This window comes from Crassostrea angulata, chromosome 6 (assembly GCF_025612915.1).
Source record: "Crassostrea angulata isolate pt1a10 chromosome 6, ASM2561291v2, whole genome shotgun sequence".
Lineage (NCBI taxonomy): Eukaryota > Metazoa > Mollusca > Bivalvia > Ostreida > Ostreidae > Magallana > Magallana angulata.
In genome coordinates this window covers 19,667,024-19,787,962 of record NC_069116.1, presented here as the reverse complement: position 1 = coordinate 19,787,962, position 120,939 = coordinate 19,667,024, and the positions used below count along the sequence as shown (strand labels likewise).

The following is a 120,939-nucleotide window of genomic DNA, read 5'->3' as shown; positions in this document are numbered from 1 at the left end:
TTATTTTAAAGTATCAAAAAAATATACGTGAAGCTTTTTGAGAGGCTATGCGTTGTACATTTTCAATCTTTTTATCGAACATGATACGAAACACTATTTGAGTTCTTTTTTAAAAAATCTACTTTTGTTATAATATTAGATGCCGAAAAAAGTTACTCTTTATTTGGTTTAACGTTTTATATTTTCAACTATTAAAATTATTTGCTCACTGATTATCATTTTAGGCATGAATTTTACAATTTAAATGCTGGTTTTCATACAGTAAAAACCAATATGTGCTTAAAGTAAAACGTCTGTAGTCAATATTTAAAGTACAGTGTGTTATAAATAATTTTTAAAAACCCGTTTTAGCTCACCTGAGCTGAAAGCTCAAGTGAGCTATTCTGATCACATTTTGTCCGCCGTCCGTCCGTCCATCCGTCCGTCTGTCCGTCTGTAAACTTTTCACATTTTGAACTTCTTCTCTAAAACCACTGAACCAAATTCAACCAAATTTGGCTCAAAGCATTCTTATGGAAAGTTGAATATAAATTTCAGAAATGAAAGAAAAATTTTCATTGAAAGCGGAGAAAACCTCAAAACTGTATAAAAAAAAAAAAAAAAAAAAGGGGGGGGGGTGCATTTTAAAAAATCTTCTCAAGAACTACTTCGGCAAATTCAACGTAATTTGGCATGAATAATCCTTGTGAGAAGAAAATATAAATTGCAAAAAATATGGGCTAATTTTGTTTCAAATCTGAGTTATTACGAAAATAATAAGAAAGAAAAGGCGTCTTGGTAAAATGGGTAGGCATGACCGGGCCAGGGCAAAACAAAAGATTGACAGTTATTAATCTGCCAATCTCATTAAAATTTCAAGATATTTACTGACCAGTATATTTGTATTCGCTGTAAATATTGCTGCAAAATAATGCGTAATTGGAATTGACGATTGCCGATCTGCCCCGGCTTTTATTTTGCCCCGGCCCGGGTTTGCCTACCCATTTTACCAAGACTCGTATTCCATAATTCTAAAATGAGGTTCTTTGTTTAAAGAAGCCATGACACTATATGTTAAACGGGTCGATCTGACAATGATGAATTTGTTTGTTGTGCAACAGTTCGTGTACGAAGGGAATCTTTGAAACATGCAAAATACATTGGTGCCGATTTTGTGAAGTAAATTGAGCTAAATATTTCAATGCGTTGACAGTTTTCACATATGACGGTGGTGTTAGCTTGTTGTGATTTTCGTTTCGTTTTCATTTATGCTTTGCGTTAACCTGGGAACTGTCGCTTGTATTTCCTGATTTTTATGTATCAAATCAAACAGAGACTTCGGTAAATCAAACAGTTTACTGTTTACCTGCGCAAATTAAGGATATGTGAACCTGACAAAAACAAGTTCATTGCGCAACGCGAACTGTCGTCTGGCGATGAGCTGTCGTATTTCCACATCGGCGGTTTATTTGCTTAATTTAAGATTTTAAACAGTGATATAAAATGTGAAAGTTTATGAATTTGCATAAAATATCATTTATATCAACATTTACAACAAAAGGTTTTACTTTTTTAATCATTTACAAACTTAAAGTTTACGACATACTTGGACTATACATACTTGAATGTATAGTCCATTCATAACCGTAAACATTGAAACATTTGTGTTACTATATATCTTCGTGAAGCTTATAAAATATAAAGAAAACAAAACTTATTTTGTAGGGGAAAATATCATTCATTATCATTTACGAGACAGTCCAGGCTTATAACCAAGAATATTGACACGATTTGAATCACTTTACAACGTTAATCATTAAACCAGGGTTCTTTTTTTTTCTCCATTTAAAACTGAGACCATAAATCGTAAAATTTTAACCCGGTCACATTTTCATCAGCTTGGAAAAATTGAATGAACTTAATACTGAATGATAACCTCAAAATAAAGCATATACTGAACATGTAGCTGCAATAATTATACCGGTATATTGATTGTGTTGAATATTGAAACAACATACAGAGTTCTGCTTTGATTTGGTAATTGCATGCTCTATAAGTCTGCTTTATTTCTTCTACGAACAGAATAAGTCATCACTGGAAGGTTAAGCGTGTATTGGATTTCAGAAGTCTATAGTGGGGTATGATTGAGTCTGTTAGATTTTCTTGTTAGAAAAAGCCGGTTTTTTTTTAAAATATTCAAACTGATACCCCCTACCCCTCTTTCCCTTGAATGGAATAATTATCCCCTACACTGATATCATGCAATGTAAAATTTTGCTACAGGCTTATGAATGTCCTGTGTAATATTTGATTTTAAAAACGCAGCGAACACAGGATGAATGACCATCTTTAAGTCCTCCTTAAAGATAGCTTAAAGGTGTTTAAAGGTAGCTTAAAGACGATCTTTAAGCCACCTTTAAGCTACCTTTAAGCTATAAGTATTGCTTAAAGGTGGCTTAAAGAAAGCTTAAAGATGGCTTAAAGGCAGCTTAAAGACTATCTTTAAGCCACCTTTAAGCCACCTTTAAGGACAACTTATAGGTCCTTAATGTCCAAACTTCTTTAAGCCACCTTTAAGCCACCTTTAAGCTACCTTTAAGCCACCTTTAAGCCACCTTTAAGCCATTAAAAAAAATTTAATTCAATATTGTGCTTAATTTCCAACAAAATGTATTAACTTTATGAAAGAAAAGGTATTAAAACGGTTTTTGTTCTAGAAAGAAAAATGAAAAAAAACACAAAAAAAAACGGCCACGGCGAGAATTGAACCCGGGACCTTTAGTTTACTAGCATCTCCACTCACCCTCTGCGCCACGGCAACTTACATATAAATGGGCGTTTTTATATCCTATATATCAGTGGATATTGAATCACTGTATTGAATGTGTTTACTCTAAAAAGATTTTGACAAACCATTCAGTTTGTAACAATCAATTATATCTAATTTATAAATTACATGCATGCATGTATTTAGAATGAAATACGGAACTTGGTCTTCAGTGAACAAAAATATATTATATATAGGTGTCCAAGTAGCGTAGTGGACAATGCACTCGCTTGTCACCGCTGCGACCCGAGTTCGATCCCCGTGATCGACAGTGGTGGTATGTGATAGGGTATGGTGGTCGCCCGCTTGGACACGTGGGTTCTCTCCGGGTACTCCGGCTTCTTCCCACACCAATGACCCCCTCGCGCTAACATCCGTGCCAACGAGAGATATTAATATAAGTTGTAGAACTTGTTTATCAATCGTTGTAAAATAAATAAAGTTTAGTTTTAAAAATATATTATACCTAAATGGAAACCGTTAGGTTCACTATAGTAGGCTTTCTTAGTTAATAAATTTAAACCGAGTAAATATACGTTCATCTAATTTATAACTATAAAAATGTAAGAAAGAAAATGAAATCATTTCTTTTATTAAATGCATTGATACCATTAGGGTATTTGTTCAATTTCCCGCAATTTCCCGGTTTTCATGATCGCGGCGCCGTTCCAATATGTTAAAATATTTACATGTAATTGTATGTACATGTACATGATTTTCAAACTATCAATTCTATAACAAACAAAATTACCAATTACCGGTGACGTATTTACTGCATGTGACAATTGCAAATGACTTGTACATACAATTGAATGATGTGCCAGGCCGGGTATATTTGACATATTTACCCTTATACATATATTTAAATAATCAACCCCTATTTATGATCACCGGTACATTAATTAATTAGCCTCAAGATTTTACTCTTACATACATGTATCGTTAATTTGTAGACGTAACATCTTTGAAACCCAGAGCTAGGAAATAATACTTTGAAAATGAATTACAAATGTAAATTAACTTTTATTCACTAGACTTATCGTATACTCGACATACTAAGATTCAACGCCTTTAGAAACCCTGACGTGCACCTGGGCACACGACACACCTGTTGTGTATATCTTGTATATTCTGTGTTAGTTCCAGGGGTTTTCTTAAGTTGGAAAAACAATAGACTTTAATTAGATATACACAAACATGCACCTGGGCACACGACACAACTGCTGTGTATATCTTGTATATTCTGTGTTAGTTCCAGGGGTTTTCTTAAGTTGGACAAACAATAGACTCTAATTAGATATACACAAACGAACAAAACTTTGTCTAGACAAACAAAGCAGTAATATCTTGCCCGATATAACAAAGGCAGTTGAGAGTCTTTTCATCTTTAACATGTATCTAGCAGATCTAGAGTTAGAAATAATGAAAATTGAAAAAAAAAATACAAACCTTAAACCGATTAACAAATTAAATCATGCATTTTTGGTTCATTATCTTTATTTTGTTTAATAACCGGATGAACTGAGAGAGAGAGAGAGAGAGAGAGAGAGAGAGAGAGAGAGAGAGAGATTGAGATTTTTTTCACCGATTAATTTATAATAGGAAACAAACATACTTTAATTAGTTTTATGCACATATTAAGATACAGAGACTGCGCTCATACCTACAATAATTTTGAAACCCCCAAAAATTATAAAGAATTTTATAACGGCAATCTGTGTCCATCAGAGCGGTGCTGATGATAGCGATCTGTGTTTAATGGAGCGACGATTAAAACCGCCTGGAACACCCCACTCCCCCTTCCTTGGAAATTATATTATCACTCGGATGACCCCCTTTCATCTCTATAAAAGAGCTTTTGCATTTAATATATGTTTTTATTGTTCAGCTTGATCAATATTGACTTAAAGGCCACTTAAAGACAGTGTAAAGGCAGTGTAAAGAGAGCGTAAATGCCACTTAAAGATGCTTAAAGGTGGCTTAAAGGTGGCTTAAAGGTAGCTTAAAGAAGTTTGGACATTAAGGACCTATAAGCACTTGCTTAAAGGTGACTTAAAGGCGGCTTAAAGGTTGTATAGCCTTTAAGCTCCTTTAAGTCACCTTTAAGCCACCTTTAAGGACTTGCTTAAAGATGGTTTTTCGCCCTGTGGAAACAGAATCAGAATCTAGAGATTTAGATATAGTTTGGTGAACTAGGCAGTGAAAGTCTTGAGATGAAAAAGTTTTTCAAGATGTAGACAGTAACAAACATTGTACAGAACTAATTGTGTACGAAAATGTAAATGCACTTTGCTTAAAAAGTCTAACCTTTCCCCATATACATTTACTAGAATTAATAATTTAGGAGCATAAATATTTATAAAATCTGGAATGCATACACAATTTAAGTACTCTAGCCTGTTTGTTTAAGAAATACATTATATAGCCTTCATACACGGATAAAGGTTATGCCAGTCCACTTCTCTAAAGAAATGAAATTATCGAATTGCATCTTTTGAATTGATTGAGTTGGTGTAAATATTAATTTCCATTACATGTCTTGAATTTTGTATTTACATGTTCACCCAACACAGTATTTACAGTTTGACTCCATACGTATTTCTGAACTTAGTATAACAGTGCATTAATTATATATATATTCACATCAGTATACTTTCCTTCTTATTTCAGACATCACTTTTAGGCTAGATCGTATGAATATATAACATAAAATATTTTGATTATACGTAAAATTCATGCATATTTTAAGGGTTCTTCGAAAACTTTAATCTTAAAATTCGAGCAGAGACATACAAAAGTCATGTACATGTATATACATGTAATTAACAGTACATGTATGTCCCTGATTCGAGTTTGTAATATATCTTTAATTAATTGCAACAAAAAATAAGGTTATGAAAACACTAATAAACTATAACTATGTAAAAAGCTGAAGTTTTTCAAGAAATAAAAATAAAAGACATGGATAAATGATTAAATCAGCAGGCTTATTACAACTCAGTGTCTCGGCAGGCGTAAGCAGGGTAAGAACTCTTTGTCTTCTTTACAGACTTTGAACATTTTTAATAATATTTTCATTAAACAGCGAATGCAAAATAACCTTTTATTTCTTTGATCATGTATTTAGTTAGGAAACATAAAATATCCAAGAAAAAAAAAATCATATATCAGATAAACGGCAGGCGTATAGATTTTCTCGGCAGGCGTATGCATTCTGCGTAAGAGTTATCTGTTTTACCGATTTTTACTAATTTTGTGTTAATTAACGAATTTAAAGTCAACTTTTTATTTCTGTTATCGTTTATTAAGCCAAGTAAACTAAAATATCAAAGAAATAATTAAAATAATCCATCAACTAAACGGCAGGCGTATACATTTTCTTTGCAAGCGTATGATTTCTTCGTAAGAGCTATCAGCTTACCCGACTTTTACTTATTTTGTGTTAATTAATTATTATAAAATCAACTTTTGATTTCTATTATCATCTATTTAGTTAAAAGAAATAAAATATCAAAGAAAAAAGTAAAATAATCCATCAAATTAACGGCACGCGTCTAGATTTCCTCGGCAGGCGTATGAATTCTACGTAAGAGTTATCTATCTTTACCAACATTGAACATTTTTGCCAATTTTGTGCTAAATAATCAATATAAAGTCAACTTTTTGTTATTATGATACTTAATTTAGTTAAGTTAAATAAAATATCAAAGAAAATATTAAAATAATCCATCAGGTAAACGGCAGGCGTGCGGTTTTCTCTCGGCAGGCGTGTTTTCCCCGGCAGGCGTCGGCAGGCGTGTTTTAGTATGACCGTCTCGATGTAAACAACAAGTCGGAATGACAAAAACTGATGGATATTATTAGTGTATGACGAATATTGCGAACACAAACTGATGTCGGGTGTCATAAAAAGGGAATGGAAAAAAAGGACGAGACCATACACCAGTTCCCTGTGATCTAAACCTGCCATTTGCAAGCAGTAAGCATGGTAGCTAGGTGTCTTATTATGACATGTGCTATTGTATTATCACAGGAGTCGGCGATTCTATCAATTTGTTGTAAATAAATGAGAAACAGGCAAAAATCCTACCAATGAGCTTCGTGAGCGTAGCTACGCTCACGAAGCTCATTGGTAGGATTTTTGCCTGTTTCTCATTTATTTTCCAGAAATTGATAAAATCGCCGACTCCTGTGGTATTATGTTCACATTATAGATTATTATGCTCGTATATTATCCACGTGAAAACAATATCGCCTAGCCTATATGCAGAATAGCTACACAATAATCCTAATTTGTTCAAACATAAACATTATTCATTGTTAATTAAGTCAGTGTTTGTAATTAAAATAATCACAATTTTAGTTCGAATTTTCTTAAATGAAATTAAATAACCATCTGATGATAAATGGTAAGGTTAACTGCATAGAGGGCCCTGAGTTTACTCTAGCATATGACAAGCTTATTTACTAACATATACTCACAAATTATTTTTAGTGCAACACTTTCATGCACATTAGCTTGAACAGTATATTTGTAAGGAATAGGTTATATGTTTGTATAACTATTGATGATTTTTATAGCACATATAGTTCATAACATGAAGAATTAATCTTTTATTCACTATCAATAACTGATAATGTTGATTCTCTGTACTGTGAAAACATTTGAACAGCTGACTGATATTCACCTTTATTGAACTGTAAAAATCAAAGTACAGTTGAAAGAAAAATTAATATATCATGGTTTATCGGTTGATAGAATTGCTCACATCATATTTAGATTTCATGTGCTGGGTTCATTATTGTTACAAATTCTTATTTTTTTCCCATTATTTTCAAATCATTAAAACGCAAGATTTCTAAATACACACAGTTATATAAGTTATGAAATTGTCAAGTTAAGTAACATTAATTTAAATTTTCAAGATTAGAATAAAATGTTGACAAGTTTCACCTGATATCAAATTTATATATAGAATAATCCATTTATATAAGGTTCTGTCTGTCTATGTTGCATACACTTTCATAATATGCCTATATGAATTTTATTTTTCTACATGTAGCTTCTTAAAATCATCCTTTCATATAAGTCCTTCTTATATGTTATAAGTAATAGTACCAGTAATATCAGGTTTTTTTTTTTAATACAGACTTTTCAAACCTTCAAGAGATGAGAACATCACTGGTATGTGTTAACGAGGTCATTCCTAATGCAAGGCACAATGCGGAAAAATATAAGACTAATGTAAAGAACTGAAACCATGAGTGATGAAGAGAAGAGCTGATAATCAGAATATTGTCTCTGTTATGTTCATCCTAATAAAGCCTTTCCCGATTGATGACCTGGATCATTTATTTGGTAATTTAAGGATGACAATATATATTTCAACATTTATGATATAATATTAAGACAATTAATAAGCAGCACAACATATCCTGAAATATGAAACTGGACCAAACCAGTGATAATCTACCATTTATGATTTATTACATTTACTTGCAATGGATTTGAAAACCATTTCTGAAAATCCAAAAGTCATGAATAATTTAGACATATAATGCATACAATTAAGAATTACCGGTAGTATTGTAAAAGAATATATATTATGGTAATGCATAATGCATGCTATAAGAAATACAATTGATAGATATCAAAAGGTGTTTATACTGACCAAGTGCAGTAATGAAGTTTGTAATGGCTATATACTGTTCATGTGGAGAAACTGGTTTTTTAAATATATATATGTCTTATGTTTATAATTATGTTTAATTTGATGATTGCATAGTATATCAAATCATCATTTCTGTCTATTAGTGTCTGTCTGTCCATCCATTTATCTGTCTGAAGTCTGTTTTATTTTATAACCCTGATGAGGTTACTGATGTAGATCAAGTTGAGATCATCATTATGACACTTATATACAACAAGCCTCACAGAAAATATCAGTCCTCTTAAATTACAGAGTTTTTGAATGAGTTATGAATGTATGGTTGAGTAAAATTTTTATTTTTGAAATGATTTTTGTGAATAAGAATATTTTTGTTATAACTTATCCTTATCTATATTTTAATCATTTTTGCATGAAAAAAAATATACATATCCTAGTTAGGCCACACCAATATAATTTCTTGCTTGTCGGACATTAAGTGGAAAAGGGTACAAGCAGGGGAGCGATAAAATAATAAGATTATTATTTTTTGTAGCTGAAATTTTTAGGCGGTCTGTAATGATATGATTTGTAAAGTTTTATTTAAACACGAGCATGCAGGATCCGATGAAAAAGAAATTTAATTGGTGTGGCCTTCCACATTTTCTATTTTTAGTTCAAATTGAGGCTGAACCATTGTAATATATTACCCTGCATAATCAATTTGATAAAGTCTAAATCATACATTATAAATAGCATCAAGACCAATATGGGGACCAAGGAAGGGTTCAAAGTTCAAAGGAATTATAGGATTGCATACAATCATGTATATACATAAGGACAAATCATAAATCATTTCAGAATCTGCAGTGTTTTTAAGTCCAATATCAGATATGATTTAAAGAATTATTATGATTAAGTATCAAATTTCATTTTATATCTGTAATCATTTGAAAGATTCTCCTATTTTCTGACACCCATTTTAATGCAATACCTTGCAAATCAGACAAAACTTTTAAAGATTGATAGAGGAAATTCAAATTAATTACAATCAGTATATGATTTTTATGAAACCTGTGATTTATTTGGTTTGATTGTATTTTAAATCTTTCAACAAAGGCTTAATAAAGATTGTGTGTATTAAAGTTTTCATGCTTGTTTTTCTTTTTTGTGTACAGAGACTAGAGTTTCTTGATTATATCAGATGCACAACTATGACACTCTGTTAATTACCATTAAAATAAACTCTTTAGGAAGTGAAAAAAATGTTAAGTGAAAGAATCATTTTCTCTTTATATGATTGGTTTTTAGAAATACAACCATTTATGGCAGTGTTGACTTTCATGAAGCGCGCAGAGTGATTTTTTGTAAAAGTCAGATTAGAGGAAATTCGGATATTCAGCCTTTTTTATTCAATTAATTGTAGTATTTGCAACACAACTCCATTAATTTTGTTTTACAAGAACTTATGCAGGTTCACAGTATAACTAGTGGAAAGAAATTGCCATTTAAAACTGAATTATACGTCTTTTTTAACAGCATTTAGGGTTTGTAGTTTTTATTTCAATAGAGGTCAGAGGAAATTCAGACGTTATTAACTTTTTTTCTAATTCACCAACATGCCAATTATTTATTATTAATTTTTTGCTATTTATCATTTCTTCAAAATTACATTAAAAAAATAAGAGTGTAATTATATGAAATAGTATTTTTTGCAATTTTTCTAGCTCTGGTCACGTCAAAAAATGTCACTTTTTTAGTGGTCAGAGGAAATTCAAACTAAAATAGCGGATTAAATAAAAGGAATTCATATAATCCATTTTCAGATAAATAGAGTATTTTATTAACCTTTTTAATATTTTGGTGAGAAAAGTTTTCTAGTGAATTGTAAATATGTCTTTTATGACATTTTTAATTTGCATTTAAGGTTTTTTTTCTCGTTCTAATTTTTTGAAAATGGGTAAGTTTGAAGGTCGTTGCCATGGAAACGAATTCACGAGCATATGCTTAAAATGTCTTTTTTGACAAAAACAAATCGATTGGAGTCTGTTTAAACAATTTTTTCAATTATTCAATTATTTTCATGTCAGGTTCACATATCCTTAAGCAACATCTGATGTATTAAGAAAGAACTAAAATGCAATTCATTCAGCCTATCGGTAATTCGGTATCATCTTTTGCGTAATAGTAAAATAATGCAATATGTTTTGTTGAGATGCCCGGCATTTTGTCGAGTTTATTCAGTTTAAATAGAGTTTAATATCGCTGACGGAAATATGTAGGTATATACATGTATATGATTCATTTTGAAAAATAAATTGTGTTCTTTATTTGTTATAGTGCATATTTCTTGTGTTTAATTGTTTACAATTTCTATTTACTTACAATATTTGAGTGTTAAGCTTCGAATTATAAGCAAGATACAGAGATTTGCTCACAATTCTATGTTTGTACACAGATCTGAGGCCATTCATTTTTTTCCATTTTAAATGCCGAATAGGAAATACCAAGTTAAAAATCTTAAGTTGAATGTAATAAACTCATGTGAACCAAATATGACTCAAACCTAGCAAAATTTTGTGCTCATCTTGCTTATAATTCTACGATTGACGCTGAAATCTTGGTTGATCATTAAAAATTCTATATGAACTAGAGTATATGTTAAAAACTTGTACACAAAAATATTAAAGAATGATATGCTGTATATAACTACTCTCTGGGACCCCCTCTTTATACAATGAATAATGTGAAATGTGAGTAAATAAAAACGACATCGTTAAAACAGTTTCCATAGTTCTGACACATGTCTGTTGCGGGGATAAAAGAATGAATTATCGCTATTCCTAAGAAAATATTACAGCGGAAAATTATCCTGGTTTGTAGCCATTTGTTATTTTTGAATAAAAATGAAAATAATGGGTGGGTCATAGTAAATCAGAGTGATGTGCCTGTCAATACGGTAACATTGATTTTTATAGCTCTTTAACATGTCACGTGACAACATTTTTCATTCCAGTGTATTCATCAATCAAGTGTGAGTAAAGTTATAATAGTCACGAGTTTACGCGAGGTAAACAACAGTCATTTAATTATAATGGAGAAGACAAATTAAATTGTTGAATATTTATAATTTTAGAAATTGAGCGCATTGAGGTGCAATTTTCTTCTTCACATATATACATGTAGGATTTTTTTGATAAAATACAATACCTATTGTATTTTAAAAAAAATACAATAACTAGTAAGTAGTTGAGGAAGAAAATGTACCTATATGCTCTCATATTTTTTGATCGCTTTATTAAGTGGGGGAGGGGGGGGGGGGGGCAGAACGAAAAGACAGGGAATTAGAAGTTATATGACAGTGTACCCCTACCAAACATTTAGTTCTATATCTTGCGTAGGATTTTCTTATTCTGTGTAAAAACAGTATTTTATGAAGGTACAATGTCAAAGATTACGTGAATGCAAAAATAAGTGTAAAGTTCGAATACTTTACAGTATTTATTTATTTTTTATTCTACCGCGGGCCATATGGCACAATATCTTTTCAACGCCCATTGTTGCTCAGGTGAGCGATGTCGCCTCATGGGCCTCTTGTTACATTCTACTTTCGGTTTCTTATAATGGAGGGATACAGCTACGAATTTTCTTTTATGGTTCGACTAATATTGTCTTTGATAGTATGCCCTTACGTTTGTGGAAATCTTTTTAAAGAAGTTTCATCATGTCCATCAAGTGAAGAAGAGTGGAGACATCGATCTGAAAAGAAACAATGTAAAGAACCTATACCTGATTTCATGTGTGCCGCCGTTGAAAACCAGCCTGGGAGGTTTGGAGAAATATGTACAGTTGTTGGTCTTACAGGCAAAGGTAACAAATATACATAATTATCAACACCATGATATACATTTCTTATTTAATAACATAGGATTTAACTAAATTTATTTCTAACTCGACAATAAAGTTCATGTTTGATATCGGCATTTTAATGCTTTTAGTACTTGTTAATTTTTCTCTATAATGATAGTGATACCTACACAAAGACACGATTTGGGCCCAAAATTTTCAAATTGTATTTTTAGGTCACCTGAGTTTGCAACTGGAGCTATAATATGGATAATCCGAGATTCCTCTGACCCCTTTTCCTCCCCTTTTTATTTTTTAGGAATGCAGGTTAGGTAACAGTCAAAGGAGTCTCGAATTAGAGTTTAGACTCCAAAATGAAACTTAATATGCAGACCTGGGACACCTTTACAGTTCGATCTACGGGCTATGGTACCCTGGTGAATTTCAAGGCCCATCGGCCTTTTCAATGTCTAGAATGGTTAATATTGGTATTTTTAATGTTTCATCAAAATATGAATGCCAAATACCGAGTTACAAGAGAGTAACAAAGTTTAGAATACTTTGTTTTGTAAAGTCAAGTTTATTTTTATTGCTTACATATGTGTTGTGTTGCTTTCTTTTGTTGATGATATAATTTATAAACACATTGAATAAGGTGATCGTCTTTGCCACGAGTTAATTTGTTAAAAGTATGGTACCGGCAATTACTTTACAATACATTATTTGTAAACAAAAACAAGAATCGAGCTTGGTTTTACAAAACACGAATTATGACCTCTGTATCTCGCTTGTCACTTTACTTCTAATAGTAAAAAAAAATTCAAAGATTTTATAGTAAACCATTTTATACATAAAACATTTTTTTTTTAATTAAATTTTTGGAGTCCAAATCGTGTTAATGGTTATTTTAGATATACTCAAACCAAAATTAACACTAAGCTTAAACATTACCAAGAAATACTTATTGAACTATATCTATACAGGTAAAATTGTGATCTCAGGTTGTAACCCGATATTATTTTTTAAAAAAAATATCTGGATGCTATCCTGAATGAACACAGCTTTGGGATGAAATGAGAATTTTTTAAAATATTTTTTTCAATATGTAATTCCATCTAATCCAACTCTGATTTCTGAAATTGAAGTTTTTATGTAACAAAACGCCTTTGATGCTGTGACGAGCTTAAAGAATCATTTCTCTAAGGAAAGGGGGAGACACCGTTAACATGAACACATTTAAATGAAAAAAACCCGAATCTCGATAAGTGGGAATCATTTTTTTAATTAAAAAATCAATTTCATAATTACTTTCTTCGTTGAGGTAAACGTGCAATCAATCAGTGGCTAATTTCATATATATTTCTTATTGCCCGATACATATATAATAGTAAATTACCCGAAAACTTGCGTTGCATTTTGTCTCTTAGCTGGAAAAGAAGTTTGAAGCATTGTTTTAAAAGATATTTGTAGTGTTAATGTGTCTTTCTGTGATGTTTTATAGGTAAATGTGTGGTTTTGGATGCAGACACGTACAATTTAAATTTCGTTGAATGCTTCGCAACCTCTGGCTGTCCACCAAATGCATACATATCTTTTGATTTGTATAAATGTAAGTTTTTGTGTGTTGTAATAATTTAACGGAAAATATTATATAAATAATTACTAATTCAGTTTATATTGAGAATATCTCACAAAAAATGAAATGATGTAATTCTTTAAACTAAAGAGTTACATAATTGTATCAATATATACTTAGAAAGTGTGCAGTCATCTTCTTATTGATGGTATATTTTGTAGATCCAGTGTGTTATAAGTACAACAGGTAATTTGTTCTGAAAACACCAGAACTGAAAATTATAGTTTCAAAATAATAGCTTTATCTGGGTAATGTAACAAACGTAGCTCTGTCCTTCATTTATTCCAATATATAACATCATATTACACATTTCATTAACTTTCTCACCTCGATGATTACATCTTAACAGTGACATAAGTATGATACCTGTAAAAAAAAACTTAATAGAATGACAATTTAGTAACTGTGTGATAGTGCAAAATAAAGTCAAAAATATCTTATTCAGAAACAAGATTCATACGGCAACGAATAATGAGGAAAGTAAATGGATTAGGCATTATAAAATTTTATAAAAATTATTCGATTACATTCAATAATTATGACTATGTGATTGATGTCCAAAATTAGTAAGCATAACATAAATAACAACAGGTTTGAATTATTGCATTTCCATTGGTTAATTGTAGAGAAAAGACAATTAACCCCAATGTTCTTGCAAACAAAGGGGGAAGATAAAATAAAAATAAAAACAGTCTTGCTAAAAATTGATATATAATAGCATATCAGTATATTCCACTGTTAATTTATAGTCTCATCAGTTTCTTAAAACTCTTAACCATTTGCTTTGCTTTTTGTTATGAACACAAATTATAATTTCTAGTGTTTGTCGCATGTAATTTTGTTTTAAATCTTAATTTTCATTTATTCTGCATGCAATATATAAATGAAAACATTGCTTGGTATAAGAATTGTGAGCCTTTTATTTTAGTTGTAACTTAATGACTCTCAAATTTTGGTTACCATCGGAAATACTTCCATAAAGCATTGTAAAAATAAAAATATAAAAATAATAAGAATTGAAAACTTTTAGCCCAGATCGTGACCATGACCCTTTATAAATGAAAATCTAATTTTTGTGCTAGATAAAAGGTCAAACATGTAAAAGGTTTACACATGCGGACGCACAATCGTCAACTGATGATCAAAATAATTTACTGGAGCTAAATTGAGATCATGCGTGTGAACTAAAACTCAGTTTATACAGTCAAACCTCGTTATCTCGAACTAGATGGGAGAGGTTAAAACTTCGAGATATCCGAGTATTCGAGGTATCAAGGGTAAAATATTTAAAGCTTAAGTGTTGGGGACTTAAAAAATCACTTTGACATATTCATTGTATTCGAGATATTCGTGTTCGAGATACCGAAGTTCAACTGTATATTCACATCTATGTTTAATTCTTTATTTAGGTATACCTTATTGAATCGTAGCATAATTTCAATGAGAAATATATTTGGTTGACTCTATCTTTACTTTTAGATTGCAATATATTTGGTTGACTATTTCTTTTGAAAATATCTCTACTTTAAATGTTGGGGGCGGGGGCTTCTGCGTCCTTTTCCTGCAGCACTATGCTTTTCCAGTTAATTATTGTCAGTGTTGTTCTACCTCTATGTAAAATATAATGATGCTATATAAAAACATAATGGCAATTTCGTTTGTACGTTTGTTATTGAATCGGTATTCGCATTTCTGCTTATTATGTTTATTCATTTGCAATTTAGGTGTGTATCTCTTTCTTTATTACTGTAGAGAAACAACTACTCTAACTTCGACAACTGGTGCCGAACAAGATGAACAAGTAACGTAAGTATCTTCGATTGATTGAAATTCTTGTTCCCGTGTTAGACAGGAAGTTTTCGACAAGTTCTGTCACCAAACAAAACGCATTCAAAAATCAAATGCCTCTTAATCAAGCAGAATGAACTAGAGCAAAATGGATTTGATCCCCGCTGGAAAAAATAACTGATCTTTAAACAGATATAAAATTCATTTTTCCCCATGGATATTCTTTTGTTTATAATTAAGTCTTTTTTCCTAACAGGATGATTTTATAGTCCTATCAGATATTGAGCATTGCAGTTCTCAAAAAGATTCTAAACTGTTTTTATTTATGAGACATAAACCTACATCAATCTCTAAATACCTTGTGAAGCCCAGGAATAGTCCAGAGACGAGAGTATAAACAATTTTAAAAAGTCAGCAATATGTCAAAATGCCTGCATATAAGTAAAACCATATATGATAACATTTCAGTTTTTGTGAATAATAAAAGTGTTTTCCTTTGTAAATTTGGATCCTCAAAATGGTTTCACAATACTCTAAGATTTTTATTTTAACAGATTTGAATCTACATTATCCAAGATTGCTTTCACTAATTTAAAAGATACAGCGTTTCTAGGCAAACGGCTTTTAAAGAAGATTTTAAAGATTTTTCTCAAATATCCCTTTGTAAAAATTTGCCGCCCCCCCCCTCCCCTTGGGACCCCGCCCCAACCCACACGGAATAAACTTGAATCTACCCTATCCGCGGATGCTTCCACAGAAGTTTCAGGCTTTCTAGCCATTTCATTTCTGAGAAGAAGATTATTAAAATATTTTTTCTCTATATATTCCATGTAAAACATCCACCTCCATTGTGGCCCCACTCTACACCCACGGATCATGATTTGAACAAATTTAATCTACTTTACCTGAGAATGCTTCGAAACAAGATTCAGCTCTTCTCGCAAATCGGTTTTTGAGAAGATTTTCAAACTATTTTTTCCTTTATATTCCTATGTAAAAATTCGACCCCTTTCGTGGTCCAATTCTACTCCTGCGGATCATGATTTGAACAGATTTGAATTCACTCTAAAAGAGAATGCTTCCAAAAAAGTTTCAGCTATCCTGACTGATTGGTTTCTGAGGAGAAGATTTTTAAAGATTAACTCTATATATTCCTATATAAAAATTTACACTACCCACCCACCCCCTCTTTGTGGCCCTATCCTACCCCCGGAGGTCATGATTTTCACACTTTGCATAGGATGAGGATGCTTCCACATAAGTTTCAGCTTCCCTGGCCCAGTGGTTTTTAAAAATTTCTCAAAATCAATCATTCCTAATTATGCTCACTTAAAAAAGGTGGTTCTGAATTTTCATAACTTTGAATCCCCTTTGCCTAAGAGTGTTTTGTGTCAAGTTTGGTTGATTTTGGCTCAATAGTTCTGGAGAAGATGTTAAAAATGTTAAAAGTTTATGAATAGTGTAGCGGATAGTGGATGAAATATTTCACTTGTGGAGACAAGCACCAAATTTTGCATGAAGGTTCCTTGAACATTACTTGATCAAAAAATATCGTTGGCCATTCAAGTTTTGGTCATTTTCAAGATGGCCGCCTCTTATTTCAAAATGGCGTCTTTTTTCATAATGTTTTCATGATATTTTAAATATTTCTGGGTAATGTTTTTATTTTCTGTGAAATTATGAAGAAGAATCTGTTGTATGATATAATTTGATGTTCATTTCATATATGACACTCTGCACATGTGTTTAAAAACATGCTGCAGCTCATTTTTGAATGTACATGATCTAATCATCTAAGCAGTTGCACTGCAAAGAGAAGTGCAAAATAATTTGGACTTGAAACATTTGCATTCCCCAGAACAATAATACTACATCAACATTTCAGTAGTTCTTAACATGAAGCCGCCATTGGTGGTAAGGATGTCCAGTATGAAATCCGAAAACCTTAATCTTTATCCCAACCCCATCTGGAAGGGGATGGTGAGTTTTGTGTCTTGTATAGTGACTGACCCAATGTATGTTTAGCTTGCATACAGATCTCTTAATATGCTCTACAAGAGCAGCTCCTGAGGGATCGAGGGATGCCATTGTATGGACGCTGCTTACGAACAAAGAGGTCAAGGCGCGTGTCATTTACTCTATGGGCAGTTCTGGACCGAACGTACATGATGTGTACAAATTGATTATATGTTCTGTCACACTGTCACAAGGAGAACTTAAGAATCCGAATACAACGTTCTCAAACACATTTCAGCCTGCCATGCTGTCATTTTACATGCCCCATCAAATACGGACTCTGTATCACAATCCGTGAATGCATGAAAGAATTAAAGTGCTTTTGATCTTGGACCCACTGATCAAACATTATCATAAATTGGTATTGATCGCAAATTCCTGCCCTTTCACCCATAACTCATCAGCTTTCAAATAATCAAAAACAACCACACCAATAATAGCAACAATCTGTATCCGAACTTGAATTGATACTACCCAAGGCTGCATGTTTTGTATGTAGGAACATATAAGTGTCATCTTCTTCATGGTTTCAAGAGGATACAAAGTCTGTATCTATAGCTCTGTTACTGACAATATTTTTTCCTTTTTTACAACTATAGAAGTTTCTGTCGTTATAGTTGCAGATACAATTTTGTTTGCTAAAAATCCAGTAGTTCAGTTTTTTCTCGAAACACCAAAGAAAAGAGTTCCAAGTCTAGTGTTTTCAGATACCTACCTTCTAGATTCTTTGACAGTTAGCAATATCGCACCATCATCACCTTTTACAATTGCACTGTTCTGCTCATGGGCTTGTACAATGGCTATGCTTGAAAAATTCAGTGATTCAGTTTTTCTAATGGTAAATTTTCCAAACAAAAAGCTGATTCTTCAACAGGTCGGGTACACTACCTTATATGGATAGCATTATTTAACACGTGACAATATTTTCGTCAAACCGATTCTCCAATCCAGTGAATGAGTTGCAATGCATGACGGTCTACAACGTGTTTACGATTCAACAGACGCACTTGGTTTTTGTCTGTTTTATTCACAATATTTAATTGCTTGCCGGAATGTTTGTACATCTTGATTTTTACTTTAGGAGGTAAAAAAGTAAAGATTACGTAACATTAACTTTGTTCCATGCTCACATTGAAAAATACTGTTGTTTTAGATGATCAATTGTTGCTTCCAAAATGATCAGTATCAAACGACTGACAAACATACGCATACAAGTACAAACAGGTTTTGATAAGAAAAAACTGCACAGTTGTGTATTGGTGACTTTATCATTGTGCACTAGAAATAAATACAGGTAACTGTACATTTTTAACATACGTGAATAGCCACGGTAGTCAAAATGCACAAATATACAAACGCAGAAGCGCAAGCTGTGCAGCATATAGTATTTTGTCCGTTAAGCATTCTGATGAATGTCCCTGAAGAAAATATCAACGCGCATTCTAATAATGTTGTCTTAAATATGGGATATCACGTGAAAAAACGACACTCACTGCTTCTAATTCTATAGGACGTACCTCTCTTTTGAACATTGACAATGGGGTATTTAAATAGGTTGATATAAGTCCTCATATGCAATATTTTTTAAATGTGAGCATAGAAATTGAAGTTCAGACATAATTGTCCAGATTAATTTCATAAATTCTGAAAAATCATTCAAAATGAGTTTCCAAAGGACAATTCAAAATGGTATATATTTTCAATACGCTTTGTATACACTGAAACTTGTAGTAGCCCACAGTGCCTTGCAACTCATTCACCTGATTGGCTTGTCGATAAAAGTAAACGGATGGCTAATTTAGTATGCAAATTTATGCCGACGTCACAAAATATAGTGGTCTCGACCTGTTCAAAGACATAGTTAGCAAATTTAGAAGATTACTGTAGCCTGTTATCTAGACTTTTAATTCCTGTCAGAGCAATGTGATTTACAAGAATTTTTGGAATATGAAAATCAGAAATTCCCCCCTCGCTCTCCCAAAATGTTTTTAGCTCACCTGAGCCAAAGGCTCAAGTGAGCTTTTCTGATCACAATTTGTCCGTTGTCTGTCGTTGTCGTCGTTGTCGTTGTTGTCGTTGTTAACTTTTCACATTTTCATCTTCTTCTCACGAACCACTGGACAGATTTCAACCAAATTTGGCACAAAGCACCACTAGGTGAAGGGGATTCAAGTTTGTTCAAATGAAGTGCCACGCCCTTTTTAAAGGGGAGATAATTGAGAATTATTAAAAATTTGTTGGTATTTTTCAAAAATCTTCTTCTCAAAAACTATTCAGCCGGAAAAGCTTAAACTTGTGTGGAGGCATCCTCAGGTAGTTTAGATTCACGTTTGTTCAAATCACGGTCCCCGGGGGTAGGGAGGGGCCACAAGAGGGGGATCAAGTTTTACATAGGAATATATGGAGAAAATCTTTAAAAATCTTCTTCTAAAAAACTATTAGGCCAGAAAAGCTCAAATTTAAATGGAAGCACCCTCAGGAAGTGTAGATTCAAAATTGTTCAAATCATGGTCCCCGGGGGTAGGGAAGGGGCACAATTGGGGGATCAAGTTTTACACAGGAATATATAGAGAAAATCTTTAAGAATCTTCTTCTCAAAAACTATTAGGCCAGAAAAGCTCAAATTAAATTGGAAGCATGCTCAGGAAGTGTAGATTTAAGTTTGTTCAAATCATGGTCCCCGGGGGTAGGATGGGGCCACAATTGAGGGATCAAGTTTTACACAGGAATATATAGAGAAAATCTTTAAAAATCTTCTTCTCAAAAACTGCTAGGCCAGGAAAGCTCACCTTTGAGTGGAAGCATCCGCAAGTAGTGTAGATTCAAGTTTGTTTAAATCATGGTCCCCGGGGGTAGGGTGGGGCCACAATAGGGGGATCATGTTTTAAATAGGAATATATAGAGAAAATCTTTAAAAATCCTCTTCTCAAAAACTATTTGGCCAGAAAAGCTCAAATTAATATGAAAGCACCCTCAGGTAGTGTAGATTTAAGTCTGTTCAAATCATGATCCCCGGGGGTAGGGTGGGGCCACAATTGGGGGATCAGGGTTTACATAGGAATATATATAGAGAAAATCTTTAAAAATCTTATTCTCAAAATCTATTAGGCCAGATAAGCTCAAATTAAAATGGAAGCATCCTCAGGTAGTGTAGATTCACGTTTCTTCAAATCATAGTCCCCGGGGGTAGGGTGGGGCCACAATTGGGGGATCAATTTTTACATAAGAGTATATAGAGAAAATTTTTTAAAAATTTCTTTTAATAACTATTTGGCCAAAAAATCTCAAATTGGCATGTAACCATCCTCAGATAATGTAGATTCAAGTTTGTTCAAATCATGGTCCCTGGGGGTAGGGCGGGGCCACAATGGAGGATACATTTTTATATATAGAGAAAATCTTTAAAAGTCTTCTTCTCAAACGTATTAGGCCAGGAAAGCCCAAATTTGAGTGGAGGCATCCCCAGATCATATAGATTCAAGTTTGTTTAAATAATAGTCCAAGGGTAGAGTGAGGCCACAATGGGGGATGAAATTTTACTTAGGAATATATAGAGAAAATCTTTCAAAATCTTCTTTTTACAGACTATTTGGCCAGAAAAGCTTTAACTTGTGTAGAGGCATCCTCGGGTAGTGTAAATTCAAGTTTGCAAAATCACTAGTGGTAGGGCGGGACCGTGATGGCGGTTCGAATTTTTACATAGGAATATATAGAGAAAATCTTTAAAAATATTCTGGGAAAGTTTTTTGTCCAAAACTCAGTACTTAGTGTGAAAGCACAGGTTATGAGAGTAAAGGTAGATTTAAGTTTGATGAAACCATGATTCCCTAGAGAATAGTAGGGCCACGAAATGGAGGGGGGGGGGGGGGGTATATAGGAATAGAGAAAAATCTTAGAGGTACAACAATAAAAGGGGCTTGGTATTTACCAAAAAATAAGAGGTGGATAAAAATTGGCAGATTTTCAATTTTTTTTAGCAAGATCTTCTGTACTCAGTTGTCAAGATATGTTGATACTGTAATGCTAATTTGATCAGAATTAAGGCAATTGTTGCTCAGGTGAGCGATGTGGCCCCTGGGCCTCTTGTTTTTGAATATTGGTGTGAAATCTCAGTCGATGCCTATTTTGGAAGCTAGTCAAGTATTGTCAAACAGTATACCGACAGTTCCCTCACTTGCTATTGACGGCCCATCATTAGTCCTTTTAAAACAACCGAACAATGTCAAACCTTGCGCAAGGCCATTGGAGAGTAGATATTGTCTTCGATGTTTACAAAGATGATAGTCATAAAGGTGAAACTAGAAGAAAACAAGGCATAAGATCTAGACGGAAGATAACTAGAAACACTAGACCGCCAAACTCTTGGAACAATTTTCTTCGGTGTAACGAGAACAAAACAAGACCATCTGGATTTAAGCAGACCAAATCGTATCTGCAACTATTACGACAGAAACTACTATAGTTGTAACAAAGGAAAAAATGCAAATCAATGCAAAATGCAAATGCAAAACATGCAGCCTTAGGTAGTATCAATTCAATCATCGTAGTAAGTTCAGATACAGATTGTTGTTGTTATAGGTGTGGTTGTTTTTGATGATTTAAAAGTTGATGAGTTATGGGTGACATTTGGAAAGGGCAAGGATTTGCGATGTATACCAGTTCATTACATTGTTAGATCACTGGGTCCAAGATCAAAGCACTGTCATTCTTTCATGCATTCACGGACTGGGATACAGAGTTCGCATCTGTTGAGACAGGTAAAATGACAGAATGGCAGGCTGAAATGTGTTTGAGAACGTAACAGAGGTACTCAGATTCTTAAGTTCTCCTTGTGACAGTGTGACAGAACATAAAATTATTAAACTAGAAGAATTTGTAGTCATCATGTACGTTCGGCCCAGCACTTCCAATAGAGTAAATGACACGCGCCTTGGCCTCTTTGCTCGTAAGCAGCTTCCATACAATGGCATCCCCCGATCCCTCAAGAGCTGCTCTTGTAGAGCATATCAAGAGATCTATATTGCAAGCTGGACATACATTGGGTCATTTACTATATAAGCAAAAAACCACAGCATCCCCTTCCATATAGGGTTGGGATAAGATTGCGGTTTATCGGTTTCACACGGGACATCCTAACCATCAATTGCGGCTTCATTTCAAAAACTACTGAAATGTTGATGTAATATTATTGTTCTGGGGAATGCAAATGTTTCAAGTCCGAATTATTTAGCACTGCTTAGACGATTAGATCATGTACATTCAAAAATGAGCTGCAGCATGTTTTTAAACGCATGCGCAGAGTGTTCATATATGAAATGAACATCAAATTATATCATACAACAAATTCTTCTTCATTATTTCACAGAAAATAAAAACATTACCCAGAAATATTTAAAATATCATGAAAACATTATAAAAAAGACGCCATTTTGAAATAAGAGGCGGCCATCTTGAAAATGACCAAAACTTGAATGGCCAACGATATTTTTTGATCAAGTAATGTTCAAGAAACCTTCGTGCAAAATTTGGTGCTTGTCTTCACAAGTGAAATATCTTGCTGAAATATTGACCGAAGCCGCTACACTAGAACTGACGGACAGACAGACGGAGGACGGACAATATGTGATCAGAAATTTTAAAGCTCACATGAGAGTTCAGCTTAGGTGAGCAAATAATACTGGGATACTTATAAATATGTTTTATTTCAGGAGTACAAATCCTGAAAATACCGAACGAGATGGATCTGTTCACGCAATCGCTTTCTCTACGTTCACAGTATTTCTTTGTATTTTATTTGTATTTCTTATGCTTTTGATGAAAAAAAGATCTAAACAAAAAAAAGGTAAGTAATACAAAATAATATAACTCGAGTTAACTTTCTATTATTATTCTTTGAATTTCATGCTGAAGGTTTAAAAAACTTTAACTTTACTTTTTTATCGTTAAGACTTGGAAAACAATGAAGCAGACGAGCCTACATTCCTGTTAAACGCAGGTACACGCTCAGCTTTTACATAACGTTTATACATACGTTTATAGAAACTCATAGGGACTTTAGACGATGAGTCAAATTGCTTCTCGCAAAAAACGTACTTGTCGATTGTCGTTTATTTTAAAATCCTCCGATTTGACAATATAACGTCTTATTTTCTTTCGTATGCAAATGTCAGGAAAGAAATCAAACGATTTTATGGTTATTTTTTTCCACAGTGACGTCATGAATTTTAAATGCGATCAAAACAGACTAAAACTTAAAATAATTTTTTCTCCTTTTTTGTCGTGCTGTTAACTGGTTTTTTTTAAAACGTGACAATGAAACCAGGTCTTCACAAGATTTTTTAAAGATTATTTTCACGTCTCTCTAATTGACTACAGAGTATAAAAGATACGCTTATTTTGGGTTTATTTTATACGAAAAATTTATCTTTGTTGTTGTTGTTAAACACCAATTTTAATTCTCTGTGATGAATTTATTAAAATGTTTGTAAACATAGTACATTTATGCATTTGTAAAGTAACTTTTTTGGAAAATCGCCATTAAGTTCTATAAGGTAAATTTTATGACTTCCTTCATAAAAGAATACTTACTTATTATGATTTATAACTTCTTCTACACTTGATTTGGAAGACTCGAAAGAAAATACTCATATCTAGATACATAAACCTATACTGGTACAAATGCCATAATTAAGAAAAGGTATTAATAATCACGATTTGAAGAAAAATATAACTTACATTGATTTTCTGAAACAACCTAATTTTAGCTTTTATAATTATATTACTAATGATGGGTTTGGATAAATTACGAATACTTCGAGACATACCCACACACATTTTATGAAAGTAAACTAAAAACTTTTTAATTTCTTTTTCAGACAGTAAATTAGAGGCACTGTGTAATCAAAAAATATCAATCTTAGGAGGATATATGAAATTTCAACTTGTAAAACTTAGTAAAGTTAAGAACCTTCGATTTCATATGGTAACGCATTCCGAATCGTTAAAACTCCATTTCAAGGGAAACTTCGATAGAATGAATTCAGGTACCGTAGATTGGACTAAATTTGATTTGGATACTGTATACACCCTTCTGTCAAACTTTTGTGGAATAACATGTCCGGATCGGGGCTGGGGCTACAAACCAACAGATGAAGACCTTTCTGTGGGAGCAGACATTGAAAGAATAAGAATCTTGGTTAACGAGTATATGGATAGTAAAATGTTTAATGTCGAAGAGGCTGACCAGATTATCGAAAGATGGAATTGGCTAAAAAAGGGTGTTGATTCCCGTGGTATTATTGATTTTGATCTCGAGACAAAAATAAATTGTAAGTAATTTTAAACTTTTTAAAAATATTAAAGTTAAATAGAAAAACAAGCTGAAATATGATTAAAAATTGGTAAATTGGTATGATCAAAATCATATATATATTTTGAATAATGTAATGTCAATTTATTCAACACATTTCTGAAATTTTCTATTGTAAAGATAATAATCTTAAGATAAAATTTGCTTTATTGACTATATGACTAAATATGCAGTAATGTTTTCCTACCAATGTGTTACACAAGTATTACAACCTATATCTAGAGCAAACGTATCTAAGAATGGGCGTCATCGGCCCCTATACGATACACAGAAAAGTAAAGTGAATTTATTTATAATTGTTTACAGATAAAAAGCTAAATCCGAATAATATCGTGGAGCATGGAACCGTTGTCACACGTGTCATATCAAATATTCTAGAAAAACTGAAATCAAAGAAAATTGTTACTTGTCGGGGAGCCATTGGTTGCGGAAAAACGACTGCATTGGAGTACGTTGCTAGAAAGTACAGGAATGACGGATGGACGACAAAATGGATAGAGGAATTCGTGGACGAATCTTTTTTTAACAATGTAATCGAGAGCAACACGGAAAAAATTATGATTTGTTGTGACAATTTGTTTGGATCGTTCGGGTGTCAAGTATTTTCTGATAAAATGTTTTATAACTTTCACTATTTTATGCACTCGATCCATAAAAATGAAAATAATATCAAAGTGTTGCTCGGTATCCATGAGCACGTGATTGAAGAGATTTCCTCTAAACACTCTTTTGTTTCGCAAGATTATAATGCTTTTGTAGAAATGGATAGCCTTTCACAGTCGGAAGCATTACTAATATATATAAAGCAGCAAGAAAAATCTAATATCAAACAGGAATATATTCCATTTGAGGATTTTCTGGAGTTAAATAAAATTAGATCTGCTAATGTAGGAGCACCTTTCCAGACTTTGATGATTTCAGCGGCTCCTGGTGTCTTTGGCACAAAAGCATTTTGCAATCAACCGTTTCAGCTTCTGACAGAGCATGTTACCGAACTTTTATATGACAATGAGGAAATGTTTTTTTCACTTTTGTATGTTATGTGTGTTGTGGTTTTCGATAAGAGAGAGGGTTATCTAAAAGAGGGCATAGCTAATGCAATTTCTCCACGTCTAGACAAAAAAACCATAGAACATTACCTACCAGAATTAGGCCCATACATTCAGAATGATGATAACACCGTGAAAATAAAACATGAAGTGATCTCAATTGCCTTATTTCATACATTCATGATGCAATCGAATAAACCTTGGTCTATCTTCTCATTTTGTGATATCAGAAGAATTTTGGAACTCATACGACCTGATGACCAACTCAATAAACTTCATCATTTTGCTGTTTCTTTGTCAGAAGAAAAGCTGTATGAAGCAAGAAAAATCATAAAGACTAAAAATTTTCACAATGAAGTAGATATCAGAGGGCATCCTGTATGGGAGAAATTTTCTAAACACAAAACTAACATTTTTCAACGAATCAAAGAATCGGTATTGACTTGAAAATCCAAATATTCAATCATATTTCAACGAAGTCAAAGATTAGAGATGCTAATTTTTGAGTATGTCAAAAATATATCAATTTAAATGTTTTAATGCTATTTTGACGACGTAATGCTTGACATGAAAGTGTTTTTTTTAATGTATGCCTGTTAATTAGGTTAAATTTTCATATGATTAAGTTCAAACTGAATTTTTTTCTCCAAAATATGTTTTTACTCCATAAAATGGATATAGCATTAAAATCCCGAACAAACATTATCAATAGAAAATTAAATTATACTAAGACGGTTGATATCATGTGAACATTAAACACAATGTGTATAAAAACAAAGAAACTCATTGATGTTATGAACGAAATATGATTTATTTTAGAAGATAAATGATTTTTAGCGAAAATTTGTTTTTTTCCACTTCGATTAAAACATGTCGGCTTACAAGCTGTATTTTACCACATGTACGATGTCTTTAATATTGTAAACTAAACCATATATGATACCTGAGTAGATTATTCTTTGGTATTCAATAAATCCGAAAACGAAATATGAAAAATGGAAAAAAAAAATCGTGTTTCCAAATTTGCTCTAATTTACGGAAGCCTATTTAGGACCTATCAAAAATATTTTTGAATTTGATATAACGAATTCTTGAATTTTTTAAAACGAATTTAAATTGTTATAACAAATTGTTGAATCCGTTATAACGAATTAAATTTGTTGTATCAAATTTAAGGAATTCGTTATAACAAATTTAATCTGTTATATTCGCTGAATTCGTTATGTCAAATTTTATTCAGAAATAGAGTATATTAGTGGAATTATATACAAAACATGCGTCAAAAACATGAGAACTAATGATCATAATTTAATAAGTTAAACTTAATGTTTACTCGTGTTTGGGTGGCGATTGTTTATTAAAGAAAACATTTAACAAAAAGACAGCAGCTAAATATAGTTCAACATTGGAATTCTTTACCGATAATATTTTATTGGTATTAGCTTAAAATTTTAGAAAGTCAAATTGATCAACTCAATGTATCATAATACATCTAGGTTTACAAATCATAATTTGTACTGTAATATGATTCATTCCAGGACTACAAATCCTGAAAACACCGAACGAGATGGGTCTGTTCATGCAATCGCTATCTCTACGTTCATAGTATTTCTTTGTGTTCCATTTCTTTTTCTTATGACTTGGATAAAAAGAAGAATATCTATAGCTCAGGGTAACTTTCTATAATATCCTTTACTACTTTTGAGTTTAATGCTTAATAGTAAAGTAATGAACCATTTCACTTTTTAGCCCACCTGAGCTGAAAGGTCAAGTGAGTTTTTCTGATCACATTTTGTCCGTCGTCCGTCTGTCCGTCTGTTATCCGCCCGCCTGTCTATGCGTCCGTATGTAAACTTTTTACTTTTTGAACTCCTTCTCTAAAACCACTGGGCCGATTTCAACCAAATTTGGCATTACGCATTCTTATGGGAAGGCAAACATAATTGCAAACATAAAAGGCCAGTTTGTTTTCAAAGCAGAGAAAGCATCGACATTGTTAAAAAATCTTCTGTTCAAGAACTACTTAGTCAATTTAAACGTATTTAAGCAAAGGTCACCCTTATTCTGACCCGCTAATGAGACCTGCAGACCTGTGTTGTGTACGCAACTTCAGACAAAGATCAGTTATTTATAACATGCATGTATTTTTATGACATATTCTTCAAATCCACTTGCACTTTTTTATTAACTCACCTGAGCTGAAAACTCAAGTGAGCTATTCTGATCACATTTTGTCCGTCGTCCGTCTGGCCGTGCGTCTGTCTGTCCGTCTGTAAACTTTTTACATTTTGAACTTCTTCTCTAAAACCGCTTATCCAATTTCAACAAAATTTGGCACAAAGCATCCTTATGGGAGGGCGAAAATAAATTGCAGAAATAAAAGTCCGATCTGTATTCATAGAGGAGAAAACCTTGAAACTGTAGAAAAATGGGGGTGCATTTTTAAAAATCTTCTTCTCAAGAACTACCGAGTCCAATTCAACGTAGTTTAGATTAAATTATCCTTATGGGAAGGAAAATATAAATTGCAAAAATTAAGTGCTAATTCTGTTTCAAATCTGAGTTATTACGAAAATAATAATAAAGGAAAGGCGTGTGTCAATCAGTTTAATAGCTTCAGGTTCGGCATACGGTAAAATGGGTAGGCAAGACTTGGTCTGAGCAAAACAAAAGATTGGCAGGTATTAATCTGCCAATCTCATTAAAATTTCAGGATATTTGATGGACCAGTATATTTGTATTCGCTGTAAATACTGCTGCAAAATAATGCGTATTTGGAATTGACGATTGCCGATCTGCCCCGGCTTTTATTTTGCCACGGCCCGGGTTTGCATACCCATTTTACCAAGACTCGTATTCCATACTTCTAAAACGAGGTTCTTTGTTTACGAAAAAGGGTCGATCTGACTATGATGAATTTGCTTGCTATGAAACAGTTCGCGTATAAAGGGAAATTTTTGAAACATGCAAAATATATTGGTGCCGATTTTGTGAAGTAAATTGAGGCTAAATATTTCAATGCGTCGACAGTTTTCCCACATGACGTTGGTGTTAGCTTGTTCTGATTTTCGTTTCGTTTTCATTATTTATGCTTTGTAACCTGGGACCTATCGTCTGTATTTCGTGATTTTTACGTATCAAATCAAACAGAGACTTCGGTAAATCAAACAGTTAACTGTTTACCTGCGCAAATTAAGCAAAATCTGATGTATCAAAAAAGTACTGAAATACAATTCATTCTATCGGTAATTCGGCATTATCTTTTGCGTAATGGTAGATTAATGCAATTGGTTTTGTTGAGATGCTCGGCAGTTTCTCGAGTTTATTCAGTTTAAATAAAGTTTGATATCGCTGACGGAAATATGTAGGTATATACATGTATATATATGATTCATTTCGAAAAAATAAATTGTGTTCTTTATTTGTTATAGTGCATGTTTCTTGTGTTTAATTGTTTACAATTTCTACTTACTAACCATATTTGAGTGCTAAGCTTCGAATTATAAACACAACAAAAAAACAATAACTAATATTTTTTTAAATACAATAACTAGTAAGTAGTTGATGAAAAAAAATGTACCCATATGCTCTCATATATTTTGATCGCTTTACAAAGTTTGGGGGGGGGGGGCAGAACGAAAATATAGGGAATTGGAAGTTAACAACTTAACAGTGTACCCCTACCAAATCTTGCGTAGGATTTTCTTATTCTGGTAAAAAATAGTATTTCATGAAGGTTCAATGTCAAAGATTACGTGTATGCAAAAATAAGTGTAAAATTCGAATACTTTACAATATTTATCTTTTGTAATTTTACCGATGGACCATATGGCACAATATCTTTTGAACGCCCATTGTTGCTTAGGTGAGCGATGTGGCCCCATGGGCCTCTTGTTGACTGGTGATTCGATGTAGTTGATCTTTATATGATTATTTTTGAGAATGTAATTTAATTTGGTGCATCTTAATACACATGTACTCTGTTTTTTATTTACTTACCATATTAGAGTGTCAATGACACTCAAATATGGTTAGTAAATAGAAAAATGTAAACAATAAAAACAGGAAACTTTGCAAGAACAAGGAAAGAACCCAGTTTAATTTTAAAATCATATGTATATACCTAAATATCCGCAGTAGCGAAAACAATGTCTTAATAGATTTGACAAAACAATCATTGCATTAATTGCATAAATAAACTAGATGCTGTCATTAGACAGTAATACCCGCACCATGTGTTTGCCCCTAAATAACACTGTTTTGTACCAGTTTAATTAAAAATGAAGGCTACATGCAAACTCCGGTAATACATTTAAAAATTATAATTTTCATAACTGAAGGATGAGATCCCTGCCCATATGATGATACACATCATGACATGAGCAGCACTTTATGTGCAATTTGGGGTAGAACTGTTTGCAGTGAATTTTCAGTTAATCAATAATCTTAACATTTTATGTCATAGGAAGTATAATGGTCTATATAATTATTACAAACAAAATTAAAAATTAAATTATGCCCCCTCCCCGTGGCGGTTGCCGGTTTTAGATTTGCTTCTGTGTGCCTACATGAACATCATCGTGTGCACAGATTTAGAGAAGGGGTGGGAGTGAGGGGTCCAGACCCCCCCCCCTCCCCATGAAAATTCGTAAATTACCAAAAATACACCTTGGACCCCAATGCTCTTACAGACATGTAAACGCTCTAACCCATTGCGCTTCAGTGTTAGGTAACATTATTTGGGGGGTAAATATTTAATCAATATTCAACATACTTTATTGTTTATCTCAATAGGAAGTATACATGTGCATCACAATATGCAGGTATCCTGCACCACCTTAAAGCTGTTATTTACCTAATAAAATAGTGCAAGTGGATTTGAAGAATAGGTCATAAAAATACATGCATGTTACAAATGACTGATCTTTGTCTGAAGTTACGTACACAGCACAGGTTTGCATGTCTCATTAGCGGGTACTAGTTTTACCCAGCTCTTCGATTAGATGGGTTCACGTGTATACATACATGGGTGTTGCTAAAACGCGGAACGGAAAACGGAACGGAAGGAAAACGGAAAATCTTATCTAATGTTATTTACCTCATAGATTTGTTAAGTATGCTAAAACGATATACTTTATGTACCTTTTTAATTTTTTTTGAAAGATTAGCAATATTAGATTATTTATTCAAGAATATTTATTTCCTCAAAATTAACAGTACATGCATTAACCACTATATTCTGTCCCAAAATATCCTCGATTCACTTTTTGCTGTATATTTATATATACCTCAGGGTTCAAGCGATTCTCTTTTAGAAGCATTAAACATTCTCATTATTCTTTCTTTAAAACGTCCTCTCTAGCTTATCAGCTGGTGTAAATACACGGCTAAAAATTAAGAAGTCTACGGGGTTTTGCATTTTAACAGACCCGGATGATAGTGTTGAAAAATTGTGCAAGGTCTTCTGAGTGACTTCCAAATGGAGAAAAGATGTCAACATTTTCCATTATAAATCGTCCAAATGTGCTGCATGAATATTTTGGGATCGACAGACTATAGTCCCAATATATAATCGGAAAATCAAACCAGGCAACGTCTAGAGCTCTCTATTCGGATCATATGTATATAGCTGCTGGAATAAACAACTGCATGCTTTGTAATGCAAACGTAAACAAAATTGCATTGCTAAAAATACTAGTTTCACAAATTACTAGTTTCACAAATTACCGGGTATTTTAATGTTTACTGTATTTTAATTTTTTAATGTCGTCAGTCCTACAGTTTTTTTCTTCCATCTCAATGATACTGTATCGTCTGTATGATAAAAGATCGTCTAGAACACCGAAAATTCAATTTTGATGTAAGTATATACATGTACATCATATTTGAAAATAATATAAAAATACTCAAAACACGCATAAAACGCTTTCACTAACTGCGTACGTTACGCTAATATGCCAGCAATACCATATAAGAGAAATAAGTAAACAGTTGTAGCTAATTTGCTCGTTTAATCATGTTAATGTTTCACAATTCGTATACATTTGATTTTTCCGTTTCGTACTCAACTAAAGCCGAATGAATACAATGCTATAATTGATAGACATTCATATGAATATTAATAAGATAGCAACATGTTGATAATCATTCATTAGATATAAATAAAAGATACAAAGTAAATCGTTTCTGGCAAGTCTATACCCTTTTTTAGCGATAAACGTGATGATATTTTCCATTCCGTTCCGTTTTCCGTTCCGCGTTTTAGCAACACCCATACATACATGTCTGTGTTTTCCGTATGCAGAAAAGTATGATGCGCCGTTTTAATATTTTTGAGGTATTTTCTGACATCAAGAAATAAATATTTGATATCAATAATTCGAATTTTTGATATCAAAAAATAATTCTTGATATCAAAAATTAATTCTTGATATTAAAAAATCTATTTTGTGATATCAGAAAATCATTTTTTGATATCACAAATTCGAATTCTTGATATCAAAAAATGATTTTCTGATATCACAAAATATATTTTTTGATATCAAGAATTAAAGTTGATTTTTTGATATCAAAAAATTGAATTCTTGATATCAGAAAATCATTTTTTGATATCAAAAAATCGAATTCTTGATATCACAAAATCATTTTTTGATATCAAAAAATCATTTACATTTTCTGATATCAGAAAATCTATTTTTTGATATCAGAAAATAAGACTTACATAAAATTACTATCAACTTAATGAATGCTCCCTGTAATGCAACTTTTGTAATTTGTAAGAAAATGTGTTTCAAGCCTGTAGATGTCTCTTAAGAATGATAATGAATGCCTTATTTTAAACCTGGTTTCATTCTGGCAAGTTTTGCCACATATACAATGATCAACACTGCTTTCTTTGCGATTTGCTGTGAATATTGAAAAATGAAAAATATAAAGAGTTATACAGGCGTTTTCAATACATAAGACCAGAATTATCAAGAACACTTATTAAATTTTACATTAAAATAAATAAAAGACAACAAATATTTAAATGCAAATCTGGCTCTGTAGTTCGGCAATTTAATTTTGGGTCAAGGGAGTATTCATTAAATAGGTGAAATTTATTCGCCTTTTTCTTTGAATTTCTGATATCAGAAAATATAATTCTTGATATCAAATAATCAGTTTAAATTTCTGATATCAAAAATCGAATTTCTGATATCAAAAAATGATTTTTTGATATCAGAAAATCGATTTTTTGATATCAGAAAATGGATCGTATTTTCTGATATCAAGAATTCAAATTTCTGATATCGAAAAATCATTTCCTGATATCAGAAATTCGAATTCTTGATATCAAGAAATCATTTTCTGATATCAGAAAATACCTAAAAAATATTAAAACGGCGCCCCATAGAAAAGGATTACGGTAGTTAAGATCAGCTAAAGGAATTCATTATTGTGTTTTAATTGGATTATCATTATGATGTTGACCAATTTAGGTAAGCATAATACATGTAGTAGCAGTAGCACAATATAATAAGATGCCAGCATGGGGTTCCTGCCAGCATAGTATTTCTTTCTTAATGTATTATAATGCATCAAATACAATGTAGGCCATGACCTTATGGGACTGTTCTGACCCCACGAAACAGGAAAATACAAAATATCTTCTAAAGTCATTATGATGCATCAACTGGTGTAAAGTACATTAATGACCCCCAGGTGTTGTCTTTAAACCCCCCCCCCATCCCCCCCCGCATTTATGAAATAGGAAATGATATGATACACTGTATATTTTGTTAACTTCTGAGATCTGAGATCCTCATCCCTAAACCTTTTAATTTATTTTTGCTCTTTGTGTCATTGCGCGTAAAATTGTATTGTAAGATTATGCCCCCTTGGAGACACCCTGACATTTTAGAACTAGAAATAACAATGTATTTTATCTTATTCATATGTTATACAGTAGTGTTTGATCCATGTGGGTAATTCCTAGCCTAATGATGTCACTGCTTTGTTTAGGAGACTTTACAATTGCCCCAAATAGGTGAATACACATGGCAGTGATGCATATAACATTTTGTTCATAAATCTTAAAAATTGAATTAAGCAATTTCCAAAATGTGAATCACAAGAGAAAAAGCAATCAAGAAATGATTTAAAATTTGCTAATGTACACATGTATTAAGAAGACTGAATCTTTATAAGCAGGTTAGATTGGGGGGGGGATGAATGTGGAGTATAAACATTTATAATTTGAATCATTTATTGTTATTAATTAATTTTAACTTGTCAATGAATACTACTTATTGATCCCAAGGTAGAAATATGACCTCTGATCGTATCTCAATAGATCATTTGTCAATTATGCAAGGTGTAATGTATTTTTTTTAAGAATAACATTTTTTACCAGTTTATAAAAGTTTTTAGACACCCAAATTATATTTTGATTTTAATAGATTATTCGACAAGGAAGGGGGGGGGGTGAGAACAGTTTATATTTGAGTGTGTTTGGGAGTGGGGGTTCTAAGTCATATATTTGACAATTTTTTAATGTAATTTAAAATAAGACTAAGCCATACTACAGTCATGAACATGAATAGTATAGAACAAAACACAAACTAATACATGTACATGTATATATACATAGGAAGTATTACAAAACAGATGATTGATCTATATCTGGGTTCCTAAATTGAATCATATATCATGTACATATTATATTATTCTTTCTTTGTTCAAGGCATTTAAGATGGTATGTAGGTCATGATCCCAAGTGCTCTTCCTGAAATTATCAAATATCATAAAAACCATTGAGATCCCCACCTTAATCCAAAGATATTATTCCTCCTTAGGTCATGCAGGCGCATCAGATCATTATGGCATGTAAGTCATGACCCTAAGGGGTCATCCTGACCCCCTTAGAATCAGAAATTGTCAATTATCTTTAAATTATTGATGTTTGATGATCCTATCTCTATTTAATCTTTATTAATTATTAAGTCTCCTGACTGAAGTTTGGAGACTTATTGTTTTTGTACGGTTCTTAATACATGTATATATTCTTCATCTTCTTTTTCTTCTTTCCCGCTCTGAACTTGTTTCTCAGAGATGGCTGAACATAATTGTACAAAACTCTAGGATATGATAGGCCTGCAAATCTAGTTGTGCACCCTGGTTTGATTTTTCTCATTTTGGGTTAGACAACCACTTTTCGGGGGAGGGGGGGGGGGGAGGGGTGTCAAAAGGGTGTGGGGTCTAACATTGAACCTTGTAGGAAGAATCATAGACTCTATTGTAAATGGTAACTTGAAAACGGACAAAGATAATAATATAGGGTTCATAATCATATATTGGCTGTTACTGGCAATATATAGGGTTTATTAGATCTGACCCCTGGGGTCATCCCCACCCCCAGGAATTTGAAATTACCATATATCTCAGAAACTGTTATAATCATGACCCCTAAACCATATATATTCATGTTTCTGATGTCAAGGGGCATCAAATGTTATGTAGGTCATGGGCCCTGTGGGTGGTCCTGACGCCCTTAAACAGCAAGTCCCTTAATATCTTCAAAACAGTTGAGATCCCCACCCTTAAACCATATATATTCTTGTTCCTTGTGTCAAGGGGCATCAAACGGTATGTAGGTCATGGGCCCCGGGGGTGGTCATGACCCCCCTTGAACAGGAAGTGCACGAATATCTCGAAAACGGTTGAGATCCCCACCCCTTAACCATATATATTCTTGATCCTTAAAGGGCATCAAAAGGTATGTACCGGTAGGTAATGGGCCTCAGGGTTAAATTTAATTTTTCAAAACCGTAATGCACATCTATGGAACAGTTCCTTTCATATCCCAAGATATGATGTGTCTATCCATTAAATCATAAAAGGAGTTCTAGGATCTATATTTTTTTTTAAGTGATAAACGTCAATTTTCTGCTACATTTTGACTCCCTGGATGAAATTTAAATTTTGAAAATCTTACTGCACATCTATAGAACAGTCCCTATCATATCCCAAGATATGATTGTCTATCCATTAAATCATAAGAGGAGCTCTTGGATCAATGTTTGTTTTTTTAGTGATAAACGTCAATTTTCTGCTACTTTTTGACCCCCAGGATGAAATTTAAATTTTTAAAACCTTATTGCACATCTATAGGACAGCCCCAATTATATCCCAAGAGATGACGTAGCTACTCCAAAAGTTGTAAGAGGAGTTCTGGGAACCATATTTTTTTTGCCAAAAAACGTCATTTTTTGTTGCCCACTGATCCCCTTAATTAAAAAAAAATTCTGGAACCTGATCATGCCTCAATATGACACCCCCAATCATATTCTAGAAGATCATTTGGCTACTGCTTAAAAAAATGACGTTTTTTAAACCAGTTTTTTTGTAAAAAAACGTCATTTTTTAGCCATTAAATGACCCCCAGGACAAAATTGAAAATTCCGAAACCTTATTGCGCATCTATAGGATACCCTAAAACATATTCCGAAAGATGATTTGTCTACTTTTGAAAATGTAGGAGGAGTTCGAGGAAGAAGGTTTTTTGTGAAAAAACGTCATTTTTTACCAATTATTTGACCCCCAGGACTAACAGAGAATTTTTGAAACCTTTTTACAAAACAACATGATACCCCAAATCAAACTCCAAGAGTTCAGTTTGCTGGTTTATAAGATGTAAGAGCAGTTTGAGAAAGTAAAACGTGACAGACGGACGGACGGACGGACGGACGGACGGAACAGGGTAACAACAATATACCCGAACTTTCTTTAGAAAGTGCGGGTATAATTAGTTAATTACCCTGCCAAAAGACGAGTGCACTTATGGGCCCCGGTAAAAAGTAAAAAAATAAAGATTCAAATTAGGCATATTTTCCCCCCTAACATTACCTATTGATATCTTTTCCATAAGAATTAACAAGTTTTAGCGCTGACTTTATTGTATATAAAAAGCACGAAGCCTTACACCATAGTAGGGGTCAGCCGACATTCGTGATTTTGTATAGTAAATTGAGGACGGGCATTCATTTCAAAACCTTTGTTTACTGTCGGCCTAACCGAGTACAAACTTGTAGAAAAGACAAAATACGCATTATACATTTAGAAAACTCCTGTGAAAATAAGAAGTTTGTACTACATTAGGCTGGTACCTAAAAAATGAAAAACGTATGAAAATTTCAAGGTTTTTTCTACATCAAGCGAAAGCTATTACCTGCGTGACCCATGTTTGAACCTACGCATGGAATAAATTATTTCAAACAATCACGTGGGTTTTATCCAGGTAGACGTTTGTAAAATGTGCTCACTGTAAAACATTGACACGTTTTAAATCGCTTTCCATCAACTTTGTATGGTTAGAGATGTTTGTTTGATTACTATGGTAATATGCAACTTCAAAGCTTTATTCGATTTTTTTTCAGACGTAAAATAATGCATAAAGTTTAATTCAGCAAACGCGCCAATCGATCCATCAACAGAACAATGTTGATTTAAATGTCTCCTCCCTCTGATTTAAATAGACACGATTCAAGTAGGTTCGGTTCGATTTTTCCGGATTTAGATTATTTATAGGCATTTAAAAATCCTCAATTTTTAAAACTGTATGCTAATTCTGGAAAACTTAAGCGTGCATGTAATTCAGATGTATCCATCAGTCTTTAACTATTACGAAAAAATAGCAATTTGTTGACATTTTCTACATAAAAACGGCACTGAAAAAGGGCCCATTCTCTATAGCTTAAGTGCACTTGTTCTTTATGCTCAAATAGTTATAAACCGTTTGTTTACATTTATCTCCAAAATTAAAAAACCTCTATATAACAGCTTTGATTGCGTCATAAGGTTTGACTAATACCTTCAAAATCACAGGAGTACAGAGACCGACTTTATTTGTCATTTAGCTGACACAATTTCAAAAGCATTTTTCTAAAATGTATGAAAGCATTACATGAAAAACAATTAACAATTTTTTTTTAAATTTTAAAAAGTTGTTTTTGGTTTTAAACCGGGTTTTCTAAAAGAAAATCCGGTTATTGAAATGACGGGCGGGCGGCTGCAAAAGGGAACCCTCTTTGAACGGATAAATTCTAAGTTCTTAAGATAAGAAGTTGTTCTTTTGCAGATCAATTGAACCTATATCATAGGAGTGCATTTTGCAAGGATTTTGATTTCTGAAAATTAATGAAAAAAATACCAGCTATTGAATTTGCAAAATATTGCATATAGGGTACCCCTATTGTACGAATAACTCTATCGTTTTTAAGTAAGGAAGTTGTTCTTTTGAAGTTCAATTGTACCTGTATCAAAGATGTGCTAGTATATTGATTTTTTCGCAAAATATTGCATATAGGGTACCCTTAATGTACGGACAACTTCAACATTTTTCAAGATAGGAAGTTGTTCTTTTGCAGATCAATTGTACCCATATCATAGGTGTGAATATTGCTAGGATTTTTATTTCTGATAATTCGTGAAAAATACCAGCTGTTTAACTAAGTTAATTTTGGCAAAATATTGCATATTGTTTACTCCTTTTCTCTGGATAGGTATTCTTGATCATTTTAGGGTTGACAAATGGATTATGGATACTGTTCAGAAAAAAGGAAACCCGGTTTACTGTCATATTGACAGCTTTTCTCCTGTTATTAACTTGCTTCTATTCAAATTTAAAATATTTAAGGATGAATCTGTGTATATCACCATTAGTGTTAGTCAGAATCAAATCCTTGTAATTGTTGTAGTGTAAGTTGCTTTTATATGTAGTGGATTTATCCCGTACTAAACCCCACTGTTTTGATAGACATTTTATTTTTTATCCCGTATGGTGCCTTATGTTTTTCAGTTTGGCATTGGTCAGCATAATAGACTCAACCTGGGTCATTCTACCGGCATTGTTAGGGCTTTATAAGGTTTGAATTTTGCAGTTCCGGACAGAGCGCACGATTTCCCCGCACGGATCTGATCACGTATATTTAGTATTGTAATTGCCTGGTAACTAAATCCCTAGACGGGGTAAGTTTGCTTTTATTCATTTCATTTTCATTTCAGTAACTCTTAAAGTGCTACTTTATATTACTACGAGGGTCAATCAAAAAATACGAAGACTTTTGTCATAGCTGTGTTACTTAACGTCATATCATTACTAAATTTGGTAGACATAATTTAGCAATAGTTTCAAACAATTTGCAAGAAAAAAAGTAAATAAATTCCTTTATTTCTAAGAATTATTTAGAATCTAATCCTGCAAAAATGAGGTCACGGCGCACGGTCAAAATTTGTGTTATGTCAACAATGAACCATATAATGTTGAAAGTAATATCTCTATAAATTGGTCTTAAAACCAAATAATATTAAAACCTCAAATTAAGTTTTGTCTTGGTATTCTATGTTCCAAATAATGACGGGATATATTGTTTTGTCGAACAGATATTTTTTTTTTTTTTTAAACCTTTTATTGTCCCATCACTTAATATAAAGCAATATATTTGGTGCCAGGGTTGGGGCCCTGGGATCACCAAGTACTAAGTTACATACAGTTATATATAAATATATAAACTTGTACACTTTCGTGAGAGGTTTTTCTCTTTAACATTTATACATCATTCATCCAAACACATGCATATGAAAATATGTAGACAACTATAATTTTACGTTAATCTTGCTTTTGCAATAGATAATTGTATTACATCATCTGTAACTGCATAAAAAATAATGATCCTTTTTCTTAAAACATTATCAGGTTCCATCGCTTGTTAAAACTTTCCATGTCACCATTTTTTTTATAAATATGTTTCTCACATTGAAAGTAATAAACAATTTCCTCTTTAACCCTTTCAAATGAGGGTTTACAATTCTTGCTCTTACTTCTATAAATATGTTTTTTAATTATGCATATTATTAAATTAAATATATTGTAATACTTATAGTATTTTCCTAACAAAACATCAACTTTGTTTAGAGATATATCTATTCCAAACTGTTCTTTGAACCAAATCAATGCATTTTCCCAAATATTTTCAACAAATTCACATTCCCAGAAAAGATGACACAGTGTTTCTGGATATATCTTACAAAAACTACATAAATTTGTATTGGTAATGCCAATTTTACATAAGAATGTATTCGTTGCTAAGATTCTATGTATAATTCTATAATTGAACCAATGCCAATTTTACATAAGAATGTATTCATTGCTAAGATTCTATGTATAATTCTATAATTGAACCATCTTAATTGTATATCATTGGTTATCTTAAAAAACAAAATATTTTGTTTTTTCCACCAAGAGTTGTCAACATTTAAGTTTAAAATATTTTCCCATTTGATTTCACTTTTTGGCTTTCTGTACTTCTGATTAATAAAAACATCATAGAAATCTCTACCACCTTGTTTGCTTTTTGTAATCAATTGTAAGAATTTTGGGAAAAAAGGTTGACTTCTTTGAATATTATCATAGTCATAATTCAAATGTAATTTTCTAATACAATCAATTACTCCAAAAAATAATGTAAATGGTGTTTTTAAATCAAATTTTGTACAAAATTCATGATATCCTAGCAAGGTTCCGTCCGTATTGTAAAAATCAAAAACAAACTGAATACCCTTTTTTAACCATGATCTATAACAGACACTTTTGCTGTTTATACATATATCTTGATTATACCATACTGGACTTAAAACAGTTGTCAGATTATCAATGCATAGCCTTAAGTCTGATAAAGCTGAGAAAACATCAATCCAAAAAGCATTCTTGACATCTTTCTTAAACTTTCTATAAAAATCTACACCATATATAGCTAGATAACTTATATCTGGAATTAAATCCTTTATTAAATGCTTCCATTGTGAACTACAGGAATTATCAAAATATCTGCGAATCCATGTGATTTTTAAACTTTTACAAAAAGAGTCAAGACATGTCATTCTCATGCCGCTGTATTCATAACTTTGGCATATAATGTTTTTAGCTACCCTTGCTGTTTTGTTATTCCATATATAATTAAACAATAAGTTCTCAATTTCTTTGAGTTTTTCTTTAGGTGGGCTTGGTAGCGTCATCAATAAATGACTGAATTTGGGTATAAGCAAAGTCTTTACTACTGTTATGCGGCCTGCAGTAGTTAAAATCCTTCTTGACCATGATGATATTAATTTCTTAACTAATTCAATTTTTGGCAAAAAATTTAAATCAAACATAGTATTTGTATCTAAGTCTATGCAATATGTAACACCTAAGACTGTAAATGGTTCCTGTGACCACATTAGGTTTTTGTATTTTTCATATAAATTATTGCCAGTATAAGCAGTAGATCCAATCTTTATACATTGTGTTTTATCATAGTTTGGTTTCAATCCAGAAAATTTGGAATACTGGTTGACTAAAGATAAAGTTGACCTGATGGAGTCCTCTGACCCATCCATGAATAAGACAGTGTCATCAGCATATTGTAATAATTTGTATTCCTTATCTTCAATAACAATTCCCTTAATTAGATTATTATTTCTAATCATTATACCCATTATTTCTGCGCAAAGTAAGAACAAGTATGGTGAAATTGGGTCCCCTTGTCTACAACCTCGTCCCATATGAAAAAAATCAGAAAAAATACCATTCTGAATAACACATAATTTAGGCTCTTTAAACAAAATCTTTATCCACTTTATAAAATTTTCACCAAAATTAAAAAAATGCAATACTTTGTAAATAAATTTCCAAGAGATAGAATCAAATGCTTTTTCAAAATCGACCAGAAGAATAAGACCAGGATTATTATATTCCTTACAATAGTGCATAATGTCATACAATAATCTAGAGTTTTCTCCTATGTATCTACCAGCAAGAAAGCCCTTTTGATTTTCGTGAATTATTTTTGTTAAAGTTGGTTTCATTCGATTCGCCAAGACACTAGAAAGCAGTTTATATGTAATATTCAATAAGGTGATTGGTCGCCAGTTTTTTAGAGATTCCCTTGGCTTATTGCCTTTTGGGAGAATAGATATAATTCCTAGCTTTTGATTATAAGATAACTGTCCCATTTCATAACTATAATTAAAAGATTTGAGAATATAAGAATCAATATCCTTCCAAAAGAATTTAAAAAATTCTGCAGTAAAGCCATCTGTTCCAGGTGTTTTGTCATTCTTAAAATTTTTGAGGGCTTGAAGCACCTCTTGTTTTGTAATTTCTGCATCTAAAATTTCTTTTATTTTATTATTTATTTTAGGGACCTCTACTTTTTGTAGTAAATCTTTTAGGTTTACATCATCAAGATCTTGATCTTTATTTGCATACAGTTGTTTATAAAACTTTTTTACTTCTTGTAATATTTCTTCTTGTTTATTTATATGTTTACCCTCGATATCCAATTTGCTAATATTTTTGTTAACATAATTTCGTTTTTCTAAAGCACAAAAATATTTTGTAGGTTTTTCTCCATCTTCTATCCACGTACAATGACTTCTTAGCAAAAGCCCCTTTAGTTCATATTTTCTTATTTCTTCCAGATCTCTCTCAAGGTCGTTTATCATATCTAAATATAGTGGCAAATGGTTATCAGAATACATATCATGTAAAATTTTTAAATTATTACTAATATTTACTTTATGTTCTCTCCTTTCTCGTGTTAATTTTGACGACATTTGTATTGCCATATCCCTTATTTTCATCAATAAAACATCTAAAAATAAGTTGTCTGGAATTTCCAGTGTTGATTCATTAATACGGTATTCATTATCAGTTTCTTTAATAATTTTTTTAACATTTGTTACAAAGTCTTTATTCTTGAGTAGTGAATTATTAAAACGCCTGAATCCCTTTCCCCTTTTAAAGTCATTTATAGTGATGTCTAATTCAATAATAGAATGGTCAGTCCTATAACCGGGTAGTATGTGTACATTATCAATAATTCATAGGAGTTCCTCTGACACAAGGAAAAAGTCAAGTCGAGCTTGCTTTACAGGATTTTTTCTACTCCATGTATATTTTCTAACATTTGGGTTTTTGATTCTCCAGGGATCTACTAGATTGAACTTTGATTTTAGTTTTTCTATTTCAATTTTATTTTTTGGATTATTTTCTCTTAGATAATTAAAACAATCTAATTGGTAATCTTGCACAACATTCCAATCCCCACACATAATTATAAAGTCAGTATCAAAAAAGTCATTTATTTTATCACTCAACTCAGAATAAAAATTAGGATTATCCCTATTGGGCCCGTATAAATTGACTAGCGTAATTGAGTACTTGTTATCTATCATTATATTTGATATAATGAAATTTCCTTCATTATTGCTAAAAACTTTTAAAATATTTATTTCATTTGTGTTATTAAATAAGGTTAATGTTCCTCTTGCATCCGATTTACCCGGGCTTATCAGCATCTCATTACCCCATTGAGCATAAACTGAGTTTTTATCTAATTCCGTACAGTGAGTGTCTTGTAAACAATAGATGGATGATTTATGACTTCTCAAATAGTTAAGAACATCTTTTCTTTTCATGGGATCATGTAACCCTCTGCAGTTTACAGAAGCTATTTTACACTTAGTCATTGATAAATTGTAAACTGTATTGCAAGTAAGCACCTATGCATGATACATTCACTCAACCCTTTCACACATGCGTCAAAAAAGACAATTACTTCCTGTATGGTAATGTAACAAAACATGTCATGAAAAACTATATAATGTACAGATTTGGGTCTCGCTAGTTTAAAGTATGTTATGAAATTCTAATTAAGATAGTAAACCTTATCTTAAATACATTGAAATGAGAAAACCATGTAATTACTTATATAAACTCATACACAGGGGGACAGAAAAAAACAAAAAAAAAACAAAAAAAAAACAAATGTAAGTCCCCATGCGTCGTTACTACATATCAAAGGGTATGTCACCTTTATTTTAAACATACTTCAGGGCACAGAAAAAAATAATAACAAGTGTAAGTCCCTATGTTTAGTTACATTATACTACATATCAAAGAGAATACCTGTAAATCTTAGTTTAATAACCAATACCTTGGGACTTGTAAACTGTGTAATTGCTTATATAAACTCTTACACGGGGGACAGAAAAAAACACAAGTGTAAGTCCCTATGCGTCATTACTACATATCAAAATGTATACCTGTAACCATTATTTTAAACAATCATACTTCGGGGCACAGGAAAAAACAAATGTAAGTCCCTATGTCTTGTTTCATACTACATATCACATCCATGAACACCGGAATATTACATCTGTAAATTCATACTTTGAGGCACAGGACAAAGAGTATACATCGTTGTAATGAATAACGCACTTGCAAAAGATTTCTTCTCTTAAATTATTTGGTATTCTCTACTCACATCCATGAACACCGGAATATTACATCACAAAATTATCACGTTTTGCGTAACTAAACAGAAGCCTTGTATGTGAGCCATTCTTTTCCATCTCTTGGACGATATTCCAGAATAACATCATCTTTTGTTTCACGGATTCTGGTCTTCCTTCCCGATTTCCTGAGTTCATATGCCTTTCGAGCCAATTCCCCCCTCTTCTTCTTCAAATGCACCGGTAGATCTGTTCGAACAGCGTAGCCCTTTGGTAAGGTTTTGAATCTTGCTAGGTTTAAGATCATATTTCGGTCCTCTATGCGGACAAATTTCACTATAACAGCCTCTGGTGCATCTGGTTTGTAGGTGCTTTTAGGATTCTTTTGTACTCTGTGCGAGTTTTCAATCAGGATCGACTCTGCTGATTCTAATGAAATGCTTAGTTTCTCATGAAGAAATTTTACAATAATATCATGGGTTACTTCACCTGTTTCTTTTGGAATGCCGTAAAATAATAAGTCGAACAGATATTAGTATCTAAAGACATATAGTCCTCTTTAGAATTGACTAAAAACATCGACGTCGCCGGACGTCACGGCGCAACGCCAGGTACAAACAAAATGAATTTAACCGAGGTAAAAGCCGACACAAGCTGTGAAAATGCCCAATGGTGCAAAAAATAAGTCAACAATTATTTTCAAGTTTGTGTTTCACTGTAATAAATGTTGTGGGGGTTGTGGTAATTGTATTTTGAATATAAAACAATCTGAAAGAGAGTAGAATATCTGTAAATATTTGGTAAAAAAATAATTAACCTCAACCAACGTTCAGGGTAATCCTTACTGTAAACTAGTAGATACAGGGTTAGAAAATGAAAACTTTGAAGAACTAACTAATGATTCTCGAACAAATGTGTGCAAATAAGATGTTGAGTGGTTCAGTGCAATTTTAAATTGTAAGGAGAAAGGCAAAAGAGACTAAGCGTGATATAAAGATGGATATATCTTTAAACTGTGCATATATAATCTTGACGTCATGTTTTGAACGTTACCGTGCGCTGTGGTGACAAAACATGTTGTTTTTAAAAAGGGGTAGCAAAAGTACCGTTTCATCAAATGGACTAAAACTTCGCATATCAATAACATAGGTGTTGGTGCACAGATTAAACTGTTAAGTATGACTTTCTGGAAAAATATATGATAGACAGCCACATCGTCTTCGTAGTTTTTGATTGACCCTCGTATAAATAGCGGACAAGAGTTGTCACGTGAATGTTACCTTAGCATTGTATGTTTAACAGTGCCACGTGTATGCCACGTATATATCACAATATTTGTGCATTATAGTCTAATAGTTTCGTGTTTTGTTTATATATTTAGTATATAGTGTAGTTTAACTACCTGTACCGTTTGTTACGGTGTGAAAACATATATCTAAGTGTCGAGAGTTTACTCTGTTTAAATGTATTATACGGAGACCGGTTAGGGTCATTAATACATTGTAATACATTACTTATGTAAGCATTATAATTAAAGGTTCCCGGCGTTAGTCACATTCTATGCATGGATGAGGCTCTGTGTATTGGCCTGAGAGGTGATAGTGACTGACGGCCTATGGTGGACGATCGGAAGAGTTTCCGGAAGTTGATTACCTGGAGCAGGTCAAGTGGTGAACTGTTGGACACGGTGGACACAATGGACAATGATTCAGGGTAGCATGGTGATGGGCGGAGACAGGAGGATTAGAGCCTAAGGACCGTCTTGCGTCGTATGTTGCCGACTTTTTTTTGTATATTTGTAATTATTGTATTTAAATATTTTATTGTATATTGTATTGTTGTTGTTACTGATCAGAGGCTCAGTCATGGTTACAGTGTTATGCCGTTGTCATAATTTTTCTAAACCTTCTCCCTGTTTTTCTGTTAGGAAGAATTGAAGTCTCTTGAACATTTGGTTGGTCCCTGGACTTTAAGGTTTTATAACATCACACGAGTTTATGCCAAGCAAATTACATGTAGCTTCCAGACTATCTGGCAACGCTTTTTCCATCAATCTTGAGATTGTTAACTTTCAGATATGAGATAACAGCTGTGAAAATGAATTGTATCTCATCGGCATGGTATCAACACAAAAAATATTCACTTATAGATGTGAATTTTTCTCTGAATCTTATTATTTCTCAGAAAATGGAAATTGCGCTAATGTAAGTTCGATCTCTCTTTTATAAATACCATATACCAAAAGAAATCGTGCAGGTAAATGGTTTCCGCTTTATCCAGTATTTTCATCATATATATGTTGTCGAATGATCTCTGAGACAAAAATTAATGAAATGAAATGTTGGCATCCTATAATTGTGTAAATTTTACTTGGTCAAATTATGTTTACACATAATAAGGTAGGCCCACAATAAGTGTTGATTTCTAAATTTAAATACATCTTATAAAATGTTTGCAATTTCTCATCTGTTGAAGAGCATTTACTCAAATCATATGTGCAAAAAAAACTGCACTTAAAATATACATTGGTGTTATATATAATTTATTCATCGCTATACATTCACCCCACCCCTCTATAAACTAATGAATCTTCCATCAAAAAATTATTTTATTTTTTTTATTGAATTTTCACATATTTACATACCATAGTATAAGTATTGCACATATATATATATATAAATATATATATATATGTGTGTGTGTGTGTGTGTGTGTGTGTGTGTGTGTGTGTGTGTGTGTGTGTGTGTGTGTGTGTGTGTTGCAATGTATACATATACATTCATAGTATTTGTTTGATAGATATATTCAATATTTTGATATAAAGTATATGTACATATATGTAATACTTCTCAGAATAGTTACAATATAATTTGAACAAGTTGTAGTATATAAATATATGTGAAAAATGGTTTTCTTTTAAGAAAAAAAAAAAGAAAGGAAAAATTCAAAGATACAGAGCAAAACAAAAAAAGAAGAAGAAACAGGGACATTATTGAGAGAATATAGATGGTGATGAATGTTCCAGACGGTGAAATATATCTTTCCAATAAATATCAAACAGATAATAATTACAGTTTTTCGGAAGCAAAAGTTTTTCAATAAACAGTCTTCTGGTTATAGATTTCTTAATGCTTTTTACATTTAGCCTTGATGTTTTCATTTTAGTTTGCAGAGTACATTGTTTTGTGAAAAGAATGATTAATTTTCCAACCAATGAATATCTCTATTATCAAATTTTTCAAAAAAGATTGAATATTTGTCAAAATTTGTTTGTAAACCAAAAATATCTGTCATCCATTTCTCCAAATCAATCCAAAGTTCTTTCGCAAAATAACAGTCAACAAAAATATGTTCTATTGTCTCAGGGGTATGTTGACAAAAGTAACACAGTGGAGAATTTACTATCCCTACTCTATGTAAATGATAATTGATTGGCAAGATCCTATGTATTAGTTGGTATTGAAGCCAAATCCTTTGTGAACTTAAAGGGGCATGGTCACGATTTTGGTCAACTTTTATTTTTATGTTTTTATTATTTACAATGCCTTTGAAATGAATTTCTGATTATCAAATTAAATTTGAGAGTCATTCGTAGAGTTATAAGCAAGATACAGGGCTTACATTTCTTTGTCATGTAAACAAGGCTCGTGCCCTGTTTTTGTTTACTTAGGTTCCATATTCCAGTAAAAAATCTTTCTCCAGCTTATTTGTTTATCGTTTTATTTTTTTTAAGCATAGCTATCCAATCCCTAACGTTTAACACATTCGTTTTAGGTTTAAAAATGAATTTTTTACTTCAACGTTCAAAATGTAAACAAACGCGTTGTTTACATAGCGAAGAATTTCAAGATCTGTAACTTGCTTATAACTCAACAAATGAGACTCAAATTTCGGTTGCATATTAGAAATGCCTTTCTGAAGCATTCTAAATATTAAAATCGGAAAAATAATTTTTGACCGAAATCGTGACCATGCCCCTTTAAAGGGCAGACTATAAATTTTCCTCCATTGTTTTTGAGTTAATTTGATTTCTGACAATCATTTTTTTTTCGATTTTGGATAAGTTCTTTTCTTTGATATCAAGAGGTTGTACATGTCACTACAACCCTTCTTAGATCTACAAAATATTTCTACTGTATTTGGGTAACCAATATTACAATTCTTAGTTAACGGTATATTTTATACTTTCACATAATTTTGTAATGCTTGTGATAGACCGAGATATTGAACACAATTTGTTTATAAGTTGAATCTCTTTTTCAACTGATTATAACTAAACATCTTATTGTCATTTTCATACATATCCCCTATATATATAAAACCTAAGTTAAATAAATCCTTAAAGAAAACTGATTGATTGTCGATTTTAATATCTGGGTTATACCATATGTGTTCATTAAACAGTCTATCACAATTTCCTTTTTGCACATCAATAATTGTTCTCCAACATTGCAATACATCTTTCCAAAATCTATTGTTTGAATTTTTCATAATCATATTAGTAAAACCAATACCAAATTTCATCAATGTTTGCATATTATGTCCAAAATTAGTTTTAAACAAGTTTGTCCATTTTGAATTTGAAAATATAAGCCTTCTAATCCAACTTGATTTAAGTGCTATCATTTTTAATCCGGCATTCTCATATCCTTGAATAAGAGTGCTTCTCTTAATTTTGTCTGGCTTTTCGTTCCAAATAAATTTGAAAAGTTTTCTTTCAAAACTTCTAATAAATTCTAATGTTGGGTTTGGTAGTGTTAAAATTAAATGATTAATTTTTGGGACTATAAGTGTTTTAATAACTGTTATTTTGCCTATCGGTGTAAGATTTCTAGAATTCCATCTGGTTAAGAGTTTATCAATCTTTTCCATTACTGATATATAATTTTTATCTATCATCTCTTCCAGATTTACTGAAAAACGTATACCCAAAAGAATATATCTTATGTGAAATTCAGTAAATCTCCATCTAGAGTGATAAACTTATTTTGAGAATTTTTTTTTACATCCTATCCATATTATTTTTGTTTTACTAAAGTTTATCATTAGTCCAGACCAGGCTTGGGGTAATGCTAAATGTAATGGTAATGCATTGCAATGCATTACATATTTTCAGAGTAATGCTAGTAATGTGTAATGCCATAAATTTAGCATTACAAGTAATGGTAATGTAATGCATTACTTTCCAAAATCTAGTGTAATGCTGGCATTACATGGCATTACTTTGCATTACTATGCTTTTCTATGCATGTTCATTTGTAAAATTGTGATGAATTGAATAACTGAAATTATATTTGATAAAGATTGTTTTGAAGAAGAAAAATAATTCTTGAGATAAAAATATTTTAGTTCTAAGATTAAGCATGTTACAAAAAAATTAAAAATGTTAAAAATCCATTCTTAAATTGTCAATATAACTGGCTATATCAACAAAATTTCATAACATTTTAAGAGTGTTGTTATTAAGAATTTTAAATCATAAAAAAATGTACTCCAATTAGTTGAACATTCAATGAATTCTTTACTGTAAAGAATGTGTCAATAACACACAGTGCCCCCAGGATAATCTAAGTATCAAAACAATCTATTGTTTTAAGAGGCGCTAAAAACCCCAATCACCACCCTTCTATTGGAATGGAGTACAGACATACACCTTAAAAGCAAAAATGAATGCACTAAAAAGAATGCAGTGTCCAACCATGATCTCTTGAAGCTTAAAAATTACTTCCAGTATTATAATCCATTTGAAATAATTTTACATGTAATGGTAATGTAATGCATTACTTCAAGAAAGTTAAGTAATGGTAATGGTAATTTAATGCCCTAATTCATGAACTAATGGTAATGTAATGCATTACTTTACAATGTAATTCGCCCCAAGCCTGGTCCAGACACATTTGCATATATGTCTAGTGTTTGGAAAATTCCATCAAGAGATTTTGGAGAGCCGTCTGTGATTAATGAAGTGTTATCTGCATACTGCGATATCTATATTCTTCCCCATCTATATTTATGCCCTTTATATTTTTATTATTTCGAATTAAGATACCAAGAATTTCAGCACAGAGTATAAATAAATATGGAGAAATGGGATCCCCTTGTCTACATCCTCTCTCTGGTTGGAAATATTCAGATATTATGCCATTTTGTATAATGCATGAAGTTACATTGTAGAAAACTTCTATCCATTTTTTTATTGATTTACCAAAATTAAAATACTCTAAAATTTCAAAAATGAATTTCCAAGACACTGAATCAAATGCTTTTTCAAAATCAATAAGCATAATATAATTGTATGTCTTAGGTGAATATCTCTTTGCATCTTACTTCCTGTCTGAAAATTCACTTCCGTTTCTGAATTATCTCCCTTTTTCATGTATTTTGGAACATGATATTGTCCACGCATCTCCTCAAAAACTGTTATAGTTAGGGACTTGAAATTTATATGCAAGATAGAGTGGTTATGGTAGATTTGCTTGCTTGTTTTAGATTTGACCAGAAGTCATCATCCTTGAAGCTCGCCCGGAACTGAAAATGTTGATGTGAAATTTTTTTGACAATTTTTACGAAATTTGAGATTTGATCACGAATATCTTTCTTCTAATCAATATTTTGCTAACACATGTAGAGCATCAAAAATTTATCTATAAAAGATCTCTCAACCGACACCAAGCAAAAGGGGCTGACCCCTCATATTAGGGGTCAAGAGGGGTCTAAAGTCTTTTATCTATATCTCTTGAATGAAAAATATTTTGTAATGTATTATGAAGCAAAAATGTTTATCTTCCAGTTATCTACCTATATTTGTTAAAAGTTTTCTGATATGTTACATAATTTGGATTTTAAAGGGGCTAGAAGTCCAATATTTTGATCATTTATTTCTTAAAAAGGAGAAATATTTTGAAATGCATCATAGAAGAGAAGATACTCAGAATAATATTCGTAATAATATTTAACCACCAAAGTTTCGTTTAATGGTCCTTATAAGGAGATAAAGGGTCGGCCCCTAAAACACTCTTTCCCTAATATCTCAAAAACAGTAACAAATTTCTAAACGCTTGTTGAACAAAATGTGTTTAATATTAAGGGACCTTTCGTTGATATCAAGAAAAAGGGGCTAGCCCCTCAAATTAAATGATAAGAGGGATCTAAATGTTTCAATCAAAGCTCTTATACATATATCAGAAACAAAACAAGGGCGAGAAGTCCAATACATTTATGATTTATTTGTAAAAGAAAAAGAGGATATAGAAATTGAAGAAAAGAGTCTGTTTAAGATTAAAGGATTTTTCATTCTATTTCCAAATCATGTTTAGCTGGTAAATAGCAAAATAAAGGTCAAGCATGTATCTCAAACTCTAGTGATATTGGGAATTTAGTATGTTCCATTTAATATAGAAGTCACCGACCACCCCCCCCCCCACCCTTCATAAAATCATTTAGTTTTTCTGGCCCGATTTTACTTGATCTTTGATCTCGGACCTTTAATTTCAACTTAGTACCATTCTAGATTACCGTACTAATTACCAGACCAATTCGTTCATTATTAACAGAGTAATGAACTTTTTGGCATTTGAGTTTTAATTTTCGTGTTTGACATGTACTGTAGAAAAAAATTCTAACTCCCGAGCCCTTCACTCAATCCTCATGAAATTTTGTTTAAATGTACCTCGGACCTCATTCTGTTTTTCTGCCAAATTTGCAGCGGGTTGAACAATTAAGAAGAAATTTCCGATATCAAGCCGCGAGTATAGCCTGTATGGGGACTTAAAATTTACACAGTGCAAGGGATGTAAGCAGCCGCGTAATATTTCTGTTGCATGTATATTTCTTGTTTTCCGTTTAGTCTGTATCTACGATAGCGTGTGAACTACTTATGAATGTTAGAACTGTGGAAATTACAGTCATCAATTTTTTTTATGAATAAATTTACGTGTTACTGATTTCGTTATTTCTACATTTATAAGAATTTTATCAATCCTGTTGATACATGTATAAAACAGTCAAACATAATAGTAAACGACACAAAAAAATCTCTACTCTGAAATACATGTGTAAAATGCATCAGTCATTGTTTTAGGACTTCCCCTAATTGTCGTTAACCGAATCCGAAATCCACACCTCAAAATTCTACTTTCGATTTATTTACGACGAAAATCAAGCTCGGTCCTTTTCATCCCCCTCCAGACACAAACACGCATTAATATTTCAAATGACCTCGCACTGTTACCAAACCTGAGTAGTGAGACATCTTACACGTTGTTTTTCATCTCATACAAAAATTCAGCTCCTGTCCCGGGCGGAAACGCCCCAAATTCAAAGAGAAAATCGGGAATTATTTCGCGTCAGCCATGTTTTGACGCGAACCTTTGATGAAATACTGTTATGACACCTGCAAAGGCTGTGTGGAGCCAAGATTTGTTCTTTCTCTCTATTTCCTTCTCTCAATTTTTTTTTTAACTTTCTAACTAAGATATTTAAAATAAAGGGGTTGTTGGACTGAAGTACAAGTTGAAAAACACTCTTCCTTTAAGATTTAGACAAAAAAAAGTCCTTTATTATTAAGGTCTTCCGTCTTCAGCGGAAGACCTTACTGTTTTTCTACGCGTTCTCATTCTTCTATATTATTATTTTTTTTCTTGGTAGTCACCCTTAATTTCTCAGCCATTTCTCAATCGATTTTAATGATTTTTACAGGGATGATGTCTTAGGTAAATATCTCTTTGCATCTTACTTCCTGTCTGAAAATTCACTTCCGTTTCTGAATTATCTCCCTTTTTCATGTATTTTGGAACATGATATTGTCCACGCATCTCCTCAAAAACTGTTATAGTTAGGGACTTGAAATTTATATGCAAGATAGAGTGGTTATGGTAGATTTGCTTGCTTGTTTTAGATTTGACCAGAAGTCATCATCCTTGAAGCTCGCCCGGAACTGAAAATGTTGATGTGAAATTTTTTTGACAATTTTTACGAAATTTGAGATTTGATCACGAATATCTTTCTTCTAATCAATATTTTGCTAACACATGTAGAGCATCAAAAATTTATCTATAAAAGATCTCTCAACCGACACCAAGCAAAAGGGGCTGACCCCTCATATTAGGGGCCAAGAGGGGTCTAAAGTCTTTTATCTATATCTCTTGAATGAAAAATATTTTGTAATGTATTATAGAAGCAAAAATGTTTATCTTCCAGTTATCTACTTATATTTGTTAAAAGTTTTCTGATATGTTACATAATTTGGATTTTAAAGGGGCTAGAAGTCCAATATTTTGATCATTTATTTCTTAAAAAGGAGAAATATTTTGAAATGCATCATAGAAGAGAAGATACTCAGAATAATATTCGTAATAATATTTAACCACCAAAGTTTCGTTTAATGGTCCTTATAAGGAGATAAAGGGTCGGCCCCTAAAACACTCTTTCCCTAATATCTCAAAAACAGTAACAAATTTCTAAACGCTTGTTGAACAAAATGTGTTTAATATTAAGGGACCTTTCATTGATATCAAGAAAAAAGGGGCTAGCCCCTCAAATTAAATGATAAGAGGGATCTAAATGTTTCAATCAAAGCTCTTATACATATATCAGAAACAAAACAAGGGCGAGAAGTCCAATACATTTATGATTTATTTGTAAAAGAAAAAGAGGATATAGAAATTGAAGAAAAGAGTCTGTTTAAGATTAAAGGATTTTTCATTCTATTTCCAAATCATGTTTAGCTGGTAAATAGCAAAATAAAGGTCAAGCATGTATCTCAAACTCTAGTGATATTGGGAATTTAGTATGTTCCATTTAATATAGAAGTCACCGACCACCCCCCCCCCCCCCACCCTTCATAAAATCATTTAGTTTTTCTGGCCCGATTTTACTTGATCTTTGATCTCGGACCTTTAATTTCAACTTAGTACCATTCTAGATTACCGTACTAATTACCAGACCAATTCGTTCATTATTAACAGAGTAATGAACTTTTTGGCATTTGAGTTTTAATTTTCGTGTTTGACATGTACTGTAGAAAAAAATTCTAACTCCCGAGCCCTTCACTCAATCCTCATGAAATTTTGTTTAAATGTACCTCGGACCTCATTCTGTTTTTCTGCCAAATTTGCAGCGGGTTGAACAATTAAGAAGAAATTTCCGATATCAAGCCGCGAGTATAGCCTGTATGGGGACTTAAAATTTACACAATGCAAGGGATGTAAGCAGCCGCGTAATATTTCTGTTGCATGTATATTTCTTGTTTTCCGTTTAGTCTGTATCTACGATAGCGTGTGAACTACTTATGAATGTTAGAACTGTGGAAATTACAGTCATCAATTTTTTTATGAATAAATTTACGTGTTACTGATTTCGTTATTTCTACATTTATAAGAATTTTATCAATCCTGTTGATACATGTATAAAACAGTCAAACATAATAGTAAACGACACAAAAAAATCTCTACTCTGAAATACATGTGTAAAATGCATCAGTCATTGTTTTAGGACTTCCCCTAATTGTCGTTAACCGAATCCGAAATCCACACCTCAAAATTCTACTTTCGATTTATTTACGACGAAAATCAAGCTCGGTCCTTTTCATCCCCCTCCAGACACAAATTTCAAATGACCTCGCACTGTTACCAAACCTGAGTAGTGAGACATCTTACACGTTGTTTTTCATCTCATACAAAAATTCAGCTCCTGTCCCGGGCGGAAACGCCCCAAATTCAAAGAGAAAATCGGGAATTATTTCGCGTCAGCCATGTTTTGACGCGAACCTTTGATGAAATACTGTTATGACACCTGCAAAGGCTGTGTGGAGCCAAGATTTGTTCTTTCTCTCTATTTCCTTCTCTCAATTTTTTTTTTTAACTTTCTAACTAAGATATTTAAAATAAAGGGGTTGTTGGACTGAAGTACAAGTTGAAAAACACTCTTCCTTTAAGATTTAGACAAAAAAAGTCCTTTATTATTAAGGTCTTCCGTCTTCAGCGGAAGACCTTACTGTTTTTCTACGCGTTCTCATTCTTCTATATTATTATTTTTTTTCTTGGTAGTCACCCTTAATTTCTCAGCCATTTCTCAATCGATTTTAATGATTTTTACAGGGATGATGTCTTAGGTAAATATCTCTTTGCATCTTACTTCCTGTCTGAAAATTCACTTCCGTTTCTGAATTATCTCCCTTTTTCATGTATTTTGGAACATGATATTGTCCACGCATCTCCTCAAAAACTGTTATAGTTAGGGACTTGAAATTTATATGCAAGATAGAGTGGTTATGGTAGATTTGCTTGCTTGTTTTAGATTTGACCAGAAGTCATCATCCTTGAAGCTCGCCCGGAACTGAAAATGTTGATGTGAAATTTTTTTGACAATTTTTACGAAATTTGAGATTTGATCACGAATATCTTTCTTCTAATCAATATTTTGCTAACACATGTAGAGCATCAAAAATTTATCTATAAAAGATCTCTCAACCGACACCAAGCAAAAGGGGCTGACCCCTCATATTAGGGGCCAAGAGGGGTCTAAAGTCTTTTATCTATATCTCTTGAATGAAAAATATTTTGTAATGTATTATAGAAGCAAACATGTTTATCTTCCAGTTATCTACCTATATTTGTTAAAAGTTTTCTGATATGTTACATAATTTGGATTTTAAAGGGGCTAGAAGTCCAATATTTTGATCATTTATTTCTTAAAAAGGAGAAATATTTTGAAATGCATCATAGAAGAGAAGATACTCAGAATAATATTCGTAATAATATTTAACCACCAAAGTTTCGTTTAATGGTCCTTATAAGGAGATAAAGGGTCGGCCCCTAAAACACTCTTTCCCTAATATCTCAAAAACAGTAACAAATTTCTAAACGCTTGTTGAACAAAATGTGTTTAATATTAAGGGACCTTTCATTGATATCAAGAAAAAGGGGCTAGCCCCTCAAATTAAATGATAAGAGGGATCTAAATGTTTCAATCAAAGCTCTTATACATATATCAGAAACAAAACAAGGGCGAGAAGTCCAATACATTTATGATTTATTTGTAAAAGAAAAAGAGGATATAGAAATTGAAGAAAAGAGTCTGTTTAAGATTAAAGGATTTTTCATTCTATTTCCAAATCATGTTTAGCTGGTAAATAGCAAAATAAAGGTCAAGCATGTATCTCAAACTCTAGTGATATTGGGAATTTAGTATGTTCCATTTAATATAGAAGTCACCGACCACCCCCCCCCCCCACCCTTCATAAAATCATTTAGTTTTTCTGGCCCGATTTTACTTGATCTTTGATCTCGGACCTTTAATTTCAACTTAGTACCATTCTAGATTACCGTACTAATTACCAGACCAATTCGTTCATTATTAACAGAGTAATGAACTTTTTGGCATTTGAGTTTTAATTTTCGTGTTTGACATGTACTGTAGAAAAAAATTCTAACTCCCGAGCCCTTCACTCAATCCTCATGAAATTTTGTTTAAATGTACCTCGGACCTCATTCTGTTTTTCTGCCAAATTTGCAGCGGGTTGAACAATTAAGAAGAAATTTCCGATATCAAGCCGCGAGTATAGCCTGTATGGGGACTTAAAATTTACACAATGCAAGGGATGTAAGCAGCCGCGTAATATTTCTGTTGCATGTATATTTCTTGTTTTCCGTTTAGTCTGTATCTACGATAGCGTGTGAACTACTTATGAATGTTAGAACTGTGGAAATTACAGTCATCAATTTTTTTATGAATAAATTTACGTGTTACTGATTTCGTTATTTCTACATTTATAAGAATTTTATCAATCCTGTTGATACATGTATAAAACAGTCAAACATAATAGTAAACGACACAACAAAATCTCTACTCTGAAATACATGTGTAAAATGCATCAGTCATTGTTTTAGGACTTCCCCTAATTGTCGTTAACCGAATCCGAAATCCACACCTCAAAATTCTACTTTCGATTTATTTACGACGAAAATCAAGCTCGGTCCTTTTCATCCCCCTCCACACACAAACACGCATTAATATTTCAAATGACCTCGCACTGTTACCAAACCTGAGTAGTGAGACATCTTACACGTTGTTTTTCATCTCATACAAAAATTCAGCTCCTGTCCCGGGCGGAAACGCCCCAAATTCAAAGAGAAAATCGGGAATTATTTCGCGTCAGCCATGTTTTGACGTGAACCTTCGATGATGAAATATAGACTGGCAATGCCTGTCTGATATGCGCGATATATATTTCTTATGATAGAGACAGAGGACCAGTCTACGATGAAATACTGTTATGACACCTGCAAAGGCTGTGTGTTCGAATCTCGCCGGAGCCAAGATTTGTTCTTTCTGTCTATTTCCTTCTCTCCATTTTTTTTTGACTGTCTAACTAAGATATTCAAAATAAAGGGGTTGTTGGACTGAAGTACAAGTTGAAAACACTCGTACATTAAGATTTAGACAAAAACATTCTATACTTATTAGGGTCTTCCGTCTTCAGCGGAAGACCCTTCTATTATTCTATTGTTTCTTTTTCACTTTTCTTATTATTAAGTTCTTCCGTTTCCAACGGAAAACATTATTGTTATTGCTTTGTTCCTTTTTCCCTATTCTTCTATATTATTATTTTTTTTTCTTACCAATTTTGTGCACGCAAGATCTCGAAAACTACTCAATTGATTTTTATGAAACTTGTCGATCTTATAGATGACGATGTGAAGCGCATTGCAAATTTTTTTTAATGATGACGTAACTTCAGGTTTTGAGATATAGTCGTTTTGTCGATTTTCAGAGAGGTATTTTGTCGGCAGTACTCCTTTTAAACTATAGCAGATATACACTTGAAATTTTCAGTGATGGTAGACGGAAGATTGAAATTGTGCATGAAGGTTTAAAAACATTTCGATCGCAAAAAGCGCCGAAGCTCGCCTTGACCTAAATATTGAGATTAAACAAATATCATAATTTTTTCTGGTTTTCTTTGTTTATCTTTTTTCTGAATAATATTTTGTTAAAACATATAATGTTAATTTTTTTTTTTAAATTTATAAGACCTTTTATTTGATATCAAGACAAAGGGGCTGGCCCCTCAAATTAGGGGACCAAAGGGCTCTCAAGTCTTTCATCTATAGCCCCTTTACTGAGATATATTTTGTGAAAGAATATAGAAGCAAATATGTTTATCATACAGTTATGTATCCAAGCAGTGTCATGATTTTATAATGTGATACGTAATTAAGGTTTTTAAGAGTTCAAAATTCAAAACTTTGATCACCGATATCTCAGAAAGGAAAAATATTTTGAAATGCAGTATAGAAGAGAAGATACTCAAAATGATCTACTAAACAATATGGATTCTTCAAAATTTCGTTAAACGACCCCTATAAGGAGATAAGGGATCGGCCCCTTAAACGCTCTTTCTGAGATATCTCAAGAATGGTAACAAATTTCTATACACTTGTTGAACAAACTATCTTTAAAAGTAAATGACTTTTCATTTGATACGAGGAAAAAGAGGCTGCCCCTCGAATTAGAGATCTAAATGTTTTCAACCAAAGCTCATACATCTAAAACAAAATAGTATCTGGCCCTTAGAATGTAGACCTTTGTCTTATATTTTAAATCACGTTTAGCCGTTAAATAGCAAAACCAATGTCGTACATGTATTTCATGTTCTAAAACACACGGAAGACCTCCTCGTTGCTCGCAACGAGATCGTGTCTAGTTATTTTTCTTTTTTTTTCTTACAAATTTTGTCCGCGCGAGTTCTCGGCAATGGCTCGGCCGATTTTCGTGAAACTTTTAGATCTGATAGATATTGATCTGAACCTTATTGGAAATTTTTTATATTGATGACGTCATTTCCGTTTCCGATATTTTAACGTAAGAGCGATTTTTGGAGGCTTAGTTTGTCCATGCAACTTCTCCTAAAGTATAAAAGATATTGAATTCAAATTTTCAGGGATTGTAGACAAAAGATTGTAGATGTGTATGATGTCAATCAAATTTGTCTGATTAAAAAGGCGTCGAAGCTCGCCTGGACCTGAAAACTGAGTTTAAAAAAACATCATAATTTTTCTAGTTAATATTTACAGGACCTTTTATTTGAAATCATGAAAAAGGGGCTGGCCCCTCAAATTAGGGGACAGAAGGGCTCTAAAGTCTTTAATCTGTATCCCTTTACTGAGAGATATTTTGTGAATGGTTATAGAAGCAAATATGTTTATCTTACAGTTTTGTGTCCAAGCAATGTCATGATTTTATTATATGTTACGTAATTAAGGGTTTTTAGGGGCTAAAAGTCCAAAATTTCGATCACCCATATCTCAAAAAGGAAAAATATTTTGTAATGCAATACAGAAGAAAAGTTGTTCAAATTAATGTTTTTAACAATATGCAACCATCAAAATTTCGTTAAACGGCCCCTATAAGGAGATAAGGGATCGGCCCCTAAAACCTTCTTTCTCATTTATCTCTAGAACGGTAACGATTTTCTAAACACTTGTTGAACAAAATTTGTTAAGAATTAAATGACCTTTCATTTAATATCAAGAAAAAGGGGCTGGTTCCTCAAAAAAGGGAACCAAAGGGCTCTAAAGTCTTTAATCTGAAGCCCTTTACTGAGAGATATTTTGTGAAAGCTTATAGAAGCAAATATGTTTACCTCAAAGTTATGTATCCAAGCAATGTAAAGATTTTGTTATGTGTTACGTAATTAAGGGTTTTTAGGGGCCAAAAGTCCAAAATTTCGATCACCCATATCTCGGAAAGGAAAAATATTTTGTAATGCAATACAGAAGAAAAGTTGTTCAAATTAATGTTCTTTATAATATGCAACCTCCAAAATTTCGTTAAACGGCCCCTATAAGGAGATAAGGGATCGGCCCCCTAAAACCTTATTTCTCATATATTTCCAGAACGGTATCTGTTTTCTAAACACTTGTTGAACAAAATTTGTTAAGAATTAAATGACCTTTCATTTAATATCAAGAAAAAGGGGCTGGCCCCTCAAATAAGGGAACCAAATGGCTCTAAATTCTTTAATATGTAGCCCTTTAATGAGAGAGATATAGTGAAAGGTTATAGAAGCAAATATGTTTATCTCACAGTTATGTATCCAAGAAATGTAATGATTTTATTATGTGTTACGTAATTAAGGGTTTTTAGGGGCCAAAAGTCGAAAATTTCGATCACCCATATCTCAGAAAGAAAAAATACTTTGAAATGCAATACATAAAAAAAGTTGTTCAAAATGATGCTCTTAACAATATGCAACCTTCAAATTTTCGTTAAACGGCCCCTATAAGGAGATAAGGAATCGGCCCCAAAAACCTTCTTTCTCATATATCTCCAGAACGGTAACGAATTTTTAAACACTTGTTGACAAAATGTTTTCAGAACTAAATGTCCTTTCATTCGATTTCAAGAAAAAGGGGCTGGCCCCTTAAATTAGGGGATCAAAGGGCTCTTAAAGAATTTATCAAAAGCCTTGTAATGGGAGCCATCTTGTGAAAGGTTATTAAAGCTAGATTAGGTATAATACTTTTATATATCCTAACAATATAATGATTTGCTCTTGCGTTACCCAATTAGGGTTTTTAGATGTAAACAAGTTTAATCTTTTCAATCTTAATTGGAATAAACGCAAGTATTTTAAAAAGCAAAGTAATAGAACTTATAAAAAGCGATACATTAAAGCATTAGTACTTCACTCCTTTTTCCATATCATGTTTTGTTGTCGAAAATCAAAGACGATGATGTCATATTTTCTTCTAAAAATCGGACGGAAGACCTCCTCGTTGCTCGCAACGAGATCGTGTCTAGTTAGGGTCTTCCGTTTTCAACGGAAGACCCTCTTGTTATTCTTCGGTTTCTTTCTATTATTATACTTTTTCTTTTTTTTTCTGACTCCTTTTCGGCTTCATAACTCAAAAAGTTTTTAATCGATTTTTCTGAAACTTTTAGAGATAATGTGCAATTATAATGCCTCAAAGATGTTAACGTTTCTTTAGTAACATCACTTCCGCTTTTACGTTACGTCATTTTTAAAAATTTCAAAAAGTCATTTTGTCCGCGGCTTTTCTCAAAAACGCTTCAAGATAGAAAGTAGAAATTTTTCGAGCTTATATATTTATCAATTTGCCTCTGTAATAAGGCTGGAAATGAAAATCCGTCTCTTCCGGTCGAAACCGGAAGTAAATCAAATTTTTCGAAAATTTGAAATTTTTGATCAAATAAAATACGTATATGTGTTTTGTAGAGCTTAATAAGCTGAATCTATCACTGAAAACCATTTTTTAATTGGATGACGCATTACAGAGATATTGGGGTTTAAAAATTGATTTTTCCGGAAATTTCGATTCCACTTTTTCGGTTTAAAAAATAGCATAAAGTTAATAGTTAAATTAACTCGTACCAAAAATAATTGTTAATTCGTACTTGAACACATTCGGATTTTTTCGTTAAGTCGTTCAGGAAATCGGTAAGGTTTTTGTTAAGTCGTACTTAAAATCATTCGTATTTTGTTAAGTCGTACCAGGAATAATTCGATTTTTTTTCATCTCTTCATTTTAGGTACTCTTGTTATCGGTTTAAAAGCTCTGCTACTTACTGGAACTTCCAGCTTTACTTTAGACATCAACGGAAGACCCACTCGTTGCTTTGCAACGAGCTTTGCTCTAGTTATTATTATTTTTTTCTTACAAAATTTGTGCAGGCGATTTCTCGGAAATGGCTGAACCGATTTTCATGAAACTTTCAGATCTAATTGATATTAGTCCGAACTTAATACACATTTTTTTTATTTTGATGACGTCATTTCCGTTCTTGAGAAAATGACGTTTTAGTGATTTTCAGAGGGTCGGCTTGTCCAGGGATCTCCTCCTAAACGGTAAAAGATATTGAGTTCAAACTTTCAGGGATTGTAGACAAGAGATTGTAGATGTGCAATTTGGCATTCAAATTTGTCATACTCAAAAGGCGTTAAAGCTCGCCTGGTCCCGAAAATTGAGACTAAAAGAACGTCGTAATTTTTCATGGTTTTCTTGGTTTATCTATTTTCTGAAAAATATTTTGTTAACACATGTAATGCAAAAAAAGTTTATATTTACAAGACCTTTCATTTGATATCGAGAAAAAGGGGCTTGCCCCTAAAATTAGGGGTCCAAAGGGCTCTAAAGTCTTTCATCTGTAGCCCTTTACTGAGGGATATTTTGTGAACGGTTATAGAAACAAATATGTTTATCTCACAGTTATGTATCCAAGCAATGTAATGATTTTATCATGTGTTACGTAATTAGGGTTTTTAGGGGCCAAAAGTCCAGAATTTTGATCACATATATCTCAGAAAGGAAAAATATTTTGAAATGCAGTATAGAAGAAAAGATGCTCAGAATGATGTATTAAATCATATACAATTTTCAAAATTTCGTTAAACGGCCCCTATAAGGAGTTTAGGGATCGGCCCCTAAAATGTTCTTTCCCATATATCTCAAGAACGGTAACGAATTTCTAAACAGTTGTTGAACAAAATGTGTTCAGATTTAAATGACCTTTTATTTGATATCAAGAAAAAGGGGCTGGCCCCTAAAATTAGGGGTCCAAAGGGCTCTAAAGTCTTTTATTTGTAGCCCTTTACTGAGGGATATTTTGTGAACGGTTATAGAAACAAATATGTTTATCTCACAGTTATGTATCCAAGCAATGTAATGATTTTATCATGTGTTACGTAATTAGGGGTTTTTAGGGGCCAAAAGTTCAGAATTTTGATCACATATATCTCAGAAAGGAAAAATATTTTGAAATGCAATATAGAAGAAAAGATGCTCAGAATGATGTATTAAATCATATACAACTTTCAAAATTTCGTTAAACGGCCCCTATAAGGAGTTTAGGGATCGGCCCCTAAAATGTTCTTTCCCATATATCTCAAGAACGGTAACGAATTTCTAAACAGTTGTTGAACAAAATGTGTTCAGATTTAAATGACCTTTTATTTGATATCAAGAAAAAGGGGCTGGCCCCTAAAATTAGGGGTCCAAAGGGCTCTAAAGTCTTTTATCTGTAGCCCTTTACTGAGGGATATGTTGTTAACGGTTATAGAAGCAAATATGTTTATCTTACAATTATGTATCCAAGTAATGTAATGATTTTATTATGTGTTACATAATAACGGGGTTTTAGGGGCCAAAATTATAGAAATTTGATCAACAATATCTCAGAAAGGAAAAATATTTTGAAATGCAGTAAAGAAGAAAAGATACTTAGAATGGTGTACTAAATAATATGCAATTTTCAAAATTTCGTTAAATGGCCCCTATAAGGAGTTAAAGGATCAGCCCCTTCAACGTTCTTTTCCATATCTCTCAAAAACGGTAACGAATTTCTAAACAGTTGTTGAACAAAATGTGTTGAGATTTAAATGACCTTTTATTTGATATAAAAAAAATATATATATATATAGAAGCAAATATGTTTATCTTACAGTTCTGTATCCAAGTAATGTAATGATGTATTCATGTGTTATGGAATAAGGATCTTTTAGGGGTCATGAGTCCATAAACCAGCTATATCTCAAAAATGAAAATATTTTGAAATGCAGTGTAGAAGAAAAGATGCTCAAAATGATGTACTTTACAAAATGCAACCTTCAAAATTTGGTTCAGCGGCTCCAATAAGGAGGTAAGGGACTGATCCCTAAAACTTTTTTTTCTCAGATATCTCAAGAACGGTGACGAATTTCTAAACACTAGTTGAACAAAGCTCTTATACCTGAAACAAAATAGTATCTGGCCCTTAGAATGTAGACCCCGTTTTTCTATTCTAAATCATGTTTAGCTGTTAAATAGCAAAATCAAGATCGAAAATGTATCTTAAATTCTAAAATCAGACGGAAGACCTCCTCGTTGCTCGCAACGAGATCGTGTCTAGTTTCATTTTCTAATTGTCTTTTCTTCTTATACAAGTTCTCATAAAACATTTTTGTTTCATTTTAGATATCATCTGATTGTATATAATTTGGCCATTTTCTCTTTCTAGTTTAGTTAATTGTTTACTAATAAAGTTTTGTGATTCAAAATTACAAAAATATTTTGATGGTTTCTCTCCCTATTCTATCCATTTAACTCTTGACCTTATTTAATTTCCTCTAAGTTTGTGGTTTCTTATATTTATGAGTTCAGTTTGTTTTTCCTCAATTAGTTTTATTGATTCATTGTCAGCATTTTGTTCTAATAATTTAATTTCATTCTCTAACTTTTTTTCAGTTTCATTTTGGAGTTTGTTTTTAAATGTTGCATATGATATTGTTTTTCCTCTTATTTCCATTAGTAAAGTGTCTAAAAATATGTGGTCTTTTATTCTGAAAAAGATATCTGCATTACTTATACTTTCAATATTTTCAACATTATAAACTAAAGCTGCGTATTGCTTTTTAATGGCAGTTATTTTCTGTTTAATAATTGTACATATTCAATATCTGTTAGCAAAGAGTTATCAAATTTCCAAAAACCTCTTCCCCTTTTAAGTTCAGCAAGTCTGCAATAAAGGACAACTGGGCAGTGATCTGATCTATAACTATTTTAAAATTTAATGTTATGGATATAGGGTGATAAGGAATTGGAAGTCAAGAAGTAGTCTAACCTTGCCTGTTTTACAGGATTTTTTTTTTTACGCCAAGTATACCTTTTAAGCTCTGGGTGAGAAATACGAAAACTATCTTCCAAATCTAAGATATCAATTATCTTAGTAAGTTCGCATTGGTTTTGGGGGTTATTTAGTTTTTTGTAATTCATGGTATCTAGTTCTTGGTTCAAAACAACATTAAAGTCTCCTGCTAGTATTATATGCTGATTAATGTACAACTTTTCAATTTCATTTCTTAAGTTAATATAAAAATCAGTTTGATCTGTGTTTGGTCCATATACATTAAATAAAAGGAAATCTTTGTTTTCAATCTCAACTTCAACAATTAAAAATTACCATTTGCATCACAGGTGGGTTTTTTTCTATACCTCAATCTTTTTTTTCTTTGGCGATGAATACCCTGTTTTTCAAGTTTGATAATGGATAAGACAAGCTATGATTTCTTGAATATATTGACTGTCAATTGTCAAGGCCTTGGCGAATACAAAAAAAGGGGTGATGTGCTAAATTACCTTAACGATAAGAATCATAATATCTACTTTCTTCAGGATACACACTTTAAATAAAAAATTATGAGACTTAACTTTGCTGAATATTATAATTTTCTATTTCTATTATTTAAAGTGTTTATCTTTTTGTTTGTTTTTAAGACTTGGAAAACAGGATAGCAAAGGAGCCGATACTCCTATCAAATACAGGTACACACTCAGCTTTTACAATAGATACTCATAGGGACTTAAACACGGTGACGATGAGTCAAGCTGCTTCTTGCAAATTGTCGTTTATTTTACCATATGTTACGTTTTATCTTTAAAATCCTTTGAATTTGTTGATATAAAATGTTTTGTATTATTTTATTTGTACATTGTCCAATTAAAAATTCAAACGACCCTGCTAGCTCTCTTTTTTTTCCAAAACAGACTAAAACTTTTCAACAATTGTTGGATAAAATAATCATTTTTTAATTTTTTTGTTTTTGTTTTGGACGTGATTGTGAACTGATTCTTTTAAAACTGACAAATGATATCAGGTCAAGAAAATTTTTCCAATTTTTCTTCACTGCTCTAATTGGCTACAGAGTATAATAATACGCCTTTAAAATAGTTTAAGGTTCATTTATACGAAAAATATATATCTTTTTTCTTCCTTTTTGGGGAAAACCCAATTAACTTTACTGTAATAAAACTATAGAAATTCTTTATCAGTGTTTGTAAACGTATTACATTTATGCATTTATGATATAACTTTTGTAAAAGGTATATATAAAGCATATTTCAAGGTGACCTTTTATTATTTCCTTCACAAAAGAATACTTACTTTGTAATGATTTATAATTTCTGCTTTACTTGATTTTTGTAGACTCGACAGAAAATACTAAGGTGTCGCCTAATCACTCGAACCGAGGTATAATCAAATCTATATAGTTACATTATTATAATGACACGAATGCTATGTTCGAATAACTGTAGTAAAAAATAACGATTTAAAGACAAACATATTTCAATTTGATTTTCTGAAACGAATTGTATTTAAACGAAATGTTTAATTCTTTTTACATTTTTTTTCCAGACAGTAAATTAGAGGAACTGTGTACACAAAAATATCAATGTTAGGAGGATATATGAAATTAGAACTAGTTAAACTAAGTAAAATTAGGAACATTTTATTTTACATGGTCACTCAATGCGACTCGTTAAAGCTTCATTTCATGGAAACCTATGATAGAATGATGAATTCAGGTACCGTAGATTGGACTACGTTTGATTTGGATACTGTATACACACTTCTGTCAAACTTTTGTGGAATAACATGTCCGGATCGGGGCTGGGGCTACAAACCAACAGATGAAGACCTTTCTTTGGGAGCAGACATTGAAAGAATAAGAATCTTGGTGAACGAGTACTTGGATAATAAAATGTTTAAGATGGAAGAGGCTGACCAGATTATCGAATGATGGAATTGAGTGAAAAAGGAAATTGATTCACGTGATATTATCGATTTTGATCACGAGAGGAAAATAAATTGTAAGTATCAAAAAAAAAAATAAAAATACTTAAAAATATCAAAGTTAAAAAAATCAAGCTGAAACAGGATTACAAATTAATACGATCAAAACCATTTTTTGAATTATGTAATGCAATTTGTTCAACATATTTTTGAAATTTACTATTGCAAAGTTAATAATCTATTGATAGAAATTGCTAAATTGACTATTGACAAAGCAGTTATGCTCTATAACATTAAGTTTACTTTCCAATAACATAAGCATTACAACCTAGAACAAAATTATCAAAGGATGGGCGTCATCGACCCATTTACTATACACAGGTCAGTAAAATGTTTAAATTTATAAATAATAGTTTACAGATAAAAGGCTTAAATCGAACAATGTCGTTGGGCACGTGCCATTGGAAATATTCTAGAAACACTTAAATAAAAGAAAATTGTAACATGTCGCGGACCATTGCACCCCTGCGAATGTTATTGTCAATTATATTTTAGACCACGTGGTTTTATTTGACCCTTTCAGTTTCGCAGTAAAAATCGTACCTCGTGTTTATGGTCTACTTCAGAGAATCTAGGTACTTGTAGTCAAATATAAAATCTAGAGGTTTATTGATTTTAATCTTTATCTTCATTTATTAGTCGAGGAAAAGAGCTCTAGAAATAAATGTGAAAATACAAAAAATAGTTTTTGTCTGCTTTTGCAACAATTAACATGCTTAGTAACGCCCCCCCTCCCCCCTTTGGGTTTATTTTCGATCCGCGCCTGATCTTAGTAATAGCATCAATAGTGAAACAGACATAAAGTACAATTTTATGCAGTTTTCCTTGAAATTGGCTTGATAAGCTATGTTTTTATGAAAAACAGACAACCATTATTTAAAAAAAAACACAACAAAAACAAGGTATTGCACACAACAAGTATCAAACACGGCTATGATTTTATTTAGCGACCCGATGTTTATATTTTCAACCACTCTACACGTGGTTTAACACGAACGATAACTCTGTTCTGAATATCATCGTTTTATTTAAATAACCGCTAGATAGTGAAATAAAACTTAGATCTTAAAAGATTTTCATGTTTTAACATAAATCAAAGAAGGATATGATAGGAAAAACGACCGCTACTTACGGTTTTTTGAGAAGATTTTTCGAACACATATGCTTCTGCTAGAAATTTCACAGCAACTGAACAAATCTCAGTGAAGTCTCGTGAACTTTCATTCGAGCACCTCTGGATTTATTATATACTTAGCAACGATTAAGAAAACATTCCGAACACATTCGCAGGGGTGCATTGGTTGCGGTAAAACGACAGCATTGAAGTGCGTTGCTATAAAATACAATAATGACGGATGGGAAATTGTATAGATTGAGGAATTCATGGACGAATCTTTCTTAAACAGTGTATTCGACATCAAAATTATAATCTGTTATGATAATTTGTTTGAATCAGTCGGTTGTCACGTGTTTTCTCATGAAAAGATCGACAAATTTCACTATATCATGCACTCGATCCTTAGACTTGACAAAAATATTAAAGTGTTGCTCGGTATCCATGAACATGTGATTGATGAATTGTCGTCGAATCACTTACTTATTTTGCAAGAATATAATGCAATTGTTGAATTGGATGATATTTCACAGTCGGAAGCATTACTCATATATATAGTGCAGAAAGAAAGATCTAGTATGAAACAGGACTATATGCCATTCGATGATTTTTTGGAGGTGATCGAAAATAGATCTGCTTTTTCGGGAACACCTTTCCAGACACTTATGATTTCATCGTCACCTGTTGTCTTTGGTACAAAAGCATTTTGTAATCAACCGTTTCAGCAACTGACAGAACATTTTACAAAACTTTACCATTGTGATAAAGAAATGTTTTGTTCACTTTCTATATCATGTGTGTAACGCATTTCGATAAGAGAGAGGACGAAATGAAAACAGTCGTACCTAATGCGATATATTCCAGTCAACACAAAAACACCATAGAATATTACCTACCAAAATAAGCCCCCTACATACCGAATGATAGCGACACTGTGGAAATGAAACATGAAATGATCGCAATCCCTTTGATTCATACGTTAATGATGGAATGGAACAAAACTTGGTCGATCTTCCAAAAAAATTGGAACCGATACGACCTGATGACCAACGCGATAAACTTTACCAGTTTGCTGTTCCTTTGTCAAGAGGAATGTTTCATGAAGCAAATACTTTTATAAAGACCAAAATTGTTTCTGCCTAAGAAAATTTTTCTGGTATACTTTATCGGAATGTATTTTTCAACCCGTAGGCGTTTCATTAAATTGATATCTACTTTTCACGTCAAAATTTTAGTGAAACTTAATTTGTATTAAGGAATATCATTTAAATTGTATGCTTCAGTCAAGAAAACGCAAATATGTTCAAATACATTTTTTGAACATTGATATGCTAGATTGCAACATCATAATTACTAATATTTAAAGTAATTGTATAAATGTGAATATTGCATGAATAGGAAATTGACTACAAGACAATTTTTTCCTGTCATGTCCATTCATAAAGCAAATAATATTTTCTTTCCAATCTAGTTGGATATTCTTGGTTTCTTATCGTCCATAGTAGGAGGGCTTTTCGTTATGTAACATTTATTGTAGCACAGCGCAATAACGCTATGCACAATTTCGTGGATGATGGTATTCTTTTGATATAGCTCAATCCAATACCTTTCAAACGGTATAAACATGAGCCTTCAGCTTTACATAGATTAAAACTTATAGACATTTTAATAGAGCCAGTCGTTGACACCTGTTATAAAAATATTTGAGAAACAGGTTGAGAAAATTGAAGCTTATATGATTTAAAAATTGAGCTTATATTTAGTAATAACGATGACAAGTTTATGGACCTTATAAAGTATCTTATGAAACAGCTCTAAGTGGGAAAAAATTGTGACTGGTACAAAGTCCGATATAAATTGGCAAAATCTTGCCGACCTCTGACAAGGCAAAACAAATGTCTCAAAAGTCGGGGAAAACAAAAAGAAATAGCAGATACACGATTCGTAATATTGGAAAAGCTGTTGACATATCGCTTCGCGGATGCATTTTATTTGAATGGTTTTTTTAAGTACGAAAACTTTCTGCCAGATGGATACCGCATATACTGACAGATAACCAAACTTACCAAAAACGGGTACAGATACAAACTGCTAAGCAATTACACATTACATATCGAACAACCATCGTAATGCTTTGCTTTTTTGATATTTTATTTTATGCTTATATGACAAATAGGAAATATTATATTTCTAACTATTATAGCGAATATCACTGCAAAAATCAAAGAAGAGATGCTTTGCTGTTTTGATATTTTATTTTATGCTAATATGACAAATAGGAAATATTATATTTCTAACTATTATAGCAAATATCACTGCAAAAATGTTTTAGCCTGATATCATCTAAAACTAATTTATTTCACAAAAACAATGTTTAAATTATTTTCTCTATCCTCACGTTACTACTTTTTTCTTCATATCGAAGACATATGAGTTTCAACACTTTCTATCATATTTTGGGAATCGAAAATTATGTTTATTGTGTATTGTTAGTAAAATAATAAATTATAAAGAGCTGCTAGAGCCTACATGGAGTTTTACGTTTTAAAACCATTGGACTTTGGGTAGTTGTGTCAAACAGCAATATGACGTAGGCCTGTTGATTTCACTGTTGTTGCTTAGTCGTGGCTCTTTAAAATCAACAAGATTTATCTGGTTTATGAACTAAGATATACCCAATTTATGCATATTTAACTCGAAACAAGTGTCATTTTACATTGTTTTGATGCTAGAATAGATAGTTAATTCTTACAGAAAGTCCAAGGTCTTATTAAAATGGTCCTAAAAATTTAAATCTTTTCCATTGGTAAAACAAATATCTGCATTTTTTAGGAAATATTTACCATTTCATCAAATCATGTATCCTTTTTTAAATCTTTGTTTTTTAAACATTAAATGTGCTCATTAAATATCTTTTACGTTGTCTAACAATGGTTTTTATTCCGTATATACATGTATATAAAGATACTGATAGACAAAATTAGACATTGTAGTAATTTTGTAATCATTTCAGCAGTATTTCTATGGAAATAAGATGTACAAAGTATATCGAAGCGGGTATGATTGTATTACTGATGATAAACCTATATTTTTTAATGACAAATATTTCTCAACTGTGTTTGCTTAATAATATGTAGGGTGAATAAACCCAGCTAATCAGGAGACCAAAACAAACAGTTCCCTCGAACACGCTCAACACGTTTTCAAAACTTGTGTTTTGGGTGATTTTTATTTTACTTTATATTTGATTCTATAATATGTTTAACATCCTTAATAATCAACATATATTGCATGCAAATGTAATATAAATATATTGTCAACCGACATACTGTTAAACATGGCCTTGCCTGACCCCAAAATTTGCGTGGTCTCAGATGTCAAATACACTTGAAACATTACACTTAATGTAATTTAGTATCAAATATAACAGTGAATTTTCTATCTTATATTTGACAGGTAATATAATTGAATAAATTTGATTGACTATGACCCAAAGTAAATTAATCGTTCAAAGTATGACAAATGTACTACTGCAATTGCATAAGCAAGTAGCAGGGCATGTGGTTTTTACTGTAATTTAATTCTTATGTTGCCAGGATCTGACCAGGCATCTGTGAACACCAAGAACTCTAACGCCTAAAGTACAAAAATTGTTGAATCAATAATCTTTGAATTCTTGAAATCCATTCAAATGTATTGTTTTACTACCTTGAGTATTTTTAGTTAAATTAAACCTTGATATAAGATCAATTTTGTCGACATTGTAACACTTAATTTGACACTTTGAAACTTAGTCAGGAACAGTTTCAAAGTTAAAAATACTTCTTAGCCTATAGTGTACGGTGCATTAATGAAAAAAAAATCAATACACTGTATTGAAAAACAGGTATTCATATGATTAATGATCGAAACCTACTTTCGGTTTAGAATTTTGGAATTTCCAACCATTCATTTAAAATGAAGTTATATAATGACAGTATCTGTGTACCGTTCTTACTTTTCGTTATGTCATTGGAATGCTGTTATGTTGGCGGTAACCTATTTGAAGAAGTCAAGTCTTGTCCAATAAATGCAGAGGAATGGAAAAACCGAGCTCAAAAGAAAAAATGCCAGGAGCCAATACCGGATTTTATATGTGCCGCCATTGAAAATCGTCCAGGAATGTTTGGAGAAATATGTACCGTGGCTGGGCTATCGGAACCAGGTACAATTAAGCTTATATAATGATATAGACATCATATAACATGTTGGTAAAAAAAAATTATACGTTGTGCAAATTTTTGTCAGGAAACATTAATATTAATATACTTTAAATTTTTAAAGTGTAACTCCACTTCAGCAAATGCGATATTTACGAGAAAATAAAATTAAAAAAAAGGATTTTTTTTCTTTCTATTGCAGAAATTGTCAACATCTAAACTGCAATTTTACGTAATTGCGTTTAATAAATGAATGTTGTTTTCATAGGCGGGGGTCATCACCATTTCTTCAATCTCCATACGAAAATGAGGACACCCACTTTTATACTGACTTCATACATAGTCAGCGCATGTTTGTCTATTGTTCCCCGTTTAACAGTAGTTGTATATTTGCATTATCAAAATTATGTCAAAGGGAGATTAATAGATAAACATGCGCTCATGGTTTAAATGAGAAAAAACTGCTTTCTCTTACTTTCGCTTTCCCTGTTGTAACCAAGGGCTGATGTATGTTGGTTATTATAATTCACCACGTGATTTTTCACCTAAGGTAACTTTGTGAATACAAAATTCTGTCACGTGACGTGTAAGGTAGCATGTTATGTGCTAGCTAGAACAATGTTTTCGAACCCGTTAAGTTATCAAGCATTGATTTATTGTCTTCTGTACTAACATGGGCGTGGTCTAATTGTTGAAACGATAGTAAATAGTATACTTGTATGGAGGGTAGTCGTGTTCAAAAATCCAGACCTGTAAACTTGTAAATCAGAATATGCAACCATGTTGGTGTGTGAGCCTGATTATGAATGAGTGTAATTTTGATCTTATAACCTATAAAACTCTATAAACAATTTAGAGTTGACCCTGCAGGCTTTTAATCTAATTTTTTCTACAGATGCACAATTGCAGCTGCAAAATGCTGTTTGTTATTTACATGTAACTTGCCATTATTGTAGTAATAGATTACACACTTTTCATCTGTAATCTCTGCATTATTGTATCTCCGTGTTCTGAAATAGCACGGCTGACATGTAACAAATCGACAAGTGTAAAGTCTACAAGTTTGTCGAATTTTGACATGACCATATATGGAAACAGTGACGTCACCGATAGAAAAGGCTAACTGCAGGTAAAGGCATGCCGTAATCGTCGGAATAGGGACGGAATAAATAACATTTTATCAAGAGAATGTATAAAAGATGCGAGTGAAGAATTCGATCGGTTTCAGATATCTTCTTAAAACTGTAAAAAATACATAAAATGACTTTGTTTGAATGTACATTATAAAGATATACACACATTTTTATTAGAGTACATGCAACAAATTGTTAAATAAAGACCTCGTCTGAATAAACCTTACCGCTACCACAAAGTTGGGACAATACCCCCCCCCCCCCCCCCCCCATGGCGAAAAATAACACGGGGTCGGCCAGCTGGTCAATTAAATAACCGAGTATCCGAGTTGCAAAGTTATCAGTAGGAAAAACAAACTATATTTAAATACATTGGTTTTGAGATTTCGATTAATATCAGACATGAAAAGCGACACCCCGCCGCCCCCCTCCCCCCCCCCCCCAAAAAAAAATAAAATTAAAATAAATTCCAAATTTAAAGGTTAACTGTCCTGAAATTAAAATGTGTGTAAATATTTTTTAAAATGTTTCATTTTGCATTTTCAGCAAAATATCGGGAACAATGCCTATCATGCAAAAAAAAATTGGCAATTTTTTTTATTTCAAGCAATTATTACGGGATATGAGTATGACGTCCTGAATGTCGAATCAATTAATGAAGTTGGTTAGTAAAAATTTTCCGGGGAGCTATTAAAATATAGTTTTACAGCCACTTGTGAACATGTACTGTTTACCAAGTGGCTACTTAATTTTGTAAAATTATCGTCAATACAGTATATATTTTAAAATATTTTATAATTAAAACGCTACCAGTTCATAAACGATCAAATTCATCTGACCCACTCCGTTCCTTATAGGCGCATTGTCACGATTTTGGTCAAATTCACAAAGTAAAAAGAAACACTATTATACAGGAATATGGATATGGTGGTTTAAAAATGATAGATTTTACAGATTTTAGCTCTGCTCTAAAGTCTAGTTGGATAAGAAGAATGATTTTCTCAGACACAAAATGGATAAATCTCTTAGAGGCAGAATTACAAACAAAAATTAAAAACATATGGGTTAAAGGTATGGACTTTACAGCTAATTTATGTAAAAATACAAAAAATATTTTTTGGAAAGAAGTTTTTAACAGCTGGATTTTAATCGTAAAAGCAACTAGACAAGAAGTTATGAATGTTCCATTTAAAAACATTTGGCTCAACCCAAAAATAAAAGTTAATAACCGTTCTTTTTTCCTAAAACACTATTTTAATGCTGGTTTTATACATATACAAGATCTTTTTGATAATGAGGGTGTTTTTCTTAGTCTAGAAACAATAGAAAACCAAAATATAAAAACAAATTTTATTGAATATGCAAGCCTAAAGAGAGCAATATTTGAAAGATTAGATAAAGACAATATCAATGAAATCAAATACAAGTCTGGCCCAAGTATACCCAGTCATATAAATATCTTCTTCACCAATAAAAAAGGTTGCAAAGACATGTATAACAAACTTATTAAGGAGAAAAGAGATCCAATTACATCTATAAATAAATGGCTAGAAAGGGGCTTTATTTTTAACAACAAAGACTGGAACAAAATATTTGAACTTCCGTTTAAAATTACTAAAGAGTCAAAACTACAATGGCTACAATTTCAAATTTTACACAGAATAATACCAACAAATGATTATCTTCACAAGATTAAGGTTAAAGAATCCCCAGTCTGCTCTTTTGTAAAAGAGTTAATGAGACTATTGAACACTTATTTGTAGATTGCTATTGTGTAAAAGTACTTTGGGAACTATGTGAGCAGTGGTTGTTAAGGAAATTGGAAATGCAAGTAACATTTGACAAAAACTCAATTTTATTTGGAAAATATAAAGAGAGAAATTTGTATAAAGTACATAATCTTTTAATTCTAATAATAAAACAATACATATTTGTAAGTAGATATAAAGAAGTTCCAAAGCTGAATTTTGGTGCACTCGAAAATATAATGAAAAACAGAATATCCGTGGAGAAATATATTTTGCTTAAAAATTGTAGATTTCTCAGAGTTTGAAAGGCACTGGCAAAAAAAATGTGACTTATTATTATGATATACTAGCTATATTTATTAGATTCAATAGGTTATATAATGTACTACCCTCCCCCCCCCCCCCCTCACCTCGCACACAAACACTTTTCTTTCATCTTATTCTCACTATCTTCTTTTTTTAAGTAGTATACAGGTACATTTGTAAAGATATATGTATATATATGCATAATATATAGACCTACATTATGTTCTTTCTCTTTAAGAGACAAGCTATTACATTGTGAGATATGTGTACTTGTATCCTTTGTATCTCTTTCTGCTGTCTTTGTCTTTGTCAAATAAATCATGAAATTCTAAAAAAAAAAAAAAAAAAAAAAAAAAAAAAAAAAAAAAAATTCTATTTGTCTGTTTTTATTATTTACAATGCTTTAGGGATGCATTTCTAATGAATCAAATGAAATTTGAGAGTCAGTTGTACAGTTATAACCTAGATACAGGCCCCCAATTCTTTGTCATGTAAACAAGGCTCGTGCCCTGTTTTTGTTTACATAGGTTCAATATACCCGTAAAACATGTTTTTCAAGCTGGTTTTTATATCATCTTAATTACTTTTAAGCATACATAAACAGCTTCTAACGTTTAACACATTCATTTTAGGTATAAAACTGGAATTATTACTTCAATTTTCAAAATGTAAACAAAATCTTTGTTTACATATCAAAAAATTGAAAGCTCTATAACTTGCTTATAACTCAACAAATGTCATTCAAATTTTGGTTGCCTAATAAAAATGCCTTACTGAATCATTGTAAACATTAAAATCGGAAAAATAATTTTTGACCAAAATCGTGACCATGTCCCTTTAATTTCAGAAATCCAATTTCCAAAAACATAAACATACCAGTATACCCTTACTATTTCATTAAAACCTTTCAATTTTTAACAATTATAAAACTTCTTTTTATTACAGCATTGGATTGTTTTATTATTCATCTTGCACTTGCACAACAAAATCATTTTGATATTTTAAAGTATAAATACATGTACATACATTTCTCCGCGAAAAATTACCAAATATCTGCAAGTCATTTAATTCTAAATTATTCAAAAAATAACAAAGAGAAAAGATGTCAATGTAATAGCAAACCGGGTTTTCTTTTGTGTAAACAGTGTCCATAATCCATTTGTCAATCCTGAATTGATAAATACTACCTATCCAGAGAACTTTATACTGCAATATTTTTGCCAAAAATGACTAAAATTGATTGAGTTTAACAGCTGGTATTTTTTTCATAAATTATCAGAAATCTAAATTCTAGCAATTTGCATACCTCTGATATTTATAATTGATCTGCAAAGAAACAACTTCCTATCTCGAAAACTTTAAGAGGAGTTATCCATACAATAGGGGTATACTATATGCAATATTTTGCTAAGAAATGAAATGAATAAGTTCAACAGCTGATGTCTTTTTCATAAATTATCAGAAATCAAAATCCTAGAAATTTGTATAACCTCTGATATATGTATAACTGATCTGCAAAAGAACAACATATTATCTTGTAAACTGTACGAGTAATAATCGGTCAAATAAGGGTACCCTTTTGGCAGCCACTCGCCCGCCCGCCATTTTTACTATTTCTATAGCCGGATTTTTCCTTTGGAAAACCCGGTTAAAAATTCTCTAAAAATTCTTAGAATTCGTAGAACACAGAAGGAATGGAGCTACATGGGACCCCACGACGGTCTCCAAGCCCCATGCCGCTCAAAATATATTCACCCCCTCAGGAAATTTCTTGATCCGCCTCAGAAAAGAGCACGAATTAACTCATATTTATGGAAGGGAATTACCGCCAAAATTCTATGTATCTTGCTTTGATTCTTATTATGCTTACTTCTTTATTCTTCATTACATTTACACTTGCATGTCACTTTATTGTTTTCATATTCATGCTTATTTAATTTCACTTTGATTCTCTTTGATCCCTCATTGTTTGCTTAATTCTATGTTGCAACATTCTCTTCTTATTCGTGTAAATTCTTTCTTCTATCTCTGTTACAAACGTGAATTCAAACACGCAAACCATAAAGCACTTTCAATAAAGACGAATACAAGTTGCATGAATTTAATGTTGCATTATGACGCCAGGCGGCAGTGTGTGCGCTACAATTGCTGCTCCTGAAGGTTTATTAAAAACGAAACTAACAAATGGCATAAATTTGAATGTGGGCGCTTAAGATGTAGATTCGGCAGGAATCTGGGCGCACAAGGAGAGTGAAAATTTCATCAATTAATTTTGAATATTTTTCGAATTATAACCGTTATTTGGTTTCTGTTGGATGTGGAATGAGTGGAAAAATATTTGAAATGCAAACGGTTTTATTATAATATGGGTCTAAATATAGCAACACGATGCAATTCATGCAAAATCCTACTTATTTACAACTGTTTTTAAATGATTTTGTTGTCTCTGGGTCTTCTCTCCACAAATTTGAAACGTGTAAAGGTAACATATTTCAACATTAAAAATGTCGCATTTTAAAAAAAGATGGAGAGATGACCCAGAGATGACTAATTATGTACTTTTCAAATTATTTTTTGAAGGATAAAAAACAAAGTCCATTGATATGACAGTGGTGTTTCAAACAGTACTTTATAGAGCATATATTGACAAGTCTCCGTGGCTCAGTGGTTTCGTCCTGGATTTAGTGAATACATACATTCAGTGTTTTGGGTTCAAATCCAACTGGTGGTCTTTAAAAAAAAAATTAAACTTTTTTGTTTTAAATGTATGTTATTATAACATGATGTTGAATTATAATATACCGGTATATTTTAATTTGTTTTTATTGATTTCTAGATCTGCTGTATGAACACTACAAAAAAATTCTTTTCTTATTACTAGTTTTTTAGGATAACACTATATAACTTCATTATATAATGTTTTCATTAACATTTCCAACTAGTTATCGGTTTACCTCTCATTGCCATTTTTTGAAAGCTTTGTGAGTTTTTTAATAACCGGAATAGCCATCTACTTCGACTCTCAACATAATATATTTTTGTTGAAATCTGTACATAGCCTTTCGAGGTTATAGACATTTAAATCCCAATTGATTCGTGTCGAGGATTCCTGCAAACTTACAATCTTGTGCGCTCACTTTCTTTAATAAATTCGTGAAAACATCTCAAATTAAGGGCTTAGTATAGGAATATGAAATACATGTTAATATAATTAACTTATAGCAAGCCACGCTATACGCAGACTTAAAAAGATACTGATTTTTTTGTGTACATGTAAAATGCCTCCGCGCGGTTCTAAAAATCAGGGGGGGGGGTCCGAGAGATAATTTTGTATTAATTTTTTTATTGGTTGATTAAATAAGTGTGAATTTTCCATTGGTGGTGGATCTGATCTCATTCTAGATCCGGAATGCAATGATGTACCGTATATATATATATGCAGTAACAAATTATTTGTAGGAACGCTTAATTTTTAGAAGAGGAACATGTCATAAGTACTTGTCGACATGCAGGACTTTATTTTCATTTGAAGTGAAAAGAGGTGGGATGATGCACGGTTCTGTTTACAGGTACCCGTGGATCATGTAGATGAAATAGAAATAAATTTAAACCAAATTTAAAGATGTTTTTGAAAAACAATAAAAGGACTGGGGTACGAAATACTTAGAAGTAGCTTTTCTTGTACTCTAGTACGTGTGAAAATTATCACTTGCATGAATCACTATATATGTACCTCTCGTTAGGCTACAGTACTGTGTATCCCTGATTAAATGCGATGAGTTAATATCCGCGTGAAATTCCGGGTTAAAAAACTTAAAACTGCAGGTTTTAAAATCCCACTTATTTTTCTAAAAGTTTTGAACTTGTGATATGAAAGCTACGTTTGGTGCACGCGATTTTATATTCTTGCGATTCGGCACAGAACGGTGGAGTCGCAGAAGTAAACGCGGTAAAATTAACGAATCTAAATTATCAGTGAATTAATTACACAATGAGTAAACGAAAACAAACCAGGCAAAGAGATTAAAATACGGTATGTGATATCGATATGACTGTTTATACGTTTTGGTTTAAAATCTAAATCAAATCTTAATAAAAATTCTTATATAAAGTTCTAAATAAAATATTTTTTTCTTCCAAAATACAAAACATTAATAATGTAATGCTTCTTATTTACACAGATTTTTGAAGTGATAAAAATGTGTATGTATCACTCACAGCCATGCTTATTGTAGGTTTTTTTATTTTAATACAAATCATGTACATGTAACTGAATGTCCATGTTTAGATTTGAAGGTGTTTAAGCTATGATACATGTAACTTAGAGACATAAACCTCATACATGTCGTCTTGATTAAATGAATAGTTGAATTGACCGACTTCCATATCAAGCTTGCGATGATGATAATTATGATATGGGTGCTAATTATGAGAACTGTAAGATTATATCGTCTCATATAAATAACTGATGCGCAGACTTAGAATTTTATTTTATTTTAGGAGGGGGGTCCAGTCACCCCACCACCCTTGAAAATTTTAACTTTTTTAAATTCACATAGTAAACCTACTGAAAATAGAACTCGACCTACCCCCTTCCCACCCCATCCCCGGCAAACAAAATTATAAATTATCCCTTAGTACATTAACCTCCCCTCCATTTCTTGATCTGAACATATAAACATTGGAGCGAAATGTCATGGTGCGAAACATCCCACATTTAGCTAGCTACGTTGGTTTTTTTTCGGGGAGCAGCAATTGTAGCGTGCACACTGCCGCCTGGCGTCATAATGCAACATTAAATTCATGCAACTTGTATTCGTCTTTATTGAAAGTGCTTTATGGTTTGCGTGTTTGAATTCACGTTTGTAACAGAGATAAAAGAAAGAATTTACTCGAATAAGAAGAGAATATTGCAACATAGAATTAAGCAAACAATGAAGGATCAAAGAGAATCAAAGTGAAATTGGATAAGCATGAATATGAAAACAATAAAGTGACATGCAAGTGTAAATGTAATGAAGAATAAAGAAGTAAGCATAATAAGAATCAAAGCAAGATACATAGAATTTTGGCGGTAATTCCCTTCCATACATATTCCAGTTTGAATTACATATCAAATTATTTTAGAGAAATAAGACATTAGACATTTCTCTTTAAGCCTTATCGTATAATACCATAAGAATTACATATATTACAAAATTAGCACATTCGTCACATCGCCAACGATTTTTAGCTCACCTGAGCTTAAAGCTCAAATGAGCTTTTCTGATCACATTTTGTCCGTCGTCCGTCCGTCTGTAAACCTTTACATTTTGAACTTCTTCTCTAAAACCACCTGGCCATTTTCAACCAAATTTGGCACAAAGCATCCTTATGGTGCGACAAATATAAATTGCAGAAATAAAAGACCGATCTTTATTCAAAGCGGAGAAAACCTCGAAACTGTAGAAAAAGGGGGATGCATTTTTAAAAATCTTCTTATCAAAAACTACTGAGTCAAATTCAACGTAATTTAGCCTAAATAATCCTTATGGAAAGGAAAATATAAATTGCAAAAATCATGGGCTAATTCTGTTTCAAATTTGAGTAATTTACGAAAATAATAACAAAGAAAGAATGGGGGTCGATCAGTTTATTACTTCGGGTTCGGTATTTTGTATATCGAAAACCAGGTTTTGTTTGGAGCAGCCATGTTCCACGCACGAAAACTGGTAAAACTGACAAAGATGAATTTGCTTGTGCAACAGTTTACGTGCGACGGGAATATTTGAAACTTTTTTGAAGTTAATTGAGGTTTAATATTTCAATGCATTGACATGTTCACTTGTGACGATGGTTTTACATGTAGCTTGTTTTGACTTTAGTTTCATTTTCGTTTATTATGCCTTTTAACTTGAGGGAACTATCGCCTGTATTTTTTAATATTTACGTATCAAATCAAATATAGACTTCGGTAAATCAGACACCTGATTGTTAACCTGCGCAAAATGAGCAAAACCTGATGCACTAACAACATACATGTATCACAAAATAAAATTCATTTGTACTATTCATTTTATTCGTAATTCGGTATGATTTCTATGTAATGGCTGAATAATGCAACGTGATTTGTTAACATGCTCAGCATTTTCAATCTAAACGGAGATTAGTTAGAATAATATATCGGTAGGTATTTTTATGTTGAAAAATAAATTGTGCTCTTTCTTTGTTTTTTTCTTGTTTTGATTGTTTACAATTTTCTATCATTTACTGACCTATCTAAGAGTCAAGTTTCGAGCTACAAGCAAGATACAGAGCTTTGTGCACAATGCTATGTTTGTACAAAGAGCTGAGGCCATGCTTTATTTTCTTTATATTTTAAATGCTGAATAGGTAATACCAAGTTTAAAAATCTTTATTTTAATGTAAAAACATGACTCAAAACAAGGTCTGTATCCTTTTAATAATTCTACGATTGACGTTGAAATGTTGGTTAATCATTAGAAATGTCTTGCTAAAAGGACGATATGCAGTAACTACTTTCTGGTGCCCCTTTTTATAGGATTAATTACAACAATATTCAGTTTTATAGTTTATTCATCAGTCAAGTGAGTAAGGTTATGAAACGTCATACAAAATGAATTCATGCCAGGTAAACGACAATCATTTATAATGGAGAAGACCAATTAAATTTTTGAATGTTTTTTAATGGAGAATTGAGCGCATTGAGGTACAATTTTCTTCTTTCACATATAGGAAAATGGTGGGGGGGGGGGGGGGGGGCTAAAATAAAAGGAACTGGAGGTTAACCGTGAACCCCTACCAAAATTTAGTTAAATATCTTGCATAGGATCTTATTTTCGGTAAAAATGGTATTTCATAAAGGTACAATGTCAAAGATTAAGTGTATGCAAAAATAAGTGTAAAATTTGGATACTTTATGGTTTTGGTTGGGTTTTTTTTGGTATTCTAATGAAGGGCCATATGGCACAATATTCTTTACATATAAAGTGATTGTTGCTCAGGTGAGCATGCTCAATAGGCCTCTTGTTATATACATGAACCTCTTCCTGTTTGGTTCAGTTTCAATCATACCTCAATAACTTTTCTAAAAATAATACCGGTATTTTCGATAGAAAAATTGTCTTTCATTAAAACTTATTGCAACAGTTTAGCTGAATATTATGTTTACTTTCGTCCATTCCGGCGATTACGGCATGCCTTTTCCTGCAGCAAGGCAGTTGCCATATAAGGTCATGTAAAAATTCGACAAACTTGTAGACTTTATATTTGTCAATTTGTATCATGTCAGATGTGCTATTGATACAAATGCAGAAACTATGGATTAAAAGTGTGCTAAGTTGAAGGTTTAATTCACTTATGAAACAATAAATCAGCAAAATGTGCATCATACGAAGGAACTGAGTCAAATCTTACATGTGTTTATAACCGAGTTTTATAGGTTACACGATCAGAATTACACACTTTTATACTCAGGCTCACACATCAACACGATTGCATATTCAGATTTACAAGTTCACATGTCTGGATTTTTTAACACGATTACCCTCCATATACTTGTACCGTACAGAATAGATAGGGTTATGGTGAAAGAGTGATCACATAAATTTTATACATGGCATTATTATTCATACTAGTTTAATTTTAGTACCATTCTGATAATGTCAGCTCCATCTCTCATGCATATTAATATCAATCTTATGTTTGATCAAGGGCAGATAAGCGAACATTTTCTTTTTTCGAAAGTTGTAAGGAGAAAAACATTGAATGAGCTTATTGTATCACAGTCTTAAATCTTTATTGATGTTGGAAATTGACTAGACTCTTTAAAGAATTTAACTAAAGTTATATTAAGTTAAGAAATAGACGCAACAGAAGCGACCAAAAAGGGCCCAATACCCGGCGCTAAGTGCAGTCGTCCTTTATATTTTTTCATACTAGACAAACTATAAATTCATGAGAATTAATTTTCGAGGATGCCCATGTTACCATTAGGTGTACATATTTATTGATATATGTTGCTAATGAATGTCATACGTTTTATGTAGTGTTATTCTTTTATATTATACTACAGGATTTTGTGTTATTTTGGATGCAACAACATACAATTTAAATTACATATATTGTAACGCATCATCTGGTTGTCCGCGATCATCCTACCTTTCTGAAGATGTGTACAAATGTAAGTTGTCATACATGTAACAGTTTCTGATGTGATAACTATAAAATATTTAAAAATCAATTTCGTGCACCAGTCGAACACCATTAGTTTTTTCTCTTATACTGATCGGATGTTAAATTACTACTTTTTAGGCCACCTGAGTGACTCAGATGACCAATTGCATTCTTTTTTCGTCCGTCGTCGTGCGTTAACATTTGAACTTTTTCAGCAGTACTAGGGTCGTTTTGGCCAAATTTTGTCTATAGATAAAAGGGAAACATAAAGAGTGAAATTTACGACCCCCACACCCAGGGACCATAAATTTTAGGTAAAAAATGTCAAAATTTTAATAATCTTTCTCTCTACAACTGGACATTCAGCAGAAAAACTAGCTAAGCACATGGTTATGATGAGCAGTATGGCCTTTACCAAAATTGTGAAATTCATGGCCCTTGCATTTGGGTCAGGGGTTCAAGCCCTAGGGTGGGGCAAATATGTCATATATTGATTATGTAGTAAATCTAAGAAAATTTTCTCTTCTATTTCCATAGTGTCGTTTCATTGATATTTGTGGGTATTAATTTTCGTGATTTTAATTCAACAAAAATCACAGTTTCAAGGATACGTTTATTTGTGGCGAATGATCCTATCTATAAAAATCTAGTAGACATTGCCTTAAATGAACATTTATCTTTGTAGATCTTCACAAAATTGGTTTAAAAAATATTGATAAAACCACAGTATATATTTCAGAAAAACCAAATGCATGATTATGATGTCCATGACGCCCTATACCAAAATGTGAAATCCATGGCACATGGTTTAAGGGTTAAGGCCCTGAGGGGCGGTCGATATAGTCATGAAGTGAAAAACTTAATTCATGATTATGATGTTCATAAAGCCCTGTTCTTAAATGTGAAATTTATGGCCCCAGGATCAGGGGATAAAGCCCCAGGGCGGAGTCATAAGTTAGGCCATGTAGTGAAAAATTATTTAATCAGAAAATATTTTCTCTACTTCCACTGTAGTAGAAGATAAATGGAAGCTTCTACCTAAATATAAATATATGGCCTCTTGGTTAGGAGTTCAGGCGCTAGAGTGGAGTCATATAGTGAACATATATTGAATCTTAGAAAATCTTCTAATATGATTCTATATATATTTGTGAAAATAAAGATGTTTAATTATAATGTCTATGATGCCCTCTACCAAAATAGTGAAATTTATGGCCCTTGAGTCAGGGTTTCAGGCCCAAAGGAGGGGCCAATATTGCCATATAGAAAAATGTATAAAATTATATGTATATTTCTGTAATTTAACAGTAGGAGATAAACTAAATGCATTTGTTATCCATTACCTCCTCTTTTTAAATTTTTAAATTCACTGCTCACGCGTCAGTGATTTAGACATTTGGGGGGGGGGGGGGGGGGATATGGCCATACAGTGAGCATGAATGTTTTTGGTCACAGGGCCCACGGTTTACGATTGTCCGATACTATACAGACAAAATACATGTACGGACAAGTGAATATTACTGGGCGCAAGTGCATTTTTATGTAAAGAAGTCTCCAAAATTAAAAAAAGAAAGTTTATCGGGAGTTAGATAGTCTGGTTATAAGTCATCGATTATTTATTTTAAATTTCGATCCCATCATCAAATTGCAATGCAATTGAGTTACACTTGATCAGTTCAGAGTTCAGTTCACACACTTCAAAAATTTTAATATTAAAATGTAAGGGGTGGATCTTGATTTTTACAAAGCCTTGCTACACCAGACCGAACACATGTTAAGAAGGGCAACGGGACAAAGGATAATAGAGATAGAGGATTATGAAGAGAAATGTGATTGGGGGGTCATTACTTTTCCATAGACTATGATGACAGACCATGTTTAGTTTAAAAACAGCTAATTATGCAACATCGGATGTAGCTGCAGGTCTGAAGCTCCCAGTCTGAAAAAAATCAGATGGACGGCCTAGTATCTACAATGTCTCCCATAGTAAAAATTGCATATTACGGCGCACAAAAATTGCGCTAGTTTTGGACTGATTAACCTTATTTACATACAAATCTGGTGAACACCATTAAATTCTTCAGGCTATTTAGTACTGATACCGTCTCTTTACATGCCTGAAACTTTTCCCCAAACACACTGACTAACCTCAGAAAATGAGGTATATTAAATTCACGTCGAGATCGAGAGTCGTCTTTCTTATATGTAAAAAAAAACTGCACCACTTTACGGGGCTGGTGATGGTGTTTAAAAGAATATCGAAAGCAATTTTAGTGACGATATCTGTTGTAATTATTTTATGCTAAATTTTGCCATGACAAAGCTACAGCTGACAAATAATGTTAATTGTTACATGGAACAAATGCAATTAGGAAAGAAAAGTACTTAATTATAGCAATAAAGGAAGTAAATAATTTAAAGAAACATTAATAAAAAGGACTTTATTTTAGCAATACAGAACTGTCGTTTTCAAGTTGACAGTATTTGACTATAATTTTGAAACATTTTAGAACAGGTGATTTGAAGTTTGGGCAAGTAAATGTTGTTGCGGGCGGGCCGATAGGCTTCAAAACATCTCCAGAATTGATAAAGAAATACACCAAAAGTAACGTTTTCACAATTTATATTACACGAAATTTGAAAACAAATTCATGGGCTGATAGTCGTCGTCAGGACACTGGTACACCAAACTTCACAGGTCACTCCATTCCTGTACACTAATACTACTCGGTATTCGCTATTCGTGACCTGCGTACACAGAACATACACATTAAGTTACACATACACATAAAGTTCCATACAAGTAATGACCCACATGACCCACCGTACATAACAGTGAGACAACGTGGTACACGTGGCAGCGCTGCATTACATTTACTTGCATTAATATTTCACGATACATAATAATAAATCAAATTACTATACACGTAACTTAAAATACTGTAACGACATTTACTTGCCAATTACACTGTTGAGTCACTAAACACGACATTTTCATTTACTACTCAAATTACGGCAGCCCTATGAATATACTCTACTCACGACAATAGATAACTAAAGAAATACTGAACTATATAACGAACATAACAAACGAATAACTTATGAAAGGGACATTCAAACAATACAAATTACAAATAAAACACATTGAAACAACAAAGTTATCCCAGGACCATTTAATAAACAAATAGAAAGAGAATGAAAAAGTAAATTAGTTTACTCACCTCAGAAGCCGTGTCTGTATTATAAAATTATAGAATTGAACTACAGAAACTGATAATATCAGGAAGAACGTGCAGGTGTTTTTACCCGGTCCAAAGAGGCCCAAAACCTAAACTCAGGTGGATATATACAGGTATCGAGGGGTACCAGAAAGGGTAATAGAATAAGAGGTCCAGTACAGGATAACTATAAATAAAAGACAAATTAAAACAGCATCGTAAATGTAACAAATGTTTTGGTCACTTGTCCGACTGGACAAATAGGAAAAAAAGTTAATGTAGAGCCCTGGGTCACCGAAGTCTCTCGGGTAACCTATTGTCCTTGTATTGTCCGTTACCAATTTTACACTAAGCTATCATAATGGTACTCAGGTGACCATCACTGCCTATGGGCCTCGTGTTAATTTACGTGACATTTGATATATAAATATTAGAATCTTGTATTCTTTATTTTTTGTAGACCCAGGCTGCTATAATACATCATACAGGTAATATTTTTGACTTTAAATTCATAATATTTTTGGGATTTAACAAGTAAAACGGATTGTCAAGATTTCTGAGGATTAGTATAGCCCCCCCCCCCCTTTTAAATTTGCTTCCGACGCCACTGTAATACACATTCTTAGAGTAACCTTAAAGGGCTGGATTACCATAGCTATTTTCAAGTATGTTTTTATCTCAAAGGATTTTCAAGTATGTTTTTATCTCAAAGGATATAGTTTAGTAAAAGTTAACAACATCATTACCGTCTTATTTTGAAATTTTCAATAAGTTTCTTCTTCTATACTGTTTTAGTACGGCAAATGTTTTGCTGCATTAATCGTTGATTTATTCAGGAAAATATTTTCAAGATACGGTTTTTCAAAATGCCAACATAAGATATGTTGTAACTTTCAACCAAACTATTTACATTCAACTTGAATAGGTAATTCAGCTTTGCAAGTCAAAACATTCCAGACAACAAATATTTTGCCATTTACATTTGAAAAGATCTCTGACTATTGCTAAAAGAAGTGCAAATATCGTACTACATCACAATAAGTTTTTAATTACTGTATTGGTTCGACTTTTAGGTGGCGTGTAAGGATTCAATATCTTTTAGTAAGGTATAATGCACTGATCTTCAAGCAATGAGTGTTAAATTGCAAAACTGTAGAATATGTCAATAAGGATTAGATTGGCTTTATTGATAAGTTGGGTGTCTTCTCTACCCGTTATAAAAAAAAAATTAAAAATGTGTTAATCAATCATTATTTTTGTTTAAAAAACATCATTATAATTAAAACAACCTTTCAATTGAATAAAAAAACCAAGAACCCTTTAAGTTAATGTATTCACTGTGACATGAATGTATAAAACACATTGTCTGGTCATTTCAACATGAGATGGCTTATTCCATGTGATGAAATCCTGACTTTCAGTTACATGAAAGGTGACTACTGATTAATCGTTCTTCAGTGACTACGTCACCATTCTATACACTTCAGTAAATAGTATATTACCCAATTGCACAGGTTCGTCAATTAGATTATATCAAATTGACGTCAGTATCTTCTTCCTGATATGTCATCAAAAATTTGGTTATTGTTTGTTTGGGGTTTTTTTCGGGGGGGGGGGGGGGTGTTATTTGACGATTTCTTTTTCGCACCGATAACAAACGACTGATAAATATTCAACGTTCTGTATTTTTATGAATGAGTTGTATTACTTCATATCAACATATTTGTATTAGCTATAGTAAATGTATCGTAGATATTTCAGTAATCGTATCTAAAGTAGCTACCGGTTTGAAAATAGACCGGTGATAATAACATTATATTTTGTGCAATTATTCTAAAATCTATTGCTGTTTTAAAATTGTTAATCATTATAGGAAAAGCTTAGCGAAACAATATGTTGAATATTTTGGTTTATTTCAGAAAACAGCAAACAACTTTAACCTCAGAATATTTTCCAGATAAACAAAATACGTGAGTATCAGTTCTACAAAATTAATGTTTAAACAGTATATATTCAAAACAAAACTGTATGTTTAAAATAACCGAGCCTGTATTCAAATCTCGTTATTTCGTCCCCAAAAAAACCTAAAATATAAATCTTAAAATGAAGCGTAAAGTGGATACTTCATTTATTTAAAACATACGTCAAAATTATTATAACTTGTTCTCATCATTTAAAATTATAGCGCATTAAAAATAATGAAAGTATTTAATTTGAACAAAAAACCCAAAAAAAACTTTCAACACGACTAAGTTTTAGCTTTAATCGGTTTTAATTGTTGAAATCATATTTTAAGTGATACAGTAAATATCCAGTATAAAATTGTTGGCATGACATTCCTTCTTAAGTTGGAAGAATCAAAAATTGTTACTGCCGTCTGGGAAGACGACTGTTTATAAAAGATACTCGTAACTATACACCCTAACGACAGCCCAGACGATAAAATATAGGTCAAAATTTGAATTGTTTACCGAATTAATTTTTCATAGTGTTGGATTAAAACCAGAAAGAGACAAACTGATTAACGGAATGTATTTTAATACATCCACTTGTACAATAAACTTTATATCATGATATGATAAATAATACTGGGGACTTGTAAATATTATTCTTTCCAGGAGTACTAATCCTGAAAAGACCGAACGAGATGAGTCTGTTCATGCTATCTCTATCTCTACGTTCGCAGTATTCTTATGTGTTCTATTTGTATTTCTTATGCTTTGGATGAAAAGAAGAATATCGAAACGAAAAAAAGGTATATAAAAAGATTAAAGAAAGATATACTGTAGCTCAACGTCACTTTTTATAATATTATTTATTATTCTTTTGATTTTCATGCTCAATGTTTAATACGTTTCACTTTACTTTAGATCTTAATATGGTAAAAGACATGGAAACTACTGAAGCAGACGAGCAATCATTCCTAGAAAACGCAGGTACACAGTCAGCTTTTACAATAGAAAGTCATAGAGGCTTAAAAACGTTGACGATGAGTCAACATGCTTCTTGCGAAAGTGTGCTTACCGACTGCCGTTTAAATTTTACCATGTGTTACGCTTTATCTTTAAAATGTGTTGTTGTTTTTTTTGCATGCTAAGAACTATATATGATATTAGTCAAAATTGGCCCCCATAATTCGTTATTTTTAAAGTGATTCAGGTACATTAATTTGTTGTGTTATTTTTATAAAAGAGTTGACAAAAAATGTTTTTCACCTATTTATTCGATTTATATGCACTCACTGGCAGTATATGACGTCAGAAGTGATGCTATTTTTATAATTCAATCAAAATCAGTCAAAAATTGACATTTCTCTTATCTTTTTTCGAATGGGAAATATAGAGCGACTCTTTGAACAAGAACGAACTTTTTGTTACCTATAAGTACTGGAGAGATACATCTTTGGTAAAAATATTTTGTTTGTTCAAGCAGTCGCTCAATGTTTCCTTAAAGAAAAACTGCTTCAAAACAAGTCGTTTTATGCTAAAATGCGAAAATGGAGGGGAAATGTTAATTTTGTGATGTCATATTTTTAAATTGTGGGCACTAAAATCAAAATGAAAATTATGAAAAAACTTCAAATTTATATTTGTACAGATAAAGCAAAGAATTACAGTTAAATGACAATGTTCATTTAAGAGGGCCATTTTAGGCTCAAACCATATATAGTCCTTTCCAGAAAGAAATCAAACGACTCTACGGCTCTTTTTTCACCGTGACGTCATGACTTTTGAATGTGAACTAAAACTTTTTATCTTAAAACTTTTCAATACAAGTTGGATAAAATCATATATTTTTCCTTCTATTTGTCGTGACTGTTAACTGTTTCTTTTAAGACGAGAAAAATTATATCAGGTCTACAAAAATTGTCTAATTATTTTCATTGCTATTAAATAGGCTACAGAGTATACGTATAAAGGATACGCTTAACAATTCAATGGTGACTTTATACGAAAAAATATATCTTTTTTGTTGTTGTGAAACCCCGATTTAATTCGCTGTTATCAAGCTATGGACGTTCTCTAGCAATGTTTGTAAACATAATACATTTATGCATTTGTGATATAATTTTTTGAAAATCTACATTAAAAGGTCAAATTTATTTAGAATACTTTCTTATGATATAATTTACAACTTCTTCTATACTTCTTATATAACAAATACTTTGAGACATGCCAACACACTTTTTATAAAATTATAAGAAACTTTTTCATTTTCTTTCAGACAGAAATTTTGACGCAATGTGTACACAAAAAATATCAATGTTGGGAGTATATATCAAATGTCAACTTGTAAAATTAAGTAAAGTTAAGAACCTTCGATTTTATATGGTCACGCATTCCGAATCGTTAAAGCTCCATTTCAAGGAAAACTTCGATAGAATGATGAACTCAAGTACCGTAGATTGGACTACGTTTGATTTGGATACTGTATACACACTTCTGTCAAACTTTGGTGGCATAACATGTCCGAATCGGGGCTGGGGCTACAAACCAACAAATAAGGACCTTTCTGTGGGGGCAGACATTGAACGAATTAGAATCTTGGTGAACGAGTACTTGGATAATAAAATGTTTAATGTGGAAGAGGCTGACCAGATTATAGAAAGATGGATTTCGCTAAAAAGGGAAGTTGACCCACGTGATATCATTGATTTTGATCACGAGACGAAAATAAATTGTAAGTAATTTTAAAATTCTTAAAAATATTAAAAAGAAAAGCAAGCTGAAACATGATCAAAAATAAGTATGATCAAAATCATATTTTGAGTAATGTAATGACAATCTGTTCAACACATTTTTTTAATTTTCTAATGTAAAGTTAATAATCTTAAGATAAAATTTGCATAATTGACTATATGACAAAATAGTTCTGCTTTTGAACATAAAGTTTACCTACCACTTTGTTACGTAAGTATTACAACCTAGAGCAAACGTATCAAAGAATGGGCGTCGTCAGTCCCTGTACGATACAAGTAAAGTAAATTTTACAATTGCTTACAGATAGAAAACTCAATCCAAACAATGTTGAGGAGAATGGAACCGTTGTCACACGTGTCATTGCAAATATTCTAGAAAAACTTAAATCAAAGAAAATTGTAACATGTCGCGGAGCCATTGGTTGCGGAAAAACGACTGCATTGGAGTACGTTGCTAAAAAGTACACAGATAACGGATGGACGATGGAATGGATAGAGGAATTCATTGACGAATCTTTTTTTAACAATGTTATCGAGAGCAACACGGACAAAATTATTATTTGTTGTGACAATTTGTTTGGATCGTTCGGGTGTCAAGTGTTTTCTGATAAAATGTTTGATAACTTTCACTTGTTTATGCACTCGATCCATAAAAGTGAAAATCATATCAAAGTGTTGCTCGGTATTCATGAGCACGTGATTGAAGAAATTTCCTCTAAACACTCTCTTGTTTCACAGGATTATAATGCTTTTGTTGAAATGGATAGCCTTTCACAGTCAGAAGCATTACTAATATATATGATGCAGCAAGAAAAATCTACTATCAATCCGAAATATATTCCTTTTGAAGATTTTCTGGAGTTGAATAAAAATAGATCTGATAATGTAGGAGCACCTTTCCAGACTTTGATGATTTCAGCGGCTCCTGATGTCTTTGGCACAAGAGCATTTTGCAATCAACCGTTTCAACTTCTGAGAGAGCATTTCTACAAAATTTTATGTGACAATGAGGAAATTTTTTTTTCACTTTTGTATGTTATGTGTGTTGAGGTTTTCGATAAGAGAGAGGGTGAACTTAAAAGAGGCATAGTTAATGCAATTTATCCCCGTTTAGACAAAAACATCATAGAATATTACCTACAAGAATTAGGCCCGTACATACAGGATGATGGTAACACCGTGGAAATAAAACATGATGGGATCTCAATTGCCTTGTTTCATACATTCATGATGCAATCGAATAAACCTTGGTCTATCTTTGCAGCGTGTGATATCCGACGAACTTTGGAACTCATACGACCTGATGACCAACGCAATAAACTTCATCATTTTGCTGTTCCTTTGTCAAGGGAAACGCTTCATGAAGCAAAAACAATCATAAAGAATACAATTTTTCATAGTAATGTAGATATCAGAGAGCATCCTTTTATGGAGCATTTTCGTTAACACAAAACTCTCATCTTTCAACGAATCAAATAATTGACAATGACTTGAAAATCCAAACATTCAATTGTTTTTTTAACAAAGTCAAATATTAGATATCCTTATTTCTTTTTTAAAACTCAATATGTCAAAAATATATCAATTTAAATGTTATAATGCTATTTTGAATACGTAATGCTTGACATTAAAGTGCTCGTTGAATTTATGCGTGTATATCGGGTTATATTTTCTTTTTCTTAAATTAGTATTTTGCCTATTGCCTTATTGCATTAAATGGATATGGCATCAAGATCCTTTACAAACATTATCAAAAAACATTAAATTATACTGAGACAGTTGACATCATCTGAACATTAAATACAATGAGTATAAAAACAAAGTAGCCCATTGATGTTATAAAGCAAATGTGATTATCTCATTTTTAGAAAAATAAATGTTTTGGGCAAAAATATAAACTTAACTTTATATGATACCCGAGTAGATTGTTGTTCTTTGGTATTCAATATTTCTGAAAGCCAAGTATGAAAAAAGGGGGAAAAATTGTTTCCAAACTTGCTGCCACTTTAAGTGATCTTGGAGATAAACAAATATTTGACAATGAAAACTTGCATCAAGATTATTTCATGTTTGATAAATTAAGAGTATTTTTATATAATTTACACTTGAGTCCTTATGGCGGGTGAAGGCAAATATTTTTTTCTATATATTTTTACAAAAAATGTTTATTCTTAATACGATCGAGCTCTAGAAACCACTATACCAATATTGCGTTCGAGAACCCCAACATATATGAATTATATCAAACCCGTCAAATCCAAATATTTGCTTAAAATTAATATAGACATTATGTGGCTGGAAGAAAAACATTGGTCAATTATAAATACATTTATTCAGCATGTTGTAAAATACATCTAAATTAAATAAAATAGATCACTATGTGATCGTAAGCTTCATGTATGTTATATTTTCTATAAAGAAGATGAGTGGATAAGGCGTGTAAAATGCCCATACACGGTCGTACAAGCTACTGAAAAATTAAAATATCAATAACTCTTTTTTTTTTTTAAAAATCATTTAAAACAATATATATTTAACATATCATTGGTTTTAAACCTATAAATATGTTCAATACTTGGAATATGTTGACTCAAACAGGCGTATACGTATCAAAACCTGCAAATAATGTCATTTTTTATAACTTTAAGGCATTTTCTTTTATAGAGTGCGTCTGGGCTCCATATTTTTCTCATAGTCTAATTAAGGTCTAATGGAAAACACACCAAATCAATCAACAAAAAAGTGGAGAGATGACCCGCTATGCATTAAAAATATTATTTTGTATCCCAACAATTGAACGTTTAAAAAGTTCGTAAATTCGTAGCCAAAGTGACACATAATATTTAAATATCCTACTTTGTTGTGTCTGAAATGGCTCAGTGGTTAGAGTTCCTGACATAAAAAGATAAAAAAAAAAAAAAAAAAAGTTCCTGACATAAGCTAACCTTATATATCTAGGGTTTTTATGGTATGGGTTCGATACCACCAAAATTTCAGGCAATATTTTTTTTCTTATTTTTTGTTAAATATATTAAAAACTGAATATAGTTAGAAATTGTGCTTTGGCAAGCTCGTATTATAATATATTTGAATAGATTTAATTGTGAAAAAATAAATTCAAAATTGTATTTCACGACTAAACCAAATGGGCATTTGCGCCATCTTATCCCCCCATCTTCTTTGCATAATTATCTGCTTGCATTCTTCAGTTCTCAGATTTGGACATTGCTGCCACAATCAAATTTTAGTAATTTAGTAATTGCTGTATTATAAGTTGTTGTGGATTTATCCCGTACTGAACCCAAGTGTTTTGATAAAACTTTTTTATCCCTTATGAAACCTCATGTTTTTCAGTTTGGCATTGGCAGTATAATAGACTCAACCTGGGTCATTCTATCCCTATTGTTAGGGCTTTATAAGGTTTAAGTTTTGCAGTTCTAGACGGAGCGCACGATTTTCCCACGATTTCCCCACAAGGATCTGAACACGTAAAGTTTAGTAATTGCCTGGAAACTAAATCTCCAGAGGTGGTTTCCTGGGGTTAGTCTCATTTAATGCATGGTCGAGGCTCTATGTATTGACCTGAGAGGTGTTGATAGTGACTGACGGCCTATGGATGACGACCGGAAGAGTTTCCGGAATGTGAGGACTACCTGGAGCAGGAGGTGATCAAAAAGATTAGTGGTCACAGTGGACAAAGGCTTAGGGTAGCGTGGTGATGAGCGGCCAGTTTCAATCCCCCCGTTTAGTTTTTCACTATATTTTAACTGATTTTAGCGGCCATCTGTCTAACGCGACCAGCGGCCACTGTTTTCAGGTTCCGTGGTTTCAACATGCCTGTTTTCAACGGCCATATTGTCTGTTTTGTAACATGACTTTTGACTCTGACATGTAACCCCGTATCGAAAGATAGAGTTAATTACAAATAATTGAGTGTGTAATTTGAAGTCTGCTGAAATTAAATGAGAAAATTGATTATCATAACACTTGTTTTGTGTTTATATATCTACACGTACTTATATATTTCATTACAAAGTTATTAAATGGCCAGTCTTGCGCCAAACAGCTTAACTTGTACAGCAGTTATAGCCAGTTATACGCACCTTTTTTTTGAAGAAAATTTCTTTGATATTATTAACGGGTGCTTATTACATGTATATATCCCAATGGAATTTTGATACTTTTTTAAAGGTAAAACATTGGCTATCGTAGTTTAGTACGCAGCTTTTGTCGGAAACGCTACTGAATTAAAACGGCCATTTAAAATTAATATAAACTGTTTATTCAGCGATCCGAGTTGTGCATATATCATCTCCGTGTACGCCCCAATTACAGATGCTATTAATAATTCTGTGCAATAGAGCCAAATTGAAAACACTCGGTGTTTTTTCGGCTAATTGTATTCAGCGCGTCAGCGCGCCCGCGCGTCCATCACATCTCTTGTATTCCAAGTAAATTCTTCCTATAGTAAAACACTCAAATGACGTCGATTTTTCTTTATTTTAAAGCATTATCGCTTACATTCATGTAAAGAAATTTCGACGCCGATAGTAATTACCTTGACAAATAGTTTTGATTCACCTTTTTAACGGTAGGCGGTAGAGCTTTTATAAATCGCAGATTTATTCTTTAGTGACACAAGCCAATTTAAAAGTTCTTTGCATTTCATTTTTAATTCATGATTTGGAAATGGATATTGTCTATTTTGCTATCCCTTTGAGCGGTTAGAGCTTTGCTTTTATTTTCTTTGGACATCAGCTAACATTTTTTTAAAATCTTTAATATGACATTGATCCTGAAGTCCAGTTTACTTTTGTAAGACTAATTCTGGCATTAAATGCCAACAGAGAGATAAACAACATTAACACAAATGTTTTATGTCTCTGTCAGATGTAATCGCAAGATTTCTCCATACTGTCTTTAGTGTGAATGATATCAAATATATGTTAACACACGGCCTATATCGTCGTCTGAGCAATGATATCGTAAGGTTAATAACAAGAAGGCCCATGGCTTGTACAGACATTTTCTATAACTTTAAATTTTCTCCCGCACCTATTCCCGGTATATTGTTATTATTTTATCAAGTGAGAACTTCTTGCCAGTATAAATAACAATACAAGGCACTTCTATTCATATGCGTACAGGATAACCAAATAAAATGTTTCCCTCTCAGCCTTGAACCTGTACCATATTACATGATCAATGAATACTTATCCAGGGTACGATTTCACCGCGTGGATGGTGGTCCAGGGCACAGATGTCTGACATTGTAATATTTATTTTAGAAATATGATAATTTTCTGTACTACAATAATAATTATTATAGTACAGAGAATAATCTCATTATCGCAAGAACTATTTTTAACATCATCCAGCTGCTTGTGCTTCCCTTTCCCCAATACTCTCGAGAAAAAATAAAGATGATTTCTAGTAATATTTAGCATTATATGAAAATAACATGAAGTTTGATGACAAAAAAACGTAAAATTGTATTATAACAAACACATCAAACAAACAGAATTCATGGCAGTAATAAAACATATTTTGATTCTTCTCTCATTCATTTATCATCTCTACATTCTCATATACTAAATGTTTCTAATAGATTTCTATTGAAAAAGACACCAAGTGCCTCATTTAAATCAAACTCATTGATATCAGGATTATTCATTACTTTGTGCATCAATCGCATTGTACCATCGTTGTTCACTGCTCATTCTGGCAGAGTGAAACATCGTGCCCGATGAAAATAAAATCGTATAATCGATAATCTAATTTACAAACAAAATCTGTTGCGCGAGCACGCGGACGCGCCGAATACAGTTAGTCTTTTTTTCTTCAATAATTTGAAACCTGAAATAAGAGGCCACCTGTCTTAAGCGGCCAGTTTGTCATTTTCCCACAAGTGGCCTCTTAAAACAGGTGCGACTGTTTATAAATATTTATTGTATATAGAATTGTTGGCAATTGCTTAGTTAAGGTGGCAGGGGACAGTTTTTTTGATCCAATTCATTGTAGCCAAGGGATGCATGTCTTCGGAACTCTGTAACTAGAATTTCCTCAGTTCCCATTCAGCACAAATACCTTTAATTCACTCTTTATAAGGCCAATCACCAATTTCTGAAGAAAATTGCTAATCAAAACCTGTAAAATTCTCTACATACTGGTTTTTATGAGATTTTGACCCTTTCATATTTTGCTAATTTTTCATGATTTTTCAGCTTTTTAGACCTCCCCCAGCTAATTCCCTGCAGAGGGTTGACCTTCCGTACCGCGTGCATGCTGCACTAGCACATGTCAGAAACTTACCGGTGTATAGTTTACAATGTCCCATCCACCTACTTTTCGTGTTATTTTACCTCCCGTCTGTAACTTGCAATTTCACTGTGTAAAGTCAGCACAACAGTCAAAGCCGCAGGTTTCGCATTTTACTTCTGATTCTCATGTACCTAACATAAGGGGCCTACATATTGCATATCAATTTCAACAAGAGACACCCCTCTAAGTAATGATATTCATTAAAAATCATTTCATGAATTTTAGCAACACTCATAAGCCTTCAAGTACAGCAACTCTCAATTTTACAAAAATATTGACGGGTACTTTATTCGAAACTGTCCCTTGCTACCTTTAACATACACTCACATTCTCTGAAAAGTCATCTTGTCTTAAAATTACAAAGCTTATGCTATTCTGAAAAAAAGTACACCACATTTTGCCAATTCCATTGAGGTTTAAGAAAAATATGGCCATTTAAGTGAACCCACCATTTCCACTTTCCTCTATTTAACACAGATTCACAGGGCTCTCCATAAATAAAGCATCTTTACCTAATCTTCTAGAGGTCAACTGTTGTTCAACCTCCTTAAATAAGAAACCTCACTGAATACTACATGCATCTGCTTGATATTATCATGATAAAAGCATCACATCACTTAGAAATCCCTTTACATGTATACCCTCCCCCTATCTTTTGATTTTCACAAGAAGCATTAGTTTGAACACTTTAACCTAATATTATGAAACTTGTGGCAGTTTCCTTGAGTCATTTCTTACACATAATTGAAAACAACCATCACTGATATTTAAAATTGATCTTTTTTGGTAAATGGATGATTTGTAGCATTTTTATACACAAAATGTCATGTCGCCCTACATGTGATTTCTTGTTTTCATGAAAAACTAAGCCTATAATCATATTTAGTTGATATCTTATATATTCTGGTTTCTAGTCTCCTTTTAACTTTGCTAAATTAGTAAGACTTACAAGTGTGACATGTGCGTTTAATTAAAATGAAATTCAAACACACCCGGGTACCTGGGGACGGATGAGAATTCCATGAAAAAGGTTCAAATTTTACATGTTTTCTACATTTTTGATGCATATATACAATAAAAGGGTAAAAATATGTTGTTTTTTGCTCATTTCAAGAGTAATTATCATAGCAGATGTTATTTCAAGGTCAAATGTACAGTTACATATCCTACATGTAATGGTAATGGAGTCCATTGGAAAGAGGGGGTGGCTTTTTCAATTCTGTAAATACATCTAAAATACCATTTTTTGATAGGAAGGAGCAAAAACTTGAGTGTTTTGACATATTGTATACTTTGATAACTGCATTTGTCTACATGTAAAGTTCATTTGAAATAAAAATATGCTGTTTTTAAAAAATTGGGTGATATAAGTCAGGTGGATTAATGTTATTTCATAAAATCAGACAGCAAAATGGCTGCAAATTCATAAATTTAATGATTTAATTGATAAAAACTGTTTTAAAGTATTTATTCTTATCTCAGTAATTAACTTAAGCCTATTAATTGTCATCAGGATAGGAAATGCCTACTCTCTAAGCCAATTTACTCTAGTGGTGGTCATTCTACACATTTAAGAGGGAGTTACTCCCCTTGAATATTTTAGCTAATAAATGATGTCATGACATCTATAGCCAAGAAAATCATCCATTTTCACAAAATGTATTACTTATGGTACAAAATCCACTCAAAATTACACTTAAAGGAGAAATATGAAAATACCATGTAGTCTTGAAGGTGGCAGGGGACAGTTTTTTTGATCCAATTCATTGTAGCCAAGGGATGCATGTCTTCGGAACTCTGTAACTAGAATTTCCTCAGTTCCCATTCAGCACAAATACCTTTAATTCACTCTTTATAAGGCCAATCACCAATTTCTGAAGAAAATTGCTAATCAAAACCTGTAAAATTCTCTACATACTGGTTTTTATGAGATTTTGACCCTTTCATATTTTGCTAATTTTTCATGATTTTTCAGCTTTTTAGACCTCCCCCAGCTAATTCCCTGCAGAGGGTTGACCTTCCGTACCGCGTGCATGCTGCACTAGCACATGTCAGAAACTTACCGGTGTATAGTTTACAATGTCCCATCCACCTACTTTTCGTGTTATTTTACCTCCCGTCTGTAACTTGCAATTTCACTGTGTAAAGTCAGCACAACAGTCAAAGCCGCAGGTTTCGCATTTTACTTCTGATTCTCATGTACCTAACATAAGGGGCCTACATATTGCATATCAATTTCAACAAGAGACACCCCTCTAAGTAATGATATTCATTAAAAATCATTTCATGAATTTTAGCAACACTCATAAGCCTTCAAGTACAGCAACTCTCAATTTTACAAAAATATTGACGGGTACTTTATTCGAAACTGTCCCTTGCTACCTAAGCTTGACCAAAATTAATTATCATTTTGATATCATAGTTTTGATATAACATGAAGCAATTTAAGAATTAGTCAAGCTTTAATTAAATAAATAAGTTATCATAAGCTCATGTTTTTAAATACCAAATGTCATGAGTGGTGGTGGTTTTATATGTAATGACAAATATATGTACATAGCACAACCAAGGCAAAAACTCTCAAAATTAACATATCTCTGCCAACAGTAAGGAAACGAGATACACAGTGGACCTTGAAATTCACTTTAGTGGACCTTATTCTCCGTACTGAGCTAATCTGAAGTATCAAGTTCACATTTATTCAAGTAATCCTCAAATTGAAAAGAAGTATTCAGGGTTTTTTGTCCTCAGCTTTTGAGCGGAGTTGATGTCACATTCTTTGTACATTATGTAAAGCGCATTTAACGCTTTACGCCCTGATTAGCAATGTGGGTTGTGCTTGTAAAATGGTCTACCAATTTCATCCACTTTCCTTTTACCTTATACTGACCTTTTTTTTATTTAAGGAACGCTGTTTACTCAGGGTTTGAGTTCTCAATTTCAGATTGTTATAAAGTTCAATGTCATGAGTAAAATTTGTTCTAAACACTAAAAGTATTTATGAAATCATGATTTTTGACAACCCATTCGATATTTTTACTATATTATGGATTAAGGCCAAACAAAGTTGGACTTTTAGCAAAACAGAGGAAATTCGGACTAAAATTTTCAGATTTTGTTTTTCACTGACATATTTTTGGTAGTACTGTAATATTAAAAGTTAAGATTTTATCTGTTAGTCAACATAATTTTGCATATTTTCTGTTGGTTTTATTTCACTTTTTCGTTTAGATATTCGAATGGCACACACTACAAAAATATAGGAAAATGCTTAAAAACGATAAATACACCATATCTCAAAATTTTGATCATTGACCTCATAGAACTTTTATGCCAGCATAATAAAGTCAATATACCTAGTTTATTGCTATAAATGTTTTAGCATTATCATCATTCAATGTTTTGTAAAATTAAATGAAAAAAAGATAGTAATTGGAAAACTGATAGAGGAAATTCGGACTGGAATATTCATAAAAATTGTCAAAAAACATTTAATGGCCATTATCTCAAAAACTAGATCATTGACCTACTTTTTTGAAAGTAAAAAAAAACCAACACTACCATGAAAGGTCTTTAACACACAATAGATGGGTTTTCATTATTATCAGTAGAATTTTTTTTTCATTCTGAGTAAACGTATACCTTAACACACAGTAGATGGTTTTTCATTATCATCAGTGGAATTTTTTTTCATTCTGAGTAATCGTTTACCTTAATAGTAAAATCATACTTGATTTTTTTTGTGATTCTGTTACTATTTATAAAAAACGAAAGTTTATTAAAAAGTCAAATTAGCTCTAGTGTCTGTAACTGTTATCTTCGTGGAATATATTGATTTCAACGTAGAAGGTCACGGCAAAATAGACTGACTCTTAAGGTGTTGCATCCAACACTTACTGAGTATCTGGATGTTTTCAAAGAATGCAATTGTCATGCATAGAAATATAACATAAAATTGTTTTCTACAGACAATTACCAAATTAGTAAAATATAAAAATACTTGATTTTTAAAAAAGTTTTACACTGAAGGATGTAGGCAATTTAGTGGCAACTAAAGGAAACTTATGAACAAAAAATGGAGATCATAAATGATTTATAAAAAAAGAATTTTTTTTTTGTTTTAAATTAATAGCTATTTGGACTAAGATTATATTGTTGATGATACCTTAGCTAAGCTTTTCCTGAGCTTCAGTATTCAGAATGCGTTTGGTTACTAAATAAGTCTTATAAGTATACTAGATTCAACATGTGCACCTTAAGGTTGATCGAGATAAATGAACTAAATTTGGAAAAGGAGATAATTATCAAGCACTGCCACCCTTTCTTTTCATTTTTTGTTATTTGACTTTATAGCTAGGCAAATATCGTGAAAAGGTGTGACCCCTCCTTGGGTTAGATGATGTTCACACCCCTCTTACCGGGATATCCATTTTGTTTGAAAAAATAATATTTCTGCGTCGGTTGGTTTCTCCTTTTTCACAGTTCAAGACAGAAGTGTTTTCAAACTACCATGTGTTCTAAACACTTTTCATGGGTGGGACGACGCCATTGCAAATAGTATTTAAGAAAATGAATGCAATGTGTATAGAATGATTAATATCATGTTTTAAACCTTTAATTTCCGATTTGTTGTTTTAAATTTAAAAAAAAACAACAATTTATGTTCAATGTTATGACTATGGCTAAACCCATCCAACCCAACCTGGGAATCCAAAACGTATGTGTGCATTAATAGAAATTGCAAGTATCCTGTACTAGCTATTATATTCCCAATCTTCATGAGATGTATAACAATTCTCTTTAATCTTATTACACTAGATGATATCCTGCACAAGTGCGGAAATTAACACTGTAATACTGATACAGTGCTTAATAAGTTGAATCATATTTTTTTCTCATTTTTGCATTAACTGAGACAGAATTCTTTCTTAAATGGTTTTTAACCTATTTATTGAAATTGAAATTAAAAAAAACTGCATGGCTGGATAATTAGAGGATCAGACAGGTATGAAAATTCTAAACTGATGTGGATAATATATACGTGTATGTGTGTTGCCTGTGGCGGAAAAAACGTTTTATTTTATTTCAAACCAGTGGGTGGATATTCATGTTGAATTGTCTAAATTTGTACCTAAGGTCAAATTTCACTATGCATATGATTTTTATAACTGTCCCTAAAAAGAATATCAGATAAAATACAATGAGAGATTTGATACACATATGCCTTGTACGCACTTGTTTTCTTTCATTCCACCTGAAAGCTAGCTTTTCGACAAGGACACATCATACTTTTCTTTGAAAATAATTTGAAAGGATGAATTCCTCAACAGAAAAATAGCCATATAAAAAGGTAAGAGTACACTTGGTGAGGTTTCCTATCAGGGAATCATCTTAAGCCTCTCCTCAGAAATATATACTAACAGGATTCCAAAACGACGATATTGACCAAATTCATAGACATTTTGGCATTATTTTATGATTGGAATATTTGTGAAATAAAAGCAGATCCATGAAAATAGAAACGAAATAGAAAAAAGACTATTCTAGAGCTGAAATGTTTCCCTGTGGAAGTTGTACTCTAAACATTCGGGGGTGTGGGTGGGGTTGTGTTCTCTCTATTTTGCATCAAGTGTTGTAGGCATCCTGTCTACCTGAGATCAGAAATATTGTCAAGGTATTTTTTGTCACGTGTAGAGAGTAAAATATTATCAAATTCTAAATGTCAAATAAACCTTTTAAAAGTTTTGAAAGTGGCTTTGTTCTTTTTTTCACAATTTTTCATATGAGACGAAAATTCAATTTTAGTGCACAAATTAATTGCTCCATTATAACTCAAATGAGATAAACTACAGATAAATTGCTGTATGGGAATTCTGTGCAATCCATCGATACCTAAAGAACTGCGAACGATTGCATTGTCTAGCCGCCTAAAAGTAATTTTTTTTTAAATTGTCTAATTAAAGTTATTTTTTTATACTAATGTAAACATTTGTGTATATGTTCATTAAACATACATGATTTGGTCAAACAAAGAGATATAACTTTGTATTTTGGGTTAAAATAGCTCATATCATAATAAAAAATAACGGAAAACGGAAATGTTTTTTTTTTTTAAACAAATCCCCCCCCCCCCCCGTGATACAAAAATTACTTTTGAGGGGTTTTATATATTGTTATTTAGCATATTTATACCGAAGGGTCTGTTGTTTCACCGGGGGGGGGGGGGGCGGCGGATAAGTCTACAGACCGAAATACATTCCAAAAAAGAATTTTGCCTTGTACATTTTCGAAAAATAATTGACAGATATGACTTAAAATGAAATTTTACTTTAATATCTAACGTAAGCATTTGATTCTTAAGTTTTTATGCACATATCGACGGTTAAATAATATTTTCCTCACTCATAGAGACCGATTTCGATGAAATTTTTTAGACCCCCAGTAAGCAAAACTTGTTGAAAAATTATAAATTTGACTACAACTTTTATTATATATAAATCAATTAGGATTTGATCATACTTTCAAGTAGATAAATTTGTTTTTGAATATCTGACATAAATTCTTAAATATTTGGATGCAAAATGTAGGCCGGAAACGGGCGTTAGCGTTCACAGTTCTTTATCCCAGACTTTTTAACTACACTCTTAAATTACCTGCCTACAAAATTGTTTTTCAATGATCGATCAGGCTTATAACTTCATTTACTGGCCGAGTGGAACTTTCGAAACTATATCTTGAACTGCCCAATCGAACAGTTTCTGCAGGTTAATTTGTGATCGAAAGTAATTTGTGATCGAAAGTCTTAACCTGAAACTATCTTTATTAAATATCTGCATAACATGCTGAATAAGCACAATTATCAGCTGAAATAGGAAATTCTCAACAATAAGTAGAACCAGCTGTGTTTTACGTCGCATGTCGGAAGAATAGAAAATAGTTTGTAATAAGAGATAATTTGGCACATTGTTTCAAGCTAGAAAGATGCTATTCCGAATCACTGAAACCGCGATGAATTGCAAGCTGTATCGTCTTTGGTGCTGGGACAAGCTTAAGGAATTGTGTTTTTTAAGGATGATGATCGTAAAGATGAAATAATGATCGGACGTGCCTATAGTTTTACGGTTGCATAATTCAAAAAATAAATACACAGTTGTTTTTATCTTCTTATCTGATATGAATATTATATAACATTCATGTAGCCAATTACTTTTTTCCGACAAAATATCAGAAAGATCGTTGAGTGTTTCCCTTTAACCATTTTTCTTAAAATGATCATTTACGTATATGTAGTGAACCACTACATATTCATTTTAAAAAACATTAAGTTTTACCTTTATCCTTAAAAAGTTTGTTATTCCATGGCTGTTGCAGTAAATATGTTACATTCTACATGGTGAGAATGTGTGCCTTTTTCACAACCATATAACAACAAAATATGTCTTTAAAAAATTAGGAAAATAATAAATAAACGTCAATTTTTCAATTTTTTCTCAGACGTTGTAAGTATGTAATTCAAATGAAGGGTAACCCTTTTTAAATCAGCTTTAATGACCTCATTAATCAAACATTGTTCCGATAGCCTCTTAACCCAAGATGCTTTTGGTGCTTTTGATTTAAGTTCTAAATGTATTATGCCAAATCCGCCTTCTTCTGTGTTTCCTATTTAGGTTGGTCCTTACTTAGCAATTGTTTGGTTTAAGTATTGGATTTTTTCTCTTGAAATTATTAGTTTGACATTTTATGTAATAAAAAAATCAAAACAAAATAAATATCTTAATATTATCAATATGTATACCCCCTTTTTCAAAACACGTCTTTAACTAATTTCCTCTTTTACAGTTTTAAATACATTTTTTTTAATAAAACAAGTTGTAAAAAATATTTGTAATCAAGTATTAAGCGAGAAACACATTAAAATTGTCATTTTTATTGATAAACTGATAAAAAGGACGGACATATTGCAGGGAAGGAAAACCAAATAAGAAAATAAGAATCATTACAAAATTTGGAATATCTTAATATAGTTTTGTAAGTTGATGGTTAACTGCTTATTTTTTTCTTTAGAATATATGATTAGTATCTGTGGCACCTGGAGAGCTAAAAAAAAAATGTATGGGTTTACATGATATTTTTTTCTTCAACTTTTAAAGCATATGTTCCCCAATTTCGCTACATCAACATAACCTTTGAAAAATGCAATTAATAAAGTTTTCTTCCAACATTTTAAAATTGAATTAGTTTATACTACAAAGCATGTTCAAATACAATATTTTGAAGCGTGTAATAGTAAAAGATCAAAACGTTCTAAACATGCAGAAAATACACATTGGTCTGCCACTAATGCAATATTATTAACTCAATGTCTATGTATTAATTCTGTACTTTATCAGTAATGATAATTACAGATCTAAATACATTATATACAGAACTATCTGTGATGACGTCACTCGAGTAGGGACCGACCTTTCCAGATATGAACATTTCTCTATACCCGGAAGTGGGAGATAAGATGCAATGTAAATTGATTTCGACACAACTTGAATATCAACAGAACACGATTTGCCAAATGTAGTTCGTTTTCCTTTTGTCAATGATTCAAAGAGTTTTTCCTTGTCATTGTACGTTTTTATTAAGTTAAGTTCATTGCATTATTTTTATCATGTACGTCCGATTTAAGTTCCTAAACATCGTACTGTATTGTTTTTTACATAAACTTCTTCTACAATTTCATGTTTATCTTTTAATTTTCAATGAGTATTCATTGGGATTTATTCAAATTAAATGTTGATCCTGCATGACTGCAGAACATTTCAACAGTTTGTTATCCTTGATAAAGAGTTAGTTTTATCGTTGCATATCGCAAATTTTTAATTTCTTTAGTCATATCATAAAAATTCAAAACCATGTATGTTATAATTGTTCTTTAATTTCAATGCTAAAATTTCTGCTATTAAAATACAGCATTGCTAAAATTATAAATTCCTGTCTTATTCCTCTTGACATTTTACATGATATAGATATCAGCCCATTGTTTTTTTACCTTTTTAAGACTGGTGTATCTAAGTTCTTTTTTCCATATACATCCAAGAGTAGATAAAAAAACTAATGGCAGAATATATTCCCAAAAACATTATAAAATTCACAGGGGAATCCGTCTAAGCCGATTTTTTTTCGTATCAAGATTCAAGAAAGCGTTTTATAAAAGGGAAGGGGGGGGTTGTCATGGACATTTGAGCTCTGCCGGAAAGGCCCGAAAAGTATCCATTGTCATTTAAAGTTTAGATAATTAAAAAATCCGTTTAATCAAGGTCTACTTTCGGTTTCTTATGCAAGCTTCATTTAAAATGGAGGATTACTGTTCAGTCTCTTGTATACCAATTCGAATAACAATGTTTTTGCTATTATATTCGTACGTTCATGGTAACCTTTTTGAAGAAGTGTCATCATGTCCATCAAATGAAGAAGAATGGATGGATCGAGCTCAAAAGAAAAGGTGTCAAGAACCCATACCTGATTACATGTGTGCCGCCATTGAAAACCAGCCAGGACGGTTAGGGGAAATATGTACCGTTGTTGGTCTTACAAGCAAAGGTAAAAAATCTGCATAGGTTAAAGCCCCTTATCATTTTAAAAATGTAATATTACATGTGTATATCACATATGAATCATATATCTGCATTTAAATGGATTTTATCTGTAATTCGACTCTTAAAGCTGCTTGGTCCGATTTTATATCAAATTTTATGCACGTTTTTAAACGATGGTTAAGCTAAGTATATGTATAATAATAAACATTGCAGTAGTTTTCCCAGTCAATTAAGCCAAACTTCAAAGAAGAAATATACGTACAAAATTTGCTAACAAAACAAATGACATAAAAGGGTACCACATTATTTCGCCTCATGTTAAAGTTCACCCCTGACGACGAGACGGGTATGGTTATATTACGACTTTGACATCGCTTTAAATAAAGGTCGAAATGATCAGACAAATTACGAATAAACATGTGTATGATCTGTTCGCTAATAGTTCTGAAGTTTGATTTCTTTATAATCGCTGCAAACATGCGGGTTGAATAACCCCAATTATTCGGGGGACAAAACCAAACGGTTTCCTTTTCTAAACATCCCGTGATGCATTTTGGTTTGTTTTTTTCGTTTGCCCAAGAAGAAATTATTTTTATTTAATTTGAATATTTCTAACTTTGAAAGGAGACTGATTCTGGTGTAAATAGGAGAAAGTCCATATCTTTCTCAGATAAATGGCTCGTATAGAGAAAAATTGATACTGTAATAACAAAAAAAATCGGACCAAGCAGCTTTAAGTTTAAAGTCAATATCGACATTTGCATGTCATAGATGCCAAACTCATAATACTAAGCTTCAATATTATTTTATCAATTCTTAAAACTCACACCAGGTATTTATATAATGCAACCAGGTTGAAAACTTTTATTAGCTGAGTGGAACCACCAAAAACTATATTTTGAACTGTCGGGTTGAACTATATCTCCCTGTAAATTTGTGAAGCCAGGTCTTAGCCCGATCATGAGTAGAACCAGCTGTGTGATTTATATCTGATCCAGCTCCGATCACCAGGGTTGGACTTTACGTCGCTTGTCAAAAGAATAGTAAATAGTGAAAATAAGAGATTATTCTGGCACGTTTTTTTTTCAAACTAGACTGATGATTCTCAAAATCAATCAAGCCACGATATGAAACGCAAGCTTTATTGTTTTTGGTGCTGGGACAAGCTTTCGTAATCGTTCTTTTTAAGAGAAAAGGGGGTGCTTTCATCTTGAAAAAATAATTTCGAAGAAAAAATTGAACTGTGAAAATGGAATGTAGATTTTGATCCAATTTATTTACATTTTCAAATATATATTTCCTGATAAAATATGGACCTTAAGAAGAACAAGTTAAAATGTACATATAAATTTATGTGTGAACTTTTTACGGACCTAAATGTCATGTTTGTCTTCATTATCGGATGCGATTATGGCTTTACGGTTGCTTAATTCCAAACATAAATACACAGTTATGTAAGTAGTTTTGAGTCATTCGATTTTTTGAAACGTAAAATAAAGTAATAAACAATAATTATAAAAAGTTCACTGGGATATGAACTTAGTTGGTATCTGACTAAATCAACTGAGATGCTTTTCGAGGTTCATAGGGTTTGATCGCGTGTACAATTAAATTTATATCCTTTGAAAATTGAAACATTTTTATTTTTATTGTTTATTTCTTAAATAATGTTTCTTTTATAATTAGGTAAGTGTAAAATAAATGATTTTAGAAGGCGTGTAATATTCACGACCTGATTATATATTTTATATTTTTTTTCCTTAATGCACGTGTATTAACTATATACCGGAAACATTATTTTTGCAAGAATTGATGTAATTCATATACTCCAATAGATGATGTCTGTTAGATGGCAAAGAAGTTTACATTTTTTTTTAAAACATATGTATGTGTGGTTAATGTGTCTTTCTGTGTCGTTTAACAGGTGAATGTGCAGTTTTGGATAAAAACACGTTCAATTTAAATTTTGTCAAATGTTATGCTTCTTCCGACTGCCCGCCTGATGCATACTTACCTTCTGAGTCGTTCAAATGTAAGTTGTTGTGATTTGAATGATTAGGGGAAAATATTGTTCATAATGGTAAGATTTAGTCAGTTCATCTAAAATGGCTAACAAAAGCGGAATGATGTAATAAGTTCTTTCAATTTTGGGGGTAATTGTTAAAATATTTACTTATTTTTTGGATAGTTTGAAGGATGAAGATTTTTTAATCTGATCACTACATTAGATAGTCATGTAGTTCTTATTATTGTAATTTGTTTTTCTAGATCCAGTGTGTCATACAGAGCAGGTACGAAAACATCAAAACTAAAAATCATAGTTTTAAAAAGAAAAATTTATCAAAGAAATGACAGACTAAGCAGTGACCTTCATTTAATTAAAATAATAACTCCATGTTACATATTACTTTCTCGGCTTGGTGAATTCTTAAAAACAAAGGCCTAAACGATCACATAAGTATTATTCATGTTCATACTTTTAAAGATGACAATTTAGTAACAATGTGATAGTGCAATGTTCAGAAACAAGTTTCAAAAGGCAATATAAAAAGGTAAACGAATCAGTTATGCTTATAAGGTTTTCTTTTAAATATTTAGTCATTTAATAAATATAAGATTGAAAATTATGTCCACAACAAGTAAGTATGACATGGATAACGACCTCTTCAGCAGGCAGGTTTAAATACTTGTATTTACATTAGTACATGTGTAATATGTAAGAACGAGAATTCGAAACTCATACGATTAATTAAGATAGTACGAAACACCCGTAAAAACGATTATTCAAATATTATCTGAAAAACACAAAATAATGGCTTAATATTATCTAAATTAGAATTTTGTGCAATTAAGCATTCTATAATTTGAAAATGTGAAACTTCTGTTCCTTTCATAGCAAGGACCTAAACTTTCGACATAACCATCACCAGTGTTTAGACTTAAGCCCATTTAATCTAAAAACCCACGGTCAAAATTTCATTATTTTGATATATTTTTATTACAGTTCATGACAATTGTACGAAGAAATTTTATTCAAATTTGAAGAATTTAGAGACCTTTAAGCATTGCGAATTTCCGTATTTAAAGATAATTTACAAGCGCTGTTTTTACTTTATATTACCTCCGAAATTAAACTAGTTACCAGTTAGAATTTAGTGTCTTTAAGTAACAAAAATGGCTCCTGTATAAATGTCAGCACAAACATTTGTAATATCTCAGCAAAATTCTAGGAATGTCTTTTTCATTTTACACTGTGTGTGATGTGCAAAATGGAAGTCGCATTTTTACAGATGCTCACATTGCATGTATTAGATTTCATAACAAAATAAACCAAAATGTTAAATTTTCATTAAAATGATTTAAAGAAAAAGTTTAAGTTGATCTGTTATATACAAATTTAAGCCTAATTCATTTGATAACAAAATAGAAAGATACAAATGAATATCCAACGGCAAGCTTTGCTTAAAGTTTTTCTACACATTTAATCTTCTAAACAAATACTCATATTGCTGCTAGATTTCAAAAAGTGGGTAATTTTTTTTTACGTTCGTGCATATTCACTTTAAAACATATAACTTTCTAAAACTAAAACCACAAACACATTTGTCATAAATGCCACGATTTCAGTTGAGGGTTCTGACTCATTTTTAAGATGTTTAAGATTGCTTACTTAAAGTTTAATGCAATTAAAACATTTCTAAAGAAAAATGCATTTTCATATTGTGATCGGTAGACCTTCTCCTTGAACAAAAGAACTATGACCAAGAACATATATTTTTTAAACTTTATAATCAACTTTTTCTAACCCTGACAATGAACTTAATTGCCTTGTAAATGTATAAGAGTTGAGAAGACTTTCTAATTATTGCATATTCACTATATGATAATCAAGGCCCCACCCACCTCTAAAACAGCATCAGTACCTCTAGCCTGGTAGGCATGAATTTTACAAATCAAGAACTTTCGTTGCTCAAAAAGCGACGGTTGTTCGAAACATAATGAGCATTGTATGGTATCTTAAAAGACTCATATAGTGATACAGTGTATGAATAATACACTACTTCAAAGTATTCTCCGCTGTTTGAAATACACATTTTCAATCTTTGAATCCATTTTGAAATGCGTTACAGTATGTTGATTAAGGTCAGACGACACGTTCCTCGAGAATCTTTTTTGTATCTCCTCGTAATAAAGAGTTCCAATAAAAAAAATTAATCTTATAATTACCTTAAAAATGATAAAAATTTACTTAAATGTGGTTATATGCCTAGATGGTCGAGTGGTTAGAACCGTGGCCGCTCACTGTCAGAAACGATTTTTCTGAGTTCAGAGTTCAAAGCCCCGCCCCGGCGGAGATATAGTTCTAATATTGTGAATTTCGCTGTCGTGTAGATGTATTTATTTTTATATTAGCTATTCAAGTGTATTTTCAAGAAGATTATATAGGAAATTGCATACTCTGGTATTTTGCAGAAATGCCTGGTAAGGTACCCTAATTTTTTGCAAGAATGCTTGTCAAAGTAGTAGTAAACCATTAACATATTCCTGGAAAAAGTTATCTAAAATTGAGGAACGTGTCGTCTGACCTTAAGGTTCCTCGACACACCAACATTTTATTTTATGGATCGATAGAGAATCTTTTTTGAAACATGATTCCACAAAACAGAGATCAATATCGGCTTTCAGTTATTTTATACGAGTTTTTTTTGTATTTTTTCAGTGAAATAGGAAAAACTGTTTTGCAGACAAACAGAATATATTAGAGCTTAAAACTTGTTGTCAATTAATGTGTAATATAATTATAAATAAATTCATGCCAACGATCGTTTGGTCAAGTGTTTAAATTTTTAATTAAAAAAATATTTCTGAAAATCAAAATTTTAATTCTTTAATATCTTTTTAATCTATGGATAAAATTTCAAAAATAACATATAGTCACATAAACTATTTACTAAACAATGATATTTTACAAAGAAATTGAAATGAAAATGCGAAATTTTGGAAAAATTGCTATTTATCAAATTTGAACCGATCCCGATTAAAAAAAACTGATCCCGATCAGAATTATTTTAAAATTGATATTTAACAAATAAACTGCAGGTTTTTTTTCTAAGTAATTGATATAAATTATAAAGTTAGTAAATGACGAAACCATTTTACAGCTAAACAACCTGAATATTTTGCAAAATTCTGATTCATTCTAACTTTATGTGATTTCGTTCGGGATCAGTTTAATTACAATCGGGATCAGTTCGATTTTAAAATTTTCCATTTTTTCTTTAATTTCACTATTTGGTTTCAATTTCTTGTTGAAATATGATTGCACAGCAATTGTAAAATGCGAGTAACAGTTTATCTGCAGTTTTTATCCATAGATTTAAAAAAATATTTACAATCCTTTTTTTTTTTCATTTTCATAAATATTTTTTTTTACAAAAATATTTCAAAGTTTATCTGGCCGTTTTGATATGTATTTATAGATAATTGTATTGTGCATTAATTGATAACAAATTTTTAGCTTAATATATCTTGTTCGCAGCTAAAACGATGTTTCCGGTTTCTATCAAAAAATACAAAAAAATTCATATAAAATAATCAGAGGCCGATATAGGTGTCATTTTTGTATAATCATTTCTCAAAAATGATTCTTCATCGATCCATCAAATAATGCATTGGTGTGTCGAGCCACCTTAGGTAGAACTATAAGGCACTGACTGATGGCTGAGCCATGGGCTTGTCGGGATTTATAAAGACGACTAGATAACTTTTTAAGTCTTGAAAAAGGGGAAAGTCGCTAGATCTGGTGAGTATAATGGATGTGGCAGGATGGTAACCGCCCCCTACTTCAAAACTGCTTCACAATCTTAGATGTATGTGACGAAGCATTATCATGAAGGGTACGCACATGCCTTAATCCTGACACTTGGCGTAGTTTATGGTAATATCTTCTGAGTTTTTTAGTATATCATTTTACTAATACCGATATACCGATCTGTAACACTTTACCATTTGGCACCAAAATTTATATGGCTATACCATCATATGAAAAGAATTTGCAGTAAAGAACCTTCTTTGTGCTTATGGTTTTTTGGCGCCAACAGGCATTCTACCGTGTTTATTTTTGCCATATTTTTGCAAATATTTGCCATATTTTGTTTTCAATTTGTCTACCTGGTTCGATATGGTGAACCCGTGTTTCGTTACCAGTTACAATATTTGCTAATTGGCTTTACTTGAATTTGGGAAACATATATAAGCAATTGTTAAACTATTTGTACTCGTACTAGTGTTTGGCCATCTGTTAATCTATGCAGTATCTATCTGGCAGAAATAACTCGTACTTTCAAAATACGCTTCAACATAAAATGCACCGGCGAAGCATGTATCATCCATCACTTTCAATTATTTCCCTGAGACATTTGCTTTGCCTGTTACCGTCACAGAGCTGCCAGATTTTCCTGCATCTTTAAAGGACTTTGTGCCAATCAGAAATTTCCTGTAGACTTCTCCAAATTAAGTTAAAATCTGCATTACCAAAGGACCGAGTTTTTCTTACGTTGAAAAGCTCTAATTCCTTCAATAATCAACCCGTCATTTTTACAATAGTAATCAATGACTCAATCGATCTTTCTCTTTTGAAATGACTATAAGTTTAAAACTATATGGAGCTAAAAGGTTTTTATACTGTTAGAAAGGTATTGAATAGGGCGTTTCAAAAGTATCATCATTCACGAAATCGTGCAAAGCTTTAAGGGGAATGTGCAGCAATCTTGTACATTTGAGGATAGAATTGTAAACATTTCTTGAACCGGCTGCCAAAAGCCATCTTCGCTAGCCAAGGGTTTTCGGTCCGCTTTGCTCCCCATAAACCCTTGGCGGATTTCATTATGAAAACTCGGTGACAAGCTCCGCTTTATGATTGGCTGCAGCTGAGAGTAGCTGATCCAATCACAGTGCATGTAAATATAAACTTTAAAAGAAAACACATGTGGGATCTTTGGTAAAACATTCGGTGCTTTTAACAATTTGAGACACAAGTTCTCGAGTACAGTGCTTCTCCAACGATGGTATAACCAGATCGCTTTAAAACCTATCTATTTTACTGGGATTGAACATGTAGTTCTACAAACTTGTCAAGGCTCGCGTGATCAGCATGGGAAGTAAACATGGCGAATTTAGAAGTTGCCTATCCCGTTAGTATATATACGTTCCTGCTTATTTTTATTGCTTTTAAAGATTCAATTATCTTCGTTTTATTTAATTTCGTTGGTCCGCAATATTAACGATAGCGATACCTGGTTTTATGACATGAAAGCTTTCATATGAATCGGCGACTTTCTCACTCCCGGTCCGTAGGCAAAACACAATGAATAAAACATTCTGTGCTTTCCCTTGGTTATTACTTAATTCGTATTTTACATGTTTAATAGCATCGCTATTTATGTTCCGACATTCGGTAGTCAACATGTTTTTAAGTTGTATTAATACCGTAGTGTATATATAACCCGTTGTTTAATTCGATTAAAATGAAATATACAAGGGGCGCAACTCAAGTTGCTCGCTAGATAGCGCCACCACGTCACCGAGTTTTCGTAATGAAATCCGCCAAGGGTTTACGGGGAGCAAAGTGGACCGAAAATCCTTGGCTAGCGAAGATGGCCAAAAGCTGACCAAAACTGTTGCCAAAAGATAAAAAGCACACAGGAAAAACAGTCAAACCGGTAGAAAGTGAACACAGACAAACGATGAACAACACATGATTAGAATAGCTTACTAGAACTTTTTTTCAAGTGAGTTGAAAAGAGATTATGCTGCTTTGTGTTAAAACTGATATATGCATGTGAACTAGAACTATTTATTTATTATATTTATTTATTATTTATTGATTTATTTGTTCATATTAAGATCTTATCATAATTTGAACAAAAGATATATTTTATTGACTATTTTTTTCCACTTTTTCTTGTATCGCTATTTTTTTTTTTTGGTTAATTTATCGACAGTGTTGTTTTTCGTCAATGTGAAATAATATGATGGTATTGAAAAAAATGATGGCAGTTTGTATTTTCTATCGTTATTGAATTTCGTTTCTCGTATTTATGTATTTATATGTAAATTTATTTGTAAATGTATATTTCTTTTCCTTTATTACTGTAGAGAACAACTACTTTAACGTCGACACTTGGAACTGAACGAGATGAACAAATAACGTAAGTATCTACGATAAAATATTTTTTTGTTCCTGTGTTAGACATAGAGTTTCTATCATTGTGTTTTGGCAAACTCCTGTCACCAAACATAACGCATTCAATATCAAAGCACACTGGATTAGAACAAATTGATTCGATCCCCACTGAAGTAACCTGATCTCGAAACAAAAGAACTAAAAAAACCAACACTGCTTTTGCTTTCACAAAACTAGTTTATTATCAGCCACAATACACTTAAGCAATCAATTAATCCTGTAATGTTCTTTTCGATTTCCATTTTATTTAATTTTTCTGGAATCAGTTGAAATAAATTTTTAATAGGGTTTATTGATATCTGTAAATCGGTTATCTGATTTTTCCTTTCCATTCAATTTTTTTAAACTACATTTGGCTTTTATACTTTCTGAAAGGTTAATCTACATGTTATAAAAGATCATTTCTTTTTAAATTTCATTTAATATTCACTTCATTAAAACAACTAATTTACCTGACCCTTATAATATATTTAAAAATAAAAATTATGTGGAAAATATCTTACTCAACAATGTCCATGTTCTTGGTATAAAATTCTTTAAGTACTAGTATACTAAATCAGTGGGGTTTAGAGGGGGAAAACACACATCAAATATAGTACAACTAGTGTTCATCATAAGTGTTATAGTGCATTAAAAAAAGACAATTTACACATTGAAATCATTTTGTTCTCCCTTTTTCTGAAGAGAAAAACAACAAATAAGCATCTAAGACGATTTGATTATAGCTTAAACGGGTTTAACGATGAATTCTTATTTCATTTCAAAAGATGCGTTAAATCTGTTTAAGAAATCATTGGTATGGATTTCTTCCTTCAATTAAAAAGATCAAACATGGTTTACTCTTGTTGGGGGGGGGGGGGGGGGGTTGCGTTGTTTATTAAGGTATTACCGACATCCTAAAAAGGCTTACAAAGCCCAGAAGACCAAATATACAAAGTCAACATTTTAATTCTTTTTCATAGTATTGGATTAAAACCTGAAAAGTCAGTATTATTATTTGAATTTATATAAATACATCTATTTGTACAATAGATTGTATATTATGATAGATAATACCGAATTCTTGTAAAAATGTTTTATTCCAGGACTAGAAATCCTGGAAAGACCGAACGAGATGGATCTTTTCATGCAATCGTTATCTCCAGCTCTATTGTATTCCTTATTTTTTCATTTGTATTACTTGTGCTTTTGGTGAGAAAAAGACTATCTAAACGAAATAGAGGTAAGTTTTTAGAATGAAATATAAAGCTAAAGGTAATTTTATAATTTTGTTTTGTTATTCTTTTCATTTCCTGTTGAATGGTTAAAAAATGAAACGTTTCTCTTCACTTTTTATCGTTAAGACTTGGAAAACAATGAAGCAGACGAGCCCACATTCTTGTTAAACGCAGGTACAAAGTCAGTTTTCGCAACAGAAACTCATAGGGACTTAAAATCGGTGACGATGAGTCAACCTCCCTCTTGCAAAAACGTACTCACAGATTGTCGTTTATCATACCATGTACTATGTGTTATGTTTTATTTTTATAATCCTCCAAATTTGTTAATATAATGTGCCATGCGTTATTTTCTTTTTTATTTTCTATTTTCCAAAAAAAGCAAACGATACATAATTTGCTTTCCTTTTCCACCGTGACATCATGCAATTTAAATGTGAACACACAAGACGAATTTTCTTTTTACATTTTATTCTTAAACATAAAAAATAAAACCACAAAAAAACCCAGAAAATCAGTAATTTCCATTTTTTACGTGGCCACTAGCTGTTTCTCTTGAAACTTGACAATTAAAAGCAGGTCTACAAAAGATGTTCAGATATTAATTTATGGCTACAGGGTACGTATAAAGATACTTTTAATCATTTTTGGTTGATTAAATTTTCATTGGAGAAATACATGTGTATCTCTTTAATTTTTAAAATCAGATTTTATCAAAAGTTATAAAACTATTGATATTCTTTCATAATGCTTGTAAGCATAATAAATCAATGCATTTAAGATATAACTGATAGAACTTTTTAAAAAATTCAATATTAATAAGATTTAAACAGGGTTTTTTTCATCATTTTCTTCATAGAAGAATATTTACTAATGATATGATATGCTACGTCTCGTGTATTTGATTTTAAAGATATAAAGGTTGACTTATCAATCAAACCAAGTTATAGTCTTATCTATATACACATATACTTGTACGTACGGATGCTATAAACAAATGACTAGTAAATTATAACGATTTGAAGAAAACATTTTTTACATTGATTTTCTGAAACAAAATTATTTAAGCTTTTAGAGTGATATTATAAATGATGGGTTTGTAAAAAAAAACCTAAAATACTTTGAGACGTACCTACACACTTTTGATAAAAGTATAAAAAGCATTTAAATTTTCTTTCAGACAGTAAATTAGAGGCACTGTATACACAAAAAATATCAACGTTAGGAAGATATATGCAATTTCAACTTGTAAAACAAAGTGAAATTAAGAACCTTCAATTTTACATGGTCATGCATTCCGAATCGTTAAAACTCCATATCAAGGAAAACTTCGATATGATGATGAATTCAGGTACCGTAGATTGGACTACGTTTGATTTGGATACTGTATACACACTTCTGTCAAACTGTTGTGGTATAACATGTCCGGATCGGGGCTGGGGCTACAAACCAACAGATGAGGACCTTTCTGTGGGGGCAGACATTGAACGAATTAGAATCTTGGTGAACGAGTATTTGGATAATAAAATGTTTAAGGTGGAAGAGGCTGACCAGATTATCGAAAGATGGATTTCGTTAAAAAAGGAAGTTGATCCACGTGATATTATCAATTTTGATCACGAGACGAATATAAATTGTAAGTAATTTTAAAAATTTTAAAAATATTAAAGTTAAAAAGAAAAACAAGCTGAAATATGATTTAAAATTTGTATAATCAAAATCATATATATTTCGAATAATATTATGTCAATTTATTCAACACATTTTTTAAATTTTCTATTGCAAAGATAATATTCTTAAGTTGGAATAACACATCGTCATAAAACCGCTGACCTCTGATCGAAATGACATTTTGTTTTATTAAAAGGATTTTATCGACGGCAACATATAACTTACCTCATAGCCGAGTGGATAAAGTCTCTCGCTAGCGATCCGTACATACCGAATTAAATTCACGCAGGGGCTTTTATTGTTACTTACTGAATTGATTTTTTCTGATATTCATTTTTTATCCCCAATTTTGCTAATTTTTCGCTTATTTGACATAATATGTATAGTTTATTAATCATTTAATCTTTTATAATCAAATAATTTACAGCTAATTTGAGTGACTTATTCCAGGTGTGTTATCCCACCTTGAGATGAAATTTGCTTTATTGATTATATGACAAAACATGCAGTAATGTTTACCTACCAATTTGTTACACAAGTATTACAACCTATAGCTAGAGTAAACGTATCTTAGAATGGGTGTCATCGGCCCCTGTACGATACACAGAAAAATAAATTGAATTTATGTATAATTGTTTACAGATGAAAAGCTAAATCCGAACAATATCGTAGAGCATGGAACCGTTGTCACACGTGCTATTGAAAACATTCTAGAAAAACTTAAATCAAAGAAAATTGTAACATGTCGCGGAGCCATTGGTTGCGGGAAAACAACAGCATTAAAGTACGTTGCTAGAAAGTACAGGAATGATGGGTGGACGATAAAATGGATAGAGGAATTCATAGACGAATTTTTTTTTGACAATGTTATCGAGAAAAAAACGGATGAAATTATGATTTGTTGTGACAATTTGTTAGGATCGTTCGGGTGTCAAGTATTTTCTGATGAAATGTTTGATAAATTTCACTATTTTATGCACTCGATTCATAAAAGTGAAAATAATATCAAAATGTTGCTCGGTATCCATGAGCACGTGATTGAAGAAATTTCCTCTAAACACTCTCTTGTTTCGCAAGATTATAATGCTTTGGTAGATATGGATAGCCTCTCACAGTCGGAAGCATTACTAATATATATAAAGCAGCAAGAAAATACTAATGTCAAACAGCAATATATTCCATTTGAAGATTTTCTGGAGTTAAATAAAAATAGATCTGCTAACATAGGAGCACCTTTCCAGACTTTGATGATTTCAGTGGCTCCTAATATCTTTAGTACAAGATCATTTTGCGATAAACCGTTTCAGCTTCTGACAGAGAATTTTTCCGAACTTTTATATGACAATGAGGCAATGTTTTTTTCACTTTTGTATGTTATGTGTGTTGTGGTTTTCGATAAGAGAGAGGGTGGACTTAAAAGAGGTATAGCTAATGCAATTTATCCCCGGTTAGACAAAAACACCGTGGAATATTACCTACCAGAATTAGGCCCATACATACAGGATGATGGTAACACCGTGGAAATAAAACATGATGTGATCTCGATTGCCTTGTTTCATACATTCATGATGCAATCGACAAAACCGTGGTCTATCTTTCCAGCATGTGATATCAGAAGAATTTTGGAACTCATACGACCTGATGATCAATGCACTAAATTTCATCATTTTGCTGTTCCTTTGTCAAGAAAAACGCTTCATGCTGCAAAAACAATCAAGACTGAAATTTTTCATAATAATGTAGATATCAGAGGGCATCCTTTAATGGAGCATTTTCGTTAACACGAAACTCTCATCTTTCAACGAATCAAATAATTGGCATTGACTTGAAAATCCAAACATTCAATTGTTTTTTAACAAAGTCAAATATTAGATATGCTTATTTCTTTTTTAAAACTCAGTATGTCAAAAATATATCAATTTAAATGTTCTAATGAGATACTGAACAAACGTAATCAATAAAACATTAATATACTGAGACAGTTAACATCATGTGAACATAAGATATAATGTGTATGAAAACAAAGTAGCCCATTGATGTTATTAAGGGACTGTGATTAATATATCATTTTTAGAAAATAAATGGTTTGAGGAACAATTTGGGGTTTTTTTTTTCTCACTAGGATTGAACACATGTCGGCTTACAAGCTGTATTTTATTACGAAGCTGTATTTTATTACGAAGATGTTTATACTTAATATGATC

The 120,939-nt window shown here is 32.1% G+C and overlaps 3 protein-coding genes, 1 long non-coding RNA gene and 1 pseudogene across 4 annotated transcripts; all 5 read left to right on the top strand.

Annotated features, from left to right (window-relative positions):
* Positions 1 to 6,621: 6,621 nt before the first annotated feature.
* LOC128189147 (uncharacterized) lies at positions 6,622 to 9,606 on the top strand. The gene is made up of 2 exons (XR_008244210.1): positions 6,622 to 6,794; positions 7,957 to 9,606. It is a non-coding gene; the product is annotated as an uncharacterized LOC128189147 (long non-coding RNA).
* A 2,471-nt stretch (positions 9,607 to 12,077) lies between these two features.
* LOC128187391 (uncharacterized) lies at positions 12,078 to 26,605 on the top strand. Its single transcript, XM_052857839.1, has 8 exons — positions 12,078 to 12,324; positions 13,802 to 13,909; positions 14,098 to 14,122; positions 15,689 to 15,742; positions 23,449 to 23,582; positions 23,688 to 23,735; positions 24,616 to 25,068; positions 25,416 to 26,605. Exons 1-8 carry the CDS (start codon positions 12,078 to 12,080, stop codon positions 26,603 to 26,605), a joined length of 2,259 nt encoding a protein of 752 aa, XP_052713799.1.
* A 423-nt stretch (positions 26,606 to 27,028) lies between these two features.
* LOC128186797 (uncharacterized) lies at positions 27,029 to 69,359 on the top strand (annotated as a pseudogene).
* A 2,862-nt stretch (positions 69,360 to 72,221) lies between these two features.
* On the top strand, positions 72,222 to 93,558 carry LOC128186792 (uncharacterized). Its single transcript, XM_052856686.1, has 7 exons — positions 72,222 to 72,420; positions 83,677 to 83,784; positions 88,069 to 88,075; positions 89,614 to 89,750; positions 89,884 to 89,938; positions 91,224 to 91,675; positions 91,999 to 93,558. Exons 1-7 carry the CDS (start codon positions 72,222 to 72,224, stop codon positions 93,138 to 93,140), a joined length of 2,100 nt encoding a protein of 699 aa, XP_052712646.1. The 3' UTR covers positions 93,141 to 93,558.
* Positions 93,559 to 107,324: 13,766 nt separating this feature from the next.
* LOC128188130 (uncharacterized) lies at positions 107,325 to 120,664 on the top strand. The gene is made up of 8 exons (XM_052858985.1): positions 107,325 to 107,606; positions 109,527 to 109,634; positions 109,871 to 109,893; positions 115,760 to 115,812; positions 116,933 to 117,069; positions 117,191 to 117,238; positions 118,245 to 118,700; positions 119,378 to 120,664. The coding sequence occupies exons 1-8, from the start codon at positions 107,342 to 107,344 to the stop codon at positions 120,514 to 120,516; spliced, it is 2,229 nt and encodes a 742-aa protein (XP_052714945.1). The 5' UTR covers positions 107,325 to 107,341; the 3' UTR covers positions 120,517 to 120,664.
* The last annotated feature ends 275 nt before the right edge of the window (positions 120,665 to 120,939 follow it).

What these genes read in the sequence shown, in the direction of transcription:
- LOC128187391 (XM_052857839.1), top strand. Translation starts at nt 12,078, where the DNA reads ATGGAGGGATACAGCTACGAATTTTCTTTTATGGTTCGACTAATATTG. An exon ending in TGTTGGTCTTACAGGCAAAG is followed by an intron (nt 12,325 to 13,801) that starts GTAACAAATATA and finishes GATGTTTTATAG; the next exon opens with GTAAATGTGTGGTTTTGGAT. An exon ending in TCTCGAGACAAAAATAAATT is followed by an intron (nt 25,069 to 25,415) that starts GTAAGTAATTTT and finishes AATTGTTTACAG; the next exon opens with ATAAAAAGCTAAATCCGAAT.
- LOC128186792 (XM_052856686.1), top strand. Translation starts at nt 72,222, where the DNA reads ATGTCATTGGAATGCTGTTATGTTGGCGGTAACCTATTTGAAGAAGTC. An exon ending in AATATCGAAACGAAAAAAAG is followed by an intron (nt 89,751 to 89,883) that starts GTATATAAAAAG and finishes ATATGGTAAAAG; the next exon opens with ACATGGAAACTACTGAAGCA. An exon ending in CTAGAAAACGCAGGTACACA is followed by an intron (nt 89,939 to 91,223) that starts GTCAGCTTTTAC and finishes TCTTTCAGACAG; the next exon opens with AAATTTTGACGCAATGTGTA.
- LOC128188130 (XM_052858985.1), top strand. Translation starts at nt 107,342, where the DNA reads ATGCAAGCTTCATTTAAAATGGAGGATTACTGTTCAGTCTCTTGTATA. An exon ending in TGTTGGTCTTACAAGCAAAG is followed by an intron (nt 107,607 to 109,526) that starts GTAAAAAATCTG and finishes GTCGTTTAACAG; the next exon opens with GTGAATGTGCAGTTTTGGAT. An exon ending in ACTATCTAAACGAAATAGAG is followed by an intron (nt 117,070 to 117,190) that starts GTAAGTTTTTAG and finishes TTTATCGTTAAG; the next exon opens with ACTTGGAAAACAATGAAGCA.